We start from the raw sequence: 144,179 nt of genomic DNA, 5'->3' as shown, positions 1-144,179 counted from the left end.
GGGCCTAGAACTGAGCCCTGGGGGACACCAGTGGTGAGAGCACGTGGTGCTCTTCAGAAAGTGCCTTCAGAAAGTATTCACACCCCTTGACTTTTTCCACATTTTGTTGTGTTACAGCCTGAATTTAAAATGGATTAAATGGAGATGTGTTTGTTACTGGCCTACACACAATACCCCACAATGTGAAAGTGGAATTATGTTTTTTGTAATTTCTACAAATTAAAAATGAAAAGCTGAAAGGTATTCAACCCCTTTGTTATGGCAAGCCTAAATAAGTTCGGGCGTAAAAATATGCTTAACAAGCACATAATAAATGGACTCTGTGTGCAATAATAGCGTTTAACATGATTTTTTTTCAACTAGCTCATCTCTGTACCCCACACATACAATTATCTCTACTCAGTCGAGTAGTGAATTTCAAACACAGATTCCACCACAAAGATCTGGAAGGTTTTCCAATGCCTCGCAAAGAAGGGCACCTATTGGTAGATGGGTAAAAAAATAAATAAAAGCAGACATTGAATATCCCTTTGAGCATGGTGAAGTTATTAATTACACTTTGAATGATGTATCAATACACCCAGTCACTACAAAGATACAGGCGTCCTTCCTAGCTCAGTTGCCGGAGAGGAAGGGAACCGCTCAGGGATTTCACCATGAGTCCAATGGTGACTTTAAAACAGTTACAGAGTTTAATGGGTGTGATAGGAGAAAACTGAGGATGGATCAACAACATTGTTGTTACTCCACAATACTAACATAATTGACAGAGTGAAAAGAAGGAAGCCTGTACAGAAGAAAAATATTCCAAACATGCATCCTGTTTGCAACAAGGCACTGAAGTAATACTGTAAAAAAAATGCGGCAAAGCAATTCACTTTTTGTCCTGAATACAAAGTGTTATTTGGGGTGTATGGGAAATGTGAGTGTCCTCTGTGTCTCTGCAAATGCGTGACTACATGTAGCGTGTTGAGTCCTGATTATTGTGTTAGGATGTTCTGTGACTTTGCTCTCAGGAAGGGAACTGATAGGAGAACAGAACGAAGGGAACACATTGTTACTTTGGCCCAACACCTAGAAACTGTGTGTGCAAGGTCATGATCAGCTTGTTGCACCCTGAGAGCAGCGATGCCTAGTTTGTGCATGCGTTTAAAGAGTGTTGAAGGGGATCAAACCCCTTCAGAGCTTCTGATAGACTTTTACTTTGAGTATTATGTTTGTTGTAACCTCTCTGGCTGATATCAATAAAGATTGGTTCATTTAACTTTGACTTGGAGTCATTAGTGGTAATTCCCAAAACAATTTGTCGTGACGAAACAGGATGATTGATTCTACCTGTGGAGCTTGGCAGTGAGGGTCTGCGAGGGAACACTGTGGTGCATTCCATGTGAAGGCATGCAAGGGACATTTCCGTCTGACCAAAGACGACAGGGACCCACCCAGACCAGACCTCCGCTGTGGGCTGCCCGGGAGAAACACCTCATCTACCAAACCTGGAAGGACTGACAACTGAATTTTAGTAAGTCAATTTAAATGATTTTTGAACAATAAGAACTGTTTTGAGAAGCTTAGAAAAAGATCCAGAGTCTTAAGAGGGGACTAGGCGGGGGTAGAGAGACCCCGTCGGCAACGTTGTCTGTAGGTAATCAGGGAATACTTACGTAGTTCTGGGAACTACATGGAAGTTCTGAGAACTCCATTTTAGTATTTAGAGAATAGTAAGTGATTGAGTGGAATGATTTTTGTATTATTGACATATTATCGTGGTCCTCTGTAGCTCAGCTGGTAGAGCACGGCGCTTGTAACGCCAAGGTAGTGGGTTCGATCCCCGGGACCACCCATACACAAAAATGTATGCACGCATGACTGTAAGTTGCTTTGGATAAAAGCGTCTGCTAAATGGCATATTATTATTGACTAATTTACTGAAAAAGGGAAATTAGTTCCCAGAAGGATTGAGGTATGAATGTGATAATTGATAGAGTAAAGTAAATTAAAACAGATTGGGCACCAAAGGGACCCAGTAAAGTGATGGCAAAAAAGTTTTGTAAGGGGGTACTGTACCAGACAGAAGATCGGACAGCATGGACTGATGGTGGTTTCCTTGAGGCGGTGACCAACAGCCAGGCCAAAACCAATCCCTGGCTGCCGGACCAGTGAACCCCGGGCACTTGCCCGTTCCACAACCATGGAACCTGCCCGCAGCGCAGCCACCCCCAGCCTATTATGGGCAGGGGGCGGGAGCCGAAGTAGAAGAGGTGAAATCCCAAAAAGATGGAAAAACCCAAGATTACATTTACATTTTAGTCATTTAGCAGACGCTCTTATCCAGAGCGACTTACAGTTAGTGAGTGCATACATTTTCATACTGGCCCCCCGTGGGAAACGAACCCACAACCCTGGCGTTGCAAGCACCATGCTCTACCAACTGAGCTACACGGCGCCCAAGATAAGGCCAAAACCAAAGACTGACTACGACCTTAGACAAAGACGAAGGGTCGGAGTACTCTCTGGATTTCCGGACGGTGGCTGCGTCCACTGGCTGGAACGACCAGGCCCTGTTGACGGTTTTCCGCAGCGGGCTACATGCGGACGTCCAGACCGAGCTGGCCTATCGCGATGAGGACCTCACGCTGGACCAGCTCATTGCCATGGCCATCCACCTGCATGCCCGCCGTCGCCCATCCCAGGGGTTCGGGTCTCTCCCAGGAACCTCCAGCGAGACTGAGCCCATGGAGGTGGGCACAACTCACCTTCCCCCAGAGGAACGTCAACGCCACCGTCAACAGGGTCTCTGCTCCTACTGCAGGGAGTCGGACCGCCCCTGGAACACCTGTGCCAGAAGGAGAACCAGCGAGGAAGTGACAGGCCGAGGAACGTTCCTGCACCTTCCCAGGTAGGCGTGGACGTGCCTTGCTCCTCTCTGTCACCTTCCCGGACTATCCTGGTCCCCCACTGAGTCCTGCCCTAGTGGACTCAGGTGATGCAGGCAATTTCCTAGACCGGTCAGTGGCCTTATCATTACGCATTCCTCTAGTCCCTTTACAACCCCCTATCCCAGTCCATGCCCTAGACAACCGTCACCTAGAAACAGGACTGGTGAGCCAGACCACGATTCCCATTTCCCTCACAGTTGATCACAACCACCATGAACGCATCACGTTCCTCATCTTAGACTCTCCTGCACATCCCGTAGTTTTAGGTCTCCCCTGGTTACAGTTGCATAACCCCAGTAAATCGTGGACAGAGAGGAGGTTGTTAGGTTGGTCGCAGGAGTGTCAGGGGAGGTGTCTATCTGTGCCACCTCCGTGGAAATTCTGGACCAGGCCACCCACGTCCCTATCCCGGAGGAATACTGGGACCTACAGGTAGCTTTTTTGAAGACTCGTGCCACGTGCCTGCCCCCTCATTGCACATGGGACAGCACTATCGACCTACTGCCTGGATCTACCCTCCCGCGGGGGCAAATCTACCCTGTCTCGCATGCAGAGACCGAAGCCATGGAGGTCTACATCCAGGAGACGCTGGCCCAATGATTCCTCCGTCCGTCCACCTCTCCGGCCTCTTCCAGCTTATTTTTTGTGATGAAGAAGGACGGAGGTCTCCGCCCCTGTATCGATTACCAGACACTGAATAAGGTTACGGTTAAATTCAGTTATCCCCTGCCTCTCATACCCACTGTGAACGAAAAGATGCACTGTGCAAGTACTTTACCAAATTGGATTTATGCAGTGCCTTCAACCTGGTGCGCATCAGAGAGGGGGATGAATGGAAGACCGCCTTCAGCACCAGCACCGGGCACTACGAATACAGGGTAATGCCTTACGGCATGAAAAATGCACCCTCTGTGTTACAATCCTTCATTAACGAGGTGTTTAGAAACATGTTGGGTCGCTCTGTAGTGGTGTACATAGACGACATCTTGTGGTACTCCACTACACGCGAGCAACATGTCTCTCATGTCAGGTCCGTTTTGGAGAAGCTGATAGGGCATCACCTGTATACCAAGGCGGAGAAGTGCCTTTTCTTCCAGCAGGCGGTCTCCTTCCTGGGCTATTGGATATCCACCATGGGAGTGGACATGGAAGAACAGAGGGTCAGTGCAGTACGGTCGTGGCCTGTTCCCTCCAACATCAAGGTGGTGCAGCGCTTCCTACGTTTCCAACTATTTCAGGTGCTTCATTAGGGGTTTCAGCACAGTGGTGGCCCCTCTCACCTCCCTCCTGAAGGGAGGTCCTCGACAGCTGCACTGGACTGGGGAGGCCAAGGAAGCCTTTCATGTTCTCAAGGAACAGTTTACGAATGCACCGGTTCTGGCTCACCCTGACCCGTCTCTGCCCTTCATCGTGGAGGTGGACGCCTTCGAGGTTGGAGTAGGGGCTGTTCTCTCCCAACGTACTGGATCGCCAGCTAAACTCCATCCATGCGCCTTCTACTCACGGAAGCTGTCTCCCGATGAGCGGAATTACGACATGGGGGATCGTGAGTTGTTGGCCATCAAGAAGGTGCTGAAGGCATGGCAGCACTGGCTGGAAGGTGCTCAACACCCATTCCTTGTCTGGACGGACCACCGGAACCTAGAGTACATTCGAGCAGTGAAGAGTCTGAAGCCGCATCAGGCCAGGTGAGCCCTATTCTTCACCAGGTTTGACTTTATCCTCTCCTACCGGCCGGGATCTAAGAACGTTAAGGCCGATGCGTTGTCCCGGGTGCATGACACAGAGGATCGGAGGGAGGAAGTGACATCCATTATTCCCCTGTCCCGCATTGTGGCCCCTACCGTGTGGAATGTGGACGCGTACATCTGTCGAGCCCTGCGACAGGAGCCCTCACCTGCCCACTGTCCCGAGGGGCGTATCTACGTGCCCTCTGATGTGCGGGACCGTCTGCTCGCCTGGGCACATACACAGCACCTGTGTCGGGGCACCCGGGTATAGCCCGTACTATCGACTGTCTCTCCACCAAGTACTGGTGGTCCACCTTGGTCCGGGACGTCCGGAAAGGGTAAATCAGGAACTGGGTAGGTACCTTCTTAGTTACTGTCAGGACCGGCCGGGGGAGTGGGCTGCGTTTCTGCCTTGGGCAGAATACGCACAAAACTCCCTCCGTCACTCCTCCACTAACCTCATACCCTTTCAGTGTGTTCTAGACTATCAGCCGGCCCTGGCACCCTGACACTGGAGTCAGATCGAGGTTCCTGCGGTGGACAATTGGTTCCGCTTTCCTCGAAGGACTTGTCCCTCAGCCTGCCCTGCCGGAAGCTGAGCCTGCGGTTTGTGTGGCCGTTCAATGTCCTGAGGAGAATCAATGAGGTGACGTACAGATTAAAGCTCCCCGTCAATTACCGTATCTCACCCTCATTTCATGTATCTCTCCTCAGGCCGGTTGCAGCGGGTCCCTTGGCTAGTGCTGGACCCCACGATGCACCTCCCCCTCCCTTGGACATCGAGGGAGCCTCGACGTACTCCGTCCCCAAACTGTTGGCCTCAAGGCATCGTGGGGGGTCTTTCCAGTACCTGGTCGACTGTGAGGGGCACGGTCCCGAAGAGCAGTGCTGGGTTCCGTCGCGGGACGTCCTGGACCATTCTCTCATTTGGGATTTCCACAGGCGTCGTCCCGACCGACCCGCACCGCGTCTCCGGGGTCGGCCCCAAGGTCGCCGGCGCCCCGCTGCTGGAGCAGCGCCTCAGGGAGGGGTGTTGTCACACCAGCCTTCACTTTGGCTCCCCCTCTTGTCCAGCTCAGGCGTTCGGCGTCTCTGGCCTTCGCGCTGCTGCCGAACCTGCTGCTGGCAAACACCCTTCACTCATCAACCCCAGACTTGTCTCGTCATCACTACACACACCTGGTTCCAATCCCCACTCTGTCACTGTATATATACTCCCTCTCTCATTTGTCTTTGTCGGTCATTGTAAATGTTGCTTGTTTTCCTGAGAGGAATCTCTCCTACTATTTCCTGAATACTTTATATTTTGCACTGTGGTTTTCATCCTGCTTTAGCTATGGTGCTTTAATAAATTCAGTAGTTCTAAACCTGCGACTGCCTCCTGCCTACTCTCTCTACACTTGTAACAGTCTGTTCCTTATCGGAGGAGATCTGTCACGAAGATACCAAGACATTGTTGATTTTCTTAGCTGAAAATTGTCACAAAGTTTCCCCCTCTAAGATGCAGTTGTGTAGAAGTTTGGTTAAGTATTTGGGTCATGACATTACTTCTGAGGGTCACGCCCTCTCTAAAGATAGGCTTGAGATGATGAAGTCCCTGCCTAAACCTGTTACTAAGCAGCACATGATGTCGCTGTTGGGAGTGGCTGGCTACTGTCGCCCATGGTTGAAAGACTATGCGGCGACAGTACAGCCTCTGCAGGATTGTATTTATGGCAGAAAGATGGAAGTGTCTGAAGTGCCAAGCACACACTTCTGCAAAGGACAGGGAACGCTAAAGCTGATTGTGTGGCCAAGCTAGCTGTTTCCTCTTCTGTTTCCCCACTTCTACAGACGGCAGCATTTCCTGTTTCCACTAACCCCTTCTCTCCTAATGATGTTGTTGTTTTGCAGACAGCAGCTGATGCGACTGAGAAAAGGCGGTGGGCTGAACACTGTCACAAGGACACCTCGGGTGTATGGCTTGATGATTCTAATAGACCTGCCATGCCCCGTTGTACTTTCCAATACCGTGATAAATTGTCACATGGTCAAGACCATGTGTCAAAAGGAGGGATGGTGGATATTGTCAATAAATATTGGAGTACAGTAGGATTTACTGTGTTTGCTGAAAATGTTGGTAAGAAGTGAGTGATCTGTATGACTAATAATCCCCCGTGTCCCATCCCAGGCCAGAGGGCCCCTTTGAGCACTTGATAATGGACTTCATTGAGTTGACCCCTTGTTAGGGGAACAAGTATTGTTTGGTGATTGTTAACACATTTTAAAAATGTATTGAAGCTTTTCCTTGCAGGAGAGCTGCAGCAGCAGGCTCTTCTGAGAGAGATCCCACACAGTGACTGGTCCCTCTCCCGATGAGGTGCTGACAGGGCGAGAATGACTAACAAGCCATTTCCTCAAATATAAGACTTCTTGTTGGGTATGAGGGTTGGGTCCTGTGGGAGTAGGTAAGGGTCTCCCATACAGTGAGGGAAAAAGTATTTGATCCCCTGCTGATTTTGTATGTTTTCCCACTGACAAAGACATGATCAGTCTATAATTTTAATGGTAGGTTTATTTGAACAGTGAGAGACAGAATAACAACAACAAAATCCAGAAAAACGCATGTCAAAAATGTTATAAATTGATTTGCATTTTAATGAGGGAAATAAGTATTTGACCCCTCTGCAAAACATGACTTAGTACTTGATGGCAAAACCCTTGTTGGCAATCACAGAGGTTTCTTGTAGTTGGCCACCAGGTTTGCACACATCTCAGGAGGGATTTGTCCCACTCCTCTTTGCAGATCTTCTCCAAGTCATTAAGGTTTCAAGCCTGACGTTTGGCAACTCAAACCTTCAGCTCCCTCCACAGATTTTCTATGGGATTAAGGTCTGGAGACTGGCTAGGCCACTCCAGGACCTTAATGTGCTTCTTCTTGAGCCACTCCTTTGTTGCCTTGGCCGTGTGTTTTGGGTCATTGTCATGCTGGAATACCCATCCACAACCCATTTTCAATGCCCTGGCTGAGGGAAGGAGGTTCTCACCCAAGATTTGACGGTACATGGCCCCGTCCATCGTCCCTTTGATGCGGTGAAGTTGTCCTGTCCCCTTAGCAGAAAAACACCCCCAAAGCATAATGTTTTCACCTCCATGTTTGACGGTGGGGATGGTGTTCTTGGGGTCATAGGCAGCATTCCTCCTCCTCCAAACACGGCGAGTTGAGTTGATGCCAAAGAGCTCGATTTTGGTCTCATCTGACCACAACACTTTCACCCAGTTCTCCTCTGAATCATTCAGATGTTCATTGGCAAACTTCAGACGGGCCTGTATATGTGCTTTCTTGAGTAGGGGGACCTTGCGGGCGCTGCAGGATTTCAGTCCTTCACAGCGTAGTGTGTTACCAATTGTTTTCTTGGTGACTATGGTCCCAGCTGCCTTGAGATAATTGACAAGATCCTCCCGTGAGATCTTGCATGGAGCCCCAGGCCGAGGGAGATTGACAGTTCTTTTGTGTTTCTTCCATTTGCGAATAATCGCACCAACTGTTGTCACCTTCTCACCAAGCTGCTTGGCGATGGTCTTGTAGCCCATTCCAGCCTTGTGTAGGTCTACATTCTTGTCCCTGACATCCTTGGAGAGCTCTTTGGTCTTGGCCATGGTGGAGAGTTTGGAATCTGATTGATTGCTTCTGTGGACAGGTGTCTTTTATACAGGTAACAAACTGAAATTAGGAGCACTCCCTTTAAGAGTGTGCTCCTAATCTCAGCTCGTTACCTGTATAAAAGACACCTGGAAGCCAGAAATCTTTCTGATTGAGAGGGGGTCAAATACTTATTTCCCTCAATAAAATGCAAATCAATTTATAACATTTTTGACATGCGTTTTTCTGGATTCTTTTGTTGTTATTTTGTCTCTCACTGTTCAAATAAACCTACCATTAAAATTATAGACTGATAAGTTCTTTGTCAGTGGGCAAACATACAAAATCAGCAGTGGATCAAATACTTTTTTCCCTCACTGTATGTAGGGGTTCCCTTGGGGGTGAACATAACAATTTCACTGTGTTCGGTTCTAGTTTGAAATACCTGCTATACTAGAAGTTAATGGTTACATGTATTAGGAATGTATATTCTGGGGTCAATGGAAGGTGAATAAGAAGTATGGGTCTGGAAAGTTACTAAGTGAGGGAAAAGGCAATCACTTGGTTGCGGTCAGTGATAAGGTTGATAGCTGTGGGTTAGTGAGGAATGTGGGCCGAGGTCAGGTCAGATGAAGGGAGAAGGAATAGTTTTATTACAAACATCACTCAACTTCCTGCCTAGCAACAAATATGTAGTGTTTAGAGGTGCAAGGTGGAGACTCCGCCTAAAGGAGGGTATAAATACTTGTTTCTTGTGGAAACATGTCTTTGTCTTTTCAGCTGTTTGACCCAAACTTGGTTTGAGCTTTGACTAGTTGTTTGTCAGAACCTAACAACTGTCCCCAATACTGTCATTGGCTACTTCCCCCCCAAGGAATGCTGACCCTATTACTTATTTTGCAATGTACAATGCTTCTGTCAGCCTTGCATATCCTAGACCAGCCAACCCCAATAAGCGGCCCGCGGGCCAGATCCGGCCCGCAAGAGCCAAATGTCTGGCCCACACTGACAGCATTGGCATTCACTTGTTATAATAAACATGAATTTAATATCCGCGGCTCTGCTTTATTTTGAAATTATCCCACACCTTGACCTGTGGCCTTTACCGCATGCATACGTAAGACGTGCTTCGCGCGCTTTGCGTACTCGTCTCCACTCGACTAGCTACCTAGTGTAGTGTCACACACACACAGTAGCCGCAGCCGCTCGCCAGTTAACCCTCTTTCATCAAAAGGACTGACCACTTCCTCACAAAAAATTATTAAATCCAGTCAAACCAACATGGCATTCACCAAGATACGCAAGGTAGACCAGGAGAACCGTCAGTTCAAAACTGACTGGACTGAGAGGTATTGCTTTTTTTTACCAGACCACAACAGTGCTAAGCCCACATGCTTAATATGCATGCAGACTGTAGCTGTAATCAAAGCGGACAATCTGAAGCGGCATTTTAACTCTATTCATGCTGCCAGTTTTAATGCAAACTACCCAGAAAAATCTGACCAGCGCAAACAAAAAATTGCAAGCATGTTAACGTCATACAAGCACTCGGTTTTAACTATGTGTAAAACAACATCGGCACAAGAGAGCGCAACAGCTGCCTCATTACATGTTTCTTGGAAGCTTGCAAGAGCTAAGAAGCCATTCGCCGATGCAGAGTTAATTAAACAATGTGCAATCGACATGGCTGCCGAAGTTTTAAACCAAGAGGAACCAATCAAAAAAAAGTTGTTGAGCTGTTGAAGCAAGTGCCGCTGTCGGCTAACATGGCAACCAGAAGAGTCGAAGTTTTAGCGGAGGAGTGTTTTTCCAGTCTACTCACAGATTTGAGGAAAACCGTACCATTCTCACTGGCAATAGACTCGTCTTGTGACCGAACCGACATGGAACAGCTGTCTGTGTTCGCAAGATTTTTTGATGGGAAGACATTCCGGGAGGAGCTGCTGTGTTTGATTTCTCTACCCGGGCGTACAACCGTGGAAATAATATTCAACGAGCTGACACAGTTCTTCGAAAGGAATGGCTTAGATGTGAGTAAAATTGTCTCTGTTGTACCAACGGGGCTCCGTCAATGGTGGGACACCGCCAGGGCTTGGTAAGCAGGCTTTCTGCCGTTAACCCAGCACTCCTGGCATTTCACTGCGTTATTCAAAAGTCAGTTTTGTGCGCAAAGCATGGGTGTTCCAGACAGAAGTGGGCGCTGTGTGTGTGTGTGTGTGTGTGTGTGTGTGTGAATGTGTTTGCTGGACTTTTTGTTTGCTGACTGTTTGCACAGAATATGCTCCAGGGGCATTTCATAATTAAATAGTTGGTTTTGGACTAATTTAGTATTTTTCATTTTTCTCTTATGTGACTCCTAACACCACTACTAATAATTATAAAATCACAATAGAAGTGAAAACTGATCAAACATAAAACTGTCGCCAAAAAAACAAACATGTTGGCCCTCGGCTTGGCATGCCTGACCAAATTTGGCCCTTTTGGAAATCTAATTGGGGAACCCTGTCCTAGACCAAACAACTGCAGTGACCCACCCATCCCTATAGTAGGATCCCTGGTAGCCCCCTGGTGTATAAGAGGAACCATTTGTAACCATTTGGGTGAAAACGTTTGTAAATGTACTATGTTGGTTAATGGTAGCAATAACTGCTCTCTTGTAATACATGATTCGGTCACAGGAGCACCAGGAAATGTGAGTTATACAATTTCTGTCTACAATAAGTCCATAGCACTGAAAGGAGCCCCAAATGGTACCTATTGGTTGTGTGGTCGATTTGCTTATTATAGTTTACCACCTAATTGGGGAGGGACGTGTACTGTTGGGTTTGTGGGGCCGGCCATGAGAGTCCTTGGAAACACTGAAACAGAATTGAGGGTTCTGTTCAGGGACTATCATCAGCCGACCCCTCGTTTTAATAAGCGATCCCTTGAAGATGTCACTCAAATGCAGACCTTCTTCTTCCGATTCACTGGTGTTTTGCTGATCCAATATGTAGTTGCATGTGCCTTAGATCAAATTAGAGATTTGACTATTAAAGTTGAGAAAATGGGAAATTCTATTAGAGACGCCTTGGTTGCTCTGAATGAGGAAGTGAAAGCACTCCGCAAGGTGGCCCTTCAAAACAGGGAGGCACTTGACTGCTTATTCAATCAATCAATCAATCAAATGTATTTATAAAGCCCTTTTTACATCAGCAGATGTCATAAAGTGCTATACAGAAACCCAGCCTAAAACCCCAAACAGCAAGCAATGCAGATGTAGAAGCACGGTGGCTAGGAAAAACTCCCTAGAAAGGCAGGGACCTAGGAAGAAACCTAGAGAGGAACCAGGCTCTGAGGGGTGACCAGTCCTCTTCTGGCTGTGCCGGGTGGAGATTATAAGAGTACATGGCCATTAAGGCCAGATTGTTCTTCAAGATGTTCAAACGTTCATAGATGACCAGCAGGGTCAAATAATAATCACAGTGGTTGTAGAGGGTGCAACAGTTCAGTACCTCAGGAGTAAATGTCAGTCGGCTTTTCATAGCCAAGCATTCAGAGGTCGAGACAGCAGGTGCGGTAGAGAGAGAGAGAGTCGAAAACAGCAGGTCCGGGACATGGTAGCACGTCCGGTGAACAGGTCAGGGTTCCATAGCCGCAGACAGAACAGTTGAAACTGGAGCAGCAGCACGACCAGGTGGACTGTGGACAGCCATGAGTCATCAGGCCAGGTAGTCCTGAGGCATGATCCTAGGGCTCAGGTCCTCCGGGAGGGGAGGGAGAGAGAGAGAATTAGAGGGAGCATACTTAAATTCACACAGGACACCAGATAAGACAGGAGAATTACACCAAATATAACAGACTGACCCTAGCCCCATGGCACATAGACTATTGCAGCATAGATACTGGAGGCTGACACGGGTGAGTCGGGGGATACTGTGGCACCATCCAATGATACCCCCGGACATGGCCAAACAGGCAGGATATAACCCCACCCACTTTGCCAAAGCACAGCCCCCACACCACTAGAGGGATATCAACTGATCACCAACTTACTACCCTGAGACAAGGCTGAGTATAGCCCACGAAGATCTCCTCCACTGCACAAGCCCGAGGGGGTGCAAAACTGGACAGGAAGATCACGTCTTTGACTCAACCCACTTAAGTGACGGACACCTCCTAGGGATGGCATGGAAGAGCACTGGTGAGTGACTCAGCCCCTGTAATAAGGTCAGAGGCAGAGAATCCCAGTGGAGAGAGGGGAGCCAGCCAGGCAGAGCCAGCAAGGGCGGTTCGTCGCTCCAGTGCCTTGCCATTCACCTTCGCACCCCTGGGCCAGACTACACTCAATCATAGGACCTACTGAAGAGATGAGTCTTCAGTAAAGACTTAAAGTCTGAAACACAGGCTTCCAGGGTAGGCAATTTTGGGGCTTCACCATGTTTCATCGAAATGTAAAGCTGTGTGTCGTCCGCATAGCAGTGAAAGTTAACATTGTGTTTCCCGAATGACATCACCAAGATGTAGAATATATAGTGAAAACAATAGTGGTCCTTAAACGTAGCCTTGAGGAACGCCGAAACGTACAATTGATTTGTCAGAGGACAAACCATCCACAGAGACGAAATGATATCTTTCCGACAGATAAGATCTAATCCAGGCAAGAACTTATCCGTGTAGAACAATTAGGGTTTCTAATCTCCCCAAAATAATGTGGTGATCGATTGTGTCAAAAGCAGCACTAAGGTCTAGGAGCATGAGGACAGATGCGAAGCCTTGGTCTGACGCCATTAAAAGGTAATTTACCACCTTCACGAGTGCAGTCTCAGTGCTATAATGGGTCTAAAACCAGACTGAAGCATTTCGTATACATTATTTGTATTCAGGAAGGCAGTGAGTTGCTGCAGAACAGCTTTTTCAAAAATAATTGAGAAGAATGGGAGATTCGATATAGGCCTATCGTTTTGACATTTTCCGGATCAAGGTTTGGCTTTTTCAAGAGAGGCTTTATTACTGCCACTTTTAGTGAGTTTGGTACACATCCAGTAGATAGGGAGCCATTTATTATGTTGAACATAGAAGGGCCAAGCACAGGAAGTAGCTCTTTCAGTAGTTTAGTTGGAATAGGGTCCAGTATGCAGGTTGAGTGTTTAGAAGCCATGACTATTTTCATGAATGTGTCAAGAGATACAGGATTAAAATAATTGAGTGTCTCCATTGATCCTATGTCCTGGCAGTTCTGTGCAGACTCAGGACAACTGAGCTTTGCAGAAATAGGCAGATTCAAAGAGGAGTCCGTAATCTGCTTTCTAATGATCATGATATTTTCATCCAAGATGTTAATGAATTCATCACTGCTGAAGTGAAAGCCATCCTCTCTTGTTGAATGCTGCTCTTTAGTTAGCTTTGCGACAGTATCAAAAATAAATGTAGGATTGTTCTTATTCTCCTCAATTAGGTTGGAAAAATAGGATGATCGAGCAGCAGTCAGGGCTCTTCGATATTGCACGGTACTGTCTTTCCAAGCTAGTCGGAAGACTTCCAGTTTGGTGGAGCGCCATTTCCGATCCAATTTTCTGGAAGTTGCTTCAGGGCTCGGGTATTTTCTGTATACCAGGGAGCAAATTTCTTGTGACAAATGATTTTTGGTTTTAGGGGTGCGACTGCATCTAGGGCATTATGCAAGGTTAAATTTAGATCCTCAGTTAGGTGGTTAACTGATTTTTGTACTCCGACGTCCTTGGGTAGGTGGAGGGAGTCTGGAATGGTATCTAGGAATCTTTGGCTTTTGATGATCCTTGGTTGGGGTCTGAGCAGATTATTTGTTGCGATTGCAAACTTAATAAAATGGTGATAAGATAGTCCAGGATTATGAGGAAAAACATTTAGATCCACAATATTTATTCCACGAGACAAAACTAGATCCAGGGTATGACTGTGGCAATGAGTAGGTCCGGAGACATGTTGGACAAAACCCACTGAGTCGATGATGGCTCCAAAAGCCTTTTGGAGTGGTTCTGTGGACTTTCCAATGTGAATATTAAAGTCACCAAAAATTTGAATATTATCTGCCATGACTACAAGGTCACTACAAGGTCACTCAGTGAGGAACGCTGGATACTGCCCAGGAGGCCTGTAAACAGTAGCTATAGAAAGTGATTGAGTAGGCTGCATAGATTTCATGACTAGAAGCTCAAAAGACGAAAACGCAGTCGTTTTTTTTTGGGTACATTGAAATTTGCTGTCGTAAATGTTAGCAACACCTCCGCCTTTGCGTGATGCGCGGGGGATATGGTCACTAGTGTAACCAGGAGGAGAGGCCTCATTTAACACAGTAAATTCATCAGGCTTGAGCCATGTTTCAGTCAGGCCAATCACATCAAGTTTATGATCAGTGATTAGTTAATTGACTATGACTGCCTTGGAAGTGAGGGATCTAACATTAAGTAGCCCTATTTGGAGATGTGAGATATCACAATCTCTTTCAATAATGACTGGAATGGAGGAGGTCTTTATTCCAGTGAGATTGCTAAAGCGAACACCGGCATGTTTAGTTTTGCTCAACCTAGATCGAGGCACAGACACGGTCTCAATGGCGATAGCTGAGCTGACTACACTGATTGTGTAAGTGGCAAACTCCACTAAGCTGGCAGAATGGCTAACAGCCTGCTGCCTGGCCTGCACCCTATCTCATTGTGGAATTAGAGGAGTTAGAGCCCTGTCTATGTTGATACAGTGGGGGAAAAAAGTATTTAGTCAGCCACCAATTGTGCAAGTTCTCCCACTTAAAAATATGAGAGAGGCCTGTAATTTTCATCATAGGTACACGTCAACTATGACAGACAAAATGAGAAAAAAAATCCAGAAAATCACATTGTAGGATTTTTAATGAATGTATTTGCAAATTATGGTGGAAAATAAGTATTTGGTCAATAACAAAAGTTTCTCAATACTTTGTTATATACCCTTTGTTGGCAATGACACAGGTCAAACGTTTTCTGTAAGTCTTCACAAGGTTTTCACACACTGTTGCTGGTATTTTGGCCCATTCCTCCATGCAGATCTCCTCTAGAGCAGTGATGTTTTGGGGCTGTCGCTGGGCAACACGGACTTTCAACTCCCTCCAAAGATTTTCTATGGGGTTGAGATCTGGAGACTGGCTAGGCCACTCCAGGACCTTGAAATGCTTCTTACGAAGCCACTCCTTCGTTGCCCGGGCGGTGTGTTTGGGATCATTGTCATGCTGAAAGACCCAGCCACATTTCATCTTCAATGCCCTTGCTGATGGAAGGAGGTTTTCACTCAAAATCTCACGATATATGGCCCCATTCATTCTTTCCTTTACACGAATCAGTCGTCCTGGTCCCTTTGCAGAAAAACAGCCCCAAAGCATGATGTTTCCACCCCCATGCTTCACAGTAGGTATGGTGTTCTTTGGATGCAACTCAGCATTCTTTGTCCTCCAAACACGACGAGTTGAGTTTTTACCAAAAAGTTATATTTTGGTTTCATCTGACCATATGACATTCTCCCAATCCTCTTCTGGATCATCCAAATGCACTCTAGCAAACTTCAGACGGGCCTGGACATGTACTGGCTTAAGCAGGGGGACACGTCTGGCACTGCAGGATTTGAGTCCCTGGCGGCGTAGTGTGTTACTGATGGTAGGCTTTGTTACTTTGGTCCCAGCTCTCTGCAGGTCATTCACTAGGTCCCCCCATGTGGTTCTGGGATTTTTGCTCACTGTTCTTGTGATCATTTTGACCCCACGAGGGAGATTATCAGTGGTCTTGTATGTCTTCCATTTCCTAATAATTGCTCCCACAGTTGATTTCTTCAAACCAAGCGGCTTACCTATTGCAGATTCAGTCTTCCCAGCCTGGTGCAGATCTACAATTTTGTTTCTGGTGTCCTTTGACAGCTCTTTGGTCTTGGCCATAGTGGAGTTTGGAGTGTGACTGTTTGAGGTTGTGGACAGGTGTCTTTTATACTGATAACAAGTTCAAACAGGTGCCATTAATACAGGTAACGAGTGGAGGACAGAGGAGCCTCTTAAAGAAGAAGTTACATGTCTGTGAGAGCCAGAAATCTTACTTGTTTGTAGGTGACCAAATACTTATTTTCCACCATAATTTGCAAATAAATTCATTACAAATCCTACAATGTGATTTTCTGGAAACAAAATTCTCAATTTGTCTGTCATAGTTGACGGCTGATTAAATACTTGGTGGCTGATTAAATACTTTTTTTCCCCACTGTAGATAAGATGAGAGCACCCCTCCAGCTAGGATGGAGTCCGTCACTCCTCAGCAGGCCAGGCTTGGTCCTATTTGTGGTTGAGTCCCAGAAAGAGGGCCATTTATCCACAAATTCTATATTTTGGGAGGGGCAGAAAACAGTTTTCAACCAGCGATTGAGTTGTGAAGCTCTGCTGTAGAGCTCATCACTCCCCCTAACTGTGAGGGGGCCAGAGACAATTACTTGATGCCGACACATCTTTCTGGCTAATTTACACACTGAAGCTATGTTGCGCTTGGTGACCTCTGACGGTTTCATCCTAACATCGTTGATGCCGACATGGATAACAATATCCCTATTGGTTGGTCAAGGGGGTACTTGTGCACTCATTGGTATTGAATGCTGCACTTTTGTCCCAGATGTGTCATCAAATGTGTCTGATCTTGCTAACTACATCACCACTGTTGCAAAGTCTCATTCCGGGGAATCAGAGTGGGTGTTTACTGGTTGGCTGAAAGGCCTCTTTGGAGCTTGGGGCTCCCAGATAGCTCAGTGGGTGATAGCTGGAATATTTTTTTTAATGTGTTTGATCGTTTTGCTTTCTTGTTGTAAGGCCATTTGTACTTCCCTTGCAACTGGAGTCTCAGCAACTATCATGTTCAATGCTACTAAAGAAGGTGATACTGGTAACTTGCTGTCTCTCCAGGAACTCCCCTTTCGCCCTATAATGGAAGATAATATGCAAGAATGACTTAGTATCCATGTTTGATTAAGTACCTGAAGGTTTTAAGTTAGGTTGTTAAACGACAGCAACCTTATAATGTAAAGGGTAATGGAAAAAGGATCAAATATGAAGATGGATTTTTGCCTATTGCTATGCCTCTTGTATGTAATAATCAGTATTTACTAAAAGCACTCCTGTTGATAGACTGAATGTATGTTAAGGAAAATAAATTTTTGTTATCACATATAGTGATAAAAGGAGGGAGTGTAGGGGAAATTTGTGTCCTCTGTTTCTCTGCAAATGCGTGACTACATGTAGCGTGTTGAGTCCTGATTATTGTGTTAGGATGTTCTGTGACTTTGCTCTCATGAAGGGAACTGATAGGAGAACAGAAAGAAGAGAACACATTGTTACTTTGGCCCAACGCCTAGAAACTGTGTGTGCAAGGTCATGATCAGCTTGTTGCATCCTGAGAGCAGCAATGCCTAGTTTGTGCATGAGTATAAAGAGTGTTGAAGTGGAGCAAACCCCTTCAGAGCTTCTGATAGACTTTTTTACTTTGAGTATTAAGTTTGTTGTAACCTCGCCGGTCGATATCAATAAAGATCTGTTCCTTTAACTTTGACTTCGAGTCCTTAGTGGTAATTTCCACAACAGGGGGAAATCCAATACAACACATTACTGAGTACCACTCTCCATATTTTCAAGCATAGTGGTGGCTGCATCACGTTATCAGTATGCTTGTAATCGTTAAGGACTGGGGAGTTTTTCAGGATAAAAAAATAAACGGAATGGAGCTAAGCACAGGCAACATCCTAGAGGAAAACCTGGTTCAGTCTGCTTTCCCCCAGACACTGGGCGATGAATTCACCTTTCAGCAGGACAATAACCCAAAGCCAAATATACAGTGGAGTTGCTTACCAAAAACACAGTGATTGTTCCTGAGTGGCCGAGTTACAATTTCGACTTAAATCTGCTTGAAAATCTATAGCAAGACCTGAAAATGGTTGTCTAGCAATGATCAACAACCAATTTGACAGAGCTGGAATAATATTTAAAAGTATAATGGGAAAATGTTGGACAATCCAGGTGTGGAAAGCTCTTAAGACTTACCCAGAAAGACTCACAGCTGTAATCGCTGCCAAAGGTGATTCTCAGGGGGTTGAATACTTATCTAATCAAGATATATTAAAGTTTTATTTTTCATAATTTCTTAAAAACAAATGTTAGAATTTTTCTTTCACTTTCACAGAGTATTTTGTGTAGATTGTTGACAAAAAAATTACAATTAAATCCATTTGAATCCCACTTTGTAACAACAAAATGTGAAAAAAGTTAAATGGTGTGAATGCTTTCTGAAAGCCCTGTATATGTATTAGACCTTGCAGTGGCTCCAATCAAGCACCATATCCACCATCACAACCATATTCATCCAACATAACTGGTTAAAGTAATACAAGCACTGACTTTTCAATTAATGTTAGTCCTAACGGTTGACCCAGATCAATAGAGGCCAGATGAGATGAAATGACACTCCTCCACACTTCTGTGTAAGACGTAGAACAAGCAGTGATGTTTTAGCAGTGAGGTTAACTAAATAACAAACATCTAATGCTAGAAAATAAACCAAATAAAAACAATTTATTTTGCCTGCTGTGCATTATTGGCACTTAAATTGCAAAAATACACAACATTTTAAAATGAGTTTGACACAGTTGAACAAAAACACAAGATGGCAAATGAGAACAAAACCAAAAACATAATTCAGCGTTCAGCCACAAGAGCATTAGTGAGATCGGGCACTGATGTTGGGCGATTAGGCCTGGCTAGCGGTTGGGGTGTTCGATGGGGTTGAGGTCAGGGCTCTGTGCAGGCCAGTCAAGTTATTCCACACCGACCTCGACAAACCATTTCTGTATGGACCTCGCTTTGTGCACGGGGCATTGTAATGCATAAACAGGAAAAGGCCTTCCCCAATCTGTTGCCAGTTTTAACTTAAAGACCCAATGCAGCCATTTTTATATTAATATCAAATCATTTCTGGGTATTAATTAAGTACCTTACTGTAATAGTTTTCCATTTAGATTTCCATTTAGCAAAAAACGTATTCTCTCTTTGTTATTGGTCTATTATTAAACTCCACTCATGCGAAACCTGCTGATTAGAAGGTCCTGTGTATTTTCAAGCAGCAACTATCAGGAAATAACACAGATTATTTTTAAATGTACACTTTTACAGTGTTAGTTTCATTAGCTGTTGTACAATATGATAAAAAACCCAGGAAATAATTAATTTTGACTGCACTGGGCCTTTATGGAGGTGTGTATCTTAGGGTATCGGCTTCTGTGTGTGCTCTCGTCCTTGAATGGCACCCTATTCCCTATATCAGGGGTGCCAAACATACGGCCCAAAATCGGGCCCGCGTGTGGTTTGAATAAAAAACAACAACAAAAAAACAGGGATATGCGATCTCAATCGACATTGAAATGACTAAAACCAAAATGAAACTGTGTATAAATGATAATGGTCACTTTACTCTGTCCAGCTTGCTAACAGTCATCGAAACAAAAGCTAGACAGTAAGGGAGAATCAAAAAAGCATTTTGTTTTGCCAACGTTGACAAATAACATTTTTAATTTTTTTGCCAACGTAGACAATGAGGAAATATCATTCATTTTAAGTGCGGCCCTCCGGACCTCGGTGAAGACTGAATGCGGCTCGCGAGGCAAAATGAGTTTCACACCCCTGCCCTATATAGTGCACTACTTTTTTGACCAGAGCCCTATGGGCCCTGGTCAAAAGTAGTGCACTAAATAGAAAATAGGGTGCCATTTATGATGCACATCATGTGGATGATTGTGCTCCAGTTTGAACGCCTGAGTTTCTAGATGTGCACGATTATACATGTCCAGGTAGCAGTGTATCTTCTCATTGTGCATCTGCAGCATTTCATTATTTACATTGAGTTAGACAGACTATAGGAAAGCACTTGGATTGGCTCTGGGGTCTTTCTGGTTCCTGTAGCGCACTGCCAGCCACACCCCAAGAATCTGGAAGAGAATGGTACACAAGTCAGACAAGGAGGTGGTCAGACAACATGGCTTTTCATATTACTGAGCCAAAACAAGACAAGCCTAAACAAGCTGTACTGAGCTGGCCTGGTTGCCCATCCACAATAGCTGCTGGAACTGTGGACATTGTGAAAATATCAGAGCCGGCACAGTTTGGTTGGGTTCAGGCCGGCACGATAGCGTGTGAAAAGTGCAAATGGTGCCTAAAGAAAGCCTCACGCTCAGACACCCACCTCAGTAAAGCTGAAGAAGAGTCCAACCCCTCCCAGGATCTTCAGAGCCTGTGTAGCGTGATACAGCTTCATGTCACCACAGGCGTAGCAGTTGTTCCTGGCATTACACGGCTGCAATGAAAGAGACACGCTCCCAGTCTCAGCTGTGTGTACTGTTAACATTAGATCAACAGGCAACTACTCTGATAAACCACAGTGAGGGAGGTACACACTACGCTGGCAAAAGCAAGTAGAAATGTTCAGAGCTTCCCTGATCATTACAGCAGATATTCATCAGTGACAGGGTATTACCTATGGATAAAACCAAGTAAATCAGAAATACATTTTCCTGTGGTGATTAATCATGAACAAACCGGAGGTGTAAAAAACAGTTACCATTCCCCCAGTCATATTTAGTATGAGCAGAAGGACCCATGCATTACAAGTACAACTATTTCCAAGTTGTATTTTGTAGGAACATGTATTACAAGCAAGTACAACCAATCCTTACAGCAGTGCAGCTGAAAAAGTCCTGGTTAAACTGCCTCTGGCTGAGGGTGGTGTTGAGCAGGCCACAGCAGTCCAGCCGGCCCTCCAGCTCTCCCTTGGTGTTGTTGCTCATCAGACTCCAGGTGGAGTTCAGCAGCTTCTTCTGGAAGGAAAGAGAGAGGACATTTAGTAATAATAATCATAATAAATGCCATTTAGCAGATACTTTTACCCAAAGCAATTTACAGTCATGCCTGCATACATTTTTGGGTGGCCCCAAAAGGTATTGTGCCATGCTCTAGCAACTGAGCCACACAGCTCCATGAGGACATGAGTGAGTGGAAATACAAGACAACATAGAGACCGATTCTACAGAGAAGGAGGGAGCAGAAGGGAGCAGGGACAAGGCAGGGAACGTGGAGAGGAAGATCATCTATCCAATCCTTTCAGATCTACACAGGTTCCTAGGGGGTAGGGGCTTGATTTTATTTCAGGGGTACTCACCTGCTGCCCTAGGGTCATGGCCAAGCAGGAGCATGACACTCCACAAATTGGATGAGGAATACTAGAAAAGTATGAGCATTTACATTTACATTTACATCATTTAGCAGACGCTCTTATCCAGAGCGACTTACAAATTGGTGCATTCAACTTATGATAGCAAGTGGGACAACCACTTTTTTTCTTTTTTTCTTTATGGGGGGGTAGAAGGATTACTTTATACTATTCCAGGTGAGCATGTACTACAAGGGCACGGTTAAGGACACAACAAACTGTTAACTTATCAACAGTTACTTATCAACTAGGCTATATTGAGAGAGAGTTTCTACATTCTACATGGGAGTTTCTACATTCTACATGGGAGTTTCTACATTCTACATGGGAGTTTCTACATTCTACATGGGATTTTCTACATTGGATTTTCTACATTGGATTTTCTACATTCAACATGGGAGTTCCTACATTCTACATTGGATTTTCTACATTCTACATTGGACATTCTACATTGGACTTTCTACATTCAACATGGGAGTTCCTACATTTTACATGAGAGTTCCCACATTTTACATGGGCTCCAGAGTGGCGCAGCGGTCTAAGGCACTGCATCTCAGTGTTAGAGGCGTCACTACAGACCCTGGTTCGTATTCCAGGCTGTATCAAAATCCAGCCATGATTAGGAGTCCCATAGGGCGGCACATAATTGGCCCAGCATCGTCTGGGTTTGGCCGGGGTAGGCTGTCATTGTAAAAAAGAATTTGTTCTTAATTGACTTGCCTAGTTAAATAAAGGTTAAGTTAAAAAACAAAACATTCTACATGGGAGTTTCTATATTTTGTTGTTTCTACATTCTACTACATTGGAGATACTCTAACCCAGAGACATGTATTTAGAAATTAATACATATCTAAATAAATACGTGTATAAAGATATGGCTCTGCTCCAAACTGTTGCCCAAAACAATGAAGTCAGGGAAACTGTCATTAAAGCCCAACGATTTGAGGAGACTCCCCAACAGGACATATAAAGGATACGATGAAGAGTATGACTTGGTGGTGGTGGGACTTCCGGTACGGATTGAAGACGCGGACGAACCACGACAGACAGTTGTGAATCGAGAGGGATTTTTGAAATTGTTGAAAAACAAACAAACTTTACTCGGTGTGGCAGAGGTTCGGCACGGCCGTGCTGTGAATGGGTCAGAGATGGTAGGAGATAGTGATGGAGAGGAAAGAGAAGCAAGTATGGACCATAGTGGTACAAATAAAGGAGGGAGTAAGAAAGATAAAAAGAAAGCGGGAGAGAAAGGGAGTAGGGGTATGAAGGGGAGCGAGAGGTCTATGGAGGTAAAGAGGAGGCAGAAAAGGAAGTTTGAGGAGAGAAACCTAGCTTCCAACGCTAGCGGAAGTTCGGAGGTAGAAAGTGCAGAGGAAGGGCAAGATAAGACACGAGAGGAACATGGAGGTGAGGAGGAGCATAAAGTGATTATTACGTTTAGGGAGGAAGGGGGAGTTGCAGTTTAGGGAGGAAGGGGGAGTCCGATAAGGTTGACGGCTGTGATAAAATAGTTGATTGGGGAAGTTGTTAATGCTAAAGTGTTAAGAGATGGGAGATTGTTGGTGTGCTGTAAGGACATGGCGCAGAGGAAAAAGCTATCGGAGTGAAGCAAATAGGGAAGTGTAAGGTGGAGTCGAGCAGCTGGACTGATCAAGCAGGGAAGCAGTGGAGTAAAGGGGTGATAACAGGAGTGCCTGTGAGTGTTAGCATTAAAGAGGTAAGGGACAATTTGAGAGGAGGCGTTCTAGTGAATGTACAAAGATTGCAAGCAACAAGGTGTGGAGATAGGGTAGATAGCACGTCTATTCTGTTATATTTCAAGGACAGGGTACTGCCAAATAAGGTAACAATAGGATATATGAGTTATTATGTGAGGGCTTATGTACCGAAGCCTTTAAGATGTTATAAATGCCAGAGGTTTGGGCATGTGGCAACAGTCTGTAAAGAGAAAAAGAGGTGTGCCAGGTATGGAGGAGAGCATGAGTATGGGAAGTGTGGAGATGGTGTACAACCAAAGTGCTGCAACTGTGGGGGTGCTCATAGTGTGGCATATAGTGGGTGTGAGGCTATGAAGAAGGCAGTGGAGGTGCAACAAGTGAGAGAAGGGTGTCATATGCTGAGGCAGTGAGGGTGGTCCAGGTCCAGGGAGATACAGGTTCAAGGGAGTGATGGGTAGGAGCATCTAGACCGGGGATTACGGGTCAGGTGGGCAGCGATATGGTATTCATAGAAAAGCTGGTGACGTTCATAGCAGGAGCTATCCATAGCACTGATAAAGTAGAGTCTAAAACGGAGAGGATTAAACTAATAGTGAAAGCTGCTGGGAGACATTTGAGTATGACAGGGTTGACATGGGAAGAGGTCCGAGATTACCTCAATCAGCCAATGGTGGAGTCATGTATTACTGGAGCTTAGTTATGGTGGCAGTACTACAATGGAATGCTCGAAGCCTGTTGGCTAATGGGCAGGAATTCAAGCAGTTCATTGTTGATATGCTAGCTAAGCCTGGTGTGATTTGTGTGCAGGAAACATGGCTCAAACCAAATGTGGAGTTTATCATACAGGGATATGTAGTGGTTCATAGGGACCGAGATATAGGTGGAGGGGGGGGATTATGCCACCTTCATAAAGCAAGCAATTCCTTACAAGATGATAGGCAAAGGTATTGAACAGGAGTATGTGGTGGTGGAGGTGTGGCTGAGAGGAGGGGTGCTAGTGGTATTGAATTACTATAATCCGTGTCAGATATTGGACATGGAAGTGCTGGAGAGGGTGGAGGGCCAGGAAAGAAGTAAGGTAATGTGGTGTGGGGATTTCAACCCCCACAACACGCTTTGGGGGGGGGGGAAACGGATGGATGGAAATGGCCAAGTGATGGAAAATTTGATAGAAAATAAAGATCTGGTGTGCCTGAATGATGGCAGAGGGACCAGGATTGATGTAGCCACAGGGAAAGAGTCTGCCTTGGACCTCACTCTGGTATCTAGTGCGATGGCAGGAATATGTGAGTGGGAGGTATGGGAGGAGTCGACAGTAGGGAGTGATCATTACCCCATAGTATGCACAGTAGGCCGGAGGGAGGAGGTGGTGTTAGTGGGTGGAGTAGGCAGGTGGGTGTTTGGAAGGGCAAAGTGGGATCAGTTTCAGGAGCTGAGTGAGCAGGTGATGGCTCGGGTGGATATGAGAGGGGATGTAGATAGTATGAATAACTGGGTGAGAACAGCGTTAGTGGGGGCAGCTACTGAGGCTATACCTAAGAGTTCAGGGAAGAGGAGGAGGAAAGCAGTCCCATGGTGGACGGAGGAAGGTGGGGCAATGGTGAGGAGTAGGAACAGGGCATTTAGAGTACTGAAAAGGACGCATAACTTCCAACATCTGATTCAGTATAAGCAGGCCCAGGCCATGGGGAGGAGAACTATCAGAGGTCATGTTGGCATCGGTTCTGTGACACCATTGGAAGGGTGACACCTGTGGGAGAAGTGTGGGGGATGATTAAGAGGATGAGTGGGATCAGAAGGGAGTGGGATTATCCAGTGTTGACAAGTGGGGAGGATGTAGCAGTAACAGATGAGGAGAAAGCAGAGATGATGGCCAGAGCATTTGTCCAAGTGCATAGCTCCGCAAATCTGTCAGAGGGGCAGAGAGAACACGAGAGAGGAGCATCATGGAGTGCTGGAAAGGAGGGAGGATGTAAATGATGAGTTGAATGCACCATTTACCAGGGCAGAGGTGAAAAGAGCAATAGGTAACGGTGGGTTAACTTCACCTGGGAAAGATGAGGTGTGCTATGTTATGTTGGCCAATCTTAGTGATGAGGCACTGGATAAGGTATTGGTGTTGGACAACAGAGTGTGGGAGGAGGGGAAACTACCAGGCAGTTGGAAGCAGAGGTCAGGAAGGCTCAGGTGAACAAGGAGACTGTTGTAGCTGTCTTTTTTTATGTGGAGAAGGTGTATGATATGATGTGGAAGGAGGGGTTGTTAATCAAGCTTGATATTATGGGGGTAGGAGGAAGAATGTACAACTGGATAAGGATTTCCTGTTTGGAAGGTCTATCAAAGTCTTTATCAGGCACTTGGTGGATAATGGTACACCGCAGGGGAATGTGATTAGTCCTCTGTTGTTCTCAATCATGATCAATTATGTTTCCTGTCACGACTGTCTGTGAGATGCGGTAAACGAAGTCAGGTGCAGGACACAGAACTCTCGGATACGTACTTTTAATACGAAAAGGATCCAAAAGGACACAGAAAATAACTCCACGCAGGGAGGAAATAACCCGCTCACAAAATAGACAACCGTGAAGGGGAAAACAATCACACATAAAGTACAGATGAGAGACAGGGGTAATTATAAGGGAAACAATTAACATAATGACGAACAGGTGTAAACAATACAGACAAAACTAAACAAACACCGATAACATCGAACGGCAGTAGCTAGTATTCCGGGCACGACGAACGCCGAAGCCTGCCCGAGCAAGGAGGAGGAGCAGCCTCGGCAGAATCCGTGACAGTACCCCCCCCTTGACGCATGGCTCCAGCCGTGCGCCGACCCCGGCCTCGGGGACGGCCAGGAGGACGCGGAGCAGGGCGAGTTGGGTGACTCCGGTGGAACTCTGTCAACAGGGAGGGATCTAGGATGTCCCTCCTAGGGACCCAGCACCGTTCCTCCGGATCGTACCCCTCCCACTCCACGAGATACTGCAGACCCCCCATCCGACGCCTCGAATCCACGATGGAACGGACTGAGTACGGCGGAGCCCCTTCAATGTCTAGTGGGGGCGGAGGGGCCTCTTGTACCTCATTCTCCTGGAGTGGACCAGCTACCACCGGCCTGAGGAGAGACACATGGAACGAGGGGTTAATGCGATAATTAACAGGCAGCTGTAACCTATAACATACCTCGTTCAATCTCCTCAGGACTTTAAATGGCCCCACAAACCGCCGGCCCAGCTTCCGGCAGGGCAGGTGAAGCGGCAGGTTTCTGGTCGAGAGCCAGACCCGATCTCCCGGTGCATAAACCGGACCCTCACTGCGGTGGCGATCGGCGCTCGCATTTTGCCGTCTGATGGCCCGCTGCAGATGGATGTGCGCAGCGTTCCATGTCTCCTCCGAGCGCCGAAACCATTCATCCACCACAGGAGCCTCGATCTGGCTCTGATGCCAGGGTGCCAGAACCGGCTGATAGCCCAACACACACTGGAAAGGAGTGAGATTAGTGGAGGAGTGGCGGAGTGAGTTTTGGGCTATCTCTGCACAGGGAATATACCCCGACCACTCCTCCTGCCGGTCCTGGCAGTAGGACCTCAGAAACCTACCCACATCTTGGTTTACTCTCTCCACCTGCCCATTACTCTCAGGGTGAAAACCCGAGGTAAGGCTGATCGAGACCCCCAAACGTTCCATGAACGCCCTCCACACTCTAGAGGTGAACTGGGGACCCCGATCAGACACTATATCCTCAGGCACCCCGTAGTGCCGGAAAACGTGAGCAAACAGGGCTTCGGCCGTTTGTAGGGCTGTAGGAAGACCTGGCATAGGGATGAGACGGCAGGCCTTAGAAAACCGATCCACAACGACCAAGATCGTGGTATTCCCCTGGGAGGGGGGAAGGTCTGTGACAAAATCCACCGACAGGTGAGACCACAGCCGTTGTGTAACGGGGAGAGGTTGTAACTTCCCCCTGGGCAGGTGTCTAGGCGCCTTACACTGGGCGCACACTGAGCAGGAAGAAACGTAAACTCTCACGTCCTTAGCTAAGGTGGGCCACCAGTACTTCCCGCTAAGACAGTGCACTGTCCGACCAATACCAGGCTGACCAGAGGAGGGTGACGTGTGAGCCCAATAAATCAGTTGGTCACGGACCTCGAGCGGCACGTACCTCCGTCCCTCTGGACACTCTGGGGGAGAAGGGTCTGTAAGTAACGCCCGCTCGATTTCCGTGTCGACCTCCCACACCACCGGTGCCACGAGACAAGACTCCGGTAGTATGGGAGTGGGCTCAATGGACCTCTCCTCTGTGTCATATCGTCGGGACAGGGCGTCTGCCTTAACGTTCTGTGACCCGGGGAAACACGTGATCTTAAAGACAAACCGGGCCAGAAACATGGCCCACCTAGCCTGACGAGGGTTCAGTCTCTTCGCTGCCCGGATGTACTCCAGGTTACGATGGTCAGTCAGAATGAGAAAAGGGTGGTTAGCCCCCTCAAGCCAATGTCTCCACACCTTCAGGGCCTGGACCACAGCTAGCAGCTCCCTGTCCCCCACGTCATAATTGCGCTCCGCCGGACTGAGCTTCTTAGAATAGAAAGCACAGGGGCGGAGTTTTGGAGGCGTGCCCGAGCGCTGAGAGAGTATAGCACCGATCCCGCCTCGGACGCATCCACCTCGACTTGGAACGCCAAAGAGGGATCCGGATGTGCCAGCACCGGAGCTGAGGTGAACAGGTCCTTCAAATGACTAAACGCCCTGTCCGCCTCAGCCGACCACTGCAACGCACCGGGCCCCCTTTAGCAGGGGAGGTAATGGGAGCCGCTACCTGTCCAAAACCGCGGATAAACCTCCGGTAGTAATTGGCAAAACCCAAAAACCGCTGCACCTCCTTTACTGTAGTTGGAGTCTGCCAATTACGCACGGCTGAAACGCGGTCAATCTCCATCTCCACCCCTGACGCAGACAACCAGTGTCCCAGGAAGGAGATGGACTCCTGGAAAAACAGACATTTCTCTGCCTTCACATACAGATCATGCTCCAACAGTCTACCCAGCACCCGACGTACCAGGGACACATGCTCGGTACGTGTAGCGGAGTATATCAGAATGTCATCAATATACTGTACACCACTACCCCCTGTCCATGCAAATCTCAGAAAATCTCGTCTACAAATGATTGGAAGACTGAAGGAGCATTCATTAGACCGTATGGCATGACGAGGTACTCACAGTGACCCGAGGTGGTACTGAAGGCTGTTTTCCACTCATCTCCCTCCCGAATGCGCACCAGGTTGTAAGCGCTCCTGAGATCCAATTTTGTGAAGAAGCACGCCCCGTGTAATGACTCCATCATACTAGCAATCAGAGGGAGAGGATAGCTGTATTTAATAGTGATCTGATTGAGACCACGGTAATCAATACACGGGCGTAAACCCCCATCCTTCTTCTTCACAAAAAAGAAACTTGAGGACGCAGGAGAAGTGGAAGGCCGTATGTATACCTGTCTCAAGGATTCGGCGACGTATGTCTCCATAGCAGCCGTCTCCTCCTGAGACAGAGGATACACATGGCTGCGAGGAAGCGCCGCGCCAACCTGGAGGTCTATCGCACAATCCCCCTGTCGATGAGGTGGTAATTGAGTCGCCTTCTTCTTACAGAAGGCGCTTGCCAAATCGGCATACTCAGGAGGAATGTGCATTGTGGGCATTTGGTTCGGACTCTCCACCGTCGTTGCCCCTACGGAAACACCTACACACCGCCCCACACACTGATCAGACCATCCCTTGAGAGCCCTCTGTTGCCATGAAATGTTGGGGTCATGAGATATTAACCAGGGAAGTCCCAACACCACTGGAAACGCAGGAGAGTCAATTAAATACAACTGTATAGTCTCCTCATGACCCTTCTGCGCTTTCATCTTCAGTGGCGCTGTGACCTCCCTAATCAATCCCGAACCACAAAGGCCGGCTATCTAGGGCATGGATAGGGAAGGGCACATCGACTGGTAATATAGGGATTCCTAACTTATATGAGAAATGGCGATCGATAAAATTCCCAGCTGCACCTGAATCGACTAGCGCCTTATGCTGGGTGTAAGAAGAAACTTCTGGAAACATCACTTGGATACACATATGAACAGCAGAGAGCTCTGGGTGAGTTGGGACCTTACTCACCGGGAATGACTCATCAGTGCGCTGCCTGCTGCCTCGAATCCGAGGAGACCCTCCCCAGCACCGAACCGCCGTGTGTCCTCGGCGGCCACAGTTAGTGCAGGGGACAGCCTCCTTCCTGGCCTCCCTACTACCAGCACCCCCGAGCTTCATAGGGCTCGGCTCGGAGGTGCTGGGGGATGGAATGGACGGCCCCAGCGCTGGACATCTGCGGGTAGCCAACAGGGTATCCAAGCGAATCGACATGTCCACCAGCTGATCGAAGCTTAGGTTGGTGTCCCTGCAGGCCAGCTCTCGACAAACGTCCTCCCTCAGGCTGCATCTGTAGTGGTCAATGAGGGCCCTCTCATTCCATCCCGAATTGGCAGCCAGAGTCCGGAAGTCAAGTGCGAATTCCTGCGCGCTCCTCCTCCCCTGTCTGAGGTGGAATAGACGCTCCCCCGCCGCCTTCCCCTCCGGGGGATGACGAACACTGCCCTGAAGCGGCGGGTGAACTCCGCATAGTTCACAGTAGCGGCGTCTATCCCTCCCCACTCGGCGTTGGCCCACTCCAGTGCCTTGCCGGACAGACAGGAGATGAGGGCGGACACGCTCTCGTATCCCGAGGGTGCCGGGTGAATGGTTGCCAGGTAAAGTTCCACCTGGAGCAGGAAACCCTGACACCCGGCTGCGGTGCCATCATAAGCCCTCGGGAGCGAGAGCCGAATCCCACTGGACTCCGGATGTGAGACGATAGGAGTAGCCGATGGTGGTGGTATCGTTGGAGGAGGTGTGGGCAAACCTCCTCTCTCCCATCGTCCCAAAGTGTTCATAACGTTATCCATAGCGACACCAAGATTTTGGAGCATCGCTGCCTGTTGTAGGACGCGCTCCTCGAGTGATCCAGTCGGTGCCGTCGCTCCTGCTGACTCCATGGTAAGGTGTGTGATTCTGTCACGACTGTCTGTGAGATGCGGTAAACGAAGTCAGGCGCAGGACACAGAACTCTCGGATACGTACTTTTAATACGAAAAGGATCCAAAAGGACACAGAAAATAACTCCACACAGGGACGAAATAACCCGCTCACAAAATAGACAACCGTGAAGGGGAAAACAATCACACACAAAGTACAGATGAGAGACAGGGGTAATTATAAGGGAAACAATTAACATAATGACGAACAGGTGTAAACAATACAGACAAAACTAAACAAACACCGATAACATCGAACGGCAGTAGCTAGTACTCCGGGGACGACGAACGTCGAAGCCTGCCCGAGCAAGGAGGAGGAGCAGCCTCGGCAGAATCCGTGACATTTACTCTCAGGTACAGCCGGATATAGGGAGGTCGTTATTTGCAGATGATGGTGCCTTATGGAAGAGGGGAAGAAATTTGCCATACATAGTCAGGAAGGTACAGGAAGCAATTTATGAGGTAAAGCAGTGGGCATTAATGTGGGGATTCAGGTTCTCTGTAGAGAAAACTCAAACAGTGTTCTTTACCAGGAGGAAGGTGAGAGATGAGGTATGCTTGAGGTTATATGGGAGAAACTTGGAGAGGGTGGGGGCCTTCAGGTTCCTTGGTGTATACTTTGATACTAGACTGACCTGGGCAGAACACATTGAGAGAGTGGTGGGAAAGTGTAAGAAGGTGCTAAATGTGATGCGCTGTCTGACGGGGAAGGAGTGGGGGGCTGGGCGTTCCTCATTGAAGACCATGTATGTTGCATTGATCCGATCTGTAATAGACTATGGAAGTATAGCATATGGTTCGGCAGCCCGGACCTCACTGGAAAGGCTAGATGTCATACAGGGGCAAGGACTCAGAATATGTAGTGGGGCGTTTACGACGTCCCCAGTGGCTGCATTACAGGTGGAGATGGGGGATATGCCGTTGCAGATTAGGAAACAGCAGCTGGCAATGAATTACTGGGTCAACCTACAAGGACATCAATTGTATTTGTCACATACACGTGTTTAGCAGATGTTATAGCAGGTGTAGCGAAATGCTTGTGCTTCTAGCTCCGACAGTGCAGTAATATCTAACAAGTAATATCTAACAATTTCACAACATATACCCAATACACACAAAACTAGTAAGGAATGGGATTTAAGAATATATACATATATGGACAAGCAATGACAGAGCGGCATGGACTAAGATACAGCAGAATATTATAGAATAGAATGCAGTATATACATATGAGATGAGTAGTGCAAGATATGTAAACATTATTAAAGTGACTAGTGTTCCATTTCTTAAAGTGGCCAGTGATTTCAATAGGCAGCAGCAGCTTCTAATGTGCTAGTGATGGCTATTTAACAGTCTGATGGCCTTGAGATAGAAGCTGTTTTTCATTCTCTCGGTCCCAGCTTTGATGCACCTGTTCTGACCTCGCCTTCTGGATGATAGCGGGGTGAACAGGCAGTGGCTCGGGTGGTTGATGTCCTTGATGATCTTTTTGGCCTTCCTATGACATCGGGTGCTGTATGTGTCTTGGAGGGCGGGTAGTTGGAGTGTCTCATATTGCGAAACGGATTTTACAGGCATGCTGGGAACATGAGCAAAGACCGAACACGAGCTTTGGGTGTGTGGGTAATACCCAGGCGAAGGAGATGGGACTGTATGGAAGGGAGTTTAGTTCAACGGTAGTTATTCCTGTAAATCCACCATGGCTACTCCTGTCTCCAGTAGTTGATCTAGAAGTGTTGGAGAGACTACAGAAAGATAGGGAGGGTGTTGATCCAGCTGATTTCTTTAAGTGACGTCTGGAAACTGTGTATCAGGATTTTGTGGCCATTTACACAGATGGTTCAAAAGATCCAAGGACAGGACGTACTGGGTCAGCATTTGTAGTGCAGGAATGTGGGGAAACGCATGACAGATCATCTGGCTGTATATACGGCGGAGCTGATGGCCATACTGTTGGCCTTGCAGTGGGTGGAGGACGTTAAGCCAGACAGAGTAGTTATTTGCTCTGATTCATGTGCAGTGTTAATGAGTCTTCAGTCCTTTAGCTCACGTAGCAGACAAGACCTGCTTTGTGAGGTGCTACAAACCCATGGCAGGATTAAGCAGATGGGTATTCAGATAAGATTTACTTGGGTTCCAGCACGTGGGGGTGGAGGGGAACGAGGCAGTAGATGAACTGGCTAAACAAGCACTTAGTAGTGGGGATGTTGATGTTGAAGTGTCAATGAGCAAGGCAAAAAGACTGATGTATACAGTGATGGTGAAGAAATGGCAGGAGCAGTGGAATAGAAATAATAAGGGAAGGCATTTATTTCAAGTACAGAGGAAAGTCAGGAGGGGAGGACAGCAGGAAGGGACAGAAGAGAGGAGGCTATTTTTACAAGATTAAGGGTGGGACACTGCCAGTTGAATAAGACATTAAACGTGATAGGAAAGCATCCATCAGGAAAGTGTGATTATTGTCAGGAAATAGAGACTGTGGAGCATGTATTGCTACAGTGTGGGCAGTATCAGAGGGAAAGAGAGAGGATTAGATTTAGTATGAGGGAGAAGGGGATACAGGAAATTAGTTTAAAGAGTATATTGAGTAGAGCGTCATTAGATATAGTCTAAAATATTTTGTTATCTTTTTTAAGAGAAACAGGGTTGGCAGGTAGGATTTAGTTTATCCCTGTCTCTGGTCCACACTCTAGTATGGTAGGTGGTGGTAATGCACCATAACGTTGGATGCCAACCGCCAATAAACCCCACTGAAGAAGAAGATGACTTGGTGGTGGTGGATAATAATAATAATAATAATAATATGCCATTTAGCAGACGCTTTTATCCAAAGCGACTTACAGTCATGCGTGCATACATTTTTGTGTATGGGTGGTCCTGGGGATCGAACCCACTACCTTGGCATTACAAGCGCCGTGCTCTACCAGCTGAGCTACAGAGGACCACATTGGACCACATTGGATGGCTCCAATGAGTCCCACGATGCCTATGAGAAGCAGCAAGAAGCCCACAGCTATGACCCCACCAATGATGTGGATGCTTGACACGATGCCAAACTCCTTCCCCCATGCTGCCACGCCTACCAGCAGCAGACCTACCAGCTGAGGAGGAGGGAGGCGAGAAGCAGTCAAATAAAGTAGCTAAACAATTAACATGGTCCCAGATGTGGTTGTGTTGTCTTGTCAACGCCCATGGTAATGGACAAATGTGCAATGATCATGGGAGTTGGCAAGACAGCACAAACAGATCTGGGACCAGGCTAGGAAGGAGTCACAGCAACAGGTAAAGAAACAAGCAACAAAATCAACCAGTGTCTCTAATACACTCTCCCGAGTGGCGCAGCGGTCTAAGGCACTGCATCTCAGTGCTTGAGGCGTCACTACAGACCCCCTGGTTCAATTCCAGGCTGTATCACAACCGGCCGTTATTGGGAGTTCCATAGGGCGGCGCACAATTGGCCCAGCGTCGTCCGGGTTTGGCCGGTGTACGCCGTCATTGTAAATAAGAATTTGTTCTTAACTGACTTGCCTAGTTAAATAAAAAATTAAAATAAACAATACTGTTAAGGAACCAATGTCTCTAATACAATACTATTAACTGGCAGTTTGAGGTGAGGATGTTTACTGAGGTAAGATATGTGCTAAATGCATCCAAACACACACATTATCTAAAGACTGAGCTCGCAGCTGAGCAACAATCCTCTACACTTGACTGCAGACCTTGTTGGGAGCTGTAATGTGTGTCAGTGATGATTCAGAGGTCGGGAGAAAACAGTGAGCTAGTGTTATTGCTAACTAGTAGATAGGAATGTTAGCTTACTAGCTAGCTAAATCAAAACACTGCTAAGTCAGCAAGTTACCTAGTTAGCTAACTAATGTCTGTACAGTATTGTTTGGAGTTGTGGACGTACAGTAGCTGTTAGCTTGCAGATGTAGGTATTATTCACAAGCAGCAGTTAAGCTAGCTAGCTAACAAGGATGACACCGTTAACTCCTCGACTAACCTGTACCCTCGCACATTGACTCGGTACCGGTACCCCCTGTATATTGCCTCATTATTGCTATTTTATTGTGTTACTTATTTTTTTCACTTTAGTTTATTTAGTAAATATTTTTTTTAAACGGCATTGTTGGTTAAGGGCTTGTAAGTAAGCATTTCACGGTAAGGGATAAACCTGTTGTATTCGGCGCATGTCGTGTATTTAGTCCTCGTTTGATTATTTTCCCATACTTTCTCTTATTTTCTCTCTGCGTTGTTGAGAAGGGCCCGTAAGTAAGCATCTCACTGTTAGTCTTGATGTGTGCGTGTGTGTTTATTATGTTGTGGGGTTATGTGCTGGACACAGGAAGTGTGTATTTATAGATCCGACCTTTGAGCTTCATCTGAGGAGGGGGAGGGGGGATGGACGGGACGACGACGACTTCCTGTGTGTGTGTTTTTGAATAATTTAGCCAGTGTCCCGGCAGAGGAGTGAACGAGGTCAGAAGCTCCTGCAACAACCGTCTCTTTCCATCCCTCACTTTTTTACATTTTTCCATCTCTTCCCACTATCTCACAGATTCTCTATTTACATCTCTCTCTCGCTCAATCTCTCTCTCTCTCTCAGTACATCTCTCTCCCCTCTTTTCCCTCTCCCTCCTTCCTTACATCTCCCATCCCTATTTCCTCCTCCATTACTAGAGAAGGATCAGATCTTGACCACAGACGCTCATGTAGAGTTTAGCCACAGATGACCGTGTGTATATGCAAATATAACCACCATCTGTGTCACCACGGAAACAGATTACCTTTGATAATGTATGCACTCACTAACTGTAAGTCGCTCTGGATAAGAGCGTCAGCTAAATGACTAAAATGTAAATGTAATCTAGCTAATGTTAGCTAAATCTTTTACACAACACATCTAATGTTAGGTAGCAAAAGCAAAATGCACAGCTTTCTAACGTACGTCAGGAGTTACCCATATGTCCAGTTAGTTGACGTCGTAAACTAGCTACTTAAACGAAATTCAAAATGTGTTAGCAAGCTAGTTAACATTAGTTACACAATCTTCCATTTGCCAGTTAACATTAGCTAGCTAAGATGTCCCACTTCAATACTCCCAATGTAAACCACATTTAAGGAACAAAGCGCATTTTTAGAGCAGGTAAATCCACCACAGACCATATTCGTAAATGTATAGAAAACCGAACACCAAGATCTTGCTTTCCTATCAAAGCTTTCACAGGCTAACTCTGGATAAAGGTATTTGTTGTTGGTCTGGTAGGCAACAGGGGTGTAACCATTGAGGTGGTTCTTCTTCTTCTTCTTCTTCTTCGATGAGGTTTAACGGCAGTTGGCATCCAATAAATGTTGCATTACCGCCACCTACTAGACTGGAGTATAACTCCTTTATGCGTTGCTTGAAAAAAGTAATAAATAAACAAATACCCTACCATCTAACACTACACTCGTAAAAAAATTATATAAATATATATATGATAATAATACCACGACCCTACGCCACTATTTAAATCTATTTAGTCCTACTTCAGCCTGAAAGGATGGGACACCACCACTTAACACACCCTGTAACTCTTCTGACGTCAAGTCTCGCACACCCAAATACCACTTTGCAGCTGCCACCACAACCTCAATTTTCTGCGACTTACATTCCATCCCTGCAGTACAGTTGATAACCATTGCTATAAATGATAAAAAATCCAATCTTACTGAAACATACACTACCAGTCAAAAGTTTGGACATACCTACTCATTCATGGGTTTTTCTTTATTTTGACAGTTTGTTACATTGTAGAATAATAGTGAAGACATCAAAACTATGAAATAACACATATGGAATCATGTAGTAACCAAAAAGTGTTAAATCAAAATATATTTTATATTTGAGATTCTTCAAATATCCACCCTTTGCCTTGATGACAGCTTTGCACACTCTTGGCATTCTCTCAACCATGAGGTAGTCACCTGGAATGCGTTTCAATTAACAGGTGTGCCTTCTTAAAAGTTAATTTGTGGAATTTCTTTCCTTCTTAATGCGTTAGAGCCAATCAGTTGTGTTGTGACAAGGTGGTGGGGGGGGGGGGGGTACAGAAGATAGCCCTATATGGTAAAAGACAATGTCCATATTATGTCAAGAGCAGCTCAAATAAGCAAAGACAAACAACAGTCCATCATTACTTTAAGACATGAAGGTCAGTCAATCCGGAAAATTTCAAGAACTTTGAAAGTTTCTTCAAGTGCAGTCGCAAATACCATTAAGCGCTATGATGAAACTGGCTCTCATGAGGACCACCACAGGAATGGAAGACCCATAACATATATTTTGATTTGTTTAACACTTTTTTGGTTACTACATGATTTCATATGTGTTATTTCAGAGTTTTGATGTCTTCACTATTATTCTACAATGTAGAAAATAGTAAAAATAAAGAAAAACCGTTGAATGAGTCCAAACTTTTGACTGGTACAGTATATCATTTGTTGGTTAGTTCCTCTGTACTGGTACAGATCTACTACTCACACAACTCCTCTCAGGATCCCTCCCCTTGACCCATCTCTCCACTTTCTTCACTGCCTCAGCATATGACAACTTCTGCACTACTCTAACCCTGGAAACCTCAACCTGCCTCTCTCGCACTGGACATTTCTGATCCCCGCCCCATGGGCACCCCTACAATTAACACATACAGTGAGGGAAAAAAGTATTTGATCCCCTGATGATTTTGTACGTTTGCCCACTGACAAAGACATGACCAGTCTATAATTTTAATGGTAGGTTTATTTGAACAGTGATAGACAGAATAACAACAAAAAATCCAGAAAAACACATGTCAAAAATGTTATAAATTGATTTGCATTTTAATGAGGGAAATAAGTATTTGACCCCTCTGCAAAACATGACTTAGTACTTGGTGGCAAAACCCTTGTTGGTAATCACAGAGGTCAGACGTTTCTTGTAGTTGGCCACCAGGTTTGCATACATCTCAGGAGGGATTTTGTCCCACTCCTTTTTGCAGATCTTCTCCAAGTCATTAAGGTTTCGAGGCTGACGTTTGGCAACTCGAACCTTCAGCTCCCTCCACAGATTGTCTATGGGATTAAGGTCTGGAGACTGGCTAGGACACTCCAGGACCTTAATGTGCCTCTTCTTGAGCCACTCCTTTGTTGCCTTGGCCGTGTGTTTTGGGTCATTGTCATGCTGGAATACCCATCCACAACACATTTTCAATGACCTGGCTGAGGGAAGGATGTTCTCACCCAAGATTTGACGGTACGTGGCCCCGTCCATCGTCCCTTTGATGCGGTGAAGTTGTCCTGTCCCCTTCCATGTTTGACGGTGGGGATGGTGTTCTTGGGGTCATAGGCAGCATTCCTCCTCCTCCAAACACGGCGAGTTGAGTTGATGCTCGATTTTGGTCTCATCTGACCACAACATTTTCACCCAGTTCTCTGAATCATTCAGATGTTCATTGGCGGTTCTGGGCTGATTCCTCACCGTTCTCATGATCATTGCAACTCCACAAGGTGAGATCTTGCATGGAGCCCCAGGCCGAGGGAGATTGACAGGTCTTTTGTGTTTCTTCCATTTGCGAATAATCGCACCAACTGTTGTCACCTTCTCACCAAGCTGCTTGGCGATGGTCTTGTAGCCCATTCCAGCCTTGTGTAGGTCTACAATCTTGTCGCTGACATCCTTGGAGAGCTCTTTGGTCTTGGCCATGGTGGAGAGTTTGGAATCTGATTGATTGATTGCTTCTGTGGACAGGTGTCTTTTATACAGGTAACAAGCTGAGATTAGGAGCACTCCCTTTAAGAGTGTGCTCCTAATCTCAGCTCGTTACCTGTATAAAAGACACCTGGGAGCCAGACATTTTTCTGATTGAGAGGGGGTCAAATACTTATTTCCCTCATTAAAATGCAAATCAATTTATAACATTTTTGACATGCGTTTTTCTGGATTTTTTTGTTGTTATTCTGTCTCTCACTGTTCAAATAAACCTACCATTAAAATTATAGACTGATCATTTCTTTGTCAGTGGGCAAACGTACAAAATCAGCAGGGGATCAAATACTTATTTCCCTCACTGTACCGCTACTTTCCCCAATGCTACACATTCCTTTGTCTCATGCCCTTCTGCACATTTATCACACCTCGGAATCTCCCTCCTACATACTGCTGCCACATGCTCATATGCTTGACACCTGTAACAATGTAATCTATTCGGAACAAAAGCTCGTACAGGATAACTTATATATCCTAACATCACTTTGTCAGGCAAAGACTCAACATCAAGAACAGACAACGACTCTTCAGTTTCACCACTCACGCCACCCTGTCTGCGTTGCACCAAACGATGAACAACACAAACACCTGGAATCTTCCCCTTCAGTTGGTCAACTTTTACATTTACCGCTACCCCAGTAATCACTCCTTTCAATGGCTCCCTTTTCTTGAGCGCAAAACAATTCACATCTCTTGCCCCCAGTCGTTTAACACGGAGCGCCCTGCTCCCTCTGACCAGCAGAAACACAAACAATTATCACTAGACCACTTCTGGTTACCCCTCACCGATTCCACAGCACCCAACTCTGTTTTCACCCACCCTGAAACCACAAATGGATCAGCCAAAAGGCAAGGGTCCACTTTTTCCAAACACTTCACTCCTACTGTCACAGCCAAATCTTTATCCTGACCCCCGGTGCAAGACTTGGGTTCCGAGAACTTCACCACACCTACCACCTCCGATACTTCGCCCTCATTCACTTCCATTTCTCCTCCTGTCTTCAGCTCATTCTGCTTACACTTTCTACCATTCTTCTTTGAAAGGATTTCTTGTAATGCCTCGGCTGTAAATTCACTGCGTCCCAAAAAGCGTTCTGCTGCACTCACAATAATTCACATTTTCTCAAATGCCTTCTTTGTTTGTGCTGTGCAGTTTATGACTATTGCAATACATTTTACAAAGTCCACCTTTTTCACATGTAATATATCAGGATCCCTTGATTGCCGAGAAACATTCACTGGTGCAGTCTCAATCACCATTGCGTCTTCAACGCCACTCGCACCTTCCACTCTTCTCACTGCCTCCAGATAGGAGACACGCTGGACAGCCCTGATTCTCACCACCTCTGTCTCCTCCTCCCTAAATTTACATTTGACATTTTAGTCATTTAGCAGACGCTCTTATCCAGAGCAAATTACAGTTAGTGAGTGCATTTATTATTATTATTATTATTATTATTATTATTATTATTATTATTATTATTATTATTATTATTATTATTTTTATTTATTTTTCATACTGGCCCCCCGTGGGAATCGAACCCACAACCCTGGCGTTGCAAACGCCATGCTCTACCAAATGAGCTACATCCCTGCCGGCCATTCCCTCCCCTACCCTGGATGACGCTGGGCCAATTGTGCGCCGCCCCATGGGTCTCCCGGTCACGGCCGGCTACGACAGAGCCTGGATTCGAACCAGGATCTCTAGTGGCACAGCTAGCACTGCAATGCAGTGACCGGCATAAATCCGCGGACTCTGCCACATGTTTGCCACCACAGTTACAGCATATAACCTCAGCTGGCATACGATATTCTTCCCGTCTGCATACATCACATGCCCAAATCTTTTGCATTTATAACCCTGTAAGAGCACAAAAGCTCTTCCAGGGTATCTCATAAAGCCTAGATTTACATGAGAAGGGAGAGACTCATCAAAAAACAATATGGACGAAGTGGGTTTCCTTACTCCATCCACCATACAGGTCAGTCGACGTGCACCAATCACTTCATCTATACTGAACAAAAATATAAGTGCAACATGCAACGATTTCAAAGATTTTGCAGAGTTACAGTTCATATAAGGAAATCTGTCAAATCAAAATAAATTAGGCCATAATCTATGGATTGCACATGACTGGGCAGGGGCGCAGCCATGGGTGTGCCTGGGAGGGTATATGCCCACCCACTTGGGAGCCAGGCCCAGCCAATCAGAATGAGTTTTTCCCAACAAAAGGGCCTTATTACAGACATAAATACTCCTGAGCACCCCCCTGACTGAATGGTGGACATTCCTGCAGTCAGCATGCCAATTGCACACTCCCACAAAACTTGAGACATCTGTGGCATTGTGTTGTGTGACAAAACTGCACATTTTAGAGTGGCCTTTTATTGTCCCCTAGCACAAGGTGCACCTGTGTAATGATCATGCTGTTGATATGCCACAGCTGTCAGGTGGATGGATTATCTTGACAAGGGATAAAATGCTCACTAACAGGGATGTAAATCAAATCAAATCAAATTGTATTGGCCACATGCGCCGAATACAACAGGTGCAGACATTACAGTGAAATGCTTACTTACAGCCCTTAACCAACAGTGAATTTATTTTTAATAAAAAAGTAAAATAAAACAACAACAAAAAAGTGTTGAGAAAAAAAGAGCAGAAGTAAAATAAAATAACAGTAGGGAAGCTATATATACAGGGGGGTACCGGTGCAGAGTCAATGTGCGGGGGCACTGGCTAGTTGAGGTAGTTGAAGTAATATGGACATGTGAGTAGAGTTAAAGTGACTATGCATAAATTAACAGAGTAGCAGCAGCGTAAAAAGATGGGGTGGGGGGGCAGTGCAAATAGTCCGGGTAGCCATGATTAGCTGTTCAGGAGTCTTATGGCTTGGGGGTAGAATCTGTTGAGAAGTCTTTTGGACCTAGACTTGGCACTCCGGTACCGCTTGCCGTGCGGTAGCAGAGGGAACAGTCTATGACTAGGGTGGCTGGAGTCTTTGACAATTTTGAGGGCCTTCCTCTGACACCGCCTGGTATAGAGGTCCTGGATGGCAGGAAGCTTGGCCCCAGTGATGTACTGGGCTGTACGCACTACCCTCGGAGGCCGAGCAGTTGCCATATCAGGCAGTGATGCAACCAGTCAGGATGCTCTCGATGGTGCAGCTGTAGAATTTTTTGAGGATCTGAGGACCCATGCCGAATCTTTTCAGTTTCCTGAGGGGTAATAGGCTTTGTAGTGCCCTCTTCACGACTGTCTTGGTGTGTTTGGACCATGATAGTTCGTTGGTGATGTGGACACCAAGGAACTTGAAGCTCTCATCCTGTTCCACTACAGCCCCGTCGATGAGAGTGGGGGCGTGCTCAGTCCTCTTTTTTTTCCTGTAGTCCACAATCATCTCCTTTGTCTTGGTCACGTTGAGGGAGAGGTTATTAACCTGGCACCACACGGCCAGGTCTCTGACCTCCTCCCTATAGGCTGTCTCATCGTTGTCGGTGATCAGGCCTACCACTGTTGTGTCGTCGGCAAACTTAATGATGGTGTTGGAGTCGTGCCTGGCCATGCTGTCATGGGTGAACAGGGAGTACAGGAGGGGACTGAGCACGCACCCCTGAGGGGCCCCCGTGTTGAGGATCAGTGTGGCAGATGTGTTGTTACCTACCCTTACCACCTGGGGGCGGCCCGTCAGGAAGTCCAGGATCCAGTTGCAGAGGGAGGTGTTTAGTCCCAGGATCCTTAGCTTAGTGATGAGCTTTGAGGGCACTATGGTGTTCTCACGTAGGTGTTCCTCTTGTCCAGGTGGGAAAGGGCAGTGTGGAGTGCAATAGAGATTGCATCATCTGTGGATCTGTTGGGGCGGTATGCAAATTGGAGTGGGTCTAGGATTTCTGTGATAATGGTGTTGATGTGAGCCATGACCAGCCTTTCAAAGCACTTCATGGCTACAGACGTCAGTGCTACGGGTCGGTAGTCATTTAGGCAGGTTATCTTAGTGTCCTTGGGCACGGGGACTATGGTAGTCTGCTTGAAACATGTTGGTATTACAGACTCAGTCAGGGACATGTTGAAAATGTCAGTGAAGACACTTGCCAGTTGGTCAGCACATGCTCGGAGTACACGTCCTGGTAATCCGTCTGGCCCTGCGGCCTTGTGAATGTTGACCTGCTTAAAAGTCTTACTCACATCGGCTACGGAGAGCGTGATCACATAGTCATCCGGAACAGCTGGTGCTCTCATGCATGCTTCAGTGTTGCTTGCCTCGAAGTGAGCATAGAAGTGGTTTAGCTCGTCTGGTAGGCTTGTGTCACTGGGAAGCTCGCGGCTGTGCTTCCCTTTGTAGTCTGTAATCGTTTTCAAGTCCTGCCACATCCGACGAGCGTCAGCGCCGGTGTAGTACGATTCAATCTTAGTCCTGTATTGACTCTTTGCCTGTTTGATGGTTCGTCGGAGGGCATAACGGGATTTCTTATAAGCGTCCGGGTTAGAGTCCCGCTCCTTGAAAGCGGCAGCTCTACCCTTTAGCTCAGTGCGGATGTTTCCTGTAATCCATGGCTTCTGGTTGGGGTATGTACGTACGGTCACTGTGGGGACGACATCATCGATGCACTTATTGATGAAGCCAGTGACTGATGTGGTGTACTCCTCAATGCTATCTGAATTTACAGATATTAACAATATACAGATGATTAACAAAACATGCACACAACAGAATTCAGAGCTTGGTTTTTGTGGTGAATGTGAATGAACATACCTTGTCCATAATGTAGAGGCCTTTGGGATATTAATTGAAGAGGTAAGGGAGGAGGATGGTAAATGTGATCTGCATAACATACAATACTAATTAACATACCTTTGTATGCCTCCTCGTCTGTATACCTGCAGACACAAAAGTGAGCAGTTCAGTCATCTGCGCCCAATACAGCTAGCCTTCAACATATTCTTATAGCCTACATATTCTTACCTCTTTGTTGATTGATAGCCATTGAATTGTGTCTATTTTCTGTTTTAGAAAGATTTGCACAAATATGAAAAGATAGATGGTATCATCATAAAACAATATCAATTTAGATCATACAAGGGACAAACCTTACCTTAAATTGAGGAGATCTTTACATTTTTCTGTTAAGTGCCTGCACCTGCTGTCCTTTCAAATTCAAATCCAAATGTTTCAGTTAGGCAGTTAGGTTTCTGCAAGAACCCCCACCAAACTAAGCAGGTTCCTCGATGAACCCCACCTCCTGTGGGTTCTTGGAATAACCTTTTAGGGGCCATTTTCAACCCTAAGGTTCTTCAAAGAACTTTGAGGATCTTAGAAGAACCCTTGTTGAACCCCTAATTTTTAGAGTGTAGTGCAAACAGTTGCAACTAAAACAAGAGTTTCAATTGGACAAATTCAGGTACAGTTGAAGTCGGAAGTTTACATACACTTAGGTTGGAGTCATTAAAACTCGTTTTTCAACCACTCCACAAATTTCTTGTTAACAAACTGTGGTTTGGGAAGTTGGTTAGAACATCTACTTTGTGCATGACAATTGTTTACAGACCGATTATTTCACTTATAATTCACTGTATCACAATTCCAGCGGGTCAGAAGTTTACATACATTAAGTTGACTGTGTGTCACGATCGTTGACTGAAGACACGGACCAAGGCGCAGCGTGAAAAGCGTACATACTTTTATTTAACGTACTTAACGACAAAAACAATTGGAGGTGTACCTGTGGATGTATTTCAAGGCCTACCTTCAAACTCAGTGCCTCTGCTTGACATCATGGGAAAATCAAAAGAAATCAGCCAAGACCTCAGAAAAAAATGTATAGACCTCCACAAGTCTGGTTCATCCTTGGGAGTAATTTCCAAACGCCTGAAGGTACCACGTTCATCTGTACAAACAATAGTACGCAACTATAAACACCATGGGACCACACAGCCGTCATACCGCTCAGGAAGGAGACGCGTTCTGTCTCCTAGAGATGAACGTACTTTGGTGCGAAAAGTGCAAATCAATCCCAGAACAACAGCAAAGGACCTTGTGAAGATGCTGGAGGAAACAGGTACAAAGTATCTATATCCACAGTAAAACGAGTCCTATATGACATAACCTGAAAGGCCGCTCAGCAAGGAAGAAGCCACTGCTTCAAAACCGCCATAAAAAAGTCTGACTACGGTTTGCAACTGCACATGGGGACAAAGATCTTACTTTTTGGAGTAATATCCTCTGGTCTGATGAAACAAAAATATAACTGTTTGGCCATAATGACCATCGTTATGTTTGGAGGAAAAAGGGGGTTGCTTGCAAGCCGAAGAACACCATCCCAACCGTGAAGCACGGGGGTGGCAGCATCATGCTGTGGGGGTGCTTTTCTGCAGGAGGGACTGGTGCACTTCACAAAATAGATGGCATCATGAGGAAGGAAAATGATGTGGATATATTGAAGCAACATCTCAAGACATCAGTCAGGAAGTTAAAGCTTGGTCGCAAATGGGTCTTCCAAATGGACAATGATCCCAACCATACTTCCAAAGTTGTGGCAAAATGGCTTAAGGACAACAAAGTCAAGGTATTGGAGTGGCCATCACAAAGCCCTGACCTCAATCCTATAGAAAATGTGTGGGCAGAACTGAAAAAGCGGGTGCGAGCAAGGAGGCCTACAAACCTGACTCAGTTACACCAGCTCTGTCAGGCGGAATATGCCAAAATTCACCCAACTTGTTGTGGGAAGCTTGTGGAAGGCTACCCGAAATGTTTGACCCAAGTTAAATAATTTAAAGGCAATGCTACCAAATACTAATTGAGTGTATGTAAACTTCTGACCCACTGGGAATGTGATGAAAGAAATAAAAGCTGAAATAAATCATTCTCTCTACTATTATTCTGACATTTCACATTCTTACAGTTTTTCTCAATTGCTAAAACACTAAACCCTATTGTCTGAACCAAATGCTCAGTTGCCTGAACCCACTGATTGAATCAATCACTCTTTTGGCAAAACCATAAGCACTTTTCACCTGTTTAGACACAACTTGCCAACACATTTTCATTGTGATGCACCCGTGCTGCATAATGGTGAGCACATGTGACAAAAGTCAAACACAATTAGAGCACAGGTATCACCACTTGAACACAACAACTCAAAATTGATCACACTTGTGGCTAATGATGTGAGGGAACATATACAGTAAGCCAGTTTAGAGAGCACTGGTTTGTGAGGCCCTACAATTGATAGAAATCTGAGAGGAAGAGTTCGTGTGGAGAGGTGGTCGAGGTGGTCAGCGAAGACAAAGAACAGTAATATCTGATGAAATCAGAGCTACTGTGATTGACCATGTTCTTGTCCATGGTATGAGCATGAGGGAGGCTGGACAAAGGGTACAACCAAACATCAGTAGATTCACTGTGTCCACCATAATCCGAAGATTTAGAGAAGAGAACAGGTAATTACCTTTTTTTGACATTATAGTACAGTATGTAAATGTTGACAGCAATTACTGTATGACATACTATATACTGTACCACAGTATACTGTAAGTGAATATATGTTTCAGTACATCACTGTACCAATGTACTGTAGTATTGTAATGGAGGGTTGGTCTAACTGTTTGTAGGCCTAGTATTCCATGTATATTTTTTGTAACTCCATGTTCTCTTTTGTAGAATTGAAAGACTGCCACATGGGGGTGGGAGGACAGGTATGTTCTCCCCACACCAAGAGACCCTAATTGTTGATATGGTCCGTAAGAAAAATGCCATTAAACTGAGCGAAATTCAGCAGAAGATCATTGAGGACCATTTACATTTTGAGGGTATCAACAGTGTCAGCCTCTCTACTGTTGATCGTGTCCTCAAGCGCAACAGACTGCGCATGAAACAGCTATACAGAGTGCCCTTTGATCGCAACTCAGACAGAGTCAAAGAGCAAAGATTCCCACATTCAATGTTGATTACTCTAAGTAGTGATTTACTGTAGTGGCCTAAATCACTTTTTCCGTATCACTTACAAAACTATATCTATTTCTACAGAGGGTTTTTCAACTGGATGCAATGGAAAGACCCCATCAATACATCTACATGGATGAAGCTGGGTTTAATCTCACCAAAAGGAGAAGGAGAGGCAGAATGTGATTGGCCATCGGGCCATTGTTGGTGTTCCTGGGCAGCGTGGTGGCAATGTCACATTATGTGCTGCCATCAGCAATCATGGGGTTGTCCACCATCATGCCAACCTGGGGCCCTACAACACTCACCAGCTCCTCATTTTCCTCAATCACATGCGAGATGCTTTGTTAGGGCAGCAGGATGAGCATCCCATCTATGTTGTTGTTTGGGACAATGTGAGTTTTCACAGAGCCCTCCAGGTTAGAGAGTGGTACAATATGAACCAAGGTTTTATCAATCTTTGCCTTCCACCGTACTCCCCTTTCCTAAACCCCATTGAGGAATTCTTCTCCTCATGGCGGTGGAAGGTATATGAACGCCAACCTTACACCAGGGTAAATCTCCTGCAAGCCATGGGACTTGCCTGTGGTGACATAGGTGTGGAGGCATGCCAAGCCTGGATACGGCATGCCAGGTTTTTTTTCCCCGTTGCCTGGCCAGACAAAATGTGGCCTGTGATGTGGATGAAGTCCTGTGGCCTGACCCAGTACGGAGACATGATGCTGTGGCTGAGTAATGCACTTATTTGTATATTTCTGTACTTTATTTTTACATGGGCTTACTGTACACAAGTGGCAAACGCATAAGATTTCTGTTTGTTTTTACAAGTGCTACATGTAAATGCACAAGATTTCTGTTTTGTGTTTTTGTACAAGTGCTAAATGCACAGGTTTTTTTGTTTTGCAACATGCATTTAGCCTACAGTGAACAAACAAACATTTATTTCTCCAGCTTCATGTCCTGAGCATTGTGTTTTCTATTTTTCTACGTAGTGTTTAGTGACTGTTCAGTAGTGTTTTTTATTTTGATTGACTCGGGGCACGATTTGACAACATAGTTCAGTTTTGAGCACAGATTGAACTGTTTTGAGGTGAAAGTTTGGTTTTGCAAGAAGAGTCTGAGGTTTTGTGAATGTAGCTTGAAAATTGGGTTTTGTGTTCACAGTTAAGAGAAAAGGAGAGCAGCTTTCAAGAAATGTGTCTTAGCAATCGAGAAAAACTGTAAAATAAAGTGGTGATCCTAACTGACCTAAGACAGGGAATTTGTACTAGGATTAAATGTCAGGAATGATGAAAAATTGAGTTTAAACGTATTTGGCTAAGGTGTATGTAAACTTACGACTTCAACTGTAGGTCCCTTCCCGTTTCGTTCTATTTGCTTCCGTTTAAGATGCCCCTGCACACAAGGAGAGAGAGAGAGAGAGAGAGAGAGAGAGAGAGAGAGAGAGAGAGAGAGAGAGAGAGAGAGAGAGAGAGAGAGAGAGAGAGAGAGAGAGAGAGAGAGAGAGAGAGAGAGAGAGAGAGAGAGAGAGAGAGAGAGAGAGAGAGAGAGAGAGAGAGAGAGAGAGAGAGAGAGAGAGAGAGAGAGAGAGAGAGAGAGAGAGAGATTTCCCCTTTCGTACAACACTGAACATAGCCTTAATATAACATTTGACATTTTTGTGAGTGTAATGTTTGCTGTTCATTTCTGATTGTGTATTTCACTTTTGCTTATTATTTATTTAACTTGCTTTGGTAATGTAAATATGTTTCCCATGCCAATAAAGCCCTTTGAATTGAATTGAATCTAATTTAATTGAGAGAGGAGGCAATCAAAGGCTGATGATTATTATGTAAACATTAACCTACCCATGCATCACTGTGATTAACATTATGAGCCATGACACCCCATTTCAGATACCAGCCTCACCATCTAGAGACAGAGGCTCTCATGTTATTTCAAATCGAATCAAATGTTATTTGTCACATGCGCCGAATACAACAGGTGTAGACCTCTCCGTGAAATGCTTACTTAAAAGCCCTTAACCAACAATGCTGTCCTGTTGTGAATAAATGTAGCTCAATAAACACCAACAGTTTATGCAGATATTGTACATTAAATTGTATAATCATGTCAAATTCTAAACATTGGTGAGAAAATAGAGTGATTTTTTAAATCAGCCATAGGGACCTTTACAATGTGTAGCCTAGCCTTAGTGCACAACAGACTCTGCTTTAACAAAAAGCAAGCAACCACACAGTAAGAAATATGGTTTGAAATAAGGAAGTGAGTTCAAAGCCGTCAGAGGAAATTGAAAAACGTTGCAATGAGAGCTCTGGTGTCCTGTGGTCTAAACTATTGAGTGTAACTTTCTCTTGGAGTATATTTATTTTGCATTTTAACGGAATGAACATTTGTGGAATGAAAAATAGAGGAGTTCAAATGGGCTGAAGCAACTGGATTCTTTACCCAGTTCATTTCAATCTACATACTTCAAGATGAATAGCAGCAATAAATGGTCTCAGTCAAGTGCCATAAGAGCAGAGGTAAAACGGCATGAATCCGTTCAGAACACAATCAACAAACTTTTCAAGCAGTTTGAGAGGGTTGGTGATCAGCAGCTCCGCTCTGGCCTTAAGGTTTACCTCCACAGTATTCAAGGTAAGCTCTCCTCTCATTACAGCATGGGCAAGCTTTGTGTCACTTCAAATTACAATATTCCGTTTTCAATTGGTGTGACCTATACCATGGTTTTACTGAACTGAACTTGTCATATAGCATTCAAACGTGATTTATGCAGTTTTATGTTATAAATTAGTTAATAGTTATATGCTCTCTCTTGTTTTCGATTAGCCAATGTCAAGTATTTTTTAGCTCATCTACTATAGTACAGTTGCTTAGTGGTCCAGTTTGTTTGTGTCTTGTGAGTATATTTGAAAAAACTACTGACTTCAGATCATGATAATATCAACCTCTTGTAGCTTCCTGTGTTTGACTGAGGTGGGGATTCGTTCTTCCACACATCCTCCCTCTCAGTTCAGTCACAACACTTGCTGTTTCTCTGTGGCCATTGCCATGGCAGCAGGTTTGTTCAACCCAGAACTATGTGCTGCTGGCCTACTTCCTGCCTGTCTGCCACTCTTTTTCTTCTTCTGTTGCCCTCAAAGCCACTTCCTCTCAAACCAGGACAGTTTCCCACCATAGTTCGCATGCGAATTATGTGACTTTCGTCACTTCCTCCATCCGCCCTCCCACAGTTGTTTAGTTACTTTCTTGACTTCACAGAGACTCATTGTATTACTCTCATTCTCATTCTCGTTGTTAGTCTCTGTTTAACAAATGGATGAGATTAAATTGCATAATAAGAATGAGACAGAGATTTAGAAAATAATTGGTTAACCATTTCTATGTGGATCATGAATGTATTATTTAATCACTCTAGTCTCTAGTCACTCTCCAGTTTGACTGATGAGAGAAAAGTCACTAGAATCTCTAATTAGTTGAGAGCCACTGGTGCTTTACTACTCTGTGGCTGCATCCCAAATGGCACCCTATTGTCTTTATAGTGCACATAGGGCTATGGTCAAAAGTAGTGCAAATGTATAGGGAATAGGGTGCTATTTGGGACACAGCAATATGTGTTGACACCTTTTGAGTAGATTTGTATGATCTGCCAGACCTCTGGATAGCCTGAGAGATATCTGCCTAATATACATTCAAACATTCATTTTACATACAGCGCCTTCAGAAAGTATTCACACCCCTTGAAGTTTTCCACATTTTGTTGTGTTGCAGCCTGAATAAAAAATGGATTAAATTGAGATGTTGTGTCTCTGGCCTACACACAATACCCCACAATGTTAATGTAAAATTATGTTTCCCCCCCCCAAAAAAAAATGTAAAGCTGAAATGTCTTGAGTCAATAAGTATTCAACCCCTTTGTTATGGCAAGTAAAAATGTGCTTAACAAGTCACATAATAAGTTGTATGGACTCACTCTGTGTGCAATAATAGTGTTTAACTTGATTTAGAATGACTACCTCATCTCTGTACCCCACACATATAATAATCTGTAAGGTCCCTCAGTCGAGAAGTGAATTTCAAACACCGATTCAACTACAAAGACCAGGGAGGTTTTCCAATGCCTCGCAAAGAAGGGCACATATTGGTAGATGGGTAAAAAGAAAAGAAAAAATGACATTGAATATCCCTTTGAGCATGGTGAAGTTATGAATTACACTTTGGATGGTGTATCAATACACCCACTCACTACAAAGATACAGGTGTCCTTCCTAGCTCAGTTGCCGGAGAGGAAGGAAACCGCTCAGGGATTTCACTATGAGGCCAGTGGTGAATTTAAAACAGTTGCAGTTTAATGGCTGTGATAGGAGAAAACTAAGGATGGATTAACAACATTGTAGTTACTCTACAATACTAATCTAAACGACAGAGTGAAAAAAGGAAGCCTGTACAGAATTAAAATTGTACAAAACATGCATCCTGTTTGGAATAAGGCACTAAAGTAAAACTGCAAAAACAATGTGGCAAATAAATGAAATGTATGTCCTGAATACAAAGAGTTATGTTTCGAGCAAATCTAACACAACACAACACTGAGTACCACTCTTCATATTTTCAAGCATGGTATTGGCTGCATCATGTTGTGGGTATGCTTCTCATCGGCAAGGACTAGGGAGTTTTTTGGGACAAAAATAAATGGAATAGAGCTAAGCACAGGCAAAATCCTAGAGGAACTCCTGGTTCAGTCTACTTTCCAACAGACACCTGGAGATAAATTCACCTTTCAGCAGGACAATAACCTAAAACACAAGGCCAAATATACACTGGAGTTGCTTACCAAGATGACATTGAATGTTTCTGAGTGGCCTAGTTACAGTTTTGACTTAAATCGGCTTGTAAATCTATGGAAAGAATTGAAATGGCTGTCTAGCAATGATCAACAACCAACTTGACAGAGCTTGAAGAATTTTAAAAATAACAATGTGCAAATATTGTACAATCCAGGTGTGCAAAGCTCTTAGAGACTTACCCAGAACGACTCATAGCTGTAATCACTGCCAATGGTGATTCTAAAATTAATTGACTCAGGGGTGTGAATAATTATGTAAATTAGATATTTCTGTATTTAATGTTCAATACATTTGCCAAAAATGTCAAAAAACACATTTTCACTTTGTCATTATGGGGTATTGTGTGTAGATGGGTGAGAAAAAATTATATTTAATCCGTTTTGAATTCAGGCTGTAACACAACAAAATGTGAAATGAGTCAAGGGATATGAATTCCTTCTGAAGGCACTGTAATTCATAAGTTTTGGCTATCAAAAGTTCAATGGCAGCCACGATCAAAGAATGTCCCTCTCAGATGGGTACCATTTGGGACGCTTACATAGTGTGGAGTACACTGGTGGAAAGACGGGCATTTCTGTTAGGAAATTAATGCTAGTGAGTCGGATGAGTGGGGAGAAGAAGTGATGCTCCCAGAGTGCAGAATGAAGCCATTTGAATTGGGATCTGTCACAAACAGCAGCTCTGTTCACTGCAGCATGCCAAGAGAGTGGGGAGGGTGGGAGATATCTGTAGAGAAAACAGATTAAAGAGGACCAGGGATGGTTCACAGCAAAGATGAAATAATATGAAAAATCACAGCCTGAACACTGCCCTCAGTGTCCATCTGACTCTCTCTCTCTCTCTCTCTCTCTCTCTCTCTCTCTCTCTCTCACTCACATTCTTTCTCTGTGTGCATGTGTGAGTGTGTGTGAGAGACAAAGAGAGAGAGAGTGAGAGAGCGAGAGAGAGAGAGAGAGAGAGAGAGAGAGAGCACACGTCTGATATTTCTTGCCTTGGGCAACCGGATTCTTCATCTCAAATCTGTGGGTGTCTATATCAGATTCATTAGATTAATCAAGAAACAGAACAGAAATATACACAGAAATTCAACACTGAAAACAGGATTTTATATGGACACGTGGCAGTAGTTCCTGTTTTAGATGAACTGCAGGATTTTTACACATAAATTGACCTGCTCTCCAAAAATAAAATGTTGCATTAGCCGCAAGGTGGATTTACCAGTCGTATTAATTAACTTCCTCTGTGTTTGAGACTGTAGTCATGTTGTTTCTAGGTTGCGTTTCCCCCCTGTAGATGAAACGCTGTCAGAATCTTGTGTATTCAGTGTGGTCATGGCCCCCTCAGTGACTGTGAGAGGGCTAGAGGGAGGGAGAGAAGGGGTGAGAAAGGTGGGTAGACAGATGCTGTGTCTTAGGATGCTAGCAGGGAGAGACTGAGATGTCAATCTAATGTATGTGAAGATTCTATACATTTACAACCCTCACAAAACTGTCCGTAGACAACAGGTTTTTACAAAGGAAACCCATAAAATGTATGTACAAAAATTCAATGAAACGGCATTAATAAGTCTATTATAGAAAATGTTCATTTTTATTTTATTTTTATTTTTATGAATTTAACGTGCAATTATTTTATTGATGGCCATTATGTTCTCTCCCTCTCCGCTAATGAACACATCCTGTATGTGGTATAGAAGGCTACATGGATCGTCACTCACACACACACACACACACACACACACACACACACACACACACACACACACACACACACACACACACACACACACACACACACACACGTACACATACACACACACACACACACACACACACGCACACACGTACACATACACACACACATACACATACACGTACACATGCACACACACGTACGCACACACACACACACACACACACACACACAGAGATCCTCCGGTGAGAGAGTAGGAGAGGATCAAGGACAATTGTTCAATCACTGGAGCTGGGAAGATCCTAGCACCTTAGTAACAAGCCAGATCAGCATCTTGAGTAAAGCCTGATGGGGAAGCTGATGAGTGGCTGTGAGTACGGATCTTCAGACAGCTGTGGTATACCGTTTTTTACAATCACTTTGGCACTCATTTCAGAACCTTGACGTCATTTTTCAAAATGCTAGACACAAAACTCAAAACGGTCATCACTTGTAACACAGGCTGTCCAATGTTCAAAACATTGCATTGTGCATTCATATCTTTAAAGAAATCTTGCACTTGCACAATCATTGGTTCAAAAAACAAATCTATTGTGAAATACCAATGAAACGTTAATTTAGATCACCCACACACAAGCAACCGATAGTTTCACTGTGTCATTGTTCGTACAATCATTAAATGTTGTAGTACAAAATAGGTGATACATGTTTCATTATGGTACTACATGTAAATACATCCCTGTGAAAGTACTGCAGTAGTAGAGAGAATACTACAGACACAGTGGAATCATTGAACAAAATCTGAAATATATTGATGAAAAACAATACAGTACTGTAAAACATCAAATGCAGTGTTCCTCAACTTGCTTGCTTGTACTGTAAAAAGCAAAACATAGGAGTGATTACTGTACTTCTACATTTTCATCAACTCTGTCTTGTGGATTTGGCCACAGGTTCTCATCTACATCACAATGGATGTTTTCATTAGCCAAACATCTTGGAAAAAACCTTCGGGCATGGCGAATCCAGGCCTGACACTGGTCTGCCGTGATGTCATTGCATGCGTCATCCATGGCCTGGAGAAGATTAACTTGTTCATGAGGGCCTATCATAAACCTTCCATCTCCATGTGGAAAAAAATTCCTCAATCGGGTTAAGGAAAGGAGAGTATATCCCACACAATGACATGGGTCACGCCATCAGCTCTACAGACCTGATCGAGCTCATCAAGGAAGGTTACAAGGAGAGCTGCATTATATGATCCAATACGAGGTCTGCGTCCCACCACACCATCTTCTGATATAGCCGCACACATGGTAATGTTGGCCCCACGTTGTCCAGGTACTTGGATGGTTGCCCGCTGGCCAATGAAATTCCGACCTCTCCTCCTTGTCTTGGCCAGGTTAAAGCCTGCCTCATCCAAATATATGAATTTGTGATGGTTGTCATCAGCATCCAGCTCCATCACCCTCTAAAATGCATTTTGGAAAGAGATTTACTGATTACTGTACAATGTAGAATTATTAGGGATTTTTATTACAACAGCCATCTTGAAACTGAACATACAGTGAGGCAAAAAAGTATTTGATCCCCTGCTGATTTTGTACGTTTGCCCACTGAAAAAGACATGATCAGTCTATAATTTTAATGGTAGGTTTATTTGAACAGTGAGAAAATGCATGTCAAAAATGTTATAAATTGATTTGCATTTCAATGAGGGAAATAAGTATTTGACCCCTCTGCAAAACATGACTTAGTACTTGGTGGCAAAACCCTTTGTCCCACTCCTCTTTGCAGATCTTCTCCAAGTCATTAAGGTTTCGAGGCTGACGTTTGGCAGCTCGAACCTTCAGCTCCCTCCACAGATTTTCTATGGGATTAAGGTCTGGAGACTGGCTAGGCCACTCCAGGACCTTAATGTGCTTCTTCCTGAGCCACTCCTTTGTTGCCTTGGCCGTGTGTTTTGGGTCATTGTCATGCTGGAATACCCATCCACGACCCATTTTCAATGCCCTAGCTAAGGGAAGGAGGTTCTCACCCAAGATTTGACGGTACATGGCCCCGTCCATCGTCCCTTTGATGCGGTGAAGTTGTCCTGTCCCCTTAGCAGAAAAACACACCCAAAGCATAATGTTTCCACCTCCATGTTTGACGGTGGGGATGGTGTTCTTGGGGTCATAGGCAGCATTCCTCCTCCTCCAAACACGGCGAGTTGAGTTGATGCCAAAGACCTCGGTTTTGGTCTCATCTGACCACAACACTTTCACCCAGTTCTCCTCTGAATCATTCAGATGTTCATTGGCAAACTTCAGACGGGCATGTATATGTGCTTTCTTGAGCAGGGGGGACCTTGCGGGCGCTGCAGGATTTCAGTCCTTCACGGCGTAGTGTGTTACCAATTGTTTTCTTGGTGACTATGGTCCCAGCTGCCTTGAGATCATTGACAAGATCCTCCTGTGTAGTTCTGGGCTGATTCCTCACCGTTCTCATGATCATTGCAATTCCACGAGGTGAGATCTTGCATGGAGCCTCAGGCCGAGGGAGATTGACAGTTCTTTTGTGTTTCTTCCATTTGCGAATAATCGCACCAACTGTTGTCACCTTCTCACCATGCTGCTTGCCGATGGTCTTGTAGCCCATTCCAGCCTTGTGTAGGTCTACAATCTTGTCGCTGACATCCTTGGAGAGCTCTTTGGTCTTGGCCATGGTGGAGAGTTTGGAATCTGATTGATTGATTGCTTCTGTGGACAGGTGTCTTTTATACAGGTAACAAACTGAGATTAGGAGCACTCCCTTTAAGAGTGTGCTCCTAATCTCAGCTCGTCACCTGTATAAAAGACACCTGGGTGCCAGAAATCTTTCTGATTGAGAGGGGGTCAAATACTTATTTCCCTCATTAAAATGCAAATTAATTTATAACATTTTGGACATCTGTTTTTCTGGATTTTTTTGTTGTTATTCTGTCTCTCACTGTTCAAATAAACCTACAATTAAAATTCTAGACTGATCATTTCTTTGTCAGTGGGCAAACGTACAAAATCAGCAGGGGATCAAATACTTTTTTCCCTCACTGTACCTGAACATACTCAGTCCTCATTTGCTTCACTCTGTCTGCATTTCTTTCAAAAGGCACACGATATAGTTGTTTTAAACATTACAGTAAGAAGACACTTGGTCACATCACCTACTCTGTGATACACATTGGTATGCAGTCATTTGACAATTGAGAGTAGCATAATGTTTAGTGGATGCTGACGACTTACCGGTTCTCATTGCGGAAAGTTCTGATTATTGAGGCCACGGTTGACCTTCTGAGGTTTGGTTGTATCATTGTAGCCGCCTCAGTCATTGTCATGCCATGATTTATGACATGGTCTACAACTATTGCTCGGATTTCATTGGACACTCTTTGCTGTTGCTGCCGCTGTCTTGGTCCGTGGCCTTGTCCTCTACCACGTTCCCCCACACCTCTCAAACGAGGCCCACGACCACTTCTCAGAAGGGGTACTTGTCCCCTGCCATTCCTTTGACCAACACATCTTCCTCGTCTTCCTCCCACCACTGCTTGACCTCTATTGTGACCTGGATCACCTGCCGGCTCCATGTTACAGTACGTATCGCTATGTTGTTGCAAGTGGATCCCAATCAATTCTTTATATACTCGTTCCGGAATGTGAACTCAATCATCAGTAACGAGTTGGCAGAATTGGACAAGCAATTACAAGGGCCTGCATCCATACAGTGCAGTACTGTCAATACTGTAAATAGTCTGAAAAGGTGGTACATGGAACCATAGAAACGGTGTCTGATAAAGAATGATGATGAAATATTACATCCATAGATAATGTAGTCTAATTGGTTCATGCTCCACGCTAATTGGTGACAATGAATCTCGTTATCTTGAAACTTTCATGATCTAAACATGGAATATTGTTTGTCTGTTTCCATACAACTATGCATTAAGAGTAATGCAACAGTTACTTATCATTTCGAGCAGTTGTATCAATTGATAGTTGGATAATTGTAATGAAATGAATAGACACTCATCTGAAATGTAATGTGTGAATTGCCTTTTGAAATAGTAGTATTTTGATGTTAAGTTGTGTCATATTGAACAGGTGATTTTTGTTAAATGAACAAATGATCTTAGTTTTATGTGTATTGTATCCAAGCAATTGAAAAAAGTGTTAGAGTTTTGAAAAATGTGCATTTTGATCATTGGTTGTGAGTTTTGTGTCTGGAGTTTTGAAAAATGACGTCAAGGTTCTGAAATTAGTGCCAAAGTGATTGTAAAAAACTGTAAGAAGAACAGACAAGGGAAAGGAGAAAGTGAAGTCAGTCTCTATTTTTCTTCCTCTCCACACACCCTCGTTCTGTTCCACTGTCACTCTTCATTACCCTCTCCACAACTCCTTCCTCTTTCATGATGTTCTCGTCCTCTCTCTCTCTCTGCCCCTCATCTTTCTTCCTCTGGTGTCTCTTTCCTTCTTTGTCCAGCTTCAGCTTGTCTCTGTGCTTTACCACCAGCCCTTTTTAATTTATTTTATAGAATCTTTATTTTATAGAATCTTTTTTTTTTTTATCGTATAAATACAATTCAGCTTTCACATCAATACATGGGTTCATTACTACGTAATATGGTTTACAGATTGAATTGTCCTTTCCTCTACACCTCATCACCTCCCCCTTTACAACAGGGAGAGAGAGAGAGCTAGCGAGAGCAAGACCAAGAGAGAGAAGGAGAGAGGGTGATGGGGGGGGAGCAATGAAGAGCTGGGACAGTGCGCAGTCTGCATGCTGAGAGGCAGAGAGGGAAAGAGAGAGAGATAGAAGAGAAACAGGGTTTTCCTTCTCTGCTTGGTTTGGCGCTCACACAGGAAGGGGATCTAGAGGAGGGCTTGAGAAGATTCTCTCTCCATATTCATACTCTCAGGTACCAGCTGTGCGACTGAGTTTTGGACTCATGTCGTACCTGTTGTGTCTGAATAGCAGATAGATTCAGAGCCAGAGACGTCTAGTGTTCATTGCAGAGGCTTGGCTCAGCCTCACAGACCAGTGGCTCTATTGACATGCACAGTGCCTGACATGCTTCGAGGACACAGGGACCGACAGAGAGAGGCGTGATGGTGGCCAGGCGCTGTGACTTGGTCATGCATCTCCAGATCTCTGCCTGCGATTGGATCCTAGTGGCTTTTTCTTCCTGATCCACATCAAACCTAATTACTGTCTTGTCTGTCTCTCACTCAGACCTTTCTCTGAGTAGATGCTCCTGCCAGAACACATGGCTGAAGAGGATAACCCATGGTCTGAACTGTACTGCTGTGAGGATATTTTCTGATACCGTACATCGTTTTTTTTCAACATGGGAGTATTCAAATCCTTCACATTTTCCTTACACTTGATCGACAGTTTCAGTGAAATGTGATTTTTTTCCTTCTGATTTGCGTTTTGCATAGAATATGGGACATGAAGTTGAACACTATTGGAGATGGGTGAGCGGCAACACAACACAAATAAGGTCAAGTGAATAATTGAAACCACATTATACAGCTGCTTTTTATACTCATGTACAGATGTTTTTACCGTAGGATGTTTTAACACAACTGGAACTCTACTGGATGGATATTAGGCTTGGGTGGGGGACTCAGGTGCAGAGACGGACACGCGGACAAAGAGGGTGAATTATGCTGTAGTTTATTCAGCGTGTTATGGTAGAGAGAAGCAGTACAGGGTGGAGTAGCTTCAGGCCGGGGTAGGAGCTGAGTGGGGTGGAGAGCCAGTAGTCCTGAGGGCTGGATGACGAGGATATCAGACAACAGAGCAGGTTGCGGCGTGGGAATGGCAGGCAGGCAGGCAGCAGGAACAGACGAGATCTAAGCGAAGGAGAGACAGGTTACAAACGTGGCAGAAACAACTATAATACTGAGAGAGTACAACTAAACTGAGATTTCGGTACGGGCCAAGTTACCACAGGTAGTGTAGGAACGACCTGGCGCTGGAGAGGTGTCCAGCCCGGGTAGATAACTGCTGGTTGATTGTTGCCAACGAGCTGCAGCTGGATGTAACTGATCTTGTGAGAGAATGGCCACGCCCCCTGACCTAGATCCTCTGGACTGCACAGCAGGGGGAGACAGACACAACACACACAGGGAAAAAAGGGAAAGGAAAACCAGCAGGGACAGGACCAACAGTGCCGGACCGTAACAGTACCCCCTCAACGGGCGCCACCCGGCGACCCACCCGGCTTGTCAGGGTGGTCCCTATGGAAGTCAGCCACCAGCTGCGGATCCAGAATAAATCGTCGGGGAATCCAGGACCTCTCCTCGGGACCGTATCCCTCCCAGTCCACCAGGTACTGAAACCCTCTACCACGCCTCCGGACGTCCAGCAGTCTCCGCACCGTGTAGGCTGGATGGTCGCTCCAATAATCTGCGGTGGCGGAGGGGATCCACAGGCGGACACAAAGGGCTGGAGGAGACCAGCTTCAGCTGGGACACGTGAAATGTAGGATGGACTCTCATGGCCTGGGGAAGCTTCAACCCGAACAGCCGAAGGGTTGATGATGGAGTCGATCTCGAAAGGACCCAAATACCGGGGCGACAGCTACGGGAGTCAGTGCGCAGGGGGATGTTGCTGGAGGAGAGCCAGACTCGCTGACCAGGCTGGAACTGGGGAGCGACTACCCTGTGCCTGTCCGCCACCCTCTTGTTACGCTCTGCTGTCCGTAGAAGAGCCTCACGGGTGTCCACCCACACCTTGCGGCAGCGACGAAGGTTATCCTGAACTGACGGGACGGCTAACTCCCTTTCCTGAGACCGGGAACAATGGCGGTTGGTACCCCAAAGCCGCCTCAAATGGTGAGAGGCCGGTGGCAGATGAGGTGAGGGAATTGTGGGCATATTCGACCCACGGGAGATGTTTGGCCCAGGTGGACGGGTTCTGGGATGTCACACAGCGTAGAGCAGCCTCCAGGTCCTGATTGGTCCTCTCAGTCTGGCCATTGGACTGGGGATGGAAACCTGATGAGAGACTGACAGTGGCACCCAGAGCCGAACAAAACTCCTTCCATACCCGAGAAATGAACTGTGGGCCTCTATCGGACACTATGTCCACAGGTATTCCATGGGGACGGGAATACATGTAGGACAAAGAGGTCGGCTGTCTCACTGGCAGATGGTAATTTTGGTAATGCAACAAAATGGGCAGATTTAGAGAACCTGTCCACGATGGTGAGTATGGTGTCATTACCCTCAGACATAGGAAGTCCAGTGACGAAGTCCAAGCCCACGTGAGACCAAGGACGACTCGGGACTGGGAGAGGCCGCAGCAGGCCCGAAGGAGCCCTGTGGGAAGCCTTATTTTGGGCACAGATGGAACAGGCCGCCACGTACTCCCGGACGTCAGCCTCGGCGGATGGCCACCAAAAGTGCCTCTTCAGTAGCGACAGTGTACGGTTCATACCAGGGTGGCAGGAGAAGCGTGAGGTGTGGATCCAGTTGAGCACTTGCGGCCGCACGGCTGCGGGAACATAGAGAAGGTCGGGGGGCCATCGGCCGGTCCAGGTTCCAACTCTTGTGCCGATCGGACGAGGGACTCGATTTCCCAGTGAACCGCCGCCACCAAACAGGAAGCGGGCAGAACAGATTCAGGATTGCTGGAGTCTTCATTGTCTGTAAACTGGCGAGAGAGAGCATCAGGCTTGACATTACGTGTGCCAGGACGATATGTTAAAATAAACTTGAACCTGCTGAAGAACAGAGCCCATCTGGCCTGACGGGAATTCAGCCTCTTGCACGACTGGATGTAAGCCAGGTTCTTGTGGTCTGTCCAGACTATGAAGGGTTGCTCTGCTCCGTCTAGCCAGTGCCTCCACTCCTCCAACGCCAACTTGACAGCAAGCAACTCCCGGTTACCCACGTCGTAGTTCTTCTCAGCAGGGGTCAATCTCCTGGAGAAAAAGGCCACAGGATGGAGCTTCTGGTCCGTGGGGGGAACGTTGTGACAGGACAGCCCCCCACCCCCGAATCAGAGGCGTCCACTTCCACAATAAACTGCAAACTAGTGTCTGGATGAATAAGAACAGGTGAGGTGGTGAACAGTTCCTTCAATGTACTCACGGCTGACTCGGCCTCAGGCGTCCACAGGAATGGCACCTTAGGGGAGGTGAGCTTGGTCAGGGGGCAACCACTCGGCTGAAACCCCTGATGAAGCGGCGGTAGAAGTTGGCGAAGCCCAGGAAGCGTTGTAGCTGCTTCCGGGACGTGGGTGTGGGCCACTCCACAACCGCTCTGATCTTGTCAGGGTCTGGTGACACTTGTCCCCGCCTCGATAATAAAGCCCAAAAAGGGGACGGACTGCCGGTGGAACTCACATTTTTCTGCTTTCACATACAGTTTGTTTTCCATGAGGCGTTGGAGAACCAGACGGACGTGGGAGACGTGTTCATCCTGTGACTTAGAGAATATTAGAATGTCATCCAAATAGACAAACACAAAACGGTGTAGAAAATCCCTCAACACATCGTTAACCATGGCCTGAAACACTGCTGGGGCGTTAGTGAGACCGAATGGCATGACTAGGTATTCAAAGTGTCCGAGAGGGGTATTGAACCCAGTTTTCCATTCATCTCCCTGCCTGATCCTAACGAGGTGGTAAGCGTTACGTAGGTCGAGTTTGGTAAACACAGTGGCACCATGAAGGGGTTCAAATGCTGAGTTGATGAGAGGCAGGGGGGTATGTATTTCTGACTGTGATGTTATTTAGTCCTCTGTAGTCAATGCAGGGGCGTAATGTTTTGTCCTTCTTCTCTACAAAAAGAACCCAGCTCCAACAGCGGAAGATGAGGGACGAATGATGCCAGAGGTTAGGAGTCGCCTATGTAGGTTTCCATAGCTTCTCTCAGGACGGGACAGATTGAAAAGCCGACTGGACGGCAAAGGGGCTCAGGCAGTAACTCAATAGCGCAATCGTATGGCCTATGAGGTGGTAATGAAAGTGCCTTGGACTTACTGAATACCTCGGCCAGGTCCAGGTACTCCTCAGGGACTGAAGAGAGGTCTGGGGTTTTGACAGGGGAAGCAGGGGAGCCGACCGAGGGCGGAATAGGGCCGACCCAAGGCAAACAGAATGGCAGTGAGTGCTCCAACTGTGTATCTTGTGGTTTTGCCAGTCAATATGGGGTTGTGAAGGCTAAGCCAAGGGAAACCAAGGATAAGGGGGAGGCCGAGGAGGAGACTACTTTAAACTGGATGGTCTCTTTGTGATTGCCGGACAGCATGAGAGAAACGGGGACAGTTTGGTGGGTGATGTTGGCAAACTGATGGCCGCCAATAGCGGTAACTGTTATAGGCTTAGGCAGGGGCTTAACAGGGATCTCAGCCTGAGTGACCAGGTTGACGTCAAGGAAACTATCCTCAGCACCAGAGTCGATTAGAGCAGCTAGTGGGAGAGATAGATTCCTGAACTGGACTGTAGCTGGGATAACTCGAGACGGGGGTGCTGTGGGCATTGAGTCAGGTGTAGCACTCGCAAGTACGCCCACTTTTACCTGCGAGCTTGGCCCTTTGGGCGAACCGGACAGTTAACCAGGAAATGAGTGCGGTCCCCACAGTACATGCACTCACCAGCCCGCATGCGCCCGTTCCTTTTCGGCAGGGGACAGACGAGCACGGCCCAGCTGCATGGGCTCGTCTAGTTCCGTGGAGGGATCCGCTGAGGTGTGGACCCGACCGCCCCTCTCCTGTCTCCTCTCCCGTAGCCTGTTGTCTATTCGTGTAGCAAGGGAAACGAGAACATGAAGGTTAGCAGGCTCATCACGAACAGCTAGTTCATTCTTAATGGTCACTTAGACCGTTAACAAACGCTCCCTGAAGAGCTTCGTCATTCCACTTGGAATCGGCTGCCAAGGTCCAAAAGTCAATGGCGTATTCAGCCACGCTACCCGTGCCCTGTCGTAGCTTCAATAGTCTCTTTGTGGCGGTCCCGGCATGGTCCGGGTGATCAAACACAACTTTCAATTGAGAGGAAAAATCGTCAAACGACAGGCTGGCAATCTGCTGAGTAGAACAAGCCGCTTCTGCCCAAATCAAAGCTTTGCCCCTCATTAACCCCAGTGCGTAATGTACCTTTGAGGATTCCGTGGAGAAAGACAGGGGCTTCTGTTGGAACACCAAGCGGCACTGAAGCAGGAAACCACGGCATTTGTTCAGGTCCCCGGTGAAAGGTTCGGGGTGAGGTTGTAGGGGGTTCCCGAAGGGCAGGAGCGGAAGCCGAACCTGGAGCCACTGTAGGGAGGAACAGGCGGAGGAGAAGCAGAGGGAGGAAGGGTAGTGAGTGTTACCAGGTTAGCTACCTGAGAGGTGAGATGAGATACTTGATCCAACAACTGCTGGTTGTTATCCACAAGAGTCCGGATGAGTTGGTCGTGTTGTCCCAATACATTCCCTGTGAATGGAGGGGCGCGTTGTACGCCATCACCCGTTGTTTCATGTGGCATCTCTGCTGAGTCCATGTTTGGCCAGTTCGTTCTATTAGGCTTGGGTGGGGGACTCAGGTGCAGAGACGGACACGCGGACAAAGAGGGTGAATTATGCTGTAGTTTATTCAGCGTGTTATGGTAGAGAGAAGCAGTACAGGGTGGAGTAGCTTCAGGCCGGGGTAGGAGCTGAGTGGGGTGGAGAGCCAGTAGTCCTGAGGGCTGGATGACGAGGATATCAGACAACAGAGCAGGTTGCGGCGTGGGAATGGCAGGCAGGCAGGCAGCAGGAACAGACGAGATCTAAGCGAAGGAGAGACAGGTTACAAACGTGGCAGAAACAACTATAATACTGAGAGAGTACAACTAAACTGAGATTTCGGTACGGGCCAAGTTACCACAGGTAGTGTAGGAACGACCTGGCGCTGGAGAGGTGTCCAGCCCGGGTAGATAACTGCTGGTTGATTGTTGCCAACGAGCTGCAGCTGGATGTAACTGATCTTGTGAGAGAATGGCCACGCCCCCTGACCTAGATCCTCTGGACTGCACAGCAGGGGGAGACAGACACAAACAACACACACAGGGAAAAAGGGAAAGGAAAACCAGCAGGGACAGGACCAACAGTGCCGGACCGTAACAATGGATTTCAGTCTCTTTTGATATTTGTGGCAGAAGATGGTATTTTTGTACATTGCAACAAAATGAATGGAAGTTTCATTGAAACACTGACAATGGATGACTGGAATCCTAAATCTAAAAGCAATGAAGAGGGGAGTGAAGTAATGGAATAAATACATCTGAGAGCAGTTCTGTTCTAATCCCCTGAGGAAATACTTCAGCTCTCTCTCTCTCTCTCTTCAGCTCTCTCTCTCTCTCTCTCTCTCTCTCTCTCTCTCTCTCTCTCTCTCTCTCTTCAGCTCTCTCTCTCTCTCTCTCTCTTCAGCTCTCTCTCTCTTCAGCTCTCTCTCTCCTCAGCTCTCTCTCTCTCTCTCTCTTCAGCTCTCTCTCTCTTCAGCTCACTCTCTCTCACTCTCTTCAGCTCTCTCTCTCTTCAGCTCCCTCTCTCTCACTTGCGCTCTCTCTAAATTTGCTCCCACCTGCTGCCATATTCTTTTGAGGATTAGGATTTCAAAGCTTGTCAGTCATCCATCCATGTCAGTGTCAGCTCTTTCTGAATGTATTTGTCTATGGTGTGTCTACCGAGCCGACACGCTGCACCAGGGCACCACCTACCTCATCTCCCTCACCCTGGTCAAGGTAGAGGCTGTGGAAGAGCATGGAGGGGAGCAGGCCAGGTCAATCACCCAAGGGAGGGAGGCTGGGGATGGGGCTGGGGTGGAGAAGGGACAGACCCTCAGTACACAGAAGAACCAGGAAGATGTTTCTGTCCTGGAGGGTGGGAAAGGTAGTGAACTCAAACTACAGTGAGGGAAAAAAGTATTTGATCCCCTGCTGATTTTGTACGTTTGCCCACTGACAAAGACATGATCAGTCTATAATTTTAATGGTAGGTTTATTTGAACAGTAAGAGACAGAAAAAAATCCAGAAAAACGCATGTCAAAAATGTTATAAATTGATTTGCATTTTAATGAGGGAAATAAGTATTTGACCCCCTCTCAATCAGAAAGATTTCTGGCTCTTAGGTGTCTTTTATACAGGTAATGAGCTGAGATTAGGAACACACTCTTAAAGGGAGTGCTCCTAATTTCAGCTTGTTACCTGTATAAAAGACACCTGTCCACAGAAGCAATCAATCAATCAGATTCCAAACTCTCCACCATGGCCAAGACCAAAGAGCTCTCCAAGGATGTCAGGGACAAGATTGTAGACCTACACAAGGCTGGAATGGTCTACAAGACCATCGCCAAGCAGCTTGGTGAGAAGGTGATAACAGTTGGTGCGATTATTCGCAAATGGAAGAAACACAAAATAACTGTCAATCTCGTGGAGTTGTAATGATCATGAGAACGGTGAGGAATCAGCCCAGAACTACACGGGAGGATCTTGTCAATGATCTCAAGGCAGCTGGGACCATAGTCACCAAGAAAACAATTGGTAACACACTACGCCGTGAAGGACTGAAATCCTGCAGCACCCGCAAGGTCCCCCTGCTCAAGAAAGCACATATACAGTCCCGTCTGAAGTTTGCCAATGAACATCTGAATGATTCAGAGGAGAACTGGGTGAAACTGTTGTGGTCAGATGAGACCAAAATCGAGCTCTTTGCCATCAACTCAACTCGCTGTGTTTGGAGGAGGAGGAATGCTGCCTATGACCCCAAGAACACCATCCCCACCGTCAAACATGGAGGTGGAAACATTATGCTTTGGGTGTGTTTTTCTGCTAAGGGGACAGGACAACTTCACCGCATCAACGGGACGATGGACGGGGCCATGTACTGTCAAATCTTGGGTGAGAACCTCCTTCCCTCAGCCAGGGCATTGAAAATGGGTCGTGGATGGGTATTCCAGCATGACAATGACCCAAAACACACGGCCAAGGCAACAAAGGAGTGGCTCAAGAAGAAGCACATAAAGGTCCTGGAGTGGCCTAGCCAGTCTCCAGACCTTAATCCCATAGAAAATCTGTGGAGGGAGCTGAAGGTTTGAGTTGCCAAACGTCAGCCTTGAAACCTTAATGACTTGGAGAAGATCTGCAAAGAGGAGTGGGACAAAATCCCTCCTGAGATGTGTGCAAACCTGGTGGCCAACTACAAGAAACGTCTGACCTCTGTGATTGCCAACAAGGGTTTTGCCACCAAGTACTAAGTCATGTTTTGCAGAGGGGTCAAATACTTATTTCCCTCATTAAAATGCAAATCAATTTATAACATTTTTGACATGCATGTTTCTGGATTTTTTTGTTGTTATTCTGTCTCTCACTGTTCAAATAAACCTACCATTAAAATTATAGACTGATCATGTCTTTGTCAGTGGGCAAACATTCAAAATCAGCAGGGGATCAAATACTTTTTTCCCTCACTGTAGAGGAGAGGAAATCACCCTTGAGAGACAAGGCACTGTGTGTGGGCGATGTTCTTCCCAAAGAAAGTGACAAGTTATCAGACGGCGACAATGTTATTACCTCCTCCACTGTTGACAATGTGAAGACTGAAATGTTACCGGGTGGAAAGGATGCAGCAGGTGAGAAAGAGGACAACCAGACAACAACAGTCACCTCAAAACTACACCACAGACCTCGACCCCTGTGGAGGTAGCAGTCGACCCCAACCACACCCCGACCAGGAGCAATATCCCTGTACGCACGGTGGGTCAGGGTCCGGGGTCCCTGCTGAAAGCATACAGCCCATTGGCCAGCCCGGTGACCAGCTGCTGGGAGCCAAGGGATGTCAAGGAAGTCAACCGAAGCCCCACACCAGCCCAGAGCCTGGACTGCAGAGACAGCAGAATCCCAACCCATTCCCCTGGTCCCTGTCGAGCCTCCTGGGCTGAGAGTGGTGAGGGTCGGGCCAGATCTCAGGGTCATGGAGGTAGGGTTGAAACTGGGGACAGAGCAGGGAAGGGAGAAAGAGGAACTGATGAAGCTGGGGACAGAGCTGGTACACAGAAGGGAAAAGGAGGAACGGTTGCAAAGCGAGACAATCCCAGGATGAAGAGATTGAAGAAAAATTCTGCTTCTCTACCTGCATCTGTCACCCTGGTCCCCAAGCCCCCACACAGAGGCAACAGCTGTACCGTGGATAACACTGATCCTTACAGCCAGGCAGAGGACCTCTGTGTGGGCAGAGAGCGCAGCCAGATACAGCCTAGTTCCCACAACCAGCAGGGACAAAAGGGCTCTGCTCGAGATCATAAGATGCTCAAGTTCATCAGTGGGATCTTCACCAAAAGCAGCAACCCAGTCTCTGTCTCAGCCACCACTTCCTCTAATACAGCAACACTTTCCCCTGTCTGCAATATACACAGACAGTCCAGTGAGGAGGAAGGTAGGACACCTCAGACACACACACACAGCATAGGTCTACATATCACCTCACAAACCTCACTTCCTCTAATGCTCTTGGTTGAAATACGTTACATGAAGATCAAGAGCAACTGTCTGTTTGCAGTTTTTTGGCCAACATGTAACAGAAAATTCAGGAAGGAATCAAACGAGCATCTATTTTATTATAGACTAGTCTAGTATTTGATCCGTATGTAGAGGAAATCATTTAAAATGGAGGGGAAATAATTTGCCATTCTGAGAGCCTCACATACATTTTATATAGAGCCCATTATCAAATGGATGTGACGTGTCTGTGAGGTTGAAACTTAAAGCCATGTGTAACTGTAAAAGGATGATAGACAAAGTCCTTTGATCTCTGAGCTGACAATAGAGCTATACTCCTGGACAGTTTCATCTAATTCCCTTCTGAACGGAACGGGGGGTGATTTCACGCAGCCTGAAGGGTTAATCTCTCTACAGTGTAGCTACACTGTGTTTGTCCCAAAATACACCCTTTTCCCTATTTAGTGCACTACTTTAGACCAGGGCCCTTTGGGCTCTGGTCAAAAGTAGTGCACTATATAGGGATTAGGGTGCCATTGGGATATAGACACTGTGTGTTGAACTCTCATAATGATCCTAATGGTTAAAGCCAGAGCTATATATTATGGATATACTGTATACTGCATTGGTTAAAGCACAGGCTGTGCCAGCATGACTATCTGCGATTTGATGTATTGGTTGGCTGGTGCTTGGTCTTATTTCTGTCTCCAAAACCTTCCAGAGAAAGGAAGTGCAATTACAGCCAATGTCCTTAATCCATATATTTTATGTTTCGCCTGCTCAGTGATTGACTATTTCTCCACAAATATCTCTGGCACATGTCTCTCTCTCTCTCTCTCTCTCCTCTCTCTCTCTCTCTCTCTCTCTCTCTCTCTCTCTCTCTCTCTCTCTCTCTCTCTCTCTCTCTCTCTCTCTCTCTCTCTCTCTCTCTCGCTCTGTCCTTCTCTCTACCTATTTCTCTCTCTTCCCTGCATTTCACATCACCAACCATCAGTCTGACATTCTAAGCTCTATAAATAATAAATATGGACTTTTTTGGAGAAGTTAATCAAACTTCAGAAGCCTTTGTAGTTTAATCTGCCTCTGGCACATACCAATGTATTTCAAGAACAATACCATGGAAACATGAATGATGTCTGTGGAGGGTAGTGACAAGCTGTTTCACTGGTATGTGTTCTGTGTCTAGTCATGTATGGTATGTGTTCTGTGTCTAGTCATGTATGGTATGTGTTCTGTGTCTAGTCATGTATGGTATGTGTTCTGTGTCTAGTCATGTATGGTATATGTTCTGTGTCTAGTCATGTATGGTATGTGTTCTGTGTCTAGTCATGTATGGTATGTGTTCTCTCTGGGCAAGAGCAGAATCAGCCTAGCAGGGTCTGGAGGAAAGGTTGCCATAGCAACATGGGGGTGCTAGGAGAGATGCCTGTTATGAGAGAGAGAGAGAGAGAGAGAGAGAGAGCTCTTCTGATATTCCCAGGAAGAGTAGAAGGGTTCTTTGAATGTCAGTGACATTTAACAGTTGCACTACATTAGTATGTCTTCATCCAGTGCAGGGAGAGAGTCTGGATATTCAGCTTTATACTGGGTGTTTTGTAGGCAGCTGTATAAGGATCATGCTGTCTGATTGCTTTGGCAACTTGTCTCGTGTGGCCTAAAATACACTATTGTCATCCCTCTCTTTGTCTGTTGTCAGAATGCGACAGTGAAATGCGGTAGGCGAAGTCAAACGCAGGACACAGAGCTTACTGGAAACGTACTTTACTCGAAAGTAACCAGAGTAGAAAAAACAATCTCCACATAAGGAGGATAAACAACCTGCACACAAACACTGCCGATGACAAAATACAATAACACACAACACACAATGAACGACAGAGGGTTAAATAGGGAATACAATACAACATAATGGGGAACAGGTGTACACAATCAGGACAAAACAAGTCAAACACCGAAACATAGATCGTGGCAGCTAGTACTCCGGGGACGACGAACGCCGAAGCCTGCCCGAGCAAGGAGGAGGAGCAGCCTCGGCTGATTCCGTGACAGTACCCCCCCCTTGACACGCGGCTCCAGCCGTGCGCCGACCCCGGCCTCGGGGACGGCCAGGAGGACGCGGAGCAGGGCGAGTCGGATGACTCCGGTGGAAGTCCCTCAACATGGAGGGATCTAGAATGTCCCTCCTGGGGACCCAGCACCGTTCCTCCGGACCGTATCCCTCCCACTCCACGAGATACTGCAGGCCCCCCGTCCGACGCCTCGAATCCAAGATGGAATGGACTGAGTACGCTGGAGCCCCCTCGATGTCCAACGGGGGCGGAGGAGCCTCTCGTTCCTCACTCTCCTGGAGTGGACCAGCCACCATCGGCCTGAGGAGAGACACATGGAACGAGGGGTTAATGCGGTAATTAATGGGCAGTTGTAACCTATAACATACCTCGTTCAATCTCCTCAGGACTTTAAAGGGCCCCACAAACCGCCGACCCAGCTTCCGGCAGGGCAGGCGAAGGGGCAGGTTTCGGGTCGAGAGCCAGACCCGGTCTCCCGGTGCATACACCGGAGCCTCACTGCGGTGGCGATCGGCGCTCGCCTTTTGCCGCCTGATGGCCCGCTGCAGATGGACATGCGCAGCGTTCCAAGTTTCTTCCGAGCGCCGAAACCTTTCGTCCACCGCAGGGGCTTCGGTCTGGCTCTGATGCCAAGGTGCCAGAACCGGCTGATAACCTAACACACACTGGAAAGGCGTAAGGTTAGTGGACGAATGGCGGAGGGAGTTTTGGGCTATCTCAGCCCAGGGAATATATCCCGACCACTCCTCTTGCCGGTCCTGGCAATATGACCTCAGAAACCTACCCACATCCTGGTTAACTCTCTTCACCTGCCCATTACTCTCGGGGTGAAAACCTGAGGTAAGGCTAATCGAGACCCCCAGACGTTCCATAAATGCCCTCCAGACTCTAGAGGTGAACTGGGGACCCCGATCAGACACTATATCCTCAGGCACCCCATAGTGCCGGAAGACGTGTGTAAACAGGGCCTCAGCAGTTTGTAGGGCAGTAGGGAGACCTGGCAGGGGAATGAGACTGCAGGCTTTAGAAAACCAATCCACAATGACCAAGATCGTAGTGTTCCCCTGGGAGGGAGGAAGGTCTGTGACAAAATCCACCGATAGGTGAGACCACGGCCGTTGTGGAACGGGTAGGGGTTGTAACTTCCCCCTGGGCAGGTGTCTAGGTGCCTTACACTGGGCGCACACCGAGCAGGAGGAAACATAAACCCTCACGTCCTTAGCTAAGGTTGGCCACCAGTACTTCTCACTAAGGCAGTGCACTGTCCGACCAATACCCGAATGACCAGAGGAGGGTGACGTGTGAGCCCAGTATATCAAACGGTCGCGAACCTCGAGCGGCACGTACCTCCGACACTCCGGACACTGTGGAGGAGTAGGGTCGGAACGTAACGCCCGCTCGATTTCCGCATCCACCTCCCACACCACCGGTGCCACTAAGCAAGACTCCGGGAGTATGGGAGTGGGCTCAATGGACCTCTCCTCTGTGTCATATAGTCGGGACAGGGCGTCTGTCTTAGCGTTCTGGGACCCTGGTCTATAGGTGAGCTTAAATACAAAGCGGGAAAGAAACATTGACCACCTTGCCTGGCGAGGATTCAGCCTCCTCGCTGCCCGGATGTACTCCAGGTTACGATGGTCAGTCAGAATGATAAAAGGGTGTTTAGCCCCCTCAAGCCAATGTCTCCACACTTTCAGGGCTTGAACCACAGCCAGCAGCTCCCTATCCCCCACGTCATAATTGCGCACCGCCGGACTGAGCTTCTTAGAATAGAAAGCACAGGGGCGGAGTTTAGGTGGCGTACCCGAGCGCTGAGACAGCACAGCGCCGATCCCAGCCTCGGAAGCGTCCACCTCCACCTGGAATGCCAAAGAGGGATCCGGATGCGCCAGCACCGGAGCCGAGGTAAACAGGTCCTTCAGACGTTTAAACGCCCTGTCCGCCTCAGCTGACCACTGCAGGCGCACCGGACCCCCCCCTTAGCAGAGAGGTAATGGGAGCTGCTACCTGTCCAAAGCCCCGGATAAACCTCCGGTAGTAATTGGCAAAACCCAAGAAGCACTGCACCTCCTTTACCGTGGTGGGAGTCTGCCAATTACGCACGGCAGAAACGCGGTCAATCTCCATCTCTACCCCTGACGCGGACAACCGATGTCCCAGGAAGGAGATGGACTCCTGGAAGAACAGACATTTCTCCGCCTTCGCATACAGGTCATGCTCCAACAGTCTACCAAGCACTCGACGCACCAGGGACACATGCTCGGCTCGTGTAGCGGAGTATATTAGAATGTCATCAATATATACCACAACACCCTGTCCATGCAAGTCCCGGAAAATCTCGTCCACAAATGATTGGAAGACTGAAGGAGCATTCATTAAACCGTATGGCATGACGAGGTACTCATAGTGACCCGAGGTGGTACTGAATGTTGTCTTCCACTCATCTCCCTCCCTAATGCGCACCAGGTTGTACACGCTCCTGAGATCCAATTTTGTGAAGAATCGCGCCCCGTGTAATGACTCCGTCATACTAGCAATCAGAGGGAGAGGATAGCTGTATTTGATGGTGATCTGATTTAGACCACGGTAATCAATACACGGGCGTAAACCCCCATCTTTCTTCTTCACAAAAAAGAAACTCGAGGACGCAGGGGAAGTAGACGGCCGTATGTACCCCTGTCTCAAAGATTCGGTGACGTAGGTCTCCATAGCGGCCGTCTCCTCCTGAGACAGAGGATACACGTGACTACGTGGAAGCGCAGCGCCTACCTGGAGGTCTATCGCACAATCCCCCTGTCGATGAGGTGGTAATTGAGTCGCCTTCTTCTTACTGAAGGCGAGAGCCAAATCGGCATACTCAGTTGGAATGTGCAAGGTGGGAACTTGGTTCGGGCTTTCCACCGTCGTTGCCCTACGGAAACGCATACACACCGCCCAGTACACTGGAGAGTTCTCTGCTGCCATGAAATGTTGGGGTCATGAGGTGTTAACCAGGGAAGCCCCAACACCACGGGAAACGCAGGAGAATCAATCTCCTCATGACCCTCCTGCGTTTTCATCCGGAGAGGCGCCGTGACCTCCCTAATCAATCCTGACCCCAACGGGCGGCTATCTAGGGCATGAATGGGGAAGGGCACATCAACAGGTACGATAGGAATCCCTAACTTATAGGTGAACTGGCGATCGATAAAATTCCCAGCTGCGCCTGAATCTACTAGCGCCTTATGCTGGGAGTGAGGAGAAACCTTGGGAAACACCACTTTAATACACATATGATCAGCAGAGAGCTCTGGGTGAGTTGGGTGCCTACTCACCTGGAATGACTCATCAGTGCGTCGCCCACTGCCTCGATTCCTAGGAGACCCTCCCCAGCACCGACCAGCAGTGTGTCCTCTGCGGCCACAGTTGGTGCAGGGGATGGCCTCCCTCCTGGTCTCCCTCCTGGTCTCCCTAGCACCAGCACCCCGAGCTCCATAGGGGTCGGCTCGGAAGTGCTGGGGGATGGAATGGCCCCGAATCCGGACGTCCGCGGGTAGCCAACAGGGTATCCAGGCGAATCGACATGTCCACCAGTTGATCAAAGCTGAGGTTGGTGTCCCTGCAGGCCAATTCCCGACGCATGTCCTCCCTCAGGCTGCATCTGTAGTGGTCGATGAGGGCCCTCTCATTCCATCCCGTGTTGGCAGCTAGCGTCCGGAAGTCCAGCGCGAACTCCTGCGCGCTCCTCCTCCCCTGTCTAAGGTGGAATAGACGCTCACCCGCCGCTTTACCCTCTGGGGGATGATCGAATACTATCCGGAAGCGGCGGGTGAACTCCGCATAGCTGACCGTAGCTGCGTCTATCCCACCCCATTCGGCGTTGGCCCACTCCAGTGCCTTGCCGGACAGACAGGAGATGAGGGCGGACACGCTCTCGTATCCCGAGGGCGCCGGGTGAATGGTTGCTAGGTAGAGTTCAACCTGGAGTAGGAAACACCCGGCCGCGGTGCCATCATAAGCCCTCGGGAGCGAGAGACGAATCCCACTGGACTCCGGAGATGGAACGATGGGTATGGCTGATGGTGGTGGTATCGTAGGAGGAGGTGTGGGCAAACCTCCACTCTCCCATCGCCTCAAGGTGTCCATCAACCCTTGCATGGTGGTGCCCAGGTGCTGGATCATGGCCTCTTGGTGGATTACGCGCTCCTCCAGTGATCCACTTGGCACCGCCGATCCTGCTGACTCCATGAAGGTGTGTTATTCTGTCAGAATGCGACGGTGAAATGCGGTAGGCGAAGTCAAACGCAGGACACAGAGCTTACTGGAAACGTACTTTACTCGAAAGTAACCAGAGTAGAAAAAACAATCTCCACATAAGGAGGATAAACAACCTGCACACAAACACTGCCGATGACAAAATACAATAACACACAACACACAATGAACGACAGAGGGTTAAATAGGGAATACAATACAACATAATGGGGAACAGGTGTACACAATCAGGACAAAACAAGTCAAACACCGAAACATAGATCGGTGGCAGCTAGTACTCCGGGGATGACGAACGCCGAAGCCTGCCCGAGCAAGGAGGAGGAGCATCCTCGGCTGATTCCGTGACATCTGTTGTGTTTTCACACTGCATCTGTGAGGAACTGACATCACTGAGTAGTAGACTGCTGGCCCTGATGTGTTTTCACACTGCATCTGTGAGGAACTGACATCACTGAGTAGTAGACTGCTGGCCCTGATGTGTTTTCACACTGCATCTGTGAGGAACTGACATCACTGAGTTGTAGACTGCTGGCCCTGTTGTGTTTTCACACTGCATCTGTGAGGAACTGACATCTGAGTAGCAGACTGCTGGCCCTGGACCTTGGAACCCACCACAGCAACACACAGAGTCACTCAGCTGCCTGCGGTCCCTCTCATCACTGAACCACAGCTGTGAACAGAGGACACAGAGCGTCTGGGGGTGTGGGGGTATGAGCGTCACATTGCATTGGACACCTTTAGACACTCTGATCCTTTGCAGAGCAGCTGCCTTTGAATGCCAGCTTCAGCATGTAAAGGGAATTCTAGGAGAACGACAAAAAATATGTATGGCAAGCCTCTTGGGGGTACAGAGGATAAACAGTGCATTGACAAACTAGCCTAGTCCAGTAGACCCATTTATGTTGTAGTGAAGGTTACTTTGATCAAGAGTGCCTGGCTGCCACACAGCCAATTCACATAGCAGTAATTTATCGCTATTCCTTTCCAAGGCCGTTCTGATTGTTGTTCCCCTTGAATTATCAAAATTATGATCTCTCCCTCTGTCCCGTTCTCCCATGCAGCGGCTTGTGCAAATAGTCAAGAGTGGACCCTGAGTCGATCCATCCCTGAGCTCCGTGTGGTAAGACAAAGCATCCTCATTAAAGATTAATTGAAAGAGAAGTTAGATAGAGCTTAATCTCTTTTCACACTCTATTCGGGGAAGCTACCACATATGAGTGAAGATGTGTGTGTGTACAGTAGGCTATGTGTGTGTTTTCTAACTTCTTTAATCTGTGCAGGGTGTGCTGGGAAGTCTTCAGAGTGGCAGGTCAGCGCTGGTAAACAGATACATAACAGGCAGTTACCTTCCACTAGAGAAGATTGAAGGTAAGTATAACAAAACACTTTTCTTGTCCTACCATTTTATCTTTCATAATGGCTCTCTGACACACAGTAACTAACCTCTGCTCTGCTGTTCCATTGTCAGGGGGGAGGTATAAGAAGGAGGTATTGGTAGATGGACAGAGTCATCTACTGCTAATCAGAGAGGAGGCAGGGAGTCCTGATGCACAGGTGTGTGGAAATGTACAAGTGTATTTGCTGGAGTGTGTGTATACCTTGTTGCATTGTTGTTCATGTGCGATGATGTGTTGAGAAATAATTACAGAATTACAATCTAACTAACTCATCAACATCCTTATCCTGACCCATCTTGTACTCCTCTCCCTCTCACCTCTCTTCCCTCTCCTACCAAATCTCTGTCTGTAGTTCAGCAGCTGGGTAGATGCAGTGGTCCTCGTGTTCAGTCTGGAGAATGAGGCCAGCTTCCAGGACGTGTACCAGCTGTACAGCCAGCTCAACACACACCGCAGCACTGCTGACATCCCACTGGTTGTGGTTGGGACACAAGGTAAGGAACAGGCAGGAATGAATATGGATGGCTATTTTGGATATGTTCAGGGAAATGTAAGAGGGCAGATGGATAACATCTAGAGAACCATTAGTCTTATTTTATATAATTAGACGGAGGAAAGTGAGCATATACTGTATAAGCTACTGTAGCCTATATGACTTCATCTCAATGTCTGAAGCCCCACGGTCTCTGCCGTCCTCTTCCTATAGACAAAATCAGCAGTACCAACCCACGTGTGATCGAGGACATGCGTGCCCGGCAGCTATGTGTTGACGTGAGGCACTGTGTGTTCTATGAGACGTGTGCCACCTATGGTCTCAACATAGACCGGGTGTTTCAGGAGGGTGAGTCAACTGAAATTGAGCATTGGTGTCAGAGCTGGGGATCCAAAAGTACAGCCACATTACCATTGTTTCAACACAATAAATAATTTCGGTCCCACTTTACAACAATGCTTCACAAATAATTTAAAAGCAATGTCATTCTACATGAAGGATTATATCACAAGTCTATGTTGTTTGACCAGAGATGCATGGCTCTACGTACTTACCTAACACATACAATTCACATCCTGAAGTAATGAGCGATTAGTGCCATCTCACTAGTGCTGTCTTACTCTCTCCTCTCAGCTGCCCAGAAAATAGTCGCACAGAAGAAACAGTCTGCATTCCTGGCCTCCTGCAAGTCTCTCCCTAACTCTCCCAGTCACTCTGGGGGCTCCACATCGGGGTCAACATCCTTCCCTGGACAGGTAACATGCTACACACTGTTCACATCTGTCTTTTTCCCAGGCTTATCTCTTCTGTGTTGTTGACAGAAAATCAATACTGTAGTGTAGTGGGACCCACAGGTGGATACCAGCTACAGTACTGAAGCTCCTCCTATAAGCCTTAACCTTGAGCTGTGACTAGATACATTGTTGTCCCCCACAATGAAATCGGGGAGGGGACTGTGGATATGTCTCTGTACATTAGTATGATATCTCAGATAGCCCTGGCCCGATTTTGAAGAAACTTTGGTGAATTATGCGTTTGGCATAGAGATCTGGCATTTACACAATTACACTGATTGGCCAGATGGTGGCGCTATAACAAAATATTGAAAATGAAAACTTTGAAAGGTCACACCCCTCACCCCATTTGAAATTCAGTACATAGGTCCCTCTCCTCACAAGGAACAAATTTGCCTCAGGGACCCATAAGGTCCTGCATTATGGAATTTCCGCCATTTCTAATTTTGATTATGAACACTTAAAACGCTACTCTTCTGGCATCGAATGACTCATCTGCACAAATCTTGATATGTGGCATTTATGGACAAAGGTCTCTCAACGCAATATTTTCCAGACTAGTACCTAAAACATAATGGCCGATATTGACCAATAAACATTCACGAGGGCGTGGTCTGGCACATAAATGCAAATCAGTCAAGGCTATTCGTATTGTAACAAAAATGTGTTCACATGTTGCAAACACTGTGAAGATTCAACATCCAAGAAAATTCATATCGACCACACGATGGCGCTATAACAGGCACATGTTTATGTCTCTAGATCTGTTTGACTCAGAGTGATGATATTTGGCACACATGCTCAGGAATATGAGTCTAGCTAACCCACACGATATCTTACACAACACTGGCCCAATTTTGGGCGAATTATGCATCTTTCCATTGAGATCTGGCATTTACAAAATTACACTGATTGGCCCAAGGCGGGAGTTTTTGGTTCATCTAGGGCAGGTTGCCCAACCCTGTTCCTGGAGAGCTACCCTCCTGTAGGTCTTCGCTCCAACCCCAGGTGTTACTAACCTGATTCATCTTATCACTCCCCCTGTCTGTCCCCCTGTTCTCCCCTCCCTCTCCCTCTCAGACCAGTAATGGAGGACTGAATAGTGGCTACCCCTCCTCCCTACCCTCCACCCCCGTGATCAGCCACAGAGAGCTGCGGGGCGGGGCAGGGGCGGGGGTGGCGGTAGAGGGGGGCGGAAGTGTCACCTCCTCAGGGTCTGTGAGAAACGTCCCTCAACGGCGGACCTCTCTGTTCAAGGTCAGTTACTGTTCTCAGAATCTCAGGTGATAAAATAATTGGAGTCTTTCATCAGCGAAACAATGTCCCGAAGAGCCATACAATTCAAGTTGAGCAAGTTGAGGTGACTAAACTGCTTGGAGTAACCCTGGATTGTAAACTGTCATGGTCAAAACATATTGATACAACAGTAGCTAGGATGGGGAGAAGTCTGTCCATAATAAAGCATTGCTCTGCATTCTTAACAGCACTATCAACAAGGCAGGTCCTACAGGCCCTGGTTTTGTCGCACCTGGACTACTGTTCAGTCGTGTGGTCAGGTGCCACAAAGAGGGACTTAGGAAAATTGCAATTGGCTCTGAACAGGGCAGCACGGCTGGCCCTTGGATGTACACAGAGAGCTAAAATTAATAATATGCATGTCAATCTCTCCTGGCTCAAAGTGGAGGAGAGATTGACTTCATCACTACTTGTATTTGTAAGAGGTATTGACATGTTGAATGCACAGAGCTGTCTGTTTGAACTACTGGCACACAGCTCGGACACCCATGCATACTCCACAAGACATGCCACCAGAGGTCTCTTCACAGTCCCCAAGTCCAGAACAGACTATGGGAGGCTCACAGTACTACATAGAGCCATGACTACATAGAACTATATTCCACATCAAGTAACTCATGCAAGCAGTAAAATTAGATTTAAAAAACAGATAAAAATACACCTTATGGAAGAACGGGGACTGTGAAGCAACACAAACATAGGCACAGACACATGCATACAAACACACAATAACATACGCACTATACACACATGTACACATGGATTTTGTGTTGTAGATATGTGGTAGTAGAGTAGAGGCCTGAGGGCACACACTTAATATGTTGTGAAATCTGTTGTGAATGTATTGTAATGTTTTTTTAATTGTATAACTGCCTTCATTTTGCTGGACCCCAGGAAGAGTAGCTGCTGCCTTGGCAGGAACTAATGGGGTTCCTTAATACATACAAATACAAATTCAAACAAACTGATTTCAAAACAGAGCTAAACATACATGTCCAGTTTTAGATACAGTAGTAGTTACACAGTTTCCAACAGAGTACGTTTGATTTTTGTTGTCTCTCTTCTCACTGCATGGGTCACGTCTGTCCCGTACACTTGTGTCAGTCTGTCTTTATACCTGTCACACTCATCTCTAACTCTATAATGTTGATACAACTTCTCTCAGAACCGTCGTGGTAGTGGCAGTGAAAAGAATGTTGACCCTAAAGGTGACGTGGGCAGTGGCCGGGCTATCACTATCAAACAGGTCAGTGTGACACACACTGGATACTGTGTATAATGAATTGGTTAGTTCCAGTTCTTCAGTCATGAAAGGGAACTTAATGACATTAAACCCATTGTTTGTACAGAGTATCCTATGGAAGCGGAGTGGGAGCTCACTGAACAAAGAGTGGAAGAAGAAATATGTCACTCTGTCCAACAACGGCACACTGGCCTATCACTCCAGCTTCAATGTAAGTCACACCACAATCAACCAGATCAACACCAGTAACATGATCTCATAATAATAATATGCCATTTAGCAGATGCTTTTATCCAAAGCGACTTACAGTCATGGGTGCATAAATTTTTGTGTATGGGTGGTCCCGGGGATCGAACCCACTACCTTGGCGTTACAAGCGCCGTGCTCTACCAGCTGAGCTACAGAGGACTCATCTTAGTTAGTCTTTTTTTTATGTAATAAAATTAGCTTAAAATCTATTTTGATACGAGAATCCACTGTGTTGAGAACTGTAATACACAGTAAAATTGCAATATTTTGATTTTATTTTTTTCATTTCTAGTCTAGTGAAATTCAGCACATCATCCTAGTTTAACGGAAATGATCTTGGCGGTTTCAGGACTATATGCAGAATTCTCACGCTAAAGAGATCGACCTACTGCGTGTCACAGTGAAGGTTCCAGGGAAACGCCCACCAAGGGCTGTCCCCCCTAATGGCCCCTCCCCTGAACTCAATGGTGTGGCCAAGGATGCTGCACCCACGGAGAGTGCCAGTGCCCCATTGTTGCCTGTTGAAGAACAGGCTGGTGCATTGTCTTCTCCTGGAGATAGAGGGGTAAAACGTTGTCCGTCAACACTGTCCAGCAAGTCACATAGTGCTGGTATGTCAGAAATGTTACATTTCCATTCATAATAATACGTTTCTAATATACAGTATGCCAATGTGGACTCTGGAGCATGATAGTACCAGAGCTGCAAGTTCCCACAACATAACAAACAGGGTTTTATTCATCTTTGAACCCCAATGTCAGATGCTATTGAAGGAGCAACCAGTCCCCCTTTTGGAAAAGATGGTCAATCCTCTCCAATGATGGACAAAAGGAAGAAAACAAGGAAGAAGAGTATGAACCAGAAAGGCGACACAGCCATTGGCCAGGCTGAAGGTGAGTTCTGGGCCTCTTACTGTGCATCTCTTCCAGATTATTCTGTGCTCTTTATAGAAATCTATTTTCCTTCTTCTTCCTCTCCTGCTAATCTGGCCTAATCTGTTGCCCTGCAGCCAAGCACACAATGTGGAAATAAAAAAACTTTGGTAGCTTGAGAAACATTAACAAGACAGGTAACAACAAGGAACAGTGATGAGCTGACTGACTCACTGAATCTACCTGTGTGTTATGCCTGTTTGTCTGTTTGTCTCTCCACCTAACAAGTGTATTACACATTTGGATTGACCTGTGATTTGTAAGGTTTGTTGTTTGTTTTCTTTACTAACTTTCTTTCTCTCAATCACCCTTTTCCAACTTTTTGCATCATGCACAATGTCTGCCTGCTCACTGTCCTCTTGTTTTATGATCAGCAAACATCTCATGGTGATGAAGTGAGTCTGTGTTTATGTTGGTTACATGTGCTTGTCGTGTATGTACATTTATGAAGTGTTAAACAGGATTTGCACTTACTAAATGGGGCGGGCTAATGGTATTACATTTTCCCATTTTCCCTTGCCAACGTGTCTTTGTAGATGAGGAGAATACTGGCTTCATCATCGTGTCCAGCACGGGGCAGATGTGGCACTTTGAGGCCCAGAATCTGGAGGACAGAGATGCCTGGGTGACGGCCATAGAGAGCCAGATACTGGCGAGCCTGCAGTCCTGTGAGAGCCTCAGGAACAAGGCACGGAACTGACTAGGCAGCACCCTGCGATGTGTGGAAATATGTCATGTTTAACAATAGTATTAAATGTTGATTTCTTATAATAGACTATCTAAATGTAAATAGTAGAAATAGTTCTGAATGTTTTATAGTATATAAAATGTATATATATATGTTCCCCGTGGGACCCTTCTGGGGAGTGAAGATTATGCTAGTGAAGATTATGCTGTTTGGCTATGTATTGACAGGCGTTGCGGTCCAAGTTGCTGATTCCTTAGAGACGTATTCAGTCACAATGCACATCCACTTCATACTTGGAAAATTTCAACTATGTGATCTTTCATAGGCACGGAGGAGCAGCCAGAGTGAGGCGGTAGCAATACAGGCCATCCGCAATGCCAAGGGCAACAGCTTCTGTGTAGACTGTGAAGCACCAAGTGGGTTTCTAGACTTTACCTCCTCTCTCACTCTCTTTATCTATCTCTCTCTCTCTAGTTCAAAACGTATTATTTTCCATGTCCATGTATGTGCAAAGAGTGTTCATTATTCTACTATCTACCAGATGCAGCCATTCATTCCATGAAAGGAAAGTAGTAATGAAAAAGGAGTCATTAGTGCAAAATGGTTGATTACATTAGAAGCAGCCTTTCTTTTACTCAATCTCAATCCCTTACCCTCAATCTCAATCCCTTACTCTCAATCTCAAACACTCTATCTCAATCTCAATCCCTTACTCTCAATCTCAAACACTCTATCTCAATCTCAATCCCTTACTCTCAATCTCAATCCCTTACTCTCAATCTCAAACACTATCTCAATCTCAATCCCTTACTCTCAATCTCAATCCCTTACTCTCAATCTCAAACACTATCTCAATCTCAATCCCTTACTCTGAATCTCAATCCCTTACTCTCAATCTCAATCCCTTACTCTCAATCTCAAACACTCTATCTCAATCTCAATCCCTTACTCTCAATCTCAATCCCTTACTCTCAATCTCAAACACTCTATCTCAATCTCAATCCCTTACTCTCAATCTCAATCCCTTACTCTCAATCTCAAACACTCTATCTCAATCGCAATCCCTTACTCTCAAGCTCAATCCCTTACTCTCAATCTCAATCCCTTACTCTCAATCTCAATCCCTTACGCTCAATCTCAATCCCTTACTCTCAATCTCAATCCCTTACTCTCAATCTCAATCCCTTACTCTCAATCTCAATCACTATATCTCAATCCATCTGCTCTGGTTTGGATGTCCTCTCCAGACCCCACGTGGGCCAGCCTCAACCTGGGGGCGTTGATTTGCATCGAGTGCTCAGGGATCCACCGTAATCTGGGGACACACCTGTCCCGCGTCCGCTCTCTGGACCTGGATGACTGGCCCAGGGAGCTGACACAGGTCCTGACTGCCATCGGCAACCACCTGGCCAATAGCATCTGGGAATGCTACACCCAGGGCAGACACAAACCCACACCCAACGCCACACGGTGAGGGTCCTGGTTCAGTATAATAGATGGGGAACATCTGGATGCTTTATTAATGTTCACCTGTTTTGTGAGAGTTCAAAAGAAAAGCCAATCTTTTTGTCCAATGAACACCATTATTTGACTAGAATAACATTTAAATGGTTGAATCCAAGAATGTGTTGCAGTACATCAAATGGAAGATACTGTATGTTGCCACAGAGATCTCTATCTTGATCCATGAACAGTTGCCATGGTAACTCATGGTCACTTATCTGTGTTTGTGTCTCTCTCACAGAGAGGAGAGAGAATCATGGATCCGTGCCAAATACGAGCAGCGCGTGTTTGTGGCACCCCTGCCTGCTCCAAGCCCCACAGGCCCAGGGGACACTGCCATGTCTGTGTGTCTGCTGTCCGCGGTGACAGAGAGGGATTTGCGCAGGCTCCTACTGCTCCTGGCCCACAGCAACAAGGAACAGATCAACACTGCCCTGGCCAATGGAGGAGCACCCTCACAGACACAGCCTCACACCGCCCTGCACGCTGCCTGTCAGCTGGGCGATGTGGTCATGACACAGCTGCTAGTCTGGGTAAGGCCCTGGTCTGGACAAATTATTTGCTGATGATGATCTTTCCCAAGCACTGGACACACTTTGTTAGCCTTTAGCCCAAGTCAAGTGGCGTCACATGAAAATAATTCATTCATTCATTCACCTATTCTCAATTATTATATTTCTTGGTAATTTTATACAGAATGTAAATGGTGAATTGTTCAATCTCTCTCTCCCTGCAGTATGGAAGTGATGTGAAGGCCAGGGATCCTCAGGGCCGGACAGCCCTGACCATGGCTAGAAAAACTGGGAGCAAAGAGTGTGCTGACATCCTCCTGCAACATGGCTGCCCTAACGAGGTCTCCCCCACTTCAACCACACTTGGTCTCTCCCGTAGACCTAGCACTGCCAGCCTCAGCAGCCTGGGTCGTACCAATTCCAGGAAGAGGGTTTCGTAGCTTTAACGGCCAATGTAGCACACAAAGGCTGGTGAAAAAAGCTTCTATGGATGTGGTTTTGAAAGTGAGGAAGGCAACAAGAATATAGAGAAAGTACTCCACGTACAAAAGTAAAGCACAGAAAGAGAACATATCAAACAACTAAAAAAGCAATATTCATTCCATTTATTAAAGGCAAACATATTGCTGAAATTGTCAATGGTTGTCTGTTTACAAATACAAACAAATTAGAAAATATGTGGGTTGAATCTGTAATAAACTATTTATATATATTTAGATTATACATTTGCCTGTTCTACAATATTGAGAACTCATACTGACATACGGTGATCGATATATTGATTTTGTAATATATACTGTACTTTTATGTAAGTCTGTCTGTATGAACATCTAAAGCTTGTTTGTAGCCATGCAGGGTAAAACTTGCAATTCAAAAATTAGACTGCAATTGTTTTCTATGATTTTCAGAGTACTTTATCAATAGACCATATGCTTTTATCTGACTGTATAATTTCAACCATTTTCTGTTTGTTATTTGTTACAATGTATCTATTTGTCATCTATTTTTCTCACTGTTTCTTTTTGAAACGTTTATGAACTGTAAGTAAATTAAATAAAATATCTTCAAAAGTAAAAGTTTGTTTATGTGGCCCACTGGCGCCTGTGTGCCACTGTCATCCAACCGCTGGGGGTCAATAGTGCCAAATCTCTGGCATTCAAGCAGCCTTCCAGGCGTTATTTTGTTCTACGTCATTGCTGTGCGACGACTGACATAAAATAGGAGGCTAGCGAAAACGTTGACTAAATGGTCGAAAATACTGCCTTCTATTGGTAAAGAATATAATATCAACATGATTTGCCATATGAACGACTTTGTATATCCTTGTAGAAAGGTGTTTAGAGTTTTGCATTTTGTAGAGTTTGGAATTGGATCATGGCAAACTGATGTGAAGCTAGCTACGTTAGCTGGCTAGCTAGCCTAACAAACTAGCATTCAGTGAAACTTGAAACGTTACAATGTTTGTTGTGTTTTTGATGTATTCGAGCTCTAATAACTACCTGTTAGTTCAATAAGTAATATTATCTATTTCTTTTACGAGCATGGGCGCGACAAAGTTGCACTCCCCTTAATCTCACAATCAATCAATGGCGCTTGATACTGGATTCTGTTATTGCGGACTGATTTAGGCTAGACAATGACGCTGATGGCTTCCCCTTGTCTCTTCTACTAGTTGGGCTGTGAGTAACACCGCCAAGGAGGGATGAGGATTCGGCTGCAGGGCTCAGGCCACGCCGCTGGCCTCCTCGCTGAGCTCAACCACTGCCGTCTCTCCCGTCTCTTCTGTGATGTCATCCTCCAGGTGGGGAGCCGCTCCTTCGCAGCGCACCGCGCAGTGCTCGCCTGCGCCGGGACCCACTTCCGCAGCCTGTTCTCGGGCAGGGGGACCCAGATCGGAACCGCCGGAGCCACGACAACGTACTCTCTGGACTTTGTGTCCCAGGCCAACTTTGAGAAGGTGCTGACTTTCATCTACACTGGAGAGATATTCACAGACCTGATAGATTTAGGAGTGCTGTATGAGCTGGCAGAGAGGCTGGGGGTGAGAGAGCTGGTGAGGGCCTGTCACGCCACCTTCCCTGACCTGCAGCAGCCGGGCTCTGCAGATTGTGTGGCGGATGGAGACCTGGACCCTGACATGGCTGCTGCTGCTGGGTCATCAGTGTGCTCGTCCTCTGCAGCGTCTTGTTCCTCCCTGTCATCATCTGCTGGTCCCTCGGCTGCTCCTACTCCAGCGGCGGCCCCCTCACCTCTCCCCCAGGGCAGCAGGGTGGCCAGGCTGGGCCGGGGTGGTGGACACACAGCCCCTCTGTCCCTGTCTTTGTCCCTTAAAGCAGAGGACGTCCAGTCTCACCTGGGCTATGGACAGATGGCCGAAGACAAACGGCTACAGCTGACTGGAGATCAGCAGAGTTCAGTAGACATGTCCACTGTAGCTGTGGGGGCCACACCTGGACCTCCCCTTCCACTGCAGCTGAAGACTGAGGAGGTGGTGGTGGGAGATGGGGTTGGTAACGGTGAGGAGGAACAGATGGTAGTTAGTGGGAGTAGAGCTGGTTCTGTACCTCCATTTGTGTCTGACTCCTGCTCCTTCCCCGACTCGTCAGCCCAGCTGGGAGGGGATATCTGTGGGGTGAGGGAGGCCCCCTCGTCCTCTTCTGGAGACCCCCTGGACAGCCTGCAGATGGGAGTGGGAGGGGTGAGCTCTGGCCACGCAGGTGTGGCAGGGGTCATCTTCGGGGGGGAGGAGGATGAAGATGAAGATAATGAGGAAGAGAGAGAGCATCTGCAGGGAGATGAAGAAGGGACTGATGGAGGAGGGGACCAGTGGAGACAGCTGGCTGGAGAGATCATCGAGTTGAGCGATGGCGAGAACTACATGGAGGAGGAAGACGAGGAGGAGGAGGATGAAGACGAGGACTTGGTGTGTGTGGAGAACGGAGCAGCGGTCAGCGGAGGGGGAGTGAACACTGGCCAGGTGTCGTCGGTGCAGGGTATGGTGGCATGTAAAGCCTGTGGGATGGCACTGTTAGCAGACTCTGCTTCCCTGAGGGCCCACGCAGAAACCCACCTCTCTGAGACAGGGGCCTGCAGGGTGTGTGGGGCATCTTTCCCTGGAGACCGTGGGGCAAGCATCACCCACGCCCTGTCCCATGTAGTGTTCTCTTGTGACATGTGTCATCTCCAGTTCAACAGCCCAGCCAAGCTGGTACGCCACCGGCGCCAAGCTGCAGCCAGGTACACCCTCCCCAGTCAGCTCCACAACGCCACCCAGGGGCACAGCGGGGAGTTGCAGTGTGCTGTCTGTAACAAAGTCCTCACCAAAGACTTCCAGGTCAGTTTGGTTTGCTCCACTTTTCCTGAGTGATTGGGCATGTGTTTTTGGCTAATGGCGACCGTAAAATATATAGATTGACATAGCTCAATCAAATTCATTGAACTCGAGTACACCTATTGCAATGTAGTGGCTAAGACATCTAAAGACATATCGGTCTGTTATCCCACCTTGTATTGTTGACATTATACCGTCTCTCTCCTTCCCCCAGGTCATCAGGGATCACCTGCTGAGTCACGTGTCTATCCAGTCACTGAGCTGTGGTGTGTGCCAGCTGCCCCAGCCCTCCCTGTGTGCCCTGCTGTGGCACGCCCTCACCCACCTCTCCCTGCCAGTCTACTCCTGCCCGCTCTGCGCCTGCAGCTTCCTAGATCGCCCTCTGTTGGACAGACACATGTTCCTGCATGCCGAGGAGGCCGCCACCGACAGAGAGGCCATGAGGGCTCATAAAGCAGCCGGACCAGAGGGAGAGGAGGAGCTGCGCTGCTTCTTATGCCCACAGACCTTCCGCTCCGCCTCAGCCTTCCAGTACCACCTGAGCTTTCACACCAATGAGGCCCAGGGCAGCCAGGGGTGGGCAGGGAAACGAAAGGCTGACCAGATGGAGTACCCTTCCTCCTGCTCCTCCTCCTCCCCCCTGGAGGCAGGCAGCCTGGGGAAGCTGGGCAATATGGGCTTCGGCCTGGGCTCCTTCAGCCTCTCAGACAAGCTGCTCCAGGGGGCCGTGGCGGCTGGCTTCCCCGCAGGCCTCCTGTCCAATGGGAACTCCTCTAGCGTGGGTGGGTCGGCCATGGGTGCCGCCATCCCCCGGGAGAAATGGTACCGCTGTCGCTTCTGTGGCAAACGCTTCGCCCACTCTGGCGAGTTCACCTACCACCTGCGCATCCACACTGGGGAGAAGCCGTACCAGTGCAAGGTGTGCCTGAGGTTCTTCCGAGGGCGCTCCACCATGATCTGCCACCTGAAGACCCACGCCGGGGCGCTCATGTACCGCTGCACCGTCTGCGGCCTCTACTTTTCCACGCTCAAGCTGGTGTCCTCCCACATGGACGTCCACAAAGACCACCTGCCTCCAGACTTCAACATAGAGCAGACCTTCATGTACAATGATCACTCCAAAGAACCCCTTCCCGCCCTGGACACCTGATCAGCTATTCCTCTGGTGTCGCTCTGTGGACCAGTCAGTCTCTTTCACTTCCTTTTCTCTGTGGACCAGTTCTGCTGTCTCTCGCTCCTTCTCTCTCTCTTTCACTCTCTTTCAATACCTCTTTCTGGTTGTGGACCATATCTATAGACTTGTAGAATGTATTTAACTTGTTTTATGTCTGTATTTGAGATGGTATTATGGATTGAAGAGACCAGTTTTGTAGCATAGTGTAGCAGGAAAGGACATCTTCTTTCTTGGAAGAAGCTTAGCCACTTGGTGGCAGTATATCCATTGTTGTCTATGGAAGGAAGGACGTGTTACTGTTTACTGACTAATGTTTTCAAGGCAAGTCCATTGGCTTTTCCTAAGTTGTAGTCAAACTTTGTCCTAAGGTCTTAAGTGTCTTATTACTCGGTTTTATGAAAGATGAAAAACATTTTTCTATCACAGTAAGCTTTTTGTCAGTTACATGTTCATCCATTTGTATATGAAACACGTGACAGACCATTCATGTGTGTGTGAGTGAAACACAATATTTGCCACCGTGCACCAAGCAAATGTACCCATTAACATGGGTTACGTGTACCTGACCAGTCACACTTTGTAACCGAAGAATGGGAGGATGAATGAGGCCTTGCTGTATCTGTTCCCTAGGAAAACATTTAGGTACATCTTCCTCAAAGCATTTCAGTTATGTAGTGATAGACTATAATGCAGACATGATATAGTGGTTCATATGTGTTACTGATCAGATGGTATGAACGGTGGTTTCCAACCAGAGTGCCATTTCAAATCAAATTTTATTGGTCACATACACATATTTAGCAATCTTATTGCGGGTGTAGTGAAATGCTTGTTTTAGTCACACAAGAGGTTTAAAATTCACATAAAATCACGTCTGCCTTGTCTCAGCATTTCAAAAGGCACTACGTTATGAGTATTGTGTTTTGTAGACTTGTGGTCCTTCAAGTGCTCACTTTGGGTATGATGACATTTAAACAACTATTTGGTGTCTCACCTCATCAGTCTGATTATCTAACTATTTATTCTATTTATGCTTTTATGTGCTTTTTTTTAGTGAGAACTATGAACGTTGGCCTTTATATCTCGTTTCTAGTTCTGGAAAGAATAAAGTAAACAAAAAATACATGTTGATCTCACTGTCTAGTTACTTTCCGACCTAACCCTAATGCTTCATTTTTTCTTCATTCTATTTGAACTGTTATGATGTCCGCTGCCACAGAATACTACATTCATCATGACATATGAATGATGCATATGCATTAATGCACAATTTAAAGTGTTTATCTAGATTCTGCTTTAGGGATTGGTGACCTTTGAACCTGGAACGCTGTTCTGTTCTTGGTATGCTGCTTCCTCCCATTGTGCCGTATGTGAAGTGAAACCTAAGCCTTTGCTCCCTCTACTTATTACCATGTCAACATCATTAAACCAACAGAAAATTCCTTCCGGACTTCCCAGTGAAAGCAAACGTAGGCCAGTATTAAACAAAACAATTAGGACTGTGATTCTGTAAATTTTTACCACATTCAATCAGACCTGTGTTGAAATAATACTCTGGGTATTTAAAAAAAATTACTTTCAAAGACATCTGGAAGTATTTAGATATTTTCTATTTGAAAAGACAAGTAGTTGAATATTGGAATGTATTTGGAAATACACTTGGAAAGTATTTGAAAATACTCGTACACTGATTCAAATACACTAACATGCATTTAACCTATGCATTTGAAAATAGTATTTGAAATAAGTACTTAAATACTTAAAAATAGTAGGCTATTTATAGGACATTATTTGAAAATACTTTCAAATACTTTCAATAGAAGTAGTTGATTCGGGACACATTTTTTGAAAATGTTGTATTGTCAAACACCGGATAGGTGCAGTGAAATGTGTTGTTTTACAGGGTCAGCCATAGTAGTAAGGCGCCTCTGTAGCAAATGAGGGTTACTAGCCCAACGCTCTAGGCTACCTGCCTCCTACTAAATGTCTACTACATGTGAGCTATTCATAGTATTGCCTTTGTTTTTCCCTATTGTAAATCATAAAAAGGTGAAGTTGTTGACTTTTATATTAACACAATCATTCTGTTTGAATTACTTTTATTAATTCAGCGTTCAACACATTTACAAATTCAGCAGCAAAAAAACAAAAACATTTAATAGAATCAGAGCATTTATTAAACATGGCCGGTTACTGTGGAAATTAAGATTTGTTTATATGTTTGTGTAATCAAATTTTTTTATATTTAGCGGTTGCATTTCAACATTTTTACAAGTTGTCAGTAGTTATAAGAATCAATCTTATCTGCGTTGCACAGAGGAAAATGTTTGTTTGCGAGGAAGCATTTCTCTTCACCCTGTGATGTAATGACTAATTCTGTCCTCCAGAAGTTCCTACACAAGTTCCTGTGGAAGTTAAAAGATGGAGAAAAAAAAACTGAAAGAGTTCCCTTCCTTCCTCTGTTTACAACATTGATGTGCTGAATGAGGAAAAACGGGAGACAGATTATGAGAGGGACAGTGAGTGTTTGTCAGCCCATCATTTACATTACTATTGCTTAGTGACCAAGGCTGCATGGGAGAAGAGTGGACAATCTGGACTCAGCCCAAGAGTCATCAACAACAGACTGTAAGAAAGCTTCTTGTCTTTTAGCCTGTGATAACAGCTCTGAAGTGTTTTTTTCCCCTTTCCTCCATTGTCCTTCAGTGATGATAGCTAGTTAAGTCTCAATGTGACACTTCCTTTTTCTACAATGCAGCAACGTCAGAGTGACTGATGCTCATGCTGCTATGCTTGCGTTCCTTCTTCCCAGTGTCTGGTCCTCCTGCGTTGTGTGCAGTGTCTTGGGGATTCGACCCTCCTGCGCCCTCCCTGGGTGCATAGTGGACCACAGCATTGATCAGGTTGGTGCGGAAGCTCTTGCTGAGGAAGTTGTAAAGGACAGGGTTGGCGATGCAGTGGAAGAGCGACAGGCACTCAACCAAACTGTAGGAGTTGTAGAGCACCTCCACTGTGTTGCAGCTGAACACGTGAGGGTCCAGATCATCCACCATCATCAGGAACAAGACCATGTGGTACGGCAGCCAGCAGAGGACAAACACCAGGGAGTACACATGCACCAGCCAGACGTCCCGTCTTCCCTGCACGTCTGGAGCGGAGCGCACCGCTCGGGCTATCAGGATGTTACAGGTGACAATGACGGAGGCCGGGCCCAGGAACTGGAAGATGAGGCAGAGGAAGGAGACGGAGACGAACCACTCGGTGTAGTTGTTCTCTGGCAGCATGTAGCAGCCAGGCTCGTCCCACTCCAGCAGGTCCATGTGGACGTTCTCCAGCAGAGCCAGGAACAGGGAGAGGAGCCAGAGACCACTGCAGAGTAGCCAGCGGCGACGTCTGGCCACGGGGAAGCAGGCGGGAGACGAGGGCCTGGACAGGGACAGGTAACGCTCCAGGGTCATGAAGGCCAGGAAGAAGGTGCTGCTATAGAAGTTGACCACGTAGATGAGGTGGGTGACTTTACACAGGAAGCGGCCCCACAGCCATACCTTGTCCATGGTCACCTCCAGCATGAAGAAGGGCAACGTCAGAACCACCATCAGGTCCGACAAGCTCACATTGATGATGCAGAACAAGACGCCGTTGGCCGAGTGGCGCCGGCGCCAGTTGACCCAGACCACCAGGGTGTTTTCAGCCAGCCCCACCATGAACAGCAGCAGGTAGAGCAGAAACAGGGCGATCCGCTGATAGTCCTTATCCAGGTTGATGGTGCACTCGTGGACGAACCAGGGCGTGCCATTGAAGAAATTTAACGAGGAGTTGTCTAAGTCGAATTCGTTCATGGTCTGTTGAAAGCAGAGGAAATTGTTAGCCGTGTTAGTTTAGAATTGGGTTAATCAGATTAAAATCAGACATTACATAATGTAAGCAGTGGAGGAAGTGCAGTGGTGAAACATGCATTTCTGGCTGGTTTTGAGCTGCAAGATGAAATGCTTCTCACATTTCACACCACAGAATTGTCATGAAGAATATATATAGTTTGTTTTTAATCTACCTGAGACACAGTCAGACACTATGCCATGTGTATACTAGCTAATTTGAGATTATCACAATTTGGCGTTCTTTCCCCCAGTTTTCCTCTTTAGTAATCATAATAATATTGTAACAAAATGCATGAATAAATTACTTTGTGTATAGGGTAATGAGAGAATGAAATAATAAATATGAATATTCGCAAATTAACTTTTTCATTTATCACTCTTAGTCTATCAAGTCTAAACTAAAATCTTTGCAAATTCTACTAGAGGTGAAGAACAGCAGGAAGCCATACAGTTGTCATACATCCAGTACCTTGATGTGCTGCGGAGAGGAGAACCTGGTGTTAGATGATGGGTGGTCAGGAAAGGTCCCTCAGGGCAGGGGGTTCTGGTAGTCTGCCTGCCTTGCGAGTTAGCTGTGGCTTGGCGGAGCAAGGAGGCCGGACTGGCTCTGGGGTCCTGGAGAATCTGTGCTTAGTTCAGGCTGACTGGAGTGACAGACGAAGCCCTCTCCTCCCCCTGTCCTGTCCTCTCAGTGCCAGAGTTGACAGGACATCCTAAGAAGGGGGGTGGGGGTTGGTGGTGCGGAGCAAAGCAGAGCAGGAAAGCCTTGATGGCTGTGGAGCTGCCAGGGAGAAAATACTGGCCTATGTCCCAAATAGCGCCCCATTCCCTATTTAGTGGACTACTTTTTATTGCCTTGTTTAAAAGTAATGCACGATATAGGTAATAGGGTACCGTATGGGTTCAGTGTAACCGTGGGTGGAACAGGGAAAGCAGCCTACCTAGAATCTCTACCTTTACCTCCATAACAGCTGCAAACTTAGCATTGTTGCTTAGTACATCACACATATTGTATGCTCCTCTATCAACCCTTTATGATATTTCCTTCACATATAAAGTAAGTGGTAAATACAGTGCATTCGGGAAGTATTCAGACCCCTTGATTTTTTCCACATTTTGTGACGTTACAGCCTTATTCTAAAATGGATAAAAAAGTTTTTTTCTTATCAATCTACACACAATACCCCATAATGACAAAGCAAAAACAGATTTGCAAATGTATTAAAAATAAAAAACTACCTTTATGGTAGAGTGGCCAGACAGAAGCCACTCCTCAGTAAAAGGCACATGACAGCCCGCTTGGAGTTTGCCAAAAGGCACCTAAAGGACTCAGACCAAGAGAAACAAGATTATCTGGTCTGATGAAACCAAGATTGAACTCTTTGGCTTGAATGCCAAGCATCATGTCTGGAGGACACCTGGCACTATCCCTATGGTGAAGCTTGGTGGTGGCAGCATCGTGCGGATGTTTTTCAGCGGCAGGGACTGGTAGACTAGACAGGATGGAGGGTAAGCTGAACGGAGCAAAGTACAGAGAGATCCTTGATCCGGACGCTTATAAGAAATCCTGCTATGCCCTCAGACGAACCATCAAACAGGCAAAGTGTCAATACAGGACTAAGATTGAATCCTACTACACAGGCTCTGACGCTCGTCGGATGTGGCAGGGCTTACAAACTATTATGGACTACAAAGGGAAACCCAGCCGTGAGCTGCCCAGTGACGCGAGCCTACCAAACAAGCGAAATGCCCTTTATGCTTCACTCTCTCCGTAGCCGATGTGAACAAGACCTTTAAACAGGTCAACATTCACAAGGCCGCGGGGCCAGACGGATTACCAGGAAGTGTACTCCGAGCATGCGTAGACCAACTGGCAAGTGTCTTCACTGACATTTTCAACCTCTCCCTGACCGAGTCTGTAATACCTACATGTTTCAAGCAGACCTCCATAGTCCCTGTGACCAAGAAAGCGAAGGTAACCTGCCTATATGACTACCGCCCCGTAGCACTCACGTCGATAGCCATGAAGTGCTTTGAAAGGCTGGTCGGCTCACATCAACACCATCATCCCGGAAACCCTAGACCCTTCAATTCGCATACCGCCCCAAAAGATCCACAGATGACACAATCTCAATCGCACGCCACATTGCCCTTTCCCACCTGGACAAAAGGAACACCTATGTGAGAATGCTGTTCATTGACTACAGCTCAGCATTCAACACCATAGTGCCCACAAAGCTCATCACTAAGCTAAGGACCCTGGGACTAAACACCTCCCTCTGCAACTGGATCCTATACTTCCTAATGGGCCGCCCCCAGGTGGTAAGGGTAGGCAACAACACATCTGCCACGCTGATCCTCAACACGGGGGCCCTTCAGGGGTGCGTGCTTAGTCCCCTCCTGTACTCCCTGTTCACCCACGACTGCGTGGCTCAGCACGACTCCAACACCATAATGAAGTTTGCTGACGACACAACAGTGGTAGGCCTGATCACCGACAACGATGAGACAGCCTATAGGGAGGAGGTCAGAGACCTGGCCGTGTGGTGCCAGGACAACAACATCTCTCCCTCAACGTGAGCAAGACAAAGGGGCTGATCGAGGACTACAGGAAAAGGAGGGCCGAACATGCCCCCATTCACATCGACGGGGCTATAATGGAGCGGGTCGAGAGTTTCAAGCTCCTTGGTGTCCAGATCACCAACAAACTATCATGGTCCAAACACACCAAGACAGTTGTGAAGATGGCACAACAATACCTTTTCCCCCTCAGGAGACTGAAAAGATTTGGCATGGGTCCCCAGATCCTCAAAATGTTCTACAGCTGCACCATCGAGAGCATCCTGACTGGTTGCATCACCGCCTGGTATGGCAACTGCTCGGCCTCCGACCGCAAGGCACTACAGAGGGTAGTGCGTACGGCCCAGTCCATCACTGGGGCCAAGCTTCCTGCCATCCAGGACTTATATACTAGGCGGTGTCAAAAAATTGTCAAAGACTCCAGTCATCCAAGTCATACTGTTCTCTCTGCTACCGCACGGCAAGTGGTACTGGATCGCCAAGTCTAGGTCCAAAAGGCTCCTTAACAGCTTCTACCACCAAGTCATAAGACTGCTGAACAATTAATCAAATGGCCACCCGGACTATTTACATTGACACCCCCCCTATTTGTTTTTACACTGCTGCTACTTGCTACCTACAAATGTACAATTACCTCGACAAACTGTACCCCCACACATTGACTCGGTACCGGTACCCCCTGTATATAGCTTTGTTATTGTTATGTTATGGCCTCCCGAGTGGCACAGTGGTCTAAGGCACTGCATCGCAGTGCTAGCTGTGCCACTAGAGATCCTTGTTCGTATCCAGGCTCTGTCGTAGCCGGCCGCGACCGGGAGACCCATGGGGCGGCGCACAATTGGCCCAGCGTCGTCCAGGATAGGGGAGGGAATGGCCGGCAGGGATGTAGCTCAGTTGGTAGAGCACGGCGTTTGCAACGCCAGGGTTGTGGGTTCGTTTCACACGGGGGGCCAGTATGAAAAATACAAAAATAATGTATGCACTCACTAACTGTAAGTCGCTCTGGATAAGAGCGTCTGCTAAATGACTTAAAATGTTCAAATGTAAAAAAATGTTATTGTGTTACTTTGTATTTTATTTTTTACTTTGGTTTATTTATTTAGCGTCACACCAAAGAAGACTCGAGTCTGTAATCGCTGCCAAAGGTGCTTCAACAAAGTACTGAGTAAAGGGTCTGAATACCTATGGAAATGTGATATTTCAGTTTTTTTTTTTTTACCTGTTTCTGCTTTGTCATTATGGGTTAGTGTGTGTAGATTGATGAGGGGGATTTTTTTTAAAAATCCATTTTAGAATAAGGCTGTAACATAACAAAATGTGAAAAAAAAATCAAGGGGTCTGAATACTTTCCAAATGTCTCTGTCCATATATTGTGGCGAACAACAAAACCATCATTCTACCAATTGTCTTCTAAGATGAAACGTCTGTAAAAACACAGTTTAGTTGGTATGAGTGGGGCTGTATGATAAACCCAAAAAACAGCCACATAACCCAGGAAGCCCCTTTAGCCGTAGAGGAGTGACGAATGGCAGAGAGAGTAGGGGGACATAGGAAGCCTGTGGTACATCAAACCTCACTGAGGGAGAGAGCCCTTTTACCTGAACGCCCCTCCATCTCTCCCCGTCTGGGATGTTCGTCTCAGCACCCACTTTGAAATCACTACTTCAACAACAGCAGCTTGGCAGCTACTCTGCACAGCCAGTTGTAGGCAATGATTTTACTGACAACATTTCAATGGATTGTTTAATCTGCCTAAGAAGGGGTGTATTTCCCGAAAGCTTCGTAGCATTAACATCATCCTTTGGCCGACCTATGATCTAGTGCTATGAATTTGGGCGGGAATCACCCCTAGTCAGTTTTCCCATTGAAACAGTGAGTTAGATCATTAAGTCATCAACACCTGTCAGGTTAGGTGACAAAGCAAAGGACATGATCTCAACATTGGGAAACCACTTGACATCCTTGGCAAAGCATTGGGTCAACTAAGTTGGTGCTTTTGTGCTGTAATAACTTCAGTTCTCACAATCAGCTCCACTTAATTTCTATGTTTTCATTGATTTTATGGGACTCAGGGCTCCCTGTAAAGCACTGGCTATTGTTAATAAGTGGACTATCCTGCTAAATACATCAAATGAAATGAAGGAGCAGTCAGCACTATTGTTCTGTTGAAAAGTTCTAGTGGCTAGAGCCACCACGGTCTTCCAGGGGTCGGAGTGATAAGGAGCAGCACAGGGACCACAGCCACCCCGGTCTTCCAGGGGTCGGAGTGATAAGGAGCAGCACAGGGACCACATTTGTGTTGCCTGAGGCTCATGGGACGTGTTCTGAACGCGGTGTTCCAACTTCCTCCCCTCTCTGGGTTGTCAGCATTTCTGTTAGCTTAAGGCTGATATTATTTTCTCTCCTTAGTCTGCCCATCCTGCTTGCTTCCCTTTGTTAAGAGTAGTCAATTCCTCTCTTTTCCTAAAGCAACAGGAAGAGGTCTGTCAGCAGAATTATGGCTCCTGACCTCCTCCAGTCCGTGTGTTGGGCTCAGGCCTGTTATCTGTGGCCAGCGTAAAACTCAAATAACTCTAGTGGTACCACTAACTAAACTAACACCCCTATCAACTGTAACGCTAACCAAACAAACAGAAAAAGAAAGCAACACCTCATGGCACAATGCCTTTACCCTATTTGACCTAGATATTTTGTGTGTATGTATTGATATGTAGGCTATGTGTACCGTTTTGAAATGTATGTAGTTCTGTCCTTGTCTATTAATGTTCTGTTTCATGTTTTGTGTGGATACCAGGAAGAGTAGCTGCTGCTTTCGCAACAGCTAATGGGGATCCTAATAAAATACCAAACTCACAACCCTATCAACTGTACCACTAACCAAACTCACACCCCTATCAACTGTACCACTAACCACACACAAAGTGAGATATTTGTGTGACTGCTGTAATGTAAAATCTTTTTTTTTTAAATATTCAACACATTTCAGAAAATCTTTGTAAAATATATTTTTATCCAAAAGCTGATTTGCAAAAATACAAGATGTGCAATCAATGATCACAATGGTTACAAGGCTTCACTTCCCCATACTGTAACTATTCAGCCTGTCAGTGTATTCAACTTCTATACTAGAAAACTCATCACATCTTTAAGGCAATCAAATGGCATAAAGCAGCTGAAATGTAGTGCTATATTTTATGAGTAACACATAATACCCAAGCTAGTTCTTCTGTGGAGTCTCTTCATACGTTATAATAATAATAATAATAATAATAATAATAATAATAATAATAGTAGTCAAATCTGACCAAGCATAGACCATCATCTATCTCTACTAATCTTTTATTCTAGCTTGGTCCATTGCTGTCATTGTCAAGCAAACATATTTGGTATGACAACGTGTGAGAGGGAGTTAGAATGATTATACAAAAAACAGACTTATTCCCCATAACATTGATTCTTAAGAAGTCCTTTAAAGATTATTCTCAGTTTGAGGCACCAAAAGGTGTTGAGAAGGACATTGTCAGTCCAACAATGGGCTCTGGTCCCAAGTCCAGTCATGATAGCATAATGCTCCATATGATCCAATGTGAGATGATGAAGAGGGACGTTCATGGCAAATCCCACAAGACTTTCCCTTTGAGACAAATTGCTCTGATATTTACTGTAGGGTTCACTACAATGATATGTTCCCATGTCCAGTTATATTAGTACATTCAGTAGATCCGACCAATCCAGGGTCGTGTTCAGTAGCACGTAAATAACCATGATTTCTTATTGGACAAGTTCAGGTAGTTAGTACCTAGTCATTGGTAGTACTGCACCTCCCAGTTTCACTCAGTTTCCTTCTGTTTGGTGCCTAATGGACACAACCCAGGATTTCAACTGACTGGGTTAAAGGGGCAATCTGGGACTCATACAACAACAAAGTGGTCCATGTATCAATCCTAGGTTGTCCCTTTAAGTCTAATCAATCCTTTTCAGTGTAACATCTCTATGAGGACACAAGCAGCAGTATTAGCCTAAGTACCCTTTTGCTACAAAGTCAGTCAGAGTGCTTATCAATATGGAATCACATTCATCTTATAAATCTAAAAATAAATATGTATCAGTAATACATTACAACAATGGAAACAGTCAGGTGTGAGATCAAACTAACATGATCTGTGTGTTTGCCTTTTTGGGGTCAATGTTTCATGATATAAATGTACATTAAAAAAAAAAGGCAGAAAGTCCCAGAACAAAAGTAAAAGAGAAAGAACCATAAAAACCATCCATTCTAAATGGGAAAAGGTTGGTTGTACCGGTGGTGGTTATAATGTCCTGCTATGCAAAGATGTTGGAGATGAAATCCCGAAATCGCTTGGCATACTGTTCTGGGTGGACAGTGGAGATTTCAGCACCAGCCTGAAGACAGAGGTATAGAGAAGGGTACACGTCAGAATGAGCATCTCATATAATGGGAATGAAAAGTATCAATTAAATGCTAATTTTCCAGTTATAGTTTAACAAATAAGATACAGCGCCTTCAGAAAGTATTCATACCCCTTGACTTATTCCAGATTTTGTTGTTACAGCCTGAATTCAAAATGGATTAAATCAACAACAAAAAATCTCACCCATCTACACACAATACCCCATAATGACAAAGTGAAAACATGTTTTTAGACATTATTGAACATGTATTGAAATTGAAAAATATATCACATAAGTATTCACACCCCTGAATCAACACATTTTATAATCCCCTTTGGCAGCGCTTATAGCTGAGTCTCTATGGGTAAGTCTCTAAGAGCTTTCCACATCTTGATTGTGCAACATTTGCCCATTATTCTTTTGAAAATTCTTCAAGCACTGTCAAATTGGTTGTTGATCAACCATTTTCAGGTCTTGCCATAGATTTTCAAGAAGATTTAAGTCAAAACTGTAACTCGGTCACTCAGGAACATTCACCGTCTTCTTGGTAAGCAACTCCAGTAAAGATTTTGCTTTGTGTTTTAGGTTATTATCCTGCTGAAAGGTGAATTCATCTCCCAGTGCTTAGCTCCATTCCATTTCTTTCTTATCCTGAAAAACTCCAGAGTCCTTAACGATTGCAAGCATACCATAACATGATGCAGCCACAACTATGCTTGAAAATATGGAGAGTGCTACTCAGTAATGTGTTGTATTAGGTTTGCCCCAAACATAACACTTTGTATTCCAACCTGGTCTCAGAGCATTTCATATTATTCTGTATGTAAATCCAATACACTCCACTTAGTATGATATGTTACGTTTCGTATGGTATGTATTAAATTTGTGAATGTCCATCACTTATTTCGTATGATATTTTACGAATTACAATTTGTATTATATGTTACGAATTGCAAAACGTACAATATGTTACGGATTTTCAAACCCTATGATATGTTACAAATTCTAGCTAGGTGGCTACGTTAGCTAGGCTAGAGGTTAGGTTAAAGGTTAAAGGTTAGGGTTAGCTAAAATGCTAAGTAGTTACAAAGTAACTAAAAAGTAGTAAGTAGTTGAAAAGTTGCTAAAATGCTAAAGTTGTCCGTGATGACATTCAAACTCGCAACCTTTGGGTTCGCGTTATACGCCCACCCATCCATCCATCTCGACAAACCACCCTACTTTAGTTTTTGCCTTAAGTTACCATCTGTCTTATGTAACCATACCAAATGTAACATACTACTTTGAGTGTCTCGGATTTATATTTACTATGTTACGTCTAGTTTATGAGACGAGGCTGTGTATTCAGGACAAAAAGTTAATTGCTTTGCCACATTTCTTGCAGTATTACTTTAGTGCCTTGTTGCAAACAGGATGCATGGTTTGGAATATTTTTATTCTGTACAGGCTTCCTTTTTTTATTTATTCTGTCAATTAAGTTAGTATTGTGGAGTAACTACACTGAACAAAAATATAAACGCAACATAAAGCGTTGGTCCATTGTTTCATGAGCTGAAATGAAAGATCCCAGAAATGTTCCATTTGCACAAAAAGCGTATTTATTTAATTTATTTTGCATCCCTGTTAGTGAGCATTTCTCATTTGTCAAGATAATCCATCCACCTGACAGGTGTGGCATATCAAGAAGCTGATTAAACAGCATGATCATTACACAGGTGCACCTTGTACTGGGGACAATAAAAGCCCCTCTAAAATGTGCAGTTTTGACACACAACACAATGCCACAGACGTCTCAAGTTTTGAGGGAGCGTACAATTGGCATGCTGACTGCAGGAATGTCCACCAGAGCTTTTGCCAGAGAAATTCATGTTAATTTCTCTACCATAAACCGCCTCCAACGTCGTTTTAGAGAATTTGGCAGTACGTCCCAACCAGCCTCACAACCGCAGACCACGTGTATGGCGTCGTGTGGGCGAGCGGTTTGCTGATGTCAACGTTGCGAACAGAGTGCCCCATGGTGGCGGTCAGGTTATGGTATGGGCAGGCATAAGCTACGGACAACGAACAAAATTGCATTTTATCGATAGCAATTTGAATGCACAGAGATACCGTGACGAGATCCTGAGGCCCATTGTTGTGCCATTCATCCATCACCTCATGTTTCAGCATGATAATGCATGGCCCCATGTCGCAAGGATCTGTACACAATTCCTGGAAGCTGAAAGTGTCCCAGTTCTTCCATGGCCTGCATACTCACCAGACAAGCCACCCATTGAGCATGTTTGGGATGCTCTGGATTTACATGTACGATAGCGTGTTGCAGTTCCCGCCAATATCCAGCAACTTCGCACAGCCATTGAAGAGGAGTGGGACAACATTCAACCGCCTGATCAACTCTATGCGAAGGAGATGAGGTAAATGGTGGTCACAACAGATACCGACTGGTTTTCTGATCCACGCCCCTACTTTTTTTTAAAGGTATCTGTGACCAACAGATGCATAGCTGTATTCCCAGTCATGTGAAATCCATAGATTAGGACCTAATGAATTTATTTCAATTGACTGATTTCCTTATATGAACTGTAACTCAGTAAAATCTTTGAAATTGTTGCATGTTGCATTTATATTTTTGTTCAGTATACAATGTTGTTGATCCATCCTCATTTTTCTCCTATCACAGCCATTAAACTCTGTACCTGTTATAAAGTCACCATTGGCCTCATGGTGAAATCCCTGAGCGGGTTCCTTCCTCTCCGGCAACTGAGTTAGGAAGGACGCCTGTATCTTTTTAGTGACTGGGTGTATTGATACACCATCCAAAGTGTAATTAATAACTTCACCATGCTCAAAGGGATATTCAATGTCAGCTTTTTTTTTTACCCATCTACCAATAGGTACCCTTCTTCGCGAGGCATTGGAAAACCTCTCTGGTCTTTGTGTTTGAAATTCTCTGCTTGACTGAGGGAACTTACAGATAATTGTATTTGTGGGGTACAGAGATCATGTTGTTAAGCAATTTTATTTTGCCATAACAAAGGGATTGAATACTTATTGACTCAGCTTTTCATTTTAAATTAGTAAACATTTCAGAATATGTAAAAATTCAAGGGGTGTAAATACTTTCTGAAGGCACTGTTTTCTAATGGGAGACCCTTAACCCTCTTTAATCCCAGAGATGTGATCAGCACAACATCGAAACCATGGAAAACAAGAAATTGCATTGGGAATAGGTCACTTTCAATTATTGATTAATAGGGAATGATGTTCGAAAAAGCGGTAATGCACAGTATGCACTGAGTATCTCATCGTATCTTACATCATAAGGCGAATGAAAGGTGTTGCTAAATGAAAAGCTAATTTTCCAATATATCCTTAGCATTCTGAATCTAAATTATGTTTAATAGGACAGACCCTAACCCTCTTCCCTTCGCCCTTTTCACTCACCCCATGCTTGACAGTTTTGGCAGCGTGAGCAGCTTTCTTCTTGGTGTCGTAATGTGTCAGAACGTCTATCAGACCCATGAAGTACACCTCCCTCTGAGGGGCTCCTGAGGAGGGAAAACAGACCAGATGCTGAATAAAGTCACTGCTTAAAACCCCAAATGACCCAAATTGCAGTGTAACTGTAAATCCAGGATTGGAGTCAATTCCATTTAAAAATCATTAAAAATTCAGTAGGTAAATTGAGAATCCAATTGCTTAAAATTATTGACTTGACCCAACCCTGTAATTTCCCAACTTTCCCTTGAACCTACCAGGGGCACTCTTTATGGCATACACATCCACATAGGGGTCAAACTCCCCGGGCCCCAGGGGCTTGCAGGAGGCCATATAGCCAGCGATGCCCTCAGGAGACGTTCCGTAGGAGCCCACGTTAGGGGCCTGCGTCAAGTCATTCTCAGTCTCCCCATCCTCCTCATTGGAGGGCTCCTCTCCCTCCTCCTCCTCCCGCTCAGCCCGCCCCAAGTCATGGATACCCAGGAGCAGGCTGTAGTCCATGATCTTTAGCTTGACCAGAAACTACAGAACAGGACACACACAAACGATTACTATGGATGGAGATGGTGGTATAATGGTAACAAACAGCTAGAATGTTTCTACTGCCACCTTGTGGTAGACTCAATAGAATAGGAGGGCATGTTCTAGAACTGAAGAAGTCAACATAGAAATAGACTGAATTCTAGTTCTAAATCTGTGGAGGTCACCTTACCTCCACATCTCTGTTGAGTTTCTCCATGACCTTCTCCTTCTGCTCCTCGTTCACGTACACCTTCTGCATGTTGTTTCTGAAGTCCATGTCCTTGTAGGTGGGCAGCTCTTTCACCTGAGGGACCGTTATGAAACATTGAAACAGACGCATGAGAACTTTCCCAAGCAAGTCAAGTGAACTGATTCATGATTATATGGAGGAAATAGGCCCCTAAAACTCAACTCTGGACCTCGAAGCCAGTTCCACTGCATTTTTTTGTTCTTCCCCTCTAATTAGGGACTGATTTAGACCTGGGACACCAAGTGGGTGCAATTAATTATCAGGTAGAACCAGGGGTTGGAACTGGTTCAGGGAACAGAACCACAAAATAAATACATTTTTCAAAGAACAGAATCAGAACCGGGAATGGAAGTGATCCATACTGTTCCGGAATAGAACCGTTATTTTAGAAGCATGTGAACCGGTTAATGACTTTTGTTTTACGTTCTGATGATGTTGACTTATTACCTTATATGAACTGTAACTCAGTAAAGTCTTTGAAATTGTTGAATGTTGAGTTTATATTTTTGTTCAGTGTACATGATAATAATATGAAATTGTCTTATATCTAAATTGTCTTTATATTTCACAAATGTTTAGGTCCCACAGGCTGTCCCAACACATAATGACATAAGTGAATTCTAACAGTGTAGTTTACTCTAAAATGTTGTATTATTGTGGGTTTGATTCCCACGGGAGCCAGTATGAAAATGTATGCACTCACTAACTGTAAGTCGCTCTGGATAAGAGCGTCTGCTAAATGACTAAAATGTAAATGTATTCTATTCCCATTTGAAGAGAAATAAGTTATTATTGTGTTTGATAAGATTCTCTCAGGGGACCTACACTGAACAAAAATATAAATGCAACATGTAAAGTGTTGGTCCCATGTTTCTTGAGCTGAAATAAAAGATCCCTGAAATGTTCCATATGCACAAGAAGCTTATTTCTCTCAAATTTTGTGCACAAATTTGTTTACATCCCTGTTAGTGAGCATTTCTCCTTTGCCAAGATAATCCATCTACCTGACAGGTGTGGCATATCAAGAAGCTGATGAAACAGCATGATCATTACACTGATGCACCTTGTGCTGGGGACAATAAAATGCTACTCTAAAAAGTGCATTTCTGTTACACAACACAATCCCACAGATGTCTCAAGTTTTGAGGGGGTGTGCAATTCGCATGGTGACTGCAGGAATATCCACCAGAGCTGTTGCCAGAGAACTGAATGTTCATTTCTCTACCATAAGCTGCCTCCAATGTCGTTTTAGAGAATTTGGCAGTATGTCCAACCGGCCTGGAAACCGTAGACCACGTGTATGGCATCGTGTGAGCGAGCGGTTTGCTGATGTCAGCGTTGTGAACAGAGTTCCCCAAGGTGGCGGTGCTGTTATGGTATGGGCAGGCATAAGTTACGGACAATGAACATAATTGCATTTTATCGATGGCATTTTGAATGCACAGAGATACTGTGATGAGATCCTGAGGCCCAGATGTATATCTGTATTCCCAGTCATGTAAAATCCATATGTTAGGGTCTATTAAATTTCAATAGACTGATTTCGTTATATGAACTGTAACTCAGTAAAATCTTTGAAATTGTTGCATGTTGCGTTTATATTTTAGTTCAGTATATTTACATTTTAGGGGACCCGACCCCAAGTTTGGGAACCACTGCACTACTAACCTCTCTCCCTGCTTGTATCAATGCTACCTCTCTCTGTGTATCTCCTTTCCAGCCTGACTCACCACTGTCTGTCTCACTACTCTCTGTAAAGAAAATGTATTATGTTATGAGATGTTATAGCAGCCCATCTTTTGATTATAGCTAGCTTAATTTAAGTCTACTGCTCCTGCTGAGGTCAGGCTCCGTTCAACGTTAGCTTTTAACTTCATCCTTCTAGGTAGCTAGTTATAGCTAGCTACCTGGCTAACAGCCAGAGCCCTTGAGCTACCTAGAGAGCTAGACATCTGACTGAAATATCAGCGTCTATTTACCAGTTGTACACTTATTCTCCGAGAGTCAAGGGTTTTTTGTTTGGGGGATGTCTGTTGACACTGTCAGCAGCGTCTCTCTGCCACTTGCCACTATAGGTCTGGGCTGAGGTAGTTAATTTCACCTCTCGGCCTATGTCGTGGGCTGAGTTTCCCGTTGGACAGAGTGAATGAATGCACTGCTAACAAGGCAAATCCGAGGGCGCAGGCGAACATAACAAGCATGCATGAATCATTCATGATTCCACTCATTCGCAGAGGTAGGCATATTTGATCATTTTCTGTTCTCCTCTCATTTTAATTCAAGTACTTTTCAAGTACCAACTTGAGAAAATGTCTGATTTTCAAGGTATTCCAGTACTAGAATTTCAGAGTGCCAAATTCAAATACTTTGAGCACCTCAAGCACCTTGTGCGAACCCTGGGTGTTTAGGCTACCAAATAAAAGCGTACTTGTTAGCTAGCTAGCCAACGTTAGCTGGCTGGCTCGCTAGCTAACGTTACTTGTATGAGCTGTGTAGTAATATTATTTGTACCTCAGAAAGCCATTTGTACTGTTTTAGCCTAATGTTAGCTCGCTAGCTAACATTGAACCTAGTTGGTTAGCTTTAGCTACCTGCAGATTCATGCATGGTAGTACGGGTTGGGATTATGGGTCTAAACAAAAGACTCCACTATGCAAGTAACCATTTCACTGTACAGTTTACACCTTCTGTATCCTGTGCATGTGACAAATAAATGTGGATTTTAGTTGATATAGTGTGTTTACCAGAGACGGTAATGTGAAGAACAATATGACCTGCACCAAAATCAGATTAGGATATAGGCCAAGGACTAGATAGTGTATTTTCACAACTACTTTTTGCTACTACTTTCACCACTTTTAGTCATAATCTTTGGTTGTTTACTACACTACCTTACTCACTCTGTTTAGCACATGGCCTCACATGTGAATCCTTAAAGAGATGGGTGGGGCTATTGCTTAAGAGGGTGTGAACAATGCTGAATGGGTGTAGACAAAGAAGAGCTATCCAGTTGGTGTACCAAAACATTCACGGGCCATTTTCTCAAAAGTGGGGTTACAAGTTTATCAACAGTTTAATCAACCCCATTGTTCCTCAACTGATGATATACAATTTTCTAGCTCAGAGTCTTTACTTTTATCCAATGTAAAAAACATAATTTCAAATTTTGCTACATAGGACAGAATCAAGGTGGTGGGTCACATGTACTGTAGGTTAGTGTCACGATACCAGAATTTTGACTTCAATACCAATACCAGGTTTAGTATCACGATACTCAATACCATCACGATACTCGATACCAAAATGATACCATAAATAAAGGTGTATTAGCCAAAGTCACAGAATGGCACTTGATCCAGACAGATCTTTTGAGTTCAATATCATTACATTTGAAATGTTTGATGTAAATTTTTCCATGTATGCATTAATGCAGAGTTTCCCCAAACTCTGTCCTCAGGACCCAATTTTGGTTTTTGCTCTAGCACTACATAGCTAATTCAAATAATCAACTAATCACCAAGCTTTGATCATTTGAATCAGCTGTGTAGTGTTAGTGCAAAAACCAAAACGTGCACCCGTTGGGGTCCCGAGGACAGAGTTTGGGAAACACTGTAATTAATGAATTAATTGAATCATACAATCAATTTGACTTAGTTTTTACCAATATAACATAATGGTAATCATTTATTTGAATGCTAAATCTATTGATAAACCAGGTAAATCAAGATGTAGCCTAGGCCTATTCACAATACAGATGAATGCATATTCAATAAGAGTGTGTGCATGCGTTGACTTTTTGAGCATGTTTTGGCTGATTTCATGGGGATCCAGATGAATCAACATTTACATAGAAGAAGCAATGTCTTCTTTTATCACAGTGTGCACCTTCTGTAGGACCTAATGACATCATTCACACCCACAGTGAGAAGGAGAGATGTGACTGAGGCGAGGGAGACGAAGTGAATTAATAATGTTTTTGGCAATAGCGAGGTTTCCATCCAATTGGCGACAGATCTTCATGTGAATATTCTAAAATCTGCATTAAAAACAATTTGCAAATTTTCCCACCATCAAATTGACTTGTTGCAGATAAAAGGCTCTACGTGATGACATAGTGCACATAAAAATACCTTTGGCGGTTAAATGGGTTTCCATCGCATTTTCAACTCTACTGATGGTTCTCTCACAAAACATTCCTGTTTTATATAGCGAGTGGGCCCACTCTGGTCTTGGCCCGTGCGCTCTAGCCAACAGCGCTATCTGCACACTGTTGACTTGAGAGCACGTATATAGCCTACATGATGAGATTATGATTAGGTACAAAAGAGTGAGATTTTTATTTGCCAAATGGCAGCCAAGCATCGATTATCATGTCACCAAAATAAGACCCTTGATATGTATTGGAAAGGAGCATCAAGCTCATCACTTTGCACTTTCACCACCCTGTGAAGTTCATCATAATTTAGTTCATCTGTAGCCTAATAAACTGCATGCTTTCCCGACGAGTCGTAGAGGGAGGACCACAGAACATGTTATCATGTGACTCCCAAGTTTACTTCGATATTATGGTTATTATATCAATATTTGTGCATAAAAGCATTTCCACCAACATTTCTCCCATTATTAATTTTACCAACACAAAAAGATCCCACCTTGTCTAGCGTATTTTGTTTTGTGGACATAAAAAGGTTGGATGGAAACCTGGTTAATGACTATGTTTTTATGGTGACAATCAGCTTTGAAATCAGCATATTTTGCATTATGGTATCAAAGTACTAGGGTAGTGATTTGATGTTAGCGTCATCTGTAAGCTAGCAAGGAAAGTTGGATGCTACCGGTATCTTCTGTTCTTGCATTGTAAAGTGTTCTAGTCTGTAAAGGACATTGTTTTGCGAACAGTAATTAACAGTTGTAACATTTCTACATGCCGTGTCTCATTATTGAAGTGTGTTTGCGTCTGTACAGCATGAGTGGGGAGCTAACATGATATAGCCCAGACTCCCAGTGAGTGCAGTGGTTCCTCAGGACATGCTAGAGCTAGCAGTGGATCGTGCTATAAGGGGACATCGCCTATAGACTTGATCCTCTCTCAATCAGTAGACGACGTGAGACGCATATGATAGAAGTACCGAAAGTATGAAAAATTCTAGTACCAAACCGTTTTTTAATGTTCTAGGATCTAAAAAGTTCAGAACTTTCGGTATACTGTGCAACACTACTGTGGGTGGCTAATAGGACTAGTCCTTAAGAAAGGCACATGTATGGTTGGTTGGGTGAGATACACATTCTTAGTCGCCTTACCCGCTCTTTGCCACTTGCTTCACGAGACACCAGAGAGCCCTGAGTAGCAATAAGATTAGAGTTTAATAGGCAAGGTCAGGGATTATATGAGTGTAAATCATGAAGTAGCTTATGGAACAAGCATTACAGAACACTACAGGTGTACAAGCATTATACAACAGGTGACTAGAGTTGCAAACTTCTGGTAACTTTCCCAAAATGCCCAGGTTTTCCAGAAAGAAATCCTCCAATCAGGATTTCTAAAAACCTGGGAATTTTTGGAAAGTTACCAGAATTTTGCAACCCTAGGTGTGTGTCCATCTCCCTCATCTTGATGTTGTACTGTGTGTGTGTGTATTTTTCTCTCAGTCTCACCTTAAGGTCGTACTTCCTGTGCACCACCAGTCTGTGGCTGAACATGTTCCTCATGATGATTAGGTAGGTCTCCTCATTCTCCACACCCACACGGTACATCCCCAGGAACTGGGGTAGCAGAGTGCTGCCATGACACTTAACTATGTGCTGCAGCCAGGGAGAAGAGGGGGAAGAATGAAGGGCAAATAGACTGTGATTGTGTCTGAAATAACACCCAAAAGGGCCCTGGTCAAAAGTAGTGCATCATATAGCAATTATTTTGTTTACAAGCAAACGTCACATTTGAGGGATGCGCGCGCATCCCCGTACCAAAAACCTATGTAGCAGGATAGCTAACGCTTAAGTCGTGACCTTGACAAACAGTGAGTGAGAGATTACCATAAAAACACACAAGACTGATGGCTATAGCGCTGTTCAACAAGTATATTATTCTTCTGGATTTACCCATCTCTATTTGTGATATTTTACCTTGCCTGGCTGGCTTGCTACAGTAGGTAATCAATCCTCTGATGACATCTGTGATGTGGTATCTGATTACATGTTTGTTAACTTGAATGAGTTGCATTTGAAGTTGAACGTGATCGTATCCACTGCTAGGTAAACAGAGCTTTTTGATTCCGAACTGCGCTCACAACTTCTCATGACACGGCCGGGAAATGGGTCTAGTTGGAATAGGATGCCATTTGTAACACACCAGTACTGTACATTTACAACTCCTTTCTTTCACCTCTGGTTTTCCACAATGGAACCAAATTGCTCTCTCTGTCTCTTTCTCTCTCTCTATCCAGGTTACAAATATGTCCCAACTCAGAATGTGATCTATTGAAAGGGACACACTTCAAAACAGACCTTATTCAGAGTCCCCTGGCTAGAACAGACGGTAGTTAGCAGAATGCTAACAAAATATATAATGCTTTGAAAAGACTGTACTATTTATATTCTCCAGCTGCTATTCTCTATTCTCTGCAGTCTGTATGGAACCAAAATTAGCAGCAGTGGCACTGTGGATGAGATGCAAGGTAAATGAAGCCCCCAGGACATAGTATGAGTCCCAAATGGCACCCTTTTCCCTATATAGTGCCAAAGAGTAGTGCACTATATAGGGAATAGGGTGCCATTTGGGATTCATCAATAGAGTGGCACTGCAGATTTAAGAGCTCCGCTGCTCCGATGATTATAATCTGCTCATTCAGCGACAAATGACACATGCACACACTAGCCTAAAAGAGCTCTTAAAATAACCAGGGCCTCAAAGTACGAGTGCTGATCTAGGATCAGTTTAGTCTTTTTATAATGAATGAGATTATGGACAGGGAGGACCTAATCCTAGATCAGCAATCCTACTCGGAGACAGTTTTTGAACACAAGCCCAGAGCAAGGCAACTCATTCCTCGGCCAACCAGAAATCCACATCTGGTGCATGACTGGCTTCCAGTCGAAGCTCACATACTACAAGACCATGGTGCTTGCCTATGGAGCAGCAAGGGGAACTGACCCTCCCCATCTTCAGGCTGAACTCAAAACCTTACACCCCAACCTGAGCACTCCGTTCTGTCACCTCAGGTCTCTTGGCCGTCCCACCCCTACAGGGGTCAGCTCCCGCTCAGCCCAGTCAAAGCTCTTCTCTGTCCTGGCGCCCCAATTGTGGAACCAGCTTCCCCCTGAAGTAGGGCTGGTTGGTAAACCATATTTTATTATATACCGGTATTGATGCACGGACCTGTTTGGATTTTTACTTTACCTTACATAACAGTATTTCAATGTTTGGTTTGTTAAAGATAATATCAATTGAATAACTGAGACTGCTAATTTGCTAGCAAGAGCTTCGGGTGCGCACATTAGTGCCGCGCAGGTCAGCTGTTTGTTAGCTTTTTTTGACAGGTCTTTTTAGATTCTGCTTATAATTTCCAACATTTTGGTAGGCTATTTTTTTATAAAGTTGTCTATTATTAGAAACATGCCGCTTTTCTTCTGTCATTACTTGTTGCCGTAGAAGACTAAACAAACCCTTGCTCACCAGAATGATGTCATAAATCGATAGAATCTAGTTGATATCGGTAGTTTGTTTTCACTTTCCTCTTTCATCTCTGCTTCTCTCACGCAGCAAAGACGTTTAGGGACCAGGGAGAAAATGGAATAGCTCCCCCCCCCAAAAAAAAAATGGGACAGATTTCCAAATTACATCAGTTTGACCGGTTATAAGAAAATACAAATCTGTTAAAATGACCCAACATATTTTTTATAAGCTTTTATGATGCTGATAAAGATAGCACTGCCACCTTTACAGACAGTCCCAAACCGCGCATTCATTCTCTCAAGGCTGAAATAAATACATCATACTTCTCCACTCCTGCTTGTCAGTAAACTTTGCAAATGTCGACAAAACAAAATACACTAGACAAGGACGGATCTTTTTGTGTCTGTAAAATAAATTATGCGAGAAATGGCGGTGGAAATGCTTTTATGCGCAAATATTGATATAATAACCATCATATTGAAGTAACCCTGGAGTCACGTGATGACATCTGTGGTCCTCTCCTACTATGACTCGGAAAGCATGCAGTTTATTAGGCTACAGATGAAATAAGTTATGAACTTCACAGTGTGGTGAAAGTGCAAGGTGATGAGCTTGATGCTCCTTTCCAATAAATATCGAGGGTCTTATTCTGGTGACATGATGATCGAAGCTTGGCTGCCGTTTGACAAATACAAATAAATCTTGCTCTTTTGTCCATAATAATATCATAATGTAAGCTATACCCGCACTGTATATACACGAGCTGTTGGCTAGAGTGCACATGCCAGAGTGGGCACACATTCGCTATATAAACACATTTTACAGTGGGGGAAAAAAGTACTTAGTCAGCCACCAATTGTGCAAGTTCTCCCACTTAAAAAGATGAGAGAGGCCTGTAATGTTCATCATAGGTACACGTCAACTATGACAGACAAAATGAGAAGAAAAAAAATCCAGAAAAATCACATTGTAGGATTTTTAATGAATTTATTTGCAAATGATGGTGGAAAATAAGTATTTGGTCAATAACAAAAGTTTCTCAATACTTTGTTATATACCCTTTGTTGGCAATGACACAGGTCAAACGTTTTCTGTAAGTCTTCACAAGGTTTTCACACACTGTTGCTGGTATTTTGGCCCATTCCTCCATGCAGATCTCCTCTAGAGCAGTGATGTTTTGGGGCTGTCGCTGGGCAACACGGACTTTCAACTCCCTCCAAAGATTTTCTATGGGGTTGAGATCTGGAGACTGGCTAGGCCACTCCAGGACCTTGAAATGCTTCTTACGAAAGCCACTCCTTCGTTGCCCGGGCGGTGTGTTTGGGATCATTGTCATGCTGAAAGACCCAGCCAAGTTTCATCTTCAATGCCCTTGCTGATGGAAGGAGGTTTTCACTCAAAATCTCACGATACATGGCCCCATTCATTTTTTCCTTTACACGGATCAGTCGTCCTGGTCCCTTTGCAGAAAAACAGCCCCAAAGCATGTTTCCACTCCCATGCTTCACAGTAGGTATGGTGTTCTTTGGATGCAACTTAGCATTCTTTGTCCTCCAAACACGACGAGTTGAGTTTTTACCAAAAAGTTATATTTTGGTTTCATCTGACCATATGACATTCTCCCAATCCTCTTCTGGATCATCCAAATGCACTCTAGCAAACTTCAGACGGGCCTGGACATGTACTGGCTTAAGCAGGGGGACACGTCTGGCACTGCAGGATTTGAGTCCCTGGCGGCGTAGTGTGTTACTGATGGTAGGCTTTGTTACTTGTGGTCCTCTGTAGCTCAGCTGGTAGAGCACGGCGCTTGTAACGCCAAGGTAGTGGGTTCGATCCCCGGGACCACCCATACACAAAAATGTATGCACGCATGACTGTAAGTCGCTTTGGATAAAAGCGTCTGCTAAATGGCATATTATTATTATTATTATTTTTACTTTGGTCTCAGCTCTCTGCAGGTCATTCACTAGGTCCCCCCGTGTGGTTCTGGGATTTTTGCTCACCGTTCTTGTGATCATTTTGACCCCACGGGGTGAGATCTTGCGTGGAGCCCCAGATCGAGGGAGATTATCAGTGGTCTTGTATGTCTTCCATTTCCTAATAATTGCTCCCACAGTTGATTTCTTCAAACCAAGCTGCTTACCTATTGCAGATTCAGTCTTCCGAGCCTGGTGCAGGTCTACAATTTTGTTTCTGGTGTCCTTTAACAGCTCTTTGGTCTTGGCCATAGTAGAGTTTGGAGTGTGACTGTTTGAGGTTGTGGACAGGTGTCTTTCATACTGATAACAAGTTCAAACAGGTGCTATTAATACAGGTAACGAGTAGAGGACAGAGGAGCCTCTTAAAGAAGAAGTTACAGGTCTGTGAGAGCCAGAAATCTTGCTTGTTTGTAAGTGACCAAATACTTATTTTCCACCATAATTTGCAAATAAATTCATAAAAATTTATTTTTTTTCCTCAATTTGTCTGTCATAGTTGACGTGTACCTATGATGAAAATTACAGGCCTCTCTCATCTTTTTAAGTGGGAGAACTTGCACAATTGGTGGCTGACTAAATACTTTTTTCCCCCACTGTATTTTGTGACAAAACCATCAGTAGAGTTGAAAATGCATGGGAATTCAACAGCAAAAGTTATTTTTATGTGCACTACGTCATCACACACTTTTGTCGGCAACATGTCCATTTGATGGAAACATATCTGGTGGGAAAATGCGCATATTGTTTTTATGCAGATTTTGTAATATTCGCATGAAAATCTGTCGCCAAATGGATGGAAACCTAGCAATAGGAGAATAGAGGCATACAAAGACAAAACAAATGTGGTACAGTGTGAAAATTATAAATGTGTGAAGGAAATGCAGAAATGTATAAAAAAGATTTTTGGTTGAAGTTTCACTGAACTGTAAACAATCAGAAGAGAGAATGCCCCACTAAAAGCACATAGAATGTATTTGTTGCCACCCTAGGGTCATGCACTACTTATGAAGCATATCTGGAACTTTTATTATCCAGAAACATAAAATACCCTCATAAATGAGAAAAAAATATATGATATGATATTTTGGACATATCGCCAAGCCCTACCCTGAAGCTAGGACAGCAGAGCCCCTGCCCATCTTCTGAAAACGTCTGAAACCCTACCACTTCAAAGAGCATCTTAAATGAATCCCACGGCTGTTAAATTCATGTTTTAAGTATCCCTATATTTCTGTTTTTACGGTGCTATCACGTTGTTATTACTACGCCTGTGCAGTAGTCTCACGGGAGATGGACCTGGCCGGAGTGTGATGGCGACTTTTAAACTGGAGCCTAGTCATTGTGTAATTTTAAGTTAACAATGGCAACCCCCTCCACACTATTTTTTTGGGGAAATACAAAAGTATTGAATTTGCTGATAGGAACTACTTTATCCCTCCATAAAGTAGTTATGACTGATATGTCGTTGTCTCACCAAACTTTCTTAAGATGAATGCACTAATTGTAAGTCGCTCTGGAAATGACTAAAATGTAAATGTAAGGCTTTCAAATTAAATGTAGCCTGTGCCTAAATGTTTTCCCTCTCATGAACACAAATTAATTAACGCCAAGTTCAATGAGACTAGCTGTTAAATTGATGTGAAAAAGCATAATTGACTAACATTTCTCCATTCCAAAGACATAAAACTGTATTAAGGTGGAAAAAATATTCTCTCCTCGCCTAGTAAACGGCTTGCCATGCAAAACACGAGGCATGGATGAACAGTTCTACATGATATACCACCCTACTACTATAACCTAACACTACAGTTCCACCAGAGTACACAGACCAGACCATATGATTCAGTATAAGATGCTAATTTGCAATTCAAGGAAGCCCATGTTGCTGTAATGCTTTTGATGCAACCAACCAATGTTTTTATTTATCAAATGCACTGTTCACTTCACCAGTTGTACTAGAGAGCATCGCAACACTTGACCATAATAAAAGGGCAACTTTACCCTCACTATTGTTGTATTACAAATGGCACCCTATTCCCTATGTATTGCACTAATTTTGACCAGGACCCATAGGACTCTGGTCAAAAGTAGTGCACTTTAAAAGGAGATATGATGCCATTTGGGACGCATCCATGGGCTTTGAACTGAAGTTAATTCAGCTGTCCACAGCCCGGGTGTTATTACATTACCTGGTGGTATTCAGACAGGATGCCGTGCATGTCTGCCACGTCCTCACTAGAGATCTGCTTGATGACCAGCGTGCGGTCATAGGAGGTCAGGAGGATCCCCTCCCCCTGGGCATCCCCACCTCTTACAGGAGGGCTACGGGTCAATGACACCTACAGGGATGAGAAAAAAACGGGGTCGTATTCATTAGTGCACACCGTTTATTTTGTGCTTCTACATCTGCATTGCTTGCCCTTTGGGGTTTTAGGTTCAGTTTCTGTATAAGCACTTTGTGACAACTGCTGATGTAAAAAGGGCTTAATAAATACATCTGATTGATTGATTGATTGATTGGAAGAGTTCAGGAAGTCCCTCCCCATTTCAGCCCGTTTTCTTCTGTTGATGAAAATCAACTGTATGATGATGACAATCTTAATATTTAACCTATTGTTTTAGTACTCATTCGGCTCTGGATGGAATACTGGCATCCATCATACATGCCACATAGGGAGTGGATGAAGGAATATTCCTTTTGAATAATGCACCGTGTCAAGATGTATCAAATATACAGTACCAGTCAAAAGTTTGGACACACCTACTCATTCCAGGGTTTTTCTTTATTTTACTATTTTCTACATTGTAGAATAATAGTGAAGACATCAACACTTTGAAATAACACAAATGGAATCAATAAGTAACCAAAAAAGGTGTTAAACAAATCAAAATAGTAGCCACCCTTTGCCTTGATGACAGCTTGGCACACTCTTGGAATTCTCTCAACCAGCTTCATGAGGTAGTCACCTGGAATGCATTTCAATTAACAGGTGTGCCTTGTTAAAAGTTAATTTGTGGAATTTATTTCCATCTTAATGCGTTTGAGCCTATCAGTTGTGTTGTGACAAGGTAGAGGTGGTATACAGAAGATAACCCTATTTGGTAGACCAAGTCCATATTATGGCAAGAACAGCTCAAATAAGCAAAGAGAAAAGACAGTCCATCATTACTTTAAGACATGAAGGTCAGTCAATCCGGAACATTTCAAGAACTTTGAAAGTTTCAAGTGCAGTCGCAAAAACCATCATGCGCTATGATGAAACTGGCTCTCATGAGGACCGCCACATGAAAGGAAGACCCAGAGTTACCTCTGCTGAAGAGGATAAGTTCATTAGAGTTACCAGCCTCAGAAATTGCAGCCCAAATAAATGCTTCAGAGTTCAAGTAACTGACACATCAACATCAACTGTTCAGAGGAGACTGTGTGAATCAGGCCTTCATGGTCGAATTGCTGCAAGGAAACCACTACTAAAGGACACCAATAAGAAGAAGAGACTTGCTTGGGCCAAGAAACACGAGCAATGGACATTAGACTGGTGGAAATCTGTCCTTTGGTCTGATGAGTCCAAATGTGAGATTTTTGGTTCCAACCGCCATGTCTTTGTGAGACGCAGAGTAGGTGAATGGATGATCTCTGCATGTGTATGTTCCCACTGTGAAGCATTGAGGAGGAGGTGTGATGGTGCTTTGCTGGTGAAACTGTCTGTGGTTTATTTAGAATTCAAGGCAAAGCGTGGCTACTTTGAAGAATCTCAAATATAAAATATATTTCGATTTGTTTAACACTTTTTTGGTTACTACATGACTCCATATGTGTTATTTCATAGTTTTGATGTTTTCACTATTATTCTACAATGTAGAAAATAGTTTAAAAAATAAAATAAATAAAAACTTGAATGAGTTGGGTGTCCAAACTTTTGACTGGTACCCTATATATACAATGAGTATACCAAACATTAGAAACACCTTCCTTCTTGAGTTGCATCCCCCCCTTTGCGCTCAGAACAGCCTCAATTCGTCGGGGCATGGACTCTACAAGGTGTCGAAAGCGTTCCACAGGGATGCTGGCCCATGTTGAATCCAATGCTTCCCACAGTTGTGTAAAGTTGTCTGGATGTCCTTTGGGTGGTGGACCATTCTTCATACACACGGGAAACTATTGAGCGTGAAAAACCCAGCAGTATTGCAGTTCTTGACACAACCCTGTGCGCCTGGCACCTACTACCATACCCAGTTCAAAGGCACAAATATTTTGTCTTGCCCAATCACCCCCTGAATGGCACACATACACAATCCATGTCTCAGTTGTCTCGATGTTTTAAAATCCTTCTTTAACGTGTCTCCTCCCCTTCATCTACACTGATTGAAGTGGATTTAACAAGTGACATCAATAAGGGATCAAAGCTTTCACCTGGATTCACCTGGTCAGTCTCTCATGGAAAGAGCAGGTGTTCTTAATGTTTTGTATACTCAGTGTATATCAACACTCATACCTGGTAGTCGAGATCCTCAATTCCGAAGCGCTCCCTAAGATTCCGGAACACCTGAGGACAGTATTCTTTAAACTTGAAATGTCCTGGTAGATTCTCTCTGCGAAAAAAAGGGGGAGGAAGTCACACATTTGCAGTGTTTACTCGCCCTCTCTCCATACTTCTGTTCAAGTCTCGGTTTAACACAGAGAAAATGAATTTCTCATAACTCATTCCTTTTGGCATAGGTGAGAGACGAGAATATGTAACTCATTTTAAACAGAGTAGTGACATAGACCTACTGGTAGATAGGCTAATTGTCTTATGTATATTTAGAGTAAGTATTGACAAGAGTGAGCAAACGCATTACTTGTTGAAGAGGTGGTTGTTGACTTTGATCTTAGTGTTGGCTTTGAAGTCATCAGGCAGCAGCATGACAGGAACAGGCACCTGGTTTAGGTCATTTATCTGCAGACAGACAGAAAGAAGTACTCCCATTAGCTATGAGACTTTCATCATGGTTAGTGCTATCCGGGACCCTTGGGACATCCCTACCCTAAACCCCTACCCTAACCACAAACCTTACCTTACCCTTACCTTAAAGTGGAAGTGACAGTGTTTTAGCAACATGAAATCTTATACAAATCTGTTCATATACATCTCTATGAAGAAATACGCCTTTTTTTTATTTTTTACAAGCGAGCACTTAGTCATTTTCATGCATTCATAGAATGTTTGGGAATGACGTAGAGTAAGGCATTTGTGAAGATTCTACAGTGGGAAAGCGGCCGTGCGTTTGGACAATTAATAGACACTGCAGTAAATAAAACCTAATAAAAACATCCGTCTTGTCCAGGACCGGTCTCTACACAGACTGGTACGCCATAGCCAATCAGCGCTACAGTAGGCCTATATGCAAATAAGCCATTAGCCACACGGGCCTGTCGTCTTTCACTTTGAACTAGTGATGGGAAGTGCGGCTCTTTTTACTGACTCGAATCTTTGACTTGTTCTGTCAAAAGAACGAAATCGACTTATTTATTTATTTATTTTGAGTCAGTAATTCCCAGAGCACGCAGGACCCCCTACCGGCGAACGATGAACTGAAAGCGTAAGAGTCTTAATTCTACGAGCCTCTGGTTCACGTCGTTCACCATAGGGGGCTTATTGGAGCTATCATTTGTGACTGAGGACTTAAAACAATGTACACTACATGACCAAAAGCTTGTCTAACATCTCATTCCAAAATCATGCGCAATAATATGGGGTTGGTCTCCCCTTTGCTGCTATAACAGCCTCCACTCTTCTGGGAAGGCTTTCCACTAGATGTTGGAACATTGCTGCGGGGACAAGAGCATTAGTGAGGTCGGGCACTGATGTTTGGCGATTAGGCCTGGATTGCAGTCGGCGTTCTAATTAATCCCAAAGGTGTTTGATGGGGTTGAGGTCAGGGCTCTGTATAGGCCAGTCAAGTTCTTCCACACCGATCTCGACAAACCATTTCTGTATGGACCTCACTTTGTGCACGGGGGCATCGTCATGCTGAAACAGGAGAGGGCGTTCCCCAAACGGTTGCCACAAAGTTGAAAGCACAGAATCGTCTAGAATGTCATATGCTGTAGCGTTAAGATTTCCCTTCACTGGAACTAAGGGGCTTAGCGCAAACCATGAAAAACAGTCCCAGGCCATTATTCCTCCTCCACCAAACTTTACAGTTGGCACTACGCATTGGGGCAGGTAGCGTTCTCCTGGCATCCGCCAAAACCAGATTAGTCCGTAGGACTGCCAGATGATGAAGCGTGATTCATCACTCCAGAGAACGCGTTTCCACTGCTCCAGAGTCCAATTGCGGCGAGCTTTACACCACTCCAGCCGTCGCTTGCCATCGCGCATAGTGAATTTAGGCTTATGTGCGGCTGCTCGGCCATAGAAACCCATTTCATGAAGCTCTTGAAGAAAAGTTATTGTGCCGACGTTGATTCCAGAGGCAGTTTGGAACTCGGTAGTGTGTGTTGCAACCGAGGACAGACCATTTTTACGTGCTACACGCTTCAGCACTCGGCAGTCCCGTTCTGTGAGCTTGTGTGGCCGACCACTTCGCGGCTGAGCCATTGCTGCTCTTAGACGTTCCCACTTCACAATAACAGCACTGACCAGTTGCCCGGGGCAGCTCTAGCAGGGCAGAAATTTAACAAACTGACTTGTTGGAAAGGTGGCATCCTATGACGGTGCCACGTTGAAAATCACTGAGCTCTTCAGTAAGGCCATTCTACTGCCAATGTTTGTCTATGCAGATTGCATTACATTTACGTCATTTAGCGCTCTTATCCAGAGCGACTTACAATTAGTGAGTGCATACATTTTTTTGTTTTCATACTGGCCCCCCTGTGGGAATCGAACCCACAACCCTGGCGTTGCAAGCGCCATGCTCTACCAACTGTGTGCTGCAAGAAATGGGTGGCTGAAATAGCCGGATCCACTCATTCGAATGGGTGTCCACATACTTTTGTATATATAGTGAACATTTGATTGCTAGGCATACAAATATGATTATTTCTTGATACATTTGAAACGAGGTCTAGTTGTGGCCGCAACCGGACTAGATTGTGAATGACTCTTGGCGGAATGCATCGCAAGACTGCCGTGAGGGTGATAAGTAGCCTAACGACTCACAATAAATTATTTCGCTGCTCTGTTGTTCGCTACATACTTCTCATTGTGGAGAAGAAACGGACCTCCGTGGGCGTGGCGTAGCGTTTGGCCTGAGCAAGGAGTCGGGGCGTTCCTGCATCTGCAGAAACCCCTCTTTATACTTCTATTGGTCCATTTCTAAGCTAGGACTCCGGTACACAGGCAGGAGGCAGGGACGCTCCAGTACAGTAGGTGGCGGTAATGCACCATAACGTTGGATGCCAACCACCGATAAACCCCATAGAAAAAGAGGCAGGGTGCGACAACAGTAGCTAGCTGGCTTGGACAACGGTAGATGGGGACCTTCACCCCCGCCTGTCGGGCACTGTTACCCCGCAGTTCTGTTAATGACTGTGAGGACAGGCATTAGCGAAGGACACTGGGTGCTAGCTAGCCAGAACTCTGGTACACAGCAGGCGGGATAGGTAGCTAGCTAGCTAGCTAGCTAATAATAGCTAGGACACTGGTAGACCGTGTCCTTCGTCCCGCAGTTCTGTAAACGAAGGCGAGGGCAGGTGTTCGGCAGGCGGGAGAGAAGGACACTGTGTGCTAACTTGTTAGCTAGCTAGCTAGGAAGACTCCGGTACACAGCAGGCGGGGGCGCAAACGATAGCTAGCTAGGACATCGGTAGACAGTGTCCTTTCAGCCCCGAAAAACTCAGAAAATACTTTGTATTTCCCTTTTGACACACATTTTAAATTCGCATAGACAATCAGGGGAAATCACAAGCATGAAGATGGCATGCTAAAGGGGCGGCATTCATGCAGGAACCAATGGGATGCTTGAGAGGGGAAGATGCAGGAATGCCCACTTGCAGTAACGATCTGAATTGCGGAACGCAATCACACGCTATTAAGGAGTCTGGGTAGCCATGCAAGGTGATAAGCACTGTCGTTTGTGAACTGCAGCCCACCAAACAATTCGTTCTTGAGTTCGTTGAGCAGAGGCTACAAAGCTGTGTCCATCATAACATTCAATAATCAATTAATTGCACCATGTGATCAATTATCAGTTCTAAACATGTGTTTTTCTTCCCCATGCTCATTATCTATTTTCCTGCGCGCACGACAGACAGTTGGTGGTCGGATCACGTCTTTGGAGCCGCTGAGCGTGTATTAATCCTGCTGTAGGACTCATTGTGGCCAGCACTAGCAGGTCAAACGAACGACTAATCATGACTCTCGAGTCAGTAAAAAGGGTTGTTCAAAAAGAACGAATCGTTCACAAACTGCACATCACTACTTTGAACTGGACTGTGTGTTTACAGGCAGTAGCAACAGCGTGACTTTAGAGCATTCGCCAAAAGCCACAAAATACACCTGAATGGATTTCTGCAAATATGTAAATATCACAGAAGTCCTCTTACATTTGGGAACTTTACAGTCCTATTGATCAAACAACCATGAAAAAGGTAGGCTCGCTCTCCCTCAGTTGCCTATGCACATCAACAAGATCAACAACTAATGCTAGCCAGAGCGATAAGCTCAAATCTAACGAACCCTCTCAAACTTTTTCAGCTTGTAGTTGGCCTGATAAACAATGGGGTATAGTAGCCTGCTCGCCCTTCTGCAGTTTGCTTGCCAATGCATGCTTGTCCCAACCCATGTTTTGACAACTGAATGGGAACTTGCCTGCCTGCCCGCCCATTTGATCGCTGCCAAATATATTTGATTGACAACTAAGAGATATGCTAACTGTGGATAACAGTCGTGACTCGTTCAAGTTCAGCATAGCGAGCTAGCGAAGTGATTCACAGTTCTTGCTAGCTAACCAAATTAGATAAGATATAGCCACAGAAAAACGATATGGGGGGAAAATGTCGGCCACTCGTCCAATGACGTAACATCCTCCCAGCAGCTAGTGCCTTCAAGAAGCATTCATACCCCTTGACTTATTCCACATTTTCTTGTGTTACAGCCTGAATTCAAAATGGATTAAATATACAGTGGGGAGAACAAGTATTTGATACACTGCCGATTTTGCAGGTTTTCCTACTTACAAAGCATGTAGAGGTCTGTAATTGTTTATCATAGGTACACTTCAACTGTGAGAGACGGAATCTAAAACAAAAATCCAGAAAATCACATTGTATGATTTTTAAGTAATTAATTTGCATTTTATTGCATGACATAAGTATTTGATACATCAGAAAAGCAGAACTTAATATTTGGTACAGAAACCTTTGTTTGCAATTACAGAGATCATACGTTTCCTGTAGGTCTTGACCAGGTTTGCACACACTGCAGCAGGGATTTTGGCCCACTCCTCCATACAGACCTTCTCCAGATCCTTCAGGTTTCGGGGGCTGTCGCTGGGCAATACGGACTTTCAGCTCCCCTCCAAAGATTTTCTATTGGGTTCAGGTCTGGAGACTGGCTAGGCCACTCCAGGACCTTGAGATGCTTCTTACGGAGCCACTCCTTAGTTTCCCTGGCTGTGTGTTTCGGGTCGTTGTCATGCTGGAAGACCCAGCCACGACCCATCTTCAATGCTCTTACTAAGGGAAGGAGGTTGTTGGCCAAGATCTTGCGATACATGGCCCCATCCATCCTCCCCTCAATACGGTGCAGTGGTCCTGTCCCCTTTGCAGAAAAGCATCTCCAAAGAATGATGTTTCCACCTCCATGCTTCACGGTTGGGATGGTGTTCTTGGAGTTGTACTCATTTACAACCTGATGGCAACATTTGTTAGACTACCAACAAATGTAATGGTGAATTATATACTGAACAAAAATATAAACTCAACATGCAACAATTTCAATGATTTTACTGAGTTACAGTTCATATAAGGAAATCAGTCAATTGAAATAAATTAATTAGGCCCTAATCTATGGATTTCACATGACTGGGCAGGGGAAACAGGCCCAGCCAATCAGAATGAGTTTATCCCCACAAAAGGGCTTTATTACAGACAGAAATACTCCTCAGTTTCATCAGCTGTCCGGGTGGCTGGTCTCAGATGATCGCGCAGCGAAGAAGCCGGAGGTGGAGGTCCCGGGCTGGCGTGGTTACACATGGTCGGCAGTTGTGAGGCCGGTTGGACGTACTAACAAATTCTCTAAAATGACGTTGGAGGCGGCTTATGGTAAAAAAATGAACATTCAATTCTCTGGCAACAGCTCTGGTGAACATTCCTGCAGTCAGCATGCCAATTGCCCGCTCCCTCAAAACTTGAGACATCTGTGGCATTGTGCTGTGTGACAAAACTGTGCATTTTAGAGTGGCCTTTTATTGTCCCCAGCACAAGGTGCAACTGTGTAATGATCATGCTGTTTAATCAGCTTCTTGATATGCCACACCTGTCAGGTGGATGAATTATCTTCACAAAGGATAAATTGCTCACTAACAGGGATGTAAACAAATTTGTGCACAACATTTTAGAGCAATAAACTTTTTGTGCGTATGGAACATTTCTGGGATCTTTTATCTCAGCTCATGAAAGATGGGACCAACACTTTACATGTTGCGTTTATATTTTGGTTCAGTATATTAATCATGCATTGAACTGCATCCATCTATTCTACCAACAATGCCTTAGTCTACATCAGTGGTCTCCAACAGGTAGATCTCAAGCTACCAGTAGCTCGCAGCCCACCTATGAGTAGCTTGCCAAACAATTCTGAAAGTACAGTGCATTCTGAAAATATTCAGACCTTCACTTTTTCCACATTTTGTTAAGTTACAGCCTTATTCTAAAATTGATTAAATTACTTTTTTCCTCAATCTACGCACAATACCCCATAATGACAAAGTGAAAAAAGGTTTTTAGACATTTTTTCAAATGTAAAAAAAATATATAAAAAAAATACCTATTTACATAAGTATTCAGACCCTTTGCTATGAGACTCGAAATTGAGCTCAGGTGCATCCTGTTTCCATTGATCATCCTTGAGATGTTTCTACAACTTTATTGGAGTCCACCTGTGGTAAATTCAATTGATTGGACATTATTTGGAAAGGCACACACCTGTCTATATAAGGTCCCACAGTTGACAGTGCATGTCAGAGCAAAAACCAAGCCATGAGGTCAAAGGATTTGTCCGTAGAGCTCAGAGACAGGATTGTGTTGAGGCACAGATCTGGGGAAGGGTACCAAAAAAAGTCTGCAGCATTGAAGGTCCCCAAGAACACAGTGGCCTCCATCATCCTTAAATGGAAGAAATTTGGAACCACCAAGACTCTTCCTAGAGCTGGCCTCCCAGCCAAACTGAGCAATCGGGGGAGAAGGTCCTTGGTCAGGGAGGTGACCAAGAACCTGACGGTCACTCTGACAGAGCTCCTGAGTTCCTCTGTGGAGATGGGAGAACCTTCCTGAAGGACAACCATCTCTGCAGCACTCCACCAATCAGGCCTTTATGGTAGAGTGGCCAGACAGAAGCCACTCCTCAGTAAAAGGCACAAGACAGCCTGCTTGGAGTTGTACAAAAAGGCACCTAAAAGGACTCTCAGGCCATGAGAGACAAGGTTCTCTGGTCTGATGAAACCAAGATTGAACTCTTTGGCCTGAATGCCAAGCGTCACATCTGGAGGAGACCTGGCAACATCCCTACGGTGAAGCATGGTGGTGGCAGCATCATGCTGTGGGGATTTTTTTCAGCGGCAGGGACTGGGAAACTAGTCAGGATCGAGGGAAAGATGAACGCAGCAAATTACAGAGAGATCCTCGATGAAAACCTGCTCCAGAGCGCTCAGGACCTCAGACTGGGGCGAAGGTTCACCTTCCAACAGGACAACGACCCTAAGCACACAGCCAAGACAATGCGGGAGTGGCTTCGGGACAAGTCTCTGAATGTCCTTGAGTGGCCCAGGCAGAACCTGGACATGAACCCGTCTCTGGAGAGACCTGAAAATAGCTGTGCAGCGACACTCCCCATCCAACCTGACAGAGCTTGAGAGGATCTGCAGAGAAGAATGGGAGAACCTCCCCAAATACAGGTGTGCCAAGCTTGTAGCGTCATACCCAAGAAGACTCGAGCCTGTAATCGCTGCCAAAGATGCTTCAAACTACTGAGTAAAGGGTCTGGATACTTATGTAAAATGTGAAATCAGTTGTTGTTTTTTATACATTTGCAAAAATTTCTAAAAACCAGTTTTTGCTTAGTCATTATGGGGTAATGTGTGTAGATCGAGGAGGGGAAAAAAACTATTTAAGCAATTTTAGAATAATGCTGTAACGTAACAAAATGTGGAAAAAGTCAAGTGGTCTGTATACTTTCCGAATGCACTGTACATGCAATTTTCACATTTCACAGCAAACTGTCGTTAACAAATCTCACAAGTATCAGACACCGCAAGGTCCCAGCTACTATCTAATCAATGCAACATTGACATTATCCCACCCCTGCTTAGCCACGATTGGCTTAAAAAGCCAAACCTAACACAATATCTGCCAATACATTTCCAGCAATATTGCCCGTCTGTCTGTGTGGTGCGCGCGTTTGTCTATCACTCCGTGTGTAACCATTTGATGTGATAATCGTCTTGTGGGTTGACAGAAATACTTTCCCCTAAACCTTCAATGCCATACAACACTCCTTCAGTAGCCTCCAACTGCTCTTAAACACTAGTAAAACTAAATGCATGCTCTTCAATCGAACGTTGCTGGCACCCGCCCACCCGACTAGAATCACCACTCTCGACGGGTCTGACCTAGAGTATGTGGACAACTACAAATACCTAGGTGTCTGGTTAGACTGTAAACTCTCCTTCCAGACTCACATTAAGAATCTCCAATCCAAAGTTAAATCTAGAATCGGCTTCCTATTTCGCAACAAAGCCTCCTTCACTCATGCTGCCAAACATGCCCTCGTAAAACTGACTATCCTACCGATCCTTGACTTCGGCGATGTCATTTACAAAATAGCCTCCAACACTCTACTCAGCAAATTGGATGTAGTCTATCACAGTGCCATCCGTTTTGTCTCCAAAGCCCCATACACTACCCACCACTGTGACCTGTACGCTCTTGTTGGCTGGTCCTCACTACATGTTCGTCGTCAAACCCACTGGCTCCAGGCCATCTATAAATCACTGCTAGGCAAATCCCCACCTTATCTTAGCTCATTGGTCACCATAGCAGCACCCACCCGTAGTCTGCGCTTCAGCAGGTATATCTCACTGGTCATTCCAAAAGCCAACAACTCCTTTGGCCGCCATTCCTTCCAGTTCTCTGCTGCCAATGACTGGAACGAATTGCAAACATCTCTGAAGCTGGAGACACTTATCTCCCTCACTAACTTTAAGCATCAGTTGTCAGAGCACCTTACCGATCACTGCACCTGTACACAGCCCATCTGAAATTAGCCCACCCAACTACCTCCTCCCTATATTGTTATTTATTTTGCTCTTTTGCACCCCAGTATCTATATTTGCACATAATCTCTTGCACATCTAGCATTCCAGTGTTAATACTAATTGTAATTATTTTGCACTATAGCCTATTTACTGCCTTACCTCCATAACTTGCTACATTTGCACACACTGTATATATATTTTCTGTTGTATTTTTTGACTTTATGTTTTTTTACCCCATATGTAACTCTGTGTTGTTGTTTTTATCGCACTGCTTTGCTTTATCTTGGCCAGGTCGCAGTTGTAAATGAGAACTTGTTCTCAACTGGCTTACATGGTTAAATAAAGGTGAAATAAAAATAAATAAAAATAAATGCTAATTGAAAAGTAGGCTTACCTGGCAGAAGTATATCATGAGTAAGTATATCATTAGTATATTTTATTTGTTATTTGCTAACTTTGCCATGAAATGAGCAGCAGCAGTACAGGACCATCCCTAGACCTGCACATTAGATGGTACATTCCTCACTGGCTAGACTCGCAATTAAAGGGCCAGATGCGCAATTAAAGGGGAATTACACTCAAATCTAAATGTGTTCGTTTTCTTCCAGACTTTAAAAAAATGGTCAGAACATCCTATTTAGCTGTTTCTCTATGAACAACTGTAATTTTGAGAGTGAAAAACAAAACATAATGTTAAAACAGGAAAATTAAAATTGAGAAAACAGAATTTGGGAAAATATCAAACAGAATGGGGGGGGGGAGTATCACAGATTATATAGGACCCCCCTTAGAGCTGTTTATTAACCATTATTTTACCTTTCAGAAAACATAGTGAACTACTTTATCTTGTACACTAAGGACCTGGAGAAGAGTTGCAGGGGAGAAGAGAAAATAAGAATGTGCCTATTTAATGGATAGGGGAAAAATTGTAGCTCACAATATTTCATTTTTTTAACATAGCTCATGCTAGAAAAGGTTGGAGACCCCTGCTCTACATCATGGAATTTTTAGTCAAATATAACCTATTTTTAAAAGGTGCAATATGCAGAAATTGCGCTGCCATTTCCTGTTTGCTAAAATTCGAATAGTTTGCCTAATTTCAGTTTATGTGACAAAACAAGCAGTGTAGAGAATCACGGTACCATCTAAACCGATGTGAAATATATTTTCAATAACCAAAAATATTGTATTTTCAGCTGGTGTACAAAACCGAGAGTAAATATTAACGGGAAGCATAGAAATTGCCACATAGAAAATATCTAACGCTTCTTAGACTTGCTTTCAATGAGAATGTCAGATCTATAACTCACATTTCTATGTGCATTTGGAGGGGTCACCCAAAAAGTTACATATTGCAGCTCTTATAAAGTTGGTTTAGTAGTATAAACTGGGAATTTTATATTTTGGACTGATATGATTTACTGATTGTTTCATATCTGCAATGTAGTTAAAACGCTGTCAGTTCCACGTCAACCGTTTTAAATGTAAACTTCAATGGGGTGACGTCAGTGTTGGGACGTCTCAATGATCCCCGTTTAGACTTTTCCCTTTCATCATGGGGATAACAAACATGGAAGGTGTAAACGCGCAGTTGATAGAAAGCTAACAAGGAAAGGAAGGGGGGATACCTAGTCAGCTGTACAACTGAATGCATTCAACTGAAACGTGTCTTCCGCATTTAATCCAACCCCTCTGAATCAGAGGCTGCCTTAATCGACATCCACGCCCGTGGAACAGTGGGTTAATTGTCTTGATATGGGGAAGAACGACATATTTTTACCTTGTCAGCTCGGGGATTCGATCCAGCAACCTTTCGGTTACTGGCCCAACGCACCTACCCGCCAGTCTAACAAGATGGAGATGAGTCAGAGGACTAAGTATTGCTCATGACTATGGCAGTCTGCAGCCCCCTGTCATTGCTTTAGAGACCACACTGGCTAACTTTTCTATTATGAGCAAAGCCCATAACACACCGTCCATGATGATGTGACACCTACAGTCTGTGTGACACACACTTGACTGTCAGCTGTCAATAATAGTTAGCCAGCAGCAAATTGGCTAACGTTAGCAACATAACTAGTTAGCCTTCTAGTGCTATCTAGCTTGTTTTCGGTACAGTTCGTTTAGTTCACGTAAACGTTAGCTACATTTCTACTGAATGCGCATTTATATGTGATAGCTAACGTTAGCTAGGTAGGTTAGATAAGTTAGCTTGGTAATTAGCTAACGTACAGCTAACTGCATGTCAAAATTAGCTAAGTTAGTTAACGTTAGCTAGCTAGCTAATAAGCTAAGCTAACGTTAGCAGAACTGACAGTGACAACAACATAACGTGTTATACTCACCGAATGATTTACACCCCACATAAAAACGCTCAAGACTGGGTCACTGGCACGAAAGACCTTCACCTTCTGCTGCACAAAATGTTTCTTTTTCGTTTTGGTTTTTGGGGCCAATATCACCATTGGACTGGAAACAGCGTTACCGATAGACGCCATCGCGAAGCTTGCCTGGCTTTGCCTTGCTTGGGAACTTTTTTTTTTTCTTCTCCTGATTCTGATCTTTTGCAAACTGACTTCCTCGTCACGGCGTAATGCAAATCAAAGGTTAACCATGCCGCGTGCAGAATTTCCACAACACCTCGAGCAGTTCCTTCTAAATTCAGGTTAGTAGTAGTAGCCTACATTTGTGCTTGTTTTACCATTGGTTCTAACACTCATTTTGGATTCCAAACTAGTCTGTCTACTCAATATATATTCCAGTCCAGCTATTCTACCAAAAATAATGGGGAACTGACATGCAGTCCCCTGTAAATCCAACTGTTCAGGTGATTGACAGGCGTGATAAACCAAAGAGATGTGTTACAAATAATATCATGTGATCAGATGGGCCGATACAATGTCCCTTTCATGAGTTCTTACTTACTGTAACTATCATTTCACAGTATTTCTGCTATTACTGTAGCAATGCAGAGTTTTCCTACGTTTGGAGAATAAAGGCAGACTATGAAAGTAAGTCAGCTAAGTCATGTATCTAATGTATTCCAATGAAGCCAAATTCCATTGAAGCCCAAATTAAACGTTTTGATGTATTGATCATAGAGGCATTGCAGCCCTCATGCTCTCTCTCTCAAAGCAGTGCTTTGTGCAGAACTTTCTGCCAACCCATATAGGCCACCACCTATGGCTAAATTAGAGAGTGTTGTTCAAACGATTCACATGATACACTATCACTTCTTAACTGTCTAGGCCAACTCAAACAAAAACCAATGCTTGGACATTACAAGGGATCCATAAGATTTAGGCTAGTTGTCCAATTTTGAAAAATTGTATTACTGTTACACTTGTCTCTGTTGACTGGTGTTCTCCCCTTGTTGTGACCATCACTGGCCTTGGAACAGTTCCAATGTCATGACCCACTGGGCACAGACGTCAGTTCAACATCTAGTTTGGATTTACATTTAGTTAAATTGTCAACTAACGTGAATTCAACGTGAAATCAACAAATGTCATTGGATTTAGCCTAAAAGCTGGATGAAAAAAAGACTAAATGCCCTTACATTGATGACTTTTCTCAAATCCAATCAGTTTTCCACCTTGATTCAACATCATCACATAGATTTTTGGGGGTTGAAATGACGTGGAAACTATGTTGATTCAACCAGTTTGTGCCCAGTGGGGAGGTGCGTGCATCCCAAATGACACCATTCCCTATTTAGTGCACTGCTTTTGACCAGGGCAGAATAAATAGTGCACTAGGGAATAGGGTGCCATTTGGGACACAGTCCCTCCTCTCGATTATCACTTCTGACATACCATCTCTCATATGCCTTGGCCACTAATAACTACAGCATTGCACCAGGAACTTTGGTCTTTGGATTATCCCTACATGTTTAAATGTATACATTTGGTGAAATCAAGACTTAATGTACTTACCCATACTGATCATTATCACATGCAGTTTTAGTTGAATATATCTTATCTTTATTTCTGCATTTAAACCATGCTCTTAGTAAGCAATATGGCACGAAGGGGTGTGGTATATGGCCAATATACCACGGCTAAGGGCTGTTCTTATGCACAACGCGGAGTGACTGGATACAGCTGTTAGCCTAGGTATATTGGCCATAAACCACAAACCCCTGAGGTGCCTTATTGTTATTATAAACTGGTTACCAATGTAATTAGAACAGTAAAAAGTAATTTTTTGTCATACTCGTGGTATACGATCTGATATACCACAGCTTTCAGCCAATCAGCATTCAGGGCTCAGACCACCCAGGTTATAATATAGGATATACGTATGATGTCTCCTGAGTGGCGCAGTGGTCTAAGGCACTGCATCGCAGTGCTAACTGTGCCACTAAAGATCCTGGTTCGAATCCACAATTGGATTCAGCGTCGTCCAGGGTAGGGGAGGGAATGGCCGGCAGGGATGTAGCTCAGTTGATAGAGCATGGTGTTTGCAACGCCAGGGTTGTGGGTTCGATTCCCATGGGGGGCCAGTATAAAAATAAATAAATAAATAAAATAAAAAATTGTATTCACTAACTGTAAGTCGGTCTGGATAAGAGCGTCTGCTAAATGACTAAAATGTAAATGTAATATACCACAAGCAATGTTAATGGCATAGCATTTTGATACGTCTTCCATCTGAGCACATTTTAGATTGTTAATTTTCTGCACAGAGAGGGTAGCTATAGGATGTCTCAAATGTAACCATCCTAGATACAGAACCAGGACATGTGGTGTGATTTAACAAAGGACGCTGCTTACTTTCCTGCATCATCCTCTGTGAGACCTGCATTTCAAATTCTTATGCATGGACAAATTGGATATTCTATGCTGTTTCCTTGGAAACAGGCATTTGTCCTTGTAGGTGCTGTAGCAAATGGTCCTTTGCTTCTGCTAGACATGGTAGAAAAACTGCATCATACTGATGCCTATTAATTCCTAGTCCATACATGTAAATAACTTGTTGGTTCATCTTTAACCTGTTTATTTATTTGTAACTTGATCTGGAGAGACAGTTATTAGATCTTAATTTCAACAGAAAACAAATACTTGAAATCAGGGCCATGATTTTAAATCAACTCTGACATAAGAGAACAACATTGGCTAACAGAGTAGCTGTGCTGTGCTACATTTAGCTGCTACACTTGTGCAGTGCTTCAGACTGTGACTATGACGAAGCACCTTTGTTAAATGAATGAGATCCAATCCCACTACAGCTACTGCACTGGTGGAGCTCACAAATAAAACACACCGTAATGCTCTTTGTTATATTAATATATGTATTGATTTATTGTTATCCATTTTGATATCATTATATTTTATTTGAGCTCTTACAGGCCCCTTGTGCATGGACCTAGCATCACAGCAAAGACATTGGCACAACAAGATTGGTGAGAAATAGATATCATCTAATCACACAGTTTATCACACAATTCAACATTTTTTGTGAGGACTTGGGAAAGACAAGTAAGTAACTGTAACATATTTAAACTTAATTTACCAAAATGAGCATTGTAATAGAACGTGCCAAAGCAAAACATTACCATGATACATTCCAATATTAAATGGTCAAAGTATAAATAAAATAGAAATCTTGAAATAAAAATCATAACAGTTGAAAAGCTCAGGTGTGGTGAATTTTGCCATGAGGGTGCTACTGCTGCCAAAGCACAATGTTGTCCCTAGCAATGAAATAAAATAACCTCTGATTTTAAATTTAAAAAACTGCTGACAATATAAAAATACATGGCATTGTAGTTCATTTAATAAACCAACAATTTATATATAAAATATTATATTGATGTATATAAAAATATGCTTAACAACTTCTTGAAAAGCGTAACAGCCATAAGCGTTTTTTTGTCTGCCACTTCAGAACACACTGTCAACCACAAAATCCCAAATATGTACAAACAATCAGCTATCAGAGCAGTCCGAACGTCATTTCAACAACAATGGACTGTTTCACATCACCGTTTTTCTGACGCGATTATAGGATAAGTGTAAAATTCAAGCAGTACTACATATTCCAAAATAAATTAAATAGAAAAGGAATATTCATAAATTGTATGAAGTAAATATCATAATGTCAGTGTATCTTTGGAGAGAGGGAGAGAGGATGGGGACGTAGACATGTTTTCAAACATGGTGTCACACCAAAACCAGCGTAACAGCATTTCAGCCCACTGAGTCAATAACAAATACAGGCAGTGTCAGCTATCCTATAAAACAGAACATCTACAACGAACGCACGAAGCCAGGACAAGAGCCAAGGAATTCATTAGGCAGTGAGTAACAAAGTGGTAATGTGAGCTAGGTAAGCTATAGCACATTGTCACACTGAATGATTGAGGACTGGTACTGTAGCTGCAAACTGTTGAACATTCAGCTGGATGTTGCTACTGTAGTACTGTAGGTATGTGTCTTTGTTTAGATGGTTCTTGACCAGAGGACAGTAAGCTAATTTGGGTTAATTTCCATAGGAAGTGGTTAATCCCTGGTGTCTCCTGTCGAGGCAGTGTCTAGCACAAGCTAAAGCCACCCCTCTCCCTGTACTCCTCCCCCTCCTCCTCCTCCTCCTCCTCCTCCTCCTCCTATTCCCCCTCCTCTAGGCTCAAAGTTGTGGGACAGAGACCTCCCTCAATCTCCATCGCATGGTAAAGTGCCGTCTTCACTGGCACCTGAGGGCAAAGCGGTACCCAGCTCGTCCACACACCAACAGAGGCCACGCTGTATACCCTTGGAGGAACGACACTGTGTTGTGTGAGAGGAGAGAGAACGTGGAGACATTTTTGGGCTGAACTGAATAGAGAGATAGCATGCAACTAAATAGAGGGATAGCATGCAACTAAATAGAGGGATAGCATGCAACTCTCTGGATCTCATAAACACATACTAAACATACACAGGCAAATATTCATGTCAGCAAACATGTTGCTCTGTATCTACCTGCTTTTTCCTGTAGAAGCCCAGAGTGTCACAATTGGGGATATAGATGTCACGATCAGACAGGAAGATAGTGAGCTCAACACCACGCAGAACACTATTGAGCAGCTTACGGCAGGGTGCCTAAACAGATCAAGGATGCAGTAACTATACATTGATAAATACAGTAACTACACATTGATAAATACAGTAACAACACAATTTTATTTATTTTTTTACCTTGATTTAACTAGGCAAGTCAGTTAAGAACAAATTCTTATTTACAATGACGGCCTACACCGGCCAAACCCAGACGACGCTGGGCCAATTGTGCGCCACCCTATGGGACTCCCAATCACGGCCGGTTGTGATACAGCCTGGAATCGAACCAGGGGGTCTGTAGTGACGCCTCAAGCACTGAGATGCAGTGCCTTAGACCGCTGCGCCACTCGGGAGCCCATGATGCATACAGTAACTATACATTGATAAATACAGTAACTACACCTTGATAAATCCAGTAACTACACATTGATGCATACAGTAACTATACATTGATAAATCCAGTAACTATACATTGATGCATACAGTAACTGCACATTGATGCATACAGTAACTACACATTGATAAATCCAGTAACTACACATTGATGCATACAGTAACTGCACGTTGATAAATACGGTAACTACACATTGATAAATACAGTAACTACACCTTGATAAATCCAGTAACTACACATTGATGCATACAGTAACTATACATTGATGCATACAGTAACTGCACGTTGATAAATACAGTAACTACACCTTGATAAATCCAGTAACTACACATTGATGCATACAGTAACTATACATTGATGCATACAGTAACTATACATTGATGCATACAGTAACTACACATTGATGCATACAGTAACTATACATTGATGCATACAGTAACTGCACGTTGATAAATACAGTAACTACACATTGATAAATACAGTAACTACACATTGATAAATACAGTAACTACACATTGATCAATACAGTAACTACACATTGATAAATGCAGTAACTACACATTGATAAATACAGTAACTACACATTGATCAATACAGTAACTACACATTGATAAATACAGTAACTACACATTGATAAATACAGTAACTACACATTGATCAATACAGTAACTACACATTGATAAATACAGTAACTACACATTGATAAATGCAGTAACTACACATAGATAAATAAAGTAACTACACAAGCAGAAATGCTTATTAAATGACAGAAAATGCAGAGAACCCTTAACTAGCCTATTACAGTAGCTACAACACGTGTGGATATCATAGAAAATGTATGTCAGTGATGCAGCATGAAGCCAGAAGCGAAACATATTATATGTCACATACTATCATGCCATTAAATAATAATATTGTTACACCAGTGCTGTGCTTTTTCAGTTCACTGAGACAGTGGATTGAAGCAACTGTGTGACTATATATACAGTACAGTGCATTAGGAAAGTATTCATAACATTTCTTTGTCATTATGGGGTATTGTGTGTAGATTGGTGAGGGCTGTAACGTAACAAAATGTGGAAAAAGTCAAGGGGTCTGAATACTTTCCGAATGCACTGTATTTGTCAAATTGTAGAAACAGATTGTGTGTTGTGTTTGTGTTTTAGCACATATCAACCTCTCGTAAAGTGAAAAATCCAAGGTCGCCACGGTCGAGTCTAAACTTTACTGATTCACATCATGGTTTATTAGTTCTGCCGCATAGCAGCATGCACATCATGCCCCATAATGTATGGCTTCATAGCACTATATGTGGTACTGCTGTCACTGTATCACCCAGATAGCACAGCAGCTTCAGTAATAACTAACTCTCTCCCGGTCTCCTTCCATCATACACTATCTATCTGAATGAATATGAACACATTATGTAATCAGCTCTACATATTTTCTCACATTTAAGCAGGTGTGGTTAAGTGTACATAGAAATCATTATTAGCTTCATATTTGGATAAAACATACCTTTTCTATTTCACCACTATGCGAAGGATGTGGACCTATAGGAGAGAGCAGCACATTCACAAGAATACATTAAATCAGGGCATTATTAAGAACCTTAAACCATCTCTGATATCATTATATAAGTTAGAAGTATTTTATTTCAAGCTGTTGCAAGACATGAATCATCAAGTATATACTGGATACCGGTATATATTTCCCATGTGTATAGTTCCTGTAGCATGTCTTTACTAAGGGATCGCAGTGGCTTAGTCTGAACAGTAGATGGAGAGCTTGCAATGAAAAGCAGCATAATCTGAATGTGGGTGACAGCGTGACACTCATTCTGTGCTGTCAAGAAAATGCACACACACACAGATCACACCCTCTCTTTGAAATGCATGTACAGTACCATAACCATACACATCATATGCATCATGAGGCATGCCTACACACACACACATACAAATACGGAACCCTCAAACCAGGATTTCTGGAAAACCAGGGAATTTATGGAAAGTTCCGGGAATTGTGCAACCCTAGTCACATGACTCCAGAGGCACTGCAGCATAGAAATCAAGACCATGCAGCCCTTTCAAATCCATGTTTAGTGCTTGTCATGCATCTAACATTAAATGTCATGCTCTTATGATAATACAGGACTAGCATTTCTATTTGGTGCACGCCAACATCACATACAATACTCACACTGATGATAAGAGAGTGTGTATCCTACTACGTGTTACTACAGCTACCCCCTTAATAAACTAAGCTGTAGTATAATTGCCCTAACACACACACATTTACATTTACTTTTATGTCATTTAGCAGACGCTCCTACCCAGAGCGACTTACAGTTAGTGAGTGCATACATTTTTCATACTGACACACAACACAGAGCTGAATTGAATACTATTAGACGTGCCGGTGGTGTGTGTCTCAGTCTTACCTGTGGGGTGGGGCCTCTCCGTGGGACTGGTCCTGCTGTGCTTGGTGCAGAAGCCCCTGCCCTGCAACAGAGCCTGGAGAGGGCTGTGTTCCCGAGGAAGAGGCACGCAGCGCAGCCCCTTGGCACAGCTCAGGGTGTACACACCACAGGGCTCTCCCTGGGCCAACACGGATGTACTGCCTGCCTGCCCAATATGGTCGCGGGGGGACCGACCTGGTTCTTTACATGAGAGACAACCCTTGTAGGGGCCCAAGCGGTTAGCCTGAGTCGAAGATCCGCAGTGAGCAATCAGCAACAAGACAATGGTCGTTAAGTTAGAAAGGAGAGGCATTTTCTGTCCAGGTCTCAGGTTCAGATCCACACTCACTCTCTCTCTCTCTCTCTCTTTCTCTCTCTCTCTCTCTCTCTCTCTCTCCCTCTCCCTCTTCCTCTCCCTCTCCCTCTCTCTCTCTCTCTCTCTCTCTCTCTCTCTCTCTCTCTCTCTCTCTCTCTCTCTCTCTCTCTCTCTCTCTCTCTCTCTCTCAGTCAAATGTGGCTATTGCTATTTCTTCTCTCCTGTTTCTCCGTCTCTTCAGCTTTGCTTGGTGCTTAGCCGGTTTAATCGCGAGGCAGCCAGGAGTCCTCTACAGTGCCAGAGGAGACAAACAGAGATCGAGAGAGACACAGCAAAGCAGCAGCTTTTAAAGATCTGAAAGGCGGTGATAGAGTGGGAGAGAGAGAACACAGTTATGACACCTTCAGGGGCTGGGACTCAGAGAGAGAGAGAGAGAGAGAGAGAGAGAGAAAGGGAGAGGAATGCAGAGAGGGAGGAGAGAAATAGGTGGGGGAGGATTATTTTCCTTTTGGAAATTATCAAAATCTCCCCCACCTCTTCCTTTCATATTGGATACCCCCCCCCCACACACACACACACACACACACCCGTAGACTGAATCCCTTCTCTAGTAATGTTGAACAGTACACATACTTTTTCCCCATTATACATGGATGTAAGTCCATTCTGGTCATATTTGCCATGGTAACAATTAAAGAAAGCTATTGCATTGCATTCAACTATACGGACTGCAATGTTTAGCCCTATAATACTTGTTCTAATACTCTGTCAAACCTGACCAGAGAAGAATACAGAATACTGATTGGATCTTGCAAAAGAAGCACTAAATAAAAAGATAACTTTGATAAATCAATTAAAATGACAACCATTGATCCAATTGCAGAGAGGACTGTCCGTGTACAGGAGAAAGTTAAAATAACCAAACAAACACCTTATTTTACCAGTACAATGTAATAATGATCTACCTAGATGTGTGCCAAATGTTAGTCAAGAAAGGTTCCCAGAAGTAGAACTGTAGCTCAGTTGGTAGAGCATGGTGCTTGCAACGCCAGGGTTGTGGGTTCGTTTCCCACAGGGGGCCAGTATGAAAATGTATGCACTCACTAACGGTAAGTCGCTCTGGATAAGAGCGTCTGCTAAATGACTAAAATGTCAAATGTAAACTGAAAGTGGATTGCCATGAAAAACACAATGTTTCAGCAGCTGGTGTATCATGTACTTACCTTGTGAAATGCATGTGCATAACTAAAACCCATTGGTTTGCTGGTCCTTTTCCAGATCAAACAATGTTGAATGGATTGGTATCGCTCCAACAGGGGGACTATCCCACCTCCTGACAAACTATAGTGTACGTGATCGTTGAGACAGTTGTAATGCTCACTAACAGAGAAATAAGCTTTATGTGTGTATGGAACATTTCTGGGATCTTTTATTTCAGCTCATGAAACATGGGACCAACATTTTACATGTTGTGTTTATATTTTTGTTCAGTTTACATTTATATAATGTAGTATAGTGAAGTTTTATAAAAAGTTGTCATGATTTCTCAGCAGTTCTTCTTTTTACCAACTAGAGGCTAGGTGTGGACTAAGTCATAAAGAAGTCCTGCAGCCTTGAGGGACGGTAGATGGTAGGTTCTGATTTGTATTGGAAGAGGCATCAACTGGATAATTAAGGAGGACTTGCTTTAGCTGGAATGTACATACTGACTGTAAGAAAGAGAGGGCTGAGTTAGGCAGCAGCTAATAATGCAATCCATCTATCCACTCAACCGTTCAACATTTGCTTCACGGGCACCATCTTCAAGAGATCACTCACTCTCACAACTCTTCATATTTCATACCACTTACAGTTCCATTCCATTCTTCCAGAATTCTGCCATGGCTGAAGAATCTGAATTCCATACTTCCATAATTGTGATCATAGTAGGCATAGAATAGCAATAGAGATGGGGCTATAATGCATATTACAGTACATTTTATTTGTCTTGTCACACAACAATATAATGCATAAACCAGCCTTTGCTGGAGGGTCATATGATGGAGCATAGAATTAGAATGATTCAATAGAATTAGAATGACTCATCTATTTCTATGGGTTAGAGCTCCATAGGTTAGAAATCCAGTCTTATCTATAGAGCATATTTTTCATAGTGTTGGGTGCTGTAGTTTGTCTGAGGTTACAACCATGGTGTAGCCTAAAGCACTTAAGTAAAAATACATTAAAGTCGTTTTTGGGGGGGTATCTGTACTTTACTATTTATATTTTTGTCAACTTTTACTTTCACTCCACACATTTCTAAAGAAAATATCCACTACATTTCTAAAGAAAATATCCACTACATTTCAAAAGAAAATATCCACTACATTTCTAAAGAAAATATCCACTACATTTCTAAAGAAAATATCCACTACATTTCTAAAGAAAATATCCACTACATTTCTAAAGAAAATATGTACTTTTTACTCCCATACATTATCCCTGACAAAAAAAGAGGACTGAGCATGCCCCCATTCTCATTGACGGGGCTGTAGTGGAACAGGTTGAGAGCTTCAACTTCATTGGTGTCCACATCACCAACAAACTATCATGGTCCAAACACACCAAGACAGTCATGAAGAGGGCACGACGAAGCCTATTCCCCCTCAGGAGACTGAAAAGATTTGGCATGGGTCCTCAGATCGTCAAAAAGTTCTACAGCTTCACCATTGAGAGCATCCTGACTGTTTGCATCCCCGCCTGGTATGACAACTGCTTGGCCTCCGACCGCAAGGCACTACAGAAGGTAGTGCGTACGGCCCAGTGCATCACTGGGGCCAAGCTTCCTGCCATCCAGGACCTCTATACCAGGCGGTGTCAGAGGAAGGCCCTAAAAATTGTCCAAGACTCCAGCCACCCTAGTCATAGACTGTTCTCTCTGCTACCGCACGGCAAGCGGTACCGGAGCGCCAAGTCTAGGTCCAAAAGGCTTCTTAACAGCTTCTACCCTCAAGCCATAAGACTCCTGAACAGCTAATCATGGCTACCCGGACTATTTGCATTGTCCTCCCCCTCTTTTACGCTGCTGCCACTCTGTTTATTATCTATGCATAGTCACTTTAACTCTACCCATATGTACATATTACCTCAATTACCTTGACTAACCGGTGCCCCCGCACATTGACTCTGTACCGGTACCTCCTTTTTTTACTCATCTATTTTTTACTTAACACTTTTTTTCTTAAAACTGCATTGTTGGTTAAGGGCTTGTAAGTAATCATTTCACTGTAAGGTCTACACCTGTTGTTTTCTGCGCATGTGGCAAATAAAAATTGATTTGATTTGACACCCAAAAGTACTCATTACATTTCGAATGCTCAGGCAGAACAGCAATATGGTCCAATTCACACACCTATCAATATAACACGTTGTCATCCCTACTGCCTCTTATCTGGTGGACTCACTAAACACAAATACTGTGTTTGTAAATGATGTCTGAGAGTTGAAAATTGTGCAGTCTGGTTTGCTTAATATAAGGAATTTGATTTTAATATAAGGCATTTACTTTAACTTTTAACTTTTACTCAAGTATGACAATTGAATACTTTTTCTACCACTGTACTTAAGTACATTTAAAACCAGATACTTTTAGACTTTTACTCAAGTAGTATTTTACTAGGTGACTTTCACTTTTACTTTGAGTCATTTTATATTAAGGTATCTTTACTTTTATGACAATTGAGTACTTTTTCCGCCACTGCCATGGAGGAGATTCCTGTAAGGACAAGAAACTGTGTTTATATACTGTTGTCATGAGGCAACATGAACATTATCAAATCATTTCAGAGAGCATAAAACAGGATTTAGAATGATGTTGATCTAACAACGTTGAACTTGTAATGGCACTGCACCACTCTAAAATAAGGGCATGTTATGTTAAGGAAATATATACATGATTGGCCAAGATGCTGGATCACCTGTTGTATCTGTGGGAAAAATTATGTCTAGAACACAGAGACATCATAATACTTCCTAAAGCTCCGGAACCCACAGACATTCTGGAACACACAGACTAGACTACATCTCAAAAGTTTCGGAAGGCCACTTGGTGAAAACCTGTTTGGTCGTCAGCCGCCTGGTGTTCTGATTAGAGATGATTGATCTTGGCACTAAGAGCAGAAACCACCTGCCGTCTTGTGTTCCCATCAGTGAGCAACAACAGCTACAGCCCTAGCTAGTCTGTTTCCACATGTTTGGTCAGGAGAATCCAAGAGACCCGCCAGACCAATGGGGGCTCTCTCTTTCCACACTCCCTGGATTACTAATTTTTCCTCTGAAAACAGGTCTCTGTACACAGACAGACAGACTGACAGACAGACCTCTTCAATTTGATTAAAGATCATATTTTATGTTGTTGATATGGAATTGGTTTAACAGATTGCCAGTCTCCCTCATGGCTAGCTATTATTGACTGATGTTGTCACGCCTACTCCCGCTCCGGCGCTCGACGTCGCTGGTCTACTAACCACCAGCCCTGGCAACCATCATTACGCACACCTGGACATCATTATTTCCTTGATTACTCTCCCTTTATTTAGCCCTCAGTAGCCATAAGTCACAAGGTATTATTGTTTTGTTTCACGTTCTGTACGCTTCTCTTGTTTTGGTTATCTGCATTTATTCATTATTAAACTCACCTTCTGCACCTGCTTCCTGACTCCCGGCGTTTGTACGTAACAGATGTCACTAGGAAGCGCCATACTTCTGCAAAGTGTTTCTACTGTAGCTTTTTGGAGTCTTACCAAATGAACACAAGTGCATTTTTAAAATGAATTAAAAACATACTGGACAAAAGGTAAGTATTTCGCAAGAATAGTGGTATGCGGTGTAGGCACTGCTCTAGCAAGGTGGCTAGTAGCTAGTGAATCTGTGTGTCTGATGTGAGCAGCTAGCTCTGGCTAGCTTGCATGCTAGCTTGCCATAAGATACCGACTCTACCGTTACGCTTGTTCACACTGAGCTGCACTGGGGTCGGAACACAATCATGGTTACATGCCTCAATGCAAGGATGGGATATGCCACTGTACTCCAAATTTTACCATTATCCACACTGCTCCATCGAGAAGATTAAAATAATGCTAATTTTCCTGGAAAACTGCCCTTTTCGTCCTCATGCTAAGTAGCAGTAGCCACTGCAGCCATTTTGGAATGGCACGCTGTGTAGAACAACAAAGGTGCTGATTGGCTGACGCTGCCATTCCAAACATGTTTGGCCTGTCAAATGACAGCAACAGAGTTGGCAAGAGCATTACAGAGCTGGGACAACCAGGCTAATAATGCAGTTCTTTAAAGGGTTAGGCTAATGCATCGGTATACTGTCTCAGCAAAAACAAGGTTTCTCCCCAAGCTGTGTGCCATTGTCTGGGGACGAGGTTATGCCTACCATGCATGTCACTGATGGAAATTGTCACGTGACAGCGAGGCAGACTGTTGAGTGGTAGTATTCATGTGGTCAATCTGCGTGCTTTGGTGTCTTCACAAACATGACAGTTCCTCAAATCAAAATGCCGTCTCAATAAAAACAGGGTTGTCCTATGAAAAGATGGTTAGATAGGCTTCTGCGACCCAAATGGCACACTATTTTCTATACACATTTTACATTTTAGTCATTTAGCAGAAGCTCTTACCCAGAGCGACTTACAGTTAGTGCATTCATCTTACGATAGCTAGGTGAGACAACCACATCTCACGGTCGTAGTAAGTACACTTTGCTCAATAAAAAGGGATAGGGTTCCATTTGGGACATAGTCTAGGGCAAGGGGGAGCAATATCCGGCCCGTGAGAATTTTTTAAAATGTATTAAATATTATTATATTTGAGTTACGATTTATGGCCTAAAATTACTCATTCCATGATATACAAACAACCTCCAATAGATGGCGCTGTAGCCTGGCAGCGCGCTCTGTATTTGGGCCTACAGTCAGATTCAGAATGCGCTGTCATCATAGCCACTTCATTGCTTGAGGACTTTTGACGTGAAAAATGAGTGCTGCGAAAATGAGAAAAGTGGACTCTGAATGTCGTGTGTTTAAAGAAGAATGGATAGCAAAATACTTTTTTACTAATATTGGACATAAGGCCAAGAAAGTGTTGCCGTTTTTAAGGAATATAATCTAAATCGTCATGTTTTTCAAGCAAGCATGCTAACTAAGCAGATGGCTTCTATCTTTTTTCCATAGCACTGGATGAGAGTACTGACATCAGAGACACCGCTCAACTTTAAATTTTTGTCAGAGGAATAAACGAGAAATTTGAAATAACAGAGGAACTTCTTGCGATGGACTCAATGATGGGGTGTCTGCAGATGGATCACTAAATCTAACCGGTAAAAACATTGGCCTACTAAAAAGATTACAAGACAAAGTAAAAGAAGAAAGCCCTAACTCTGAGGAATTGAAATTTATTCACTGTATTATTGATCAGGAAGCCTTGTGTAAAAGTGTGTTAAAGCTGCAAAATGTTGTCAAAGTGGTTGTAAAACTTGTCAACTTTAAATGGGCAAGGGGGCTTAACCACCGTCAGTTCATTTAGCTGCTCAATTACACAGAGGCAGAGCACCAGGACTTGTTGTACCATTCAAATGTGCGCTGGCTAAGCCTGGGAAAAGTATTTTGCCGTGTGTGGGAACTGAGAGGGGAGATAGGTATGTTCCTTGATACGGTTGGTAAAGCTGACGACTTCTCCGAGTTGAAAGACACAGACTGGCTGGGCGACTTTGCTTTCGGTGTGGACATATTGGGGCATCTGAATGATCTAAATGTGAAACTGCAGGGAAATTGTGTTTTGTGAATGAACTGTTTTCCAACGTGAAGGCATTCAAGGCCAAACTTCTGTTGTTCTCCAAACAAATCAGCAGCTGGTCTTTCGCTCATTTTCCGACACTGGCTGCACTGAACGCGCCCTCATCGCAGTGCCGCACTGAGACATACAGTAGCAATTTGATCGACCTGTATGCTGAGTTTTCCCGCCGCTTCAAATCAAATCAAATGTTATTTGTCACATACACGTGTTTAGCAGATGTTATTGCGGGTGTAGCGAAATGCTTGTGCTTCTAGCTCCGACAGTGCAATAATATCTAACAAGTAATATCTAACAATTTCACAACATATACCCAATACACACAAATCTAAGTAAGGAATGGAATTTAAGAATGTATACCTATATGGACAAGCAATGACAGAGCGGCATGGACTAAGATACAGTAGAATATTATAGAATACAGTATATACATATGAGATGAGTAGTGCAAGATATGTAAACATTATTAAAGTGACTAGTGTTCCATTTCTTAAAGTGGCCAGTGATTTCAATAGGCAGCAGCAGCCTCTAATGTGCTAGTGATGACTATTTAACAGTATGATGGCATTGAGATAGAAGCTGTTTTTCATTCTCTCTGTCCCAGCTTTGACGCACCTGTACTGACCTCGCCTTCTGGATGATAGCGGGGTGAACAGGCAGTCGCTTTTTGGCCTTCCTGTGACATCGGGTGCTGTAGGTGTCCTGGAGGGCGGGTAGTTTGCCCATGGTAATGCGTTTGGCAGACCGCACCACCCTCTGGATAGCCCTGAGGTTGCGGGTGGTGCAGTTGCCGTACCAGGCGGTGATACAGCCCGACAGGATGCTCTCAATTGTGCATCTGTAAAAGTTTGTGAGGGTTTTAGGTGTCAAGCCACATTTCTTCAGCCTCCTGAGGTTGAAGAGGCTCTGTTGCGCCTTCTTCACCACACTGTCTGCGTGGGTGGACCATTTCAGTTTGTCAGTGATGTGTATGCCAAGGAACTTGAAGCTTTTCACCTTCTCCACTGCGGTCCCGTCGATGTGGATGGGGGGGGTGCACCCTCTGCTGTTTCCTGAAGTCCACGATCAGCTCCTTCATTTTGTTGATGTTGAGGGAGAGGTTATTTTCCTGACACCACACTCCCAGAGCCCTCACCTCCTCCCTGTAGGCTGTCTCATCGTTGTTGGTAATTAAGCCTACTACTGTTGTGTCGTCTGCAAACTTCATGATTGAGTTGGAGGCATGCTTGGTCACGCAGTCATGGGTGAACAGGGATTACAGGAGGGGGCTGAGCATGCACCCTTGTGGGGCCCCAGTGTTGAGGATCAGCGAAGTAGAGATGTTGTTTCCTACCTTCACCACCTGGGGGCGGCCCGTCAGGAAGTCCAGGACCCAGTTGCACAGGGCGGGGTTCAGACCCAGGGCCTCGAGCTTAATGATGAGCTTGGAAGGTACTATGGTGTTGAATGCTTCTCAGACTTCACCAAGATTGAGACTGAGCTGAAGCTTGTATCATGTCCCCTGTCTTTCGACAGTGAGAAAGCACCACCAGACACACAATTGGAGCTCATCGACATCCAATGTGACAGTGCTTTGAAGGAGGAGTACAAAACAGCAACAATAGACCAGTTCTATGGCTCACTGAATGAAACAAAGTTTCCAAACAGTAAAAAGCACGCCCAGAGGATGCTTGTTTTATTTGGGTCCACATACGTGTGTGAACAAACGTTCTCAGTCATGAATTACAACAAATCCCGTCACAGGTCAAATTTAACAAATGACCACTTGTCAGCTGTTCTAAGAATCTCTACATCAAAGATGACAC

General features: G+C 44.7%; 6 protein-coding genes across 6 annotated transcripts; 2 read left to right on the top strand and 4 right to left on the bottom strand.

The window, feature by feature from the left end:
* Window positions 1-20,204: 20,204 nt before the first annotated feature.
* On the bottom strand, window positions 20,205-35,559 carry LOC121537406 (tetraspanin-31-like). Its single transcript, XM_041845044.1, has 4 exons — window positions 35,485-35,559; window positions 21,024-21,158; window positions 20,534-20,644; window positions 20,205-20,279 (listed from the first exon to the last, which is right to left on the bottom strand). The coding sequence occupies exons 1-4, from the start codon at window positions 35,557-35,559 to the stop codon at window positions 20,205-20,207; spliced, it is 396 nt and encodes a 131-aa protein (XP_041700978.1).
* Window positions 35,560-48,423: 12,864 nt separating this feature from the next.
* LOC121537935 (arf-GAP with GTPase, ANK repeat and PH domain-containing protein 1) lies at window positions 48,424-83,608 on the top strand. The gene is made up of 17 exons (XM_041845605.1): window positions 48,424-48,759; window positions 74,529-74,587; window positions 74,748-74,835; window positions 74,936-75,021; window positions 75,217-75,358; window positions 75,571-75,705; window positions 75,991-76,112; window positions 77,232-77,408; window positions 78,613-78,693; window positions 78,797-78,901; window positions 79,289-79,550; window positions 79,701-79,832; window positions 80,408-80,559; window positions 80,885-80,975; window positions 81,807-82,029; window positions 82,304-82,595; window positions 82,799-83,608. The coding sequence occupies exons 1-17, from the start codon at window positions 48,597-48,599 to the stop codon at window positions 83,012-83,014; spliced, it is 2,526 nt and encodes an 841-aa protein (XP_041701539.1). The 5' UTR covers window positions 48,424-48,596; the 3' UTR covers window positions 83,015-83,608.
* Window positions 83,609-83,762: 154 nt separating this feature from the next.
* LOC121537934 (zinc finger and BTB domain-containing protein 39-like) lies at window positions 83,763-88,202 on the top strand. The gene is made up of 3 exons (XM_041845604.2): window positions 83,763-83,845; window positions 84,247-85,908; window positions 86,120-88,202. The coding sequence occupies exons 2-3, from the start codon at window positions 84,277-84,279 to the stop codon at window positions 87,053-87,055; spliced, it is 2,568 nt and encodes an 855-aa protein (XP_041701538.1). The 5' UTR covers window positions 83,763-83,845; window positions 84,247-84,276; the 3' UTR covers window positions 87,056-88,202.
* A 969-nt stretch (window positions 88,203-89,171) lies between these two features.
* Window positions 89,172-91,615, bottom strand: LOC121537405 (G-protein coupled receptor 182-like). The gene is made up of 2 exons (XM_041845043.2): window positions 91,427-91,615; window positions 89,172-90,921 (listed from the first exon to the last, which is right to left on the bottom strand). The coding sequence occupies exon 2, from the start codon at window positions 90,916-90,918 to the stop codon at window positions 89,827-89,829; it is 1,092 nt and encodes a 363-aa protein (XP_041700977.1). The 5' UTR covers window positions 90,919-90,921; window positions 91,427-91,615; the 3' UTR covers window positions 89,172-89,826.
* A 4,912-nt stretch (window positions 91,616-96,527) lies between these two features.
* On the bottom strand, window positions 96,528-128,135 carry LOC121537932 (phosphatidylinositol 5-phosphate 4-kinase type-2 gamma). The gene is made up of 10 exons (XM_041845602.2): window positions 127,672-128,135; window positions 116,711-116,808; window positions 116,365-116,461; window positions 114,061-114,210; window positions 107,876-108,022; window positions 107,522-107,560; window positions 102,161-102,274; window positions 101,706-101,970; window positions 101,395-101,498; window positions 96,528-97,941 (listed from the first exon to the last, which is right to left on the bottom strand). Exons 1-10 carry the CDS (start codon window positions 127,822-127,824, stop codon window positions 97,861-97,863), a joined length of 1,248 nt encoding a protein of 415 aa, XP_041701536.1. The 5' UTR covers window positions 127,825-128,135; the 3' UTR covers window positions 96,528-97,860.
* Window positions 128,136-131,951: 3,816 nt separating this feature from the next.
* LOC121537933 (insulin-like growth factor-binding protein 5) lies at window positions 131,952-135,626 on the bottom strand. Its single transcript, XM_041845603.2, has 4 exons — window positions 135,204-135,626; window positions 134,279-134,313; window positions 132,289-132,408; window positions 131,952-132,093 (listed from the first exon to the last, which is right to left on the bottom strand). Exons 1-4 carry the CDS (start codon window positions 135,532-135,534, stop codon window positions 131,980-131,982), a joined length of 600 nt encoding a protein of 199 aa, XP_041701537.1. The 5' UTR covers window positions 135,535-135,626; the 3' UTR covers window positions 131,952-131,979.
* Between the last annotated feature and the right edge of the window lie 8,553 nt (window positions 135,627-144,179).

This window comes from Coregonus clupeaformis, chromosome 24 (genome assembly GCF_020615455.1).
Source record: "Coregonus clupeaformis isolate EN_2021a chromosome 24, ASM2061545v1, whole genome shotgun sequence".
Lineage (NCBI taxonomy): Eukaryota > Metazoa > Chordata > Actinopteri > Salmoniformes > Salmonidae > Coregonus > Coregonus clupeaformis.
Note: the sequence above shows the minus strand (reverse complement) of the source record. Positions and strands in the feature narration are given on the sequence as shown.

Coding starts and splice junctions, on each gene's coding strand:
- LOC121537406 (XM_041845044.1), bottom strand. CDS start 35,559: ATGGTCTGTGGTGGATTTACCTGCTCTAAAAATGCGCTTTGTTCCTTA. Junction 20,645..21,023: donor ACTTTTTCAGCTGCACTGCT/GTAAGGATTGGT, acceptor CTTTCATTGCAG/CCGTGTAATGCCAGGAACAA. Junction 20,280..20,533: donor TCTTCTTCAGCTTTACTGAG/GTGGGTGTCTGA, acceptor ATTCTCTTCCAG/ATTCTTGGGGTGTGGCTGGC.
- LOC121537935 (XM_041845605.1), top strand. CDS start 48,597: ATGAATAGCAGCAATAAATGGTCTCAGTCAAGTGCCATAAGAGCAGAG. Junction 78,902..79,288: donor CCTATCACTCCAGCTTCAAT/GTAAGTCACACC, acceptor TGGCGGTTTCAG/GACTATATGCAGAATTCTCA. Junction 82,596..82,798: donor TGACACAGCTGCTAGTCTGG/GTAAGGCCCTGG, acceptor CTCTCCCTGCAG/TATGGAAGTGATGTGAAGGC.
- LOC121537934 (XM_041845604.2), top strand. CDS start 84,277: ATGAGGATTCGGCTGCAGGGCTCAGGCCACGCCGCTGGCCTCCTCGCT. Junction 85,909..86,119: donor TCCTCACCAAAGACTTCCAG/GTCAGTTTGGTT, acceptor TCCTTCCCCCAG/GTCATCAGGGATCACCTGCT.
- LOC121537405 (XM_041845043.2), bottom strand. CDS start 90,918: ATGAACGAATTCGACTTAGACAACTCCTCGTTAAATTTCTTCAATGGC.
- LOC121537932 (XM_041845602.2), bottom strand. CDS start 127,824: ATGGCGTCTATCGGTAACGCTGTTTCCAGTCCAATGGTGATATTGGCC. Junction 116,462..116,710: donor AACAACCACCTCTTCAACAA/GTAATGCGTTTG, acceptor TTTTTTTCGCAG/AGAGAATCTACCAGGACATT. Junction 102,275..107,521: donor AAGCAAGTGGCAAAGAGCGG/GTAAGGCGACTA, acceptor ACGGTCCCTCAG/GTGAAAGAGCTGCCCACCTA.
- LOC121537933 (XM_041845603.2), bottom strand. CDS start 135,534: ATGCCTCTCCTTTCTAACTTAACGACCATTGTCTTGTTGCTGATTGCT. Junction 132,409..134,278: donor ATAGTGGTGAAATAGAAAAG/GTATGTTTTATC, acceptor TGATCTGTTTAG/GCACCCTGCCGTAAGCTGCT. Junction 132,094..132,288: donor GCTTCTACAGGAAAAAGCAG/GTAGATACAGAG, acceptor CACACAACACAG/TGTCGTTCCTCCAAGGGTAT.